The following is a 144,179-nucleotide window of genomic DNA, read 5'->3' on the forward strand; positions in this document are numbered from 1 at the left end:
TCCTGACCACATGGCATCTGTAGGTCCACTCTCACCATGTTGATGGAGATAATGATCAAAGTACATAAAATAAGAGTATCAAGTATCTCTTGAACCAAAATAGACAAGGTATAGACTGCAAACATGAGAGATACTACAATAGTGCTCGATGATACTCAAAAGGATGATGTTCTAACAATCCCTCATACTCTACAATAACTACAACAACTAATACCACACACCCCAATGAATGTTAGATGATCAACAAGGCTAAGTAGACCTCCGAATAGATTTTCTCCCTCTTTATATTCTATTTTATTAACAAAAGTTGGTGAACTTGAATGTTATGATGAAGTTATATAGGTGGATACAAAGACTCAATGGCAGTTATCAATGAAAAAGGAAATGGACTCCTTGGTAAAAAACAAGACTTGGGATTTATGTAAGTTGCCTTTAGGTAAAACGGCTTTACACAATAAATGGGTTTACAGGTTGAAAGAAGAGGATGGAGGTAAGAAAATATTTAAAGCCAGGTTAGTTGTAAAAGGATTTACATAGAAAAAGGCAATGATTTTGATGAGAAATTTTCTCATGTTGTTAAAATGACTTCTATTCACACCGTTTTAAGTATTGTAGCTACTAAAGATTTTATTTTGGAGGAACTTGATGTTAAAATAGAGTTTCTTCATGGTGATATGGCACAACCAAAGGGATTTGAGGTCAAAGGTAAGGAGAATTCAAGGTGCAAATTGAATAAAAGTTTATATGGCTTGAAGCAAGCACCTTGGCAATGGTATCTTAAATTTGATAGTTTTATGCATGAGCATGGTTACACTTGGTTTCATTTAGAACATTGTGTTTATTTTAAGAGGTTAGATGATGATAGATACATTATTTTATATTTATATGTTGATGATATGCTTCTAGTTGGGTCTAACATGGATCACATTAAGGGGTTGAAACAACAATTAACACATTCATTTTTTACGAAGGATTTGGGGGCAGAAAAAAAAATCCTTGTTATGAAGATTTATAGAGATAGGAAATATAGAAAATTGACTTTATCTCAGGTTGATTATATTGAGAAGGTGTTGCAACATTTGTCTATGGAGAATGCTAAAGTTATTAGCACACCTTTACCAGGTCATCTAAAATTAACTAAGGGTATGTGTCCAAAGACATAGGAAGAGGAGAGAAATGTCCAAGGTACTCTATACTTTGGTTGTAGGTAGTTTTATGTATGTCATGGTATGTACTAGGCTAGATATTGCACATGCAATGGGAGTCATTAGTAGGCATATGAGTCATCCTGGAATTGAGCATTGGAATGTAGTTAAATAGATTCTCAGATATTTGAGAGGAACATCTACTAAATGTTTACATTTCAAGGACTCTACTACTTATTTACACAACTATGTTGACTCAAATTTGGTAGGAGATATTGATACTAGGTGGAGTACTATAGATTATGTATTTACTATTGGTGGGGCATCACCGAGATAAGTTTCTTGATTATAGAAGATGAATGCTTTATCCATTATAGTAGAAGAGTATGCTACTACTATAGAGGTAGATAAGGAGATGATATGGCTTTAGTTCTTCTTGGAAGAATTGGGGCACGTATAGAGGGATAATTATTTTCTTACAGATAGTCAGAGTACCATTTATCTTTCCAAGAAGTCTGCTCTGCATTCAAAGACAAAACATATTCAATTACCATACAATTTCATTCATTCAATTTTGGATGATTGATAGTTAAAGTTGGACAAGATACATATATATGATAATCTAACAGATATATTTACAAAGATAGTGACAAGGGAGAAGTTGAACTCCTCTTCCACTTTGGTTGGTCTTCTAGACTGAACAAAATAAATTAACAATTGAGTTGAGGGTGTTTGATCTAGTGTGAACCTCACAAAGTAGTGGTATTGCTATAGGATCAATCTCCAAGTAGGAGATTGTTGTCAAGTGTGGAGCTTAATCAATTCCCAAGTGGGAGATTGTTAGTTTGTGGTGACAGATTAGGGGAGTATTGTACATACCCTATAATTCCTCAGTGAGGTTTAGGGTTAAGTCAAGAGTAGAGTAGGCATTTGGGAGTAGTAGCCTCCAATATAGTCATGGGCAATTGGCCACAACTATTGAGGGTTCTTCCCTAAATTTTTTTAAGGGTAGTTTTTTACATTTTTGGACCTACATGTTGTAACTAATTTTAACCCTAAAATGGAAAAAATACTTGTATAAAATGGGTTTTTTATTAGGTGTGATGTGATAGCTGCTTCTTGTGGCAGTATTGTTCTATAAGGGATTACAGATTGTAACCAGGTTGTAATCACTAGATAATAAATTATTGGACTCATTGTTGGTGAACATAGCCCAGGGATTGGGCGAACCATGTTAAATCTTTGTGTCTTGTGTTCTCTTCCATGTGTTATTTTTTTTTTTGATATTGGTTATAATTGCATGTAATTTTTATTTATGCCTCTTTAAATCCTAACATATTATCCTCTCATCATTTCATATGTCACATTCTTCATTATACAATGAAGGATGATCCAACATGTGATTCCACTTAGTATGGATGATAGGTTATCATTGTATATCACCTAGTTATTATGTATTTCCTATATATTTAATCATATCTACATTGTATTTTAATGGGGTATAATTGGAGAATCCAATTAGTTAAATATTGTATTATTTTCCTATCTCTCTTGTGATATCTACTGAGCATCTAGATCTCTCTACATTTTTGTTCATTTCCTTAGGCAAATTCTTGGTTGGTATTAAAGCTTGATCCAAATTATTACATGGTATCATAACCATAGGAGTATTTATTGCATAGCAATTCAAAGAGGTTTTGCTTTATTTTTTGAATGATATGATTAAGATATATAGATAGAATAACTTGTAGGAGCATCTAGAGTAAGATCTGATCTCACGATTGCATCTGGGTGGTCATTCCAACAAGTCTTGACTATAAATTTTCATATATTAGATGAAAGTCAAGTTTGAGACAATTTATTTTACAAATTGGATCCAAGTGGCATGATCTAAAATTTATGGAAAATAAAATTATAATACACAGAGGAAATATTTTGTAAGGAATAACAAGAAGTTCATGCATATTATTGCTAAAATATTTATTGGCTTATTTTTGCACAAGGTCTTCCAATAGAAAAATCTCAATTTTCCCTTGACTAGTGAAAGTTGGACTAATGTGTGGTTATGAAGAAATTAATAAAATATTACTCCTACACATTTGACAATAGACTCCATGCATGATATATGTGTAGTTATTGTTTTAACACGGTACAAATTATCCCACAAATAACACAACTTTTTCGATGCTATTCAATTTTAATTGTGAGTGCTTTTCAATATAAATAACTAAATTAATGTTCTTGAATGCATGTGGGATTATAAGTTCCCAATAAGCATGGAATTAAAAGTGGTGTAGGGGTACATTGAGGCAATAAGGACCCATAAGGGTCCATTTAGGAAGATTTAATAAACACAATAAATTATAATCAATTATGACCCATTTGTAAGATCAATGCCCTCAATATGCCATAAGAATCCATTAGTCTAGGGATGGGCTATTTTATGTATTTGATATTTTTAGGTTAATTCATGAGACTTATTTTGAGGAGATTTGGGTCACTGGGTCAATAGGAATAAAATCTTGTTAAAAAGTTCTAAAAGTTGTTGAGCAACTTTACAAAATTGAAAAAGTTGCTTAGCAATAAATTGTTTGTTACATTTTTGAATTCCAATGGTTAACCTATTGGGAATTGATTAGTTTCAATTGGAATAGTTGGATAATGATTATATAAGGAATTCATGATGGATTCTTAGAGTGGTTGTGTTGGAAATATGGATAGTTAGATGTCTGAAGTATAGATATTTATGGCAACATGTATTTAGTATTTCATTTATGCAATAATAGTTAGAAAATTATCTAAGTGATAGATAGATTGCAATAGTATAGAGACATATATGACATGTATAGATGACTAAGTTCAAGTTAGGACATGTACAGTTAAGGATCGATAGATGACAACATGGTGATGACGTATATCAGTGTGCAGACTTGTACAAATGGTATGGCACAAGTTACAGTCAAGATACCAGTTTAGGTATTCAACAATACAAAACATAGCATATCAAATAATTAGATTGTACAACTTAAGGAATTATTTTGGTGAAAAAAGAATTACTAAGTCATGATGGACTGACATCCTAGATGTTTACCTTAAGTCATTTTGATATTTGATTAAGCATGTGAAAGCATTAAATCTAGCTGAGAAGAGATTTATTATTTTACGAGCTATAAGTAAAGATCATAGATTGCAATAAAAATGTGTGAAGTAGATGAGATGCGAATGATTGAGAAGAAATTTTAAAACATATGCGAGCCTTATGTGATATGAAATGTGATGTATGATCAGAGCAAGTGTGAGATACAATAGTAAGACAATATTGTATGTATATCTACTCTTATGAAGAAACTAAATTGTATAATTTCATGTTAGGGTAGTGGGCTCTTCTTACATACATTGTATTTGTTCTACCAACTTTGAAAAGGGTTGAAGCAAATCCTAATAGTGTTGAGGTTTTAAATAGGGCCTAGTCCTCTAACAAGGACTAAAGATAGTATATGTATTTTACAGACTCCTAATAGGGTCAATATCTTTAACAAGATTATTTTATTTAGTGGATCATCTTGGGGGTACCATCTCCACCAGGTTTTTCCCTAGGCTAGGGTTTCCCTAGTTAAAAAATAATGGTGTTATGAGTTCTCTTTATGCATGGTTATATTTACTATTCAACATTGTTGGTTTACTTTCATATACAAGTTATAAAGTAAGTAAAAATATGTAGTTGTTGTAGAAGTTGATGAAATCCAACTCCACAGCTCACTAAGACCACCTACATGCAAATAACCTATCAAAGGGAAACAAAGAAGGAAGAGGTGGAGCTTGGAAAAACACTAAACAGACATGAGAGAGAACATATTGCAAAAACAAGGAAGATGTATTTACAATGAAAATGTGTTGATGAAATACAATGAGAGAGAGACCACTTATAAAGGCCTCAAGGAACCTTGTAGAACAAGCTAGAAAGTGGTAGAAGATAAGGTTGACAACTAAGCATCCACAAAAAGGTGGAACATGCTATAAGGGAACAAACTCCCATGTTGTCAACAACTCATCACTACAACTATTAACTGCTAAATATTAAATAAATGCATTAACCTAAGTAAGCTTAAGTAATAGAATAAATAATAAATAAATAAATAATTATTTACTCTAACACCCCCCCTTAAGTGCAACTTAGGGGAATGCCTTAAGCTTAAAAAAAAAGATGAAAATGCAGAATGAGTCCTGACAATAAGGCCATGTTAGGTACCCATGTACGATGCAAAGAGATGCAACCTCTGAAAATGAGAAAAGAGAGAAAACCACATGGGAAAAACCCTCCCCCAAAAAGAGGTAAACCTAGTGAAGGATTGAAGAAGCCTCCAACTAGAGGAATGTCCCCATAAAAAAAGAACAAAGAGAGATCATGAAGAGCATCATTGAAGCATGAAGAAGCCACAAAATCTGCCATCAAAAAGAAACTTCTGATCTAAAGAACCTCCATGGAAGAAGAAGGCACACACCAAGCACGTCTATATGGTAGATGATCCATCTCACCGAAATGCATAGGTAGCCAGCCACTACAATCGCCTAGTATATAGGATCAACCACTGAATACATAGCTCACACTATTGAACCATCAAACCAAGGATGTATTAGAACAACAACATAACCCCCCCTTAATGCAGATGGGGTGAGATGGAAGGCAACTGAGAAGGTGGTCCAAAATCCTCAACAGATAGAACCAAGAACGATGAGAGAGGGAAGAGGTACAAACACCTATAAAGAAATGACCACACCAATGCTGCATGGGAAAACAAAAGGAAGAAAGCCTAAAACAACAAACAACTATCCCCCCATGGTGCTTTATAAAAAGAGTGCAAGTACAACTATCTCAAAACAACATTCATGAACCTGAAATGCAAGAGTGGAACTTTATCTCAATGCATTTACATAAAAATGCTTACAAATGATGTCTTAAACGATCAAAAAAGGAAAAAAGTTGATACAAAAGATAGTACAACCCAAAACAAAAGAACCCATGCTAGGAAAATGATCCTCAAACTTGGAACACCCAAGATATCAACCATAGAGTGAAAATGCCAAAAACATGATAGAAAGAGCATGGGGTAGAATCTAAGGAAAAAGATGACATTTTTGAAAAGATGACAAAACTAGCTTTCTAAAAATATAATATTTTCAAAAAATGGACATAGGATACAAAAGAAATGAATGCTAGAGTCAAAAATAGAACTTCAAACTTAAACTACAAAAATGAGCAATAAAACTGCATCAAAACGTAAAAATATTGACCACAATGTCTCCATCTCGGAACTAGCTTTTTGGTGCTTCTTTTGGATCGGAAAAATACTTCCGTATGCTCAGGTTATGGCCAAAAAAATGTAAGTAGGTTAAAATGACTTTGGAGAGTGCAAGAGGTTGATGATGTAGTGCTGACATTAGCATTTTTACTTGAAAAAATTTGATGGCCTGGGGGCTGTTGTAGCAAAAAGGGGCCACATGGCAATGCCATGTGGATGCCACATGGAAAGGTGCTAATGGGGTGGGTGACGTGGCAAGGTCTACATGGCAAAGTGCCATGGGCACTTGTGCCACGTTTCACCTGTAGACACTAATACATTTGAGGCCATTTTTTGACCATTATTGGTCAAAATTTTTACCCGCTTTTCAACCAAACTTCAACCAACTTTGACCAACTCATTGGTCAAAATTTTTTCGGTTGAAAGTTTGACCAACCTTCTAGTTGGTCAAAATTTTGACCAATACTTTGGTCGAAAAACTTCAATAGCCATAGTGCAAGTTTTGCCTAGAATTGGTCAAAATTTTGACCAATGAAGATATAAATTTTAACCAATAAAAGTAGAAATTTTGACCAATGATGGTAGAAAGTATTGGCCATGAAAGGTGGAAATTTTGACCAATGAAGGTAGAAATTTTGACCAATGAAGGTAGAAATTTTGACCAATAAAGGTGGAAAAGTTTGACCAATGAAGGTAGAAAATGTTGACCAAGAAAGGTAGAAATTTTGACCAATGAAGGTCAAAAATTTTCACCAATGAAGGTAGAAAATGTTGACCAAGAAAGGTAGAAATTTTGACCAATGATGGTCAAAAATTTTGACCATTGAAGGTAGAAAATGTTGACCAAGAAAGGTAGAAACTTCGACCAATGAAGATCAAAAATTTTGACCGATGAAGGTAGAAATTTTGACCAATGAAGGTAGAAATTTCTACCGACACCTGGGTGTAAATTTTTTTTCAGGCATTCTATAAAATAGTTTACATGCTTTGCATATGATATGACATTTTGCATGCATCCTGCAGTCTCTCATCCGACTGATGATGGATTATGGAGAGTGATCTGAAATGATGATACTAAAAAATACACAATCAAATCCAAAATGAACTTGCATTACAAATGGATTGTGTAAATCTGATATTGTTGATTTTGCATGCATGTCTACCAGGAAAATGACAATGTTTAAGTTGTCATTGTCCTAGTAGACATGCATGCAAAATCAACAATATCAGATTTCCACAATCCATTTGTAATGCAAGTTCATTTTGGATTTGATTGTGTGTTTTTTAGCATCATCATTTCAGATCACTCTCCGTAATCCATCATCAGTCAGATAAGAGAGTGGAGAATGCATGCAAAATTTCATATCATACGGAAGGCATGTGAACTATTTTATAGAATGCCTGAAAAATATCGATAATAACTAATCAAACTATCATAATCACCGACAGTAACTAATATGCTTCTTCGTTAATATGCCTGATACAATAACCAAACTTGGCAACTATGCACAACAAGTTATACGCTAAAAAAAAATCATTTAGGAGATACAAAATTTGAACAACCATATGTTAAGATTCTACAATTTGTATCACTTTCCTGAGTCTGATAGTTGAGATTAAGTTTGTCATCCTCCCTACAATATGTTTCGATGGCCTGCACATCCAGAAAAGTTCCAACATCTCAAATTTGTAGAATAAGAATTTTTTCATAGTGAATGGACATGATTGACAATAAATCATCATATAAAAAGACTCCCATGTGAAGCATGAATAGCAAAGGAAATGAATATGGGTGATAGGGAAGAGAATTCAATAATAGAGGCTTTTAACTTTAGTTATATATAGTCATGATATGGGTAATGCACAACTGGCTCCTGGATTCATGTTCCATCCCATAGATGAAGAGCTCATAACACATTATCTCATTAGAAAAGTTTTAGACAGCAATTTCACAGGAAGGGCCATTACTGAAGTGGACCTCAACAAGTGCGAGCATCAGGGAGGGTTCAATTTCCTCCTTTATTATTTACTGTGCGTATAATCCCACACACCCATTTGATCTCAAATGATATGTACTGAATGCTGAGTGTTTGTGTAGAGTGCTCAAAAACCATCCATTTCATGCCTTCATCTCTACACAATATCTTTCTAGTTCATTTCTACTCACACACCCATTTTATTTCATATGATCTTCTGAAAATTGTGTCACTTTAAGCTCTCAACTATTTCCTCTTGATTGATCATCTCATAATTGTTGAATGAGAGATTTAGTATAAGCTATAGGCATCCATCAAAGCATAAAGGATTTTGTCAGACAGTGTAGATGAAGTAGTAGCATTTGTCTTGGGAGACATGCTTGCAAAATGGAAGCATAGATAAGTCATGCGAACTGTTTGACAAGATGCCTGAATGTAATGTTCCTCCATGATGCTCCTGATTTTCCAATTTGACTATTGCCAATTTTTTAAACACAAGTTGACTATGATTCAATCACCTTTGATTACTATATCATCCATATTAAAAGCATCACCTTTATCATAGGCTATTGGTGTTGATCATATGCAGGACTGAACACTTTGAATAGCATTTAGTGGTCATAATCCACCTTAATGAAGGCTGCACCCAAGATTTTCAAAGTAGATTCAAGTGCTGAGAATGAAAAATCACTAAAACATAGCTATTTAGGAGCTTAATTGGAAAACCTTAGGAACGATCCATTACGCCCTACAAGACCAGACATGACCATCTTCATCCTCACATCTAAGGTTTATCAAGCCAAAAAAAGTGTGTAACTGTTGAACAAAATCTGAAAAATGTTTTGCTTAAATGGTATACTCTCAATTAAGCATCTAGTTGTTATATGCTGTTAGTTTTGCCTTGGACTAAAAGCTTCAATGGAAAGATAAAACTTAGTGATGGAGTCGTGTTTCCCTAACACATGATCCAATTCATCATTCAATGCAAGACCCTGACCAAGAAGCTCCTCGTTCCATGACATGCATCTTGTTCCATGACATGCACCCTCCCATCAGCGTATCCAATCCAAATTCTTGTTCCTAAAGCACACAAACATTGAATAGCAGCAGATGAATGCATGAATTCCTGAATACGATTACCCTGACAATCCCATTGCACAAGCAATCCATTTGCATATCCAGTCCAAATCATTTGATTGCTTGATGCTACATATCCAGTCTAATACATCTTGACACTTTCCTTAACAGAGTTTAAACTGTTGTTTCTTGTACATATATTAGATTACAATAGTAACATCATAGAAAAAACTACGTATAATAAGACACCAAATACTTAAATAGCCCACACAAGAAGGCATCAAAAGTAATAAAAGACAATTTAGAGAGGTTCAAAATGATGAGTTAACGTGCATGGTTTGCCTATACCAAACATTGCACTAATTGTTCATAGTAGACAAAATATATGTGCATTTTTAGGCAACTTCTGCCTAACAAAGCCTACTCTTTGTAATCACCTAAAAATTGTCATCTAGACTATTAGCCCCCTTTTCAACATTTTGGCTAAATTAATTTAATCACTTACCTAAGCCAAATTGCTAATAATCAATTTATTTGATTATAACCTATAGTTTGACTATGCTATCCTAAGTTCATTATTTGATTAAAAGAACATGTCCCCTTTTAATTAAATAAAACACCCCATTCTTCTAACCCACTTAAAGTGCACACATAAAGTCCTTTTTCTATTTTACAATTAAAAGAAAAGGCTTGTGAGACTTTTGTCTTATATGACAAGTCAACTTATATTCTATTGGTTGACTTGTGTGTGCAAATGGATCACTCCTATTTTCGAATTCCACCGTTGATCATCCACCATCTTCATCTTGATCTCCACCATCCATACATCTTTAAAAGGGAGAGAGCTTTCCCCCTCAAAGAATCCTCATTTTGAATATTGTTATGTTGCAGGTTTTCTAACAAGTTTCTTTGGAGCTTTGTGGAGAACTTCTCATTTCTTGTCTCATTCTCTCATTCCATCACATTAGCATAAGATCATATGGCATTCTTAACATAGTTGCATTTTAGTTTAACTTTGATTTCTTGCAATAATCTCACATAGTTTAAATATTTGGTTTTGTAACAATCTCATACATGCTTAGTATAGCTGCATTTTGCATTATCATCTTAGCTTAGTTTCCATATTTGCATTGCATTCTTGAGGGATTCCTTGAAGATATTTGCACTCTTGCTCTTGTCTCAAAGAACCTCTTGTTGCATGGTTTACTAGCAAGAAGTACATTTCTAAGGCTTGGCTGAGAGCCTTCATGCTGAAATACTAACTCCTTGCACTCCGTGGATAGGGAGCTCTAAGCCAGCATCCAAGCATTCCAACTCATGGAATCGTTTGGATAGAATGGTTTAGAGTGTGACACAAATCGAGTGTACATTTTTGGCGCCCACCGTGGGGCTTGAATCAAGTTCTAGCTCCATTTGTTTTCATTTTTTATCTCTAGTTTTTTACAGCAGCATATTGGATCTAATCAAGTGCTTTTGTAGAATTATCACTTTGGTTTTAAGGCCAACCCATAAGTAGATTGGTTTGAAGGCCAAAAATCTAGTTGGTTTAAAGATTTGATCATATCTTTTAAACCGCTTGGATTTTGGTTCTGAATTTTTTTTTTTAGGTTGGGTATGTGTTCAAAATGTTTTAGTCCAATTTTCAGGACATTTTGGTTTGATTTGCGAAAGTTATGATATTTTCTTGTTTTTTCATAAAAAAGTCATTTTTGGTCGCACATCAGAATTTTTTTCAAAAAATATTACATTTATAGAAAGAGTTTTCAATTCTAATGGGGGTTCTTTCTTTGTGTTTTGAATTTTGAGATCGTATTAAGGATCAAAAACTCAATTTGAGAAATTTGGCCTGTTTTGACAAAATCAATCTCTAGAGCGCAAATGAAGAGATTTTTTTAAATTTCTTATATTTTTGAAAAGCTATCTGATTTTTAACAGGGGTCTCTTCTTTTCATTTTTATTTTTGGATACGAAATCATAGCAAACAAGTCCAATCTTGTTGACTAGGTCAAAGCCAAAGAGTAAAAATGAGAGCATTTGTGATTAACTTGCAATTTCCTTGCATGTACTTGGTTGGAAGATAAATTGGATTTTTGAGGCAACTAACCATTTTTTATTGTAGTATTTTAATGTTATTTCACACTAACTTGTGGTGCTAACAAGTTGTGATTGCAGGTTGCCATCCTTGTGAAAAAAATCGAAACATTGCATAAAAAGAACGCATGTCAAAGCTTCAAATGCACAAGGGCTACTAATGATTGTTTGCAGGGTTGCCCAACGCATAAAAACCCAATTTTTCTTTTTCTTTACTTTTACATGTGCGACATATACTAGTTGTTTATTTTTAGGCACATTAAAACTTACAATTGGAATCTTTTGGTGATAGGAGAGTATGCTCTTCACCCTTGTGGTGAATCAAAAATCTTGACTTACCATTTGGTTTCAAGAGTAACAGGCAACTGAATATTCCTGGCGTGTTTGGGAGAAAATGATTGGAATAGGAGAGTATGCTCTTCACCCTTGTGGTGAATCAGAAATCTTGACTTCCAAAAGTTGATCCACTCTTTGTGTAGTTTAGAATCCTTTAGAGGGCCTGCTCTCGGACAACCTGAGAGGAACGACCCAAGTGGGGACAAGCAAATTACCCGGCTCTTCCAACCCACTATAAACTCAAGGCTATCAAGGACACAAAACTTTGGTAGATGTAGTGTTTGTCTTCGCCTAGTGTGATCGCTTATGGGATTTTGACCATAGGGAGATCACTAGGCAAGAATGCTTAAGGTACTCTTGTGATCGCGAGATCGGTTGCTCATCACAAGGTGAGGTGTCTCGTAATTGGGAGCAAGAGGAACACTATGAACGAAAGCCCTATCTAACACCCTAAGTTAGTAACTACCATTTTTAGCCGTTCAACTTCTTGGTGCAAGGATCGATCCTAGTGGACTACCCGGATCACCCCAAGATTTTACACTCACCATATGTGTTCCCTTGGTTGTGGTTATGGCACTTCCATGACAAAGCCAATATCTCTTGTGGGAAACCACTTGGTGTGAGGCAAAGGAGCATCAAGTGTGGGCCAAGTTGTTGAGTAATGAACCATGACTTCTAGGTAGATATTGCTTGATGTGTTCTTGAATGTGCTAGACCAGTGAAAATCTTTTGAACATACACATGACGATAATTCTAGAGAATTCTTTTGAGATATCACATATGCTTGTATCATGCAAGGTTGCTTTGTCCCTTGCTTGATTGTTTGAAGACTACTCCATGTGTCACTATCTTGCTTGGAAAGAAATTGCTTTTGAACATCAAACTTGCTATGCTATCAACTATTGTCAAACTTTATCAACCAAGTCAAAACATCAAATGCAAACATTTTCTTGTGTTGCTTGCTAAGAGGAGTCTCATCATTTGACTTTTATTTTATATGCCTCTAGTGCTTGAACATGCTTAAAATGGTTCTTTGGTCTTAGTGCTCTTGGTCTTTTTGTCTTCATGGTCTATGTCCGCTTGCTAGTTATCCTTTTGCTGAAATGGTTTCTTTGATTTCTTGACTACACTCTTGGGTTGGAGAGTTTTTCACTTGTCACCCTGCTTGCTCTATCTATTTGGCTATTTGGGCATCTTGCCTAACTATTGACTTGAGTCATTCATGTCGTAAGTTTCTTGGACATATTGTTTGACAAGTCGCTTAAATCTCTCTCTAATATCTTGGCAAGTAAACACTCTACCTCCTATAGTTTCAACATCAAGTTATCTTCTAGGCTCTTTTATGCTTGGCTTTGCATCTAAAACTATGAGATCTAAACCTTGTGCTACCAAACTTCAACCGAATCTAGATGATCATGATATCCTCCATGTCACTAAAGAGTTTCAAGATCTATATGCACAATACAAAGAACTAGAAGAGAAAAATGATCTTTCTTACCTTCATCTCTCTAAGCGCATGATGGAAATGAAGTCTAAACTTGAGAAAAGGTTAGAGGAGAAGATTGCATCATTACATGAATCTTCCTTAAGGTCTTTATATGCATGTGAGTCACCTTCTTTGAGGTCATCCTCTTCTTCTAGGTCTACATGCTCTACTTCAAGACATCAAATGTCTTCATCTTCTAGATCTAAAGACCTTTGTAGAGAACAAGCACTTGAGCCTATGCCAAAATTTCATGATGGACCTATCTTTGACAAAGATAATGATGAAGACATGAATGTATGCTATTCACTTGAGAAACAACAAGAAGATCCTAGACATACTTTTGATAGAACTTTTTCTCCCTTGGAAGATTCTTATGATGACACTTTGCAAAAAATTCTTGGCAAGAAGATCATCATGTTACCTAAGTCTAGCTCATATGGAAACCCATTCTTGGATATCTATTGTGCTTATCATCAACATAATGAACATGCTACTTCTGTTTGTATAGAGCTTAAACATAAAATCCAAGATCTCATTGATGATGAGATTGTTGATCTTGGAACCTCTAGTGACTCATGTGTTAAGGATACTTTTCTTGAGAAAGATCATATTAATGAACCTATGTTTAGTGATGGTTTCCTTGATACCTCCACTTCTTCCAACACTCATGCATCTCCCAACACTTCAAATCTTTCCAACTTGCCTCCAACAAATAAAGAATCTAATGCTTTCCACATTGACTATGTGTATCCTCAAGGGCACCTCTAAAAGAAACTCAAGCTAACCTTCACTTGGCTGCAAACATTTTCCATGCTACTAATCCTAAACATCCTCAAACTTCATGCACTACTATGCCTAATCCAAGCACTACTCCATTCACTCTTCATTCTCCATTGTCCTTAGAAGTGGCTCCATGTCAAGAGGACTCTCAAAAAGAAAAAGCTATAAATGTCAAGAAAGATCAAGATCAAGCACCCTTTCATCTCTTTCAAGATTTTTCCCCTCCATATCCTATAACTTGTCCACCTCCTAAGTATGATGAAGATACCACTTCCATTATCTCCCTTGAGCTTACTGAAAATTATGAGAAAAGTTCTCTTCATATGCTATCCAAAGCTACTTGTCAAGATCAAAGCATCCCCTCATGTTCTACTTCTCCACATCCACTTCAAAATTGTGCTCAAGCTTCAAGTGCTTCTATTAAAAATGTTGTTCCTATGAAAGGTACTCATGAGTCTATTGATGGCTTTGACCATGTTGCTCATTCTAAAGATGTTGATATCCCTTCCCACTATCCCTTTGTATCTTCTAAATCTATCCTTGGTCCTTATCCATCTAAGCTAAAGCATTCAAACCTTCCATCCATATTGGGGCCTTATGTTCCGTCATCTCCTACATTTTCCACCCCTAGCTCTCCCATCATACCTCAAGATCAACAAAGACACTTATCCTTGATGATTTATCACCCATCTATACATCTAAACCAGTCATATCATCCTTATTCATCCACAAATCCCAAGTCCTTTGGAAGTGAGAATAAACATAAGAATCCATTGAAAAATAAAGATCACTATGTCCCATCTAATCGACATGTGAATTCTAAGAAGGAGAATGCACAAAAGAGACCGCAAAGGTCCACTACTCAAATAGCTAAACCAAAGAAAATATGGGTTCCTAAATCCATCATTATACAAATGCACTCTCAAGCACCCAAAGAACAAGGAAAATCTAAAGCTATGTGGATTCCCAAGTCTCTTTTAAAAGACTTGAATATTGAAAATATTTCAAAGTTGACATTCAAGCTTCCAAAGGCTTCCATTACATCTTCTTCCAAAAATCTTCCTAAAATTATTCCAAAGCCTTCCACTCCACTTTTTTCCGAATATCTTCTACCACCTCATACATCTAAATCTCAAGCTATTTCATCCATGATTCCTCCATTGTTCCAATACCCTTCAAGGTGTGTGTCAATGTTGATCTTGTCCAATATTTCAGCTATCCACATGAAATCCTCTAAAGCTTACACCTCCTTTCTATACATGAACTCTTATCCTCCATATACTCTTCCTACTACCATTTCTCTTTCATCACCCTATCAACATCTTTGAGCATAACTTTCTATGGTCTTGGCTTATCATGACTTATCTTTTCTATAGGAGCACTATCTACATTCAAAAATCTTGAGCTCTTTCTAAAAATTCAAAAAAAAAAAAGAAAAATGAAAAAAATTTTAAAAAAAAGAAAATGAAAACGTGCCTCTGTGAAAACCACTTCTTGTGGCACCTTGGTAGCAAAAGTAAAGAGAAATAAATTTATCCTATGGTGAAAACTACTTCTTGTGGCACCTTGAATAAGTACCATGATGAAAACCTGGCAAACAGGAATCATGTGTAATTCTTCCATCATCCATCTATCCCCTCTTCTCTCTTTGATCTTGACAATGTTGAGCTATCTTTTCATATTGGCTATCTTATCCACCAGATTTTCTATTGTGCTCTCCCATTCACTCATAGCCTCTATCTTGAGCTTTATTCTTATTGATCTATCCCATTTCTATACTATCTAGTTGACCCCTTGGTCTTGATCATAATAAATGAAACATGGTTCTCATAGGTCTCTTGACATGGCTACTCTTTTGGACTACACACTTCATGCTATCTCACTTGTTGGCTTCATTGCTTATCCTACACACCATCTTTCTCATTACTTCCATTGCTTATCCAAAATATGCTTCATATGACTATTTCAACTCTTTCCCTAGCTTGGGTACTCTTGAGGAGTTAGTCCTTGAGGATCACTTTCACTTGCTTCATACTCTTTTTTCATCCATCTTTGCTTATCCACTGGCTCGTTGCTCCATCATATCCTATACCTTGCTAGACATCGGGAGAAAATGATGTGATCTTGCTTGAGAACTAGTGATATCTAAAACCTTCTAAAAAATCCTAAAAATCAGAAAATGTCCTGAAAAAAAAGATCTTCTTAGTGAAAACCTAGCAATAGGCACTTTGATGTATCACCAAAAAAATAAAAAATAAAAAAATAATTTTTTTTTAAAAAACCCTAAAAAAAATAAAAAATCTATCAAGTGGTGAAAACCTGGAAACAGGCGCTACTTGAAACCCTCACACCTATGTCTATCAGTCTCAATCATCCACTTTGCTACACATTTCCTAGCTTGGAATTGTTTCTTGTCCTCATCTTGGGGGCACAACTGCTTAGCCTATTGAGGTATTCTTGTGCATTAGGGTTTCTTTGACAACTCACAAAATAGTGTTTCTCAAACACTTCCCCCACTTTGACATCAAGTGTTTTTCAACACTTTACAGATAGTTTACCTACAGTCTTCGATGTTGCAATATTTCTCACTATCAGAATCAAGTCTTGAAGAAATGGCCAAGTGACTTGCACACACGCACTTTAACACTTAAACGACTGAGCTATGCTGATCTTTATCTACTTTGTGTGTTGTCTATGATGATTTCTTTTCCATGTGTTCCCTCCCTAATAGTCTTTCGAGGATGTCATTGACTAGAAGACTGGGGGCATGGGGCATGTCTTCTTGATTTCTGCTTGTGGGTATACTTTGTTTATCTATAGTGTTGTAAGCATTTATGCTGGTCCTATTCAACACGTTGACTTAAAAATGTATCATCCTTGACTATTTTGCAAGACCGCACTCAGGGTTTATCCTAGCGCTTATGCCTTGATACAGGTGTAATCTTGCTAAATTAAACTTAGAGAATCTAATCACGTAGTTATCTTGACTTACATGTCTCTGATGCTTAGATTGGATTTCCACATACCTATCTGATATCGATCATATTCATATCCTCATAGTTATACTAGTGATGGTTGTATGATCTCATGATGTCCCTAATAAAAGCTCAATGATGAAATTAAGAGTCTAAATGTTATGCGCTTCTTGCTGGTAAACCACTTTTCATATTAGCTTGCATTTTAGGTTCATTTTCTAGCTTAGTCTTGCATTCTTGCATATGGGGAGAACTCTCTCTTCATCTTTTCATAGACATATCGGCTAACTCCTTTCATATATTTCTTTACTTTCTTCTTGTTCATGTCTTTTCACCTTCTTAATCTTTCACTTCATCTCTTTTCTATCTTATCATCACATTATATAAATTTTTTACCTCTTAAATAATTTCAACATCCTAGATTCATTTTTGGGATCGAAATCCAAATTCGAGTTCATCTTGATGGTCAAAATTGTCTTTTAAAATTCTACTTTCTTCTAAGCAGTTAGCTGACCTTTTGAGGTCTAATCTTTGAATCATCACTGGGGCATCTTAATTTCTTCATGTATTCATCATTTCTATGCTTCATATCTACTTCAATTCACCTTTTCACATCTAAATCACCTTTCTGCTCATTTCGACCTAATTTTTATGCTATATCCTTCAAGATCAACTCTAGTCAAACTGGGGCATTTTATCAAATTTTTCTTATAGTCATTCTTGGGTTCTAATCATTTATCTGTCATATCTTGGACATTGCTATATTCTAATTTTCTCATGTCTAGCCAGTTTTTGCATCCCCTTACCTCATTTCAATTTCGATCCCGAGGGGGCAAAAATACTCTATCACTACTTAGGAGCATTTGTTTGATCTTCTCACTTGCTCTCACTCTATCTGCTTTTCTAAGTGTTAGTATTCTTCTTGAATTCTAACATCATCTCTTCCTAGTGTTCAATACTACTGCTATCAGGCAGTGCATTCAGGACTTGCTATCTATTTCTGTATTTCACTCTTCGAAATTAGACATCTATATCTATCATCGCCTACTTGGCTTCGATTTTCTTTGACATAATGTGTTCCCAGATCGATCACACATTAGTTAAAGAGGGGCAAATGTAATCACCTAAAAATTGTCATCTAGACTATTAGCCCCCTTTTCAACATTTTGGCTAAATTAATTTAATCACTTACCTAAGCCAAATTGCTAATAATCAATTTATTTGATTATAACCTATAGTTTGACTATGCTATCCTAAGTTCATTATTTGATTAAAAGAACATGTCCCCTTTTAATTAAATAAAACACCCCATTCTTCTAACCCACTTAAAGTGCACACATAAAGTCCTTTTTCTATTTTACAATTAAAAGAAAAGGCTTGTGAGACTTTTGTCTTATATGACAAGTCAACTTATATTCTATTGGTTGACTTGTGTGTGCACATGGATCACTCCTATTTTCGAATTCCACCGTTGATCATCCGCCATCTTCATCTTGATCTCCACCGTCCATACATCTTTAAAAGGGAGAGAGCTTTCCCCCTCAAAGAATCCTCATTTTGAATATTGTTATGCTGCAGGTTTTCTAACAGGTTTCTTTGGAGCTTTGTGGAGAACTTCTCATTTCTTGTCTCATTCTCTCATTCCATCACATTAGCATAAGATCATATGGCATTATTAGCATAGTTGCATTTTAGTTTAACTTTGATTTCTTGCAATAATCTCACATAGTTTAAATATTTGGTTTTGTAACAATCTCATACATGCTTAGTATAGCTGCATTTTGCATTATCATCTTAGCTTAGTTTCCATATTTGCATTGCATTCTTGAGGGATTCCTTGAAGATATTTGCACTCTTGCTCTTGTCTCAAAGAACCTCTTGTTGCATGGTTTACTAGCAAGAAGTACATTTCTAAGGCTTGGCTGAGAGCCTTCATGCTGAAATACTAACTCCTTGCACTCCGTGGATAGGGAGCTCTAAGCCAGCATCCAAGCATTCCAACTCATGGAATCATTTGGATAGAATGGTTTAGAGTGTGACACAAATCGAGTGTACACTCTTAAGTTCCCGTAATCAAAAACTGTATGGACTCATGAAAATATCTCTAAGAATCCTGAAAAAAATCAGTGTTTACAAAAACTTACTCTAAATCTATGTTTGCAAATAGAAAAGAAAAATTACATGGCACAACATACCATTTCAAACCCAGTGGTGGAGGAACATCCATGCCCACAAATTCGCTTAGGTACCTAGCCGCAGCACCTTCACCAACTTTCAGAATGTACTGCCAGCCACAATTGCCATCTTAGTATTTATGTAGACTACAGAGTTCCATGTTGTCTAGTTTACTCTTGCTAATTCAATTAATTAGAAGCAATTTGCATTCCTCATCAACTCCGAGACACTGAAGATCAAATATCTTGATCTGTCGTCACCAATATAGAATATGATTGACCTACGTGGACATCTAGTGAGTCATAGAATGTTTGTGCTACATAAGATCCTTCTATTTCCACAAGAAATAGCTGATGACCTTGTATTCTAAAATTTAAAGAAGTGGCTATTCCAACATTGGAGATCTTGAATCGATATATGCTTCTTGCAACACCCACATGGAATGGATTAAAATATTTCTTAAAATAGTAAAAATTAAATATGATACAATAAATCCATTTAGAAAAATGAAACATATTACTATGAAAATTAAATAGAGATCCTAGTGCACTTTTTAGTTGTCTTAGCATTGAAACATCTATTGACAATGAGTATGTGACTGGGTCATATAATTTCAATCTTATTTCTAAGAGTAAAAATGCAAGGGAATGTTAACTTCCAATTTATGGATAGAAGGACAACCTGTCAATAGAGTTCTAGGATAGATTTAGAGAACAATATAGAAATATGATTTATGGATAGTAAAAAGGATTTGTAAATGGAGTTTAAGGTTATATTTGGATCATAATATATAAGAATGAAGTATTAGCCATTGATCTATTGACACATAATCTTTATGATAGATATTGACTTGTACATAAGGATGTTATTCAAAGGTGTGCATCTATGTATTAAATTTCTATTAAAAAAAAAAAGGACTATGCCCATGTATTAGACCTTATTTGATGCAATTTGATGAATTCGTGTGAAAGAGGGAAGCTGGGACTTGGTGTGAAGACAAAGAACCTTTATTTGGACTAGAAGCACACTCTAAAGTTGGGAGTTTGATCCATCAACCCATGTCATGGCCATTTTCCTTGTAGACCAAGCCTAAACTTGCTAATTAGGCCTAAGTGCACGGTTGGGTTAATGCATGCTGGAGTGGAGTCAAGGTTCCAAACTTTGGAGTCTTTTAGCACTTTGAAAAGGGTATTTAAAACTGGTCTTAGATTGCCAAGTCCTTTGTAACAAAATTAAGTGGTTGGTGAAAAACAGTGTTGAGAGACCTAATTGCCTACTAGGTCTGTGGTATCAATGTTCATTATTTGCTGGCTGTAGAGATTCTAATTAGTGGTATTCCTTGTTTGGATCATTATGAATGTGTCTTAAACCATCTCTGGTGTTTGGAAGTTGTGAAGTCTCAAAATCCCACTTTTGCTACTTTGTGAAACAAGCCTAAATTTTGCATTCTTATTTGGGTGCTAACAACAGTCAAGTAACTCATAAATTTGATCACTGTTTGGTATAGTTTTCTTGTGTTAGATGTTTTCTAGGCCCATGCTATTGTTAGAAGGTTTGAGGGGGTTGAAACCACTTTGTTTTAACTTGAGTGTGGAGGGAGTCTTGCTTGGTGCAAGGGAGAAGAAGTTGGGGTTCAACCTAATGTGGAGTATTGGGTTGTGAAACCTGTTGGACAGTGGTAAACAACAATATAGTCCCTTTTGATGTGAGCCAAAAACTAAATAACCCTATGGTGTTAAGGAAATTTGGAGTAGCAACTTGATTTTGCTTGATACCTCCAAGGTTCTTAGACTTGTTTGGTGCTTCCAAAGCGTTGCCTCTGCATCATATTGTGTAGCCTGTACTCTTGAAAGCCTCTCGTCCACCATGTTTGTCGACTGAAGGCTTGTTGGTTGCAGTCCAAGGGGCTTCAAATCATTCCAATCTACAAAACCAAAAGAAAGGAAAAAAATATGGTTTTGGCAATACATAATATTTACAAAACCAACTCCAAATCATCACTCTATAACCTAAAACTAATCCAAGTTCATGTTTAAAAGAACTATTCATTCCTACTAGCTTTTTCAAGAGCCTTAGATATTCATGAAGATAACCCATAGGTTTTGGTTATGGACTTGTTGGCTACCATTTCTTTACCTTTAGTTTGGGACCTGCTGAGAACCTCCATGATAGAGAGAGAACCATCAGACCTCAAGGGCATAGTAGTATAGAATGGCCCCCCTCCACCTTGTCCGTAGCTGTGATGAGGTATAATTGAAAGAGTATCCCTACCCCCTAAATGGGGTGAGAGGGAGAATGCAAGCCAGCTATTATTGTTAGTGTTACTCATGGATTTCACTAGGTCTTATCACACAGATCACAATGCTTCAGCACATGTGTAAAGAATATAGCCAATATGCTTATGATTTCATTGCAAAAACTTCATCTAACTTAGAGAATTTCATACATTAATCAATGCAGGTTAATCAATGATTTCATTGCCAATATTGTGTCAATGCAAATATAAGACAATTCTATTTTAAGAATTTGTTTATATGTCAAGTTAAAATTATAAAAAACATGCATCCAATACATGATACATGCATCCAATACATGATACAAACCTGCATGGTCAATACAAGGAAATAAAGAACATAATGATATTTTCCCAGGATAATCGACTTCATGTCTAAACATGCATGAAGCAAAGTTATAATACCAGCTACTGCAGAGCTGCAAATCAATTTAGGTTTTTGATTAGCAAGACACGAAACACATAAATAGAAAAAGAGTGCAAAGAACCTAGTAGGCCAATTATATAGATAACAATATGCTAAAGTCCCAACATATCCAAATCAATATAAAACAAGTGCAAAGAGTGAAGCAAATTGAATACAAGAAGATGTGTTCAGAAGTTTGCAATTTTAAAATCTTGCTTAAGGAATGCAATATGTAGGTACTTACCATGACAACAAAAAGCGGTCTGAATGATATGGACTCAGTGTTAACAACCCTTTTCCTAAATGAACCAAACCTTGAGCAATGCGGACCTGCAATATATCTATTTATGTCAGATTTCCTAAATTAAGATTTGTTAGACATTGTTAAACTCAGAAAATAAAATTGCAGCATCAACACTAATAATTGGCAATATAGCATACACAGAATAGAAGGATGGGATCTTTGTAATAATAGCTCGATAGATTCCGTAGCATGCTAGCTCAATGATCATTATTTTTTCTAGCACCAATTAATCCTAGAGCTAGTCTTGCAGCCTATAAATACACATTGTTATTTAGATTGTCAAATTTTAAGAAAATTCATAAGAAAAACCTATCTGGTGGAAATTGGAAAGATTACAAAGAAATATTATAACGAATACCACTCACCATAGCAACTTCTGAATCAGTATCATGACTAAGCCTACTCAAAGTATCCATCACATTGACCTAATATAGATGTTTACATGTCAAATTTCAGCAATAAACTTCTAACACATAAATAATCAAGCAAATTAAGGGGCCAAGAATTTAGTATTTAAGCAAACGGAAGGACAAAACAATGAACATTACTTTTGGATTTGATATTGACAATAGGCCTAGAGCCAATGGGATTGCTCTTCTAATATTCTGCTCTCCATACTACAGGAGATGCTCCAAAGAATGAATGGCAATTTCAAGTCCTAGTTCTTTAGCCATTGCAATTAATGCAATTCCAATTGAAGGAATATTCTTGAAGAACTACAATGATAGTTGGTTGCTGACTGAGAATAGGCCTTGGATAGACACTAGTCATATTAAAAGTATTTTACTTCAGGATTGAATATGTTTGGTGATCAAATGCGTATGGGGGAATCAGTTATGAAGTGTTTATGCAATTATTTTGTTCTGGTGATATGGTTAGAGGTCCTGTTGAATAGGCCCTAGATTAGTGACCCCAAAACCAAGGGTTTGGTGGAAAATGTGTTGTGTAAAGGGTAGAACCTTAAAATCTTGAAAATATATTATTTCTCAACCTCTAAAAGGATTGTTTCACCCTTTGGAATTGTAGGGTTGAGTGGAGTTGTGGGTTATTGTGTAAAATTGGAGAATTAGGCCTAGTGTGGATAGGCTAGGGGTATCAGATCTTGGGTATGGTCCAAAAGAGTTGATATTGAAACTTAGGGAGGATGTATAGATCCCAAAAGGGTATCTTAATCAAGTTTTAGTTTCCCTAGTTGTTTGGGAACTATTGGAGAGAAATCCAAATTAGTGACTGGTGAGGGCTACTAGCTTTAAGGCTAGATATGAATGTTGGGTAAGAGATTAGTTGTCCAAAATGAATGGATGGATGGAACATGGTGGAAAGGCCATGAGGAGATGATTCAAAAAGGAAGAATGAAGGTTGAAGCCTTGGAAGAAGTTATGGTGTTTGGGAAACTCTAAGTGCACTTGGGGTAGCCTAGAAGGTAAGTCCTTGAGGGGACATTAGAGTAAAGAGTTGTTGCTAAATGAATGGATTTTCTATCTCATATGAAGAATATGGATACCACACACCACCTCTACATCATAGACTAAGAGTGCATTGTGCTTGTTATGGCACTTGGGAATGTAGTTTCTTCATGTGATGCATTGGTCTTGGGGATCAATCTTGATTGGGTGTCAATGTTGGGATTTCTCAACAAGAAGTAATGGAACTAGTTGGGATTCATTGGAGTGACCTTGGAAGATATAAGAATGAAAGTTTTAGATGTTTAGGTGTTATTCACCATTTGACTAGTCACATTGTGTCCCTGTTTCATCTAGAGATTGATTGGGACAAGATTCTCAATAAGGATTGGAGCATTGATCAAATTGGTACACTTGAGATCATTGCTTGGAAATCCTTGGTGAAGGAAGGCTCATTCCTTTAATTGTGAACTTATTGGTTGGTTGCAGACTAGCCACACCACTCTGTAGTTTTCCATAATAGTAGAGAGTTGGCAAGTTCTTCTTGGCCAAGGTAGGGAGAGTTCATAGTCTCAGACTCATGCAGGCTTCTTCTAGCCACTTTTGAGGCAATCTGGACTGAGGCATTACTCAAAATTCATGCTAAGACTATAGGCCTCTCCTATGCTTCGAATAGAGTGTTGAAATTGGTGATATCAGAATGTATTTCACAAATTCATGTTATGGGTAGTAGTAGTCGTGGATCATTTTAGACCTACCACATGCGAAGTGTCTATTTTATGTTAGTTTGAGCTTCACTTGGTTTCAAGAATACTATAATATTCTCTACTTAACAAGGCCAACCACGTAAAGGTGGAAGCTCATCTAGCCTCACCCCCCTCCCCCTAATATCAATCAAAAGTACCCATTATCATCTAATTACATACTTCATTGATTCATTCATCCATTTATGAACTATAACATTCAATCAATACAATCACATAACATTCATTAATATGATATAAAATTCATTAATACACAATACTAATCAAGAGTTCATTAAGACATAACAATATTCATTAACATAAGATAAAAATCAGTATTAATACGCGTCATTCATACATAATTACTTGAAACAAAGTTCTTTCATTATCCAACAAGGTTTATCAAAGAAGATTTTTAAAACATCATTTCTTCTTTTTGTTTTTATGAGCTCTCTTAAGAAAAGTGCTCATAGGAGCATCCATATCTGCATCATTCTCCTCCTCTTTTGGCACGTGTAATGTCAAATTATGATGGCTCCTTCTCTTTGGAGGAGCAGGAGGCTGCTGCACTAAAGGGGGCTCTGTTGCAAGAAAAAGTGAATGGGATAAATTGGCATACTCTTTTTCTTTTTTTAACTGTTACCATTCTATAATTAAGTACTAGTACAACATAACATGCATTTTTCTTACCTGACAATGCCACATCATGTACATTAACATTTTGATCCGCCGCCACATCAACATGTTGAACACTTGGAACATGTTCCACTCCTTCGACATGATGTTCAACATGCTCTGAAATATTCAAAAAAATATTATCATGAGAGATGGATTCATTTTGAGCGTTGTGCATGGAATATGAGTCAATAAATTTGACTCAAATACTACATAGTTAAATCATGATAGCAATATCACAATATTTACTCTATGAGATTTGTTAGAACAAATGATTTATCAAAATACAGAGTTGGAAATCATAATCAACTACTGATCAAAAGCTTAAAGATCCCTATTTTAAAATAATGAATATGTTTTAGCAACCAGAGATAATCTTTAAAGTAGTGATGTTAGAGAAATAAGAACAAAACTATGTGAATGTTCCAAATCATCTAATAAATTGCCTTGCCAATCTATAAACCTGGTTTTCATTGCTCAAGAATACCCTAAATACATAATACAAGAAATGCAAACTACTATGATTTAATAAACAACAAATAGCCAAGAGAAAAGTCTCAGCTCAAACAAACAAAATCTCATGTGCATTGCAATAGAATTGAGCAGCAACACAGAGACACCTTCCAGTGATGAAAACTGTAGTTATGGATTTAAAATATTTATCATTAGCAAAGCTTCTTATGATTTCATCCATGATTATTTTTAAAGATATGTGCTTTTTCAAATCATACATTAAAATAGCCTCACCGATCTGAAGACCTGGTGGTAATGGCTCACAAACTAATATCAATACTTTGTGTTTGATATGCAGTAAAATAATATTTGGGTTGCATTATGGAAGTCAATGACTATGAGTAAAATGTATTAAGGCATATGATCATATATTCCAAAGTTAACCAAATTGACATTTTTGCCAAGTGAATGAAACAGGATATGTCTCAATTCTTTGTAGAGTTTAAAACTATTTAATCTACAACCACAATCAATCAAAATATTTTTGGCCTTCTCCTGGTAGGGTATTCTCATATAATGTACAAGACCATAACTCTTGCAATCGAAAAAGTTACACTTAATGCACCTGTTCGTCATCAAAACCCAAATTTTCTAATTGAAAACTACTAACATAAGCTCTTCATTTAGCTTAGATTCCAGAAGAATCTTCCTACCTAAAATAATTCAAACAATCTTCCTCTGTGAAGGTGCTCTCAGGGTAAAGTCAACAAGTTCTTGCAACCAAACCAACTATGTCATTTTTTTCACATCTATATTGTAAACTTGGGAGCATCCTTTGCTAAAACAACACATAATCTTGAGTATGATCATTGCTTCTTTCAAATATTACTTAACCCAAATCAGAAAAAATAGTAGATAGTAAGGAGAGATAACAATTTTCCTGAAATCATGTTATATTTTCGTTACCATTTGCTTCATAGTGATTACAGTCTATTATCCTCTTTCAACTATGACCAATATTTGAACTTAGATGGTTTATATTCAAAAAAACTCTCGACGTCTATAAAGTATAAAGATACACACATCTTAAAGACTGGGAAGTCAAGTCTCTAATGTCATTTGAGATGCATATTCTTGAGGATGCTAATAAGTGGTCTTTTATTATATTTTTATTAGCATGGAACCCTCACTTGGAGAAAAGTTTGAAGAGGTTGTAGTCTTTAAACAATACATTTTCTAAAAGCTCTGTACAATGAGCGTAGAATATATGTTTGGATAAGACCATGATTGGACAATAAATGGAAGGAGAACATTTCATATTTCTGATTACATAATTAATTTCCAATAGAAAATTAATACCTCCACCACTATAATGCACATTATGGCCTTCGTCACGAGCAGGTTCTGTGGTAGGATATGAAGGCTGAAATAAAATGTTATGCACATTGTTATGTACTCAATTTACATTCAAAACTAATACCAAAAAAGAAAAGGATCAACTATTCAATTTCATTTACTTTTTCATCTAACCAATTTACCTATGAGATATCATTTGGTGAACTGGATTCTTGGGCAAGGCTTACAAATTCTTTGCGTAGGCATGTAGGCACGAATTTATAGCCTTCCTTCAAGGCAAGTTTTCTATCTTCATCTATGACCTCCACATTGAATTCTGTGCCCTGTATTTTTTGCTTAATATCATCAATTTTGTATGTATGGTTTCACTAAAATTTTTTTTTTGGAACATTATATTAAAAAAATTTATTTCATATCATTGCTCCTACTTACAACTTGAGACTGGAGATTCATATAGCCACCAGAGCCAAGTTTGTGTTGGCCAAACTTTTCTAGTCCCACTTTTGTAGCCACGGATGTGTCCTGCAATCTATGAACAATTTCAAACATCTTAGATTATATATTTACAAATATGAATAATTAGTGCATGATTACAATGTACTTAATACTATCATAACATACCTCTTTTTGCCCTATGTTGCTTCATTATCTCTATCTTCACATAGCCTTTTCTCCTTTGCATCTTCTACTATTTCATTCCACTCCATTGGTAGAATCATAGCTGGACGGTCATACTTTGGGTTATCCTTAAGAGCCCTTCTATATTGATCCCTCACAGTCTTTATATGCTTTGCTGCTCTTTTGAGAAGTAGGCCATTGTCAAACATGTCTTTTCCAAATTTCTCATCAAAAGATGCAATGAGCTGATTTTTTAATTCCATGGTTTGTAAATTCCACCTTTTTAAAAACAAATAGATTGTTAGATCAATAGCTTTAATATATTACAGTAAATGGAAGAAAAGAAAAATTTTGTAGCAATTATATGAAACTACGTACCTTTTACTTATGGTGGGTCCGAATAGTCTCAATGTCATATGAAAAAGATGTTCAAAGAAAACATTATTACCTACAAAATCATAAAGGATTTATTAGTCTAAAATGAGTAATATAAAAATAAATTAAATTTACACTTTAAATAAAAACAATTTTAAAGCACCTGGAAGCTTTCGTTCTTTTAATGGAAACATAGTTTTCTTATTCAGCAATAATGTCCCTTCATATGAACCAGTACTAATCACATGAATTGCTCCAAGAAATGGATCAACTTTAGCAGTACTACTCTCTACTGGTCTATCAATTGAAACATCGTGACAATTAAAGTAGACACCAAATGAATTAAAGCATACTTATGGATATAATCAAATTGAAGGAATTGACTAGCAAAAATGTTTTTTCCTCGCATTCCATTAAGGATTTTCTTTCCATTTATTTTATTAATAAGATCACATTTTTGGAAAATCATTCATTCTAGACAATGTACCTTAATTTTGTGAATATATTTGTAAAGTAATCTCTGCAAGCAACAAAGTAGTTAGAGTTTCTAGTGGGTACAAATAAGAGACAACCTAACAACTATTCTTTGGAAGAAGCAATGGCAGTTGCACAATACCGTGATGCAATAGCTGGTACTTCAAAACACCATGTGGCCAATAGTTGGTACATTTTCCAAAACATGATGTCTGATATTGGACCAGATAGTGTGGGATTTGTTTCCATGAAGTGATTGTGGTGTAGGACACCTAACCAATGAGGCAGGGGAACAAGTATCTATGAGGCAAGAGAACAAGTACCTATGATGTAGGACACCGTGCCACTCCATGAAAGGGAGAACTCAAGTAGTTAGGGTGTTGGAATAAAGGTTTGGTCCATACTTTACTAGGTGGCCCATGTTTTGTAATAAAGGCTCATGTATGTAAGGTCCATTAGCACTTTGGTGTGTTTATAAATGAAGTGGCTCAATGGGACCAAGAGGCCTTAGAATAGGGTATTTGAGTCAATATAGGCCAATTTTATGGTTTTTGAGCTTGTTGAGTTCATTAGGTAGTCAGATTTGCAAAAATGCAAAAAGTTGCATAAAAAAGTTGCTGACAACTTTTAAAAATGTTGCTCGGTATTGTTTAAAAGTTGTTATTTTTTGTTTTAAGTTGGGGAATGACTACTTGGTTGTTCCAACAGTCCTATAGGCCTCTATATGTATCATGTGTGATCTCAGAAGGTGAGGGAGATCAGGTTGTAGTCGATGGTTGGAGAAAATGAATAAAAAACCTTTGATTTACTGGTAATTTTGCTATTACAGTGGGTTGTACGATTCTGTACAGTAGTATTATGATTGCTAAATGTATGGATTAGTTGCAAGGGTGTGTTCATAAAATTTTTGGCTTTGATTTGACATAAATTGGAGTTGGGGTTTGCAAGTTATCAACATTTTAGTAACAAGGGGTCTGAACAGCCTTGTTTTCTATGACCTTGTACAAATGCAGCCCTAACTTGCAAATCCACTAGTGGAAACCTCTGAAACTAAGGGATATGCAAGTTAAGGGACCTATGAACATGATTCTAGGATTTGGAGGCATGTTGAGAAGGGCAAGTATTTTTCCTAGCTGGCCCTAGGTCAAGCAAGACCATGTGCTTGACTGGTTTTTGCAAGTAGAATGGTGACAATCATATTGGGAAGCACTATTGACCAGTGCAAGTTCTGAATCTAGTTGTAAATTGATGTGTTAAGGATTTCCATAAGTAATTGGGGTCTTGGGAACCCACCTTGTCCATTCTTCCTTGAAGCCCTAGCCTAACTTGATCAACTAGGCCTAGGTACCAAGAAGCAGTTTGGGGGTGCTAGAGCAAGATTTTCCTAAGAAAATTTTGGATCCTTAGTAAGTGCCTAAAGAGGTGCTTGGAGTGGTGGAGAAGTCCCTATGACATTGAGGGATAGTTGGTGAAAATACAAGAAATCAGATTGGAAAGGCTACAAGGACTATAGGCCTAGAAGTGAAAAGGTGTGCTGTGGGTTTGGTGTATTCCAAACTAACAATGGATTATGGTTGGAATGCATGTCCTATTCACTGTCACCATTGCTTGTGTTAGTGGGTGAAGTTTTTGAAGTGGATTTCCCATTTGGGCTCAGTAGTTGTGTATACCCGATGTGGGCAAAGGGACTTGTGCTAAGTCCTAGTATCCTATGTTGGATTGTGAAAGCCATTAGAAGTCTAGTGGAAATTATAGCTTTAGTCTCTAGTGACCAATGCTATAATTTTGGTTTAGTTCACTACCATTCATGTAGTTCTAGAAAGATCACGAAGGCTGCACTGGCACTAAATCCAAATAAACCACATTGTTTATGTGATTCTTGTTTTGCCAAATTGAAAAAGCATCAGAACTGGCAATGGTATCTTATAATAACAACCAAAACATGCTTCGTACGCATTTGAATGATATATGAGATAGACCAAAAAAATCAAAAAGAAAAGGTTCAAAGACACAATCTACAACTCTGGAAGTAAAGACCCAAGGCGACAAGTGTGGTATAGAGCTGGAATCTTCATCCGTACCTCCTTTACTATAGCTGAAGGATATTACTATCTCATACTTACTTGATTCACAAGAAACACTAACAAAAGTAGCTATTTCAATTCCATAGTCAACAAACAACTTACAATCAATATCACCACTCTGAAGGAGATCTAGTCCAACACCTTGTTTTGCAACACCAACTACACCAACTCCAACAATGGGAGCCCTTTCTTCTAACAAAGGTCTGGTTGAAAACCTTAAGAAGACAAATCAAGTCTTGAGTGAAGAAGTCCTCAAGTTGCAAAGGAAGGTACTTCAATTATTCAATAACATTTTCATTATATAAAAATGTAACTCTGTTCCATAACACTTTGTAATTCAATATGGGGCCTAGAGCACTAGCCTCATTTCGTTATCAGTGCCTAGTAAAGCCATGTAGCTTCAAGATCTTAAAAATTAGCATGCAAAGAAGGCACAAGAAGCCCTATCTTTTGTTGCAGCAGAATCTTGTAAATGCAAAGCTACAAAAGAAACAATCAAATCCTTGATGAACAAGTAGATTCATCTAGAATTCAAGCATATTCTGTAAACTTGGTTTTTGCACTGATTTGCTTTCAGAAAATGGTTGGGCACTACTGTTATTTGTCACTTAAACTTGTTATACCCCTTTCTTACAAGAACCACTACAGAGGAAAGAATGTATCTAATAGCATGCTTTTTATTACAATATTTTCTAATGTTGGACTTGGGATGTTAAAGGCAAGCCCAACTAATTGCAATATGAATATTCTTCATTATAAAAACTACAAGTTTTATGGAAAATTATCTTTTCTGCACTCTGGCCATTCTATTTATAGCAGCTAGCATAGATATTTCTTTTTGTTCCAATTAAGTCTTAATAGTTGAAATATTTCAAGATTTGAATTTTTTGTGCATTCGAAGGGGAAGACTGATTGGCAATTATTCCATTGTATGATTCAACACTACAAATTTAAGTTTCCTTGTGTTGATTGAAATGACAATTTAACAATGCAACTCAATGCTTCTTATGACACTATGATTGGCATCTATAGATCATATATTCATCAGGTCATTACACAAATGCTCATATATATGCTTGTAGTCTCTGCATATAATATATCTGACCTTGTTCTATGCAGGGATCAAAATGTGATTTGTCTGGTCCATAAGATTGTTTCCTCAACTAATGTGAGAACTGGTTATGCTTCTTATGAATTTCATGAACAAGTACTATTCTACTCACTTCTCATGAAACATGGGTCAATGAGTTTTAATCTTTAGGTGCATTAGAAGTCTAGTGGAAAACTTCTAGGGGAGGGTATGTCATGGTAAAAATTAGATGGTTCATACTTGTATAAGGTGTCTTGACTAGCTAGGGATGCATTCCAATGTCTAGGATACTCAAGCTCAGGAAATGGTGAACCAAAACCAGAAACTCCTGGCTTTGGTGATACTAGTTGACTAGCAGGACTCCCTGGATATAGTTGGTATGCAGCTTGAAGATCACTTGTAGCAACATAACCTGATGTTGTATAAGGAGAGCATGAGAAAATCACACCATTCTCCTTATTGACAATTTTTACATCTAATGAAGATGCAAGTAATTGAGCAAAAGGCACATCTAGGGATGATGGAGTTGTGAGATGAGCTAATTCGGGTGGGGGAGTTAATGGAGTAGTTGAAGGTTTAGTAGTAAATGTTGAGAAAATAGGAGGTGATACCAATTGAGTCTCATGTGCATATGGTCTTGTAGCAAACATGGTTGATGTTTGTCCACTAGGTGAACAAACATTGGCAGACAGAGACAAGAAGACATTTGGTGACTGAATAGTAGAAGGATTGCCTGAATTTGTAAATGAAGCCGGGGAAGAGGGAGGTGCTAGTAAGGATGGATTTAAACCTGTGGGTTGATTAGCAACACCAGCTAGTTGAGATCCATTTCCTTGATTAGCTGATGTATTTCCTTCTGGAGTACGTGATGTTGGCACAATCCGAAATGCTCATTTCTATGATCCAAAACATGATAATCCTTTCCAATAACCTATCTTCCATCTTCTATGATGTTACATGCATGCATAATAGGATTCAAAATGACAAACTTGAAAACATGTGACAACATAATTTGTGGATCAAATAACCATGAAACTTATCAAACAACTATAAATAGAAACTAAGAACCTAAAAGCCTATCCTTGGTAAGGCAAAGAACAATAGTATTGGGATGACCAAGACCTAGTGACCACAGAACTAACATTCTAGGAAATTCTACTGGAGAAAAAGAGAAAATGTCTCAAAGAATCCATGAAGTTATAAGTACATTTTCAAAAAATGATTTATAAAATGCCCACATACAACCAATTTAAAATATTCAAGAAAGTAAACCAAATAAAGGGATTTTAGGATTGATTTTCTTTTGGTAGGTAAACCATTAGAAGTCTAGTGGAAATTATAGCTTTAGTCTCTAGTGACCATGGATGGATTGGTCACCAAAAGGGCTTGTAGCTCAATGGTAGATCATCCCAACATCAACCTAGTGGTCCTCAGTTTGACTCTTGGATAGTACACAGAAAAGTTTACCCTGGTATCAAAGCCAAGGTAAAGTAGACAGAGGCCAGGATAGGAGCCCCAAGCACTTCCAGTTTGGATGAAAGGGAATGTAGGAAACACTTGAACCATATTTCTAGACCTTATATTTTGAATTTACTTAACAAGTTTCTATGTCTAACCATCATCTACCACTTATCTTTGTTACCTATGATTACAAATTTGCTCAACAATACTTATTTCATATCCTAGGTTGGCATGGTAGCATCTTTGAGGGAACTCCATGCAGGAATTGAAGAGAGAAAGCTATATTCACATGCATGGTGTGATAGGGGTTTTATTCTTTAGTGAACTTATCTATAGTAGAAATGTTAAATTAATAATAATAAATTTGTAAAAAGTAGGTAGTAGCTTCGAAAAAGTCTACTCAACCAATTGACCAACAATACATGAGTTTTTCAAAAAACTAAATACAAAAATAGTGTATTAAAGATACCATATTTTTAGAATTCATGATATATTGTTGTTTATGTTTATGATAAGATAATGTGTGATTTTTAATCATCTATGTTTAGGATAGCTTTCAATGGTCCATGGTCTGTTATCACAGTGAGAGTTCAAGAATATAAAAGTATTTATGCACATACATCGTAGAGAAATATAAAAGACAAAATTAAAATATATCTTTTAAATGATGTTTCAGTTTACTTTTGGATTCAAAAGTTAGAATGTTTTTTCCATGTGAATCTGAAACATTAATTCAAAAAGTAGCACAATTTTATTTTCATAAATGCATATATAAAAAAGTCTTAAATAGTAGGTTGAGTAGAAATATATGCAAAATGATTTTTATTTAATCTTTTAATAAATCTTTAAATAGAGTAGAAATTTCTCAAATAGTGATCAAATGAGATATTTTTAACAATCAGATTTTGCAATAGTTTATAAGGATTTTATGAGTAGTTAGTTCACAAGGATTCATCTCTCATGAATGAAACATATAGCAATCATTGCATCTAAGTAGGGTATACAATATCTAGTGACAAAATCTTGCCTACGTAGTACAATATATGTATGTATGTATGTATGCGTGGTGTGTGTATGCATGTGTTTGTGTGTATGCAAGCTTCTTAGACATCATTTAAGCATTGATATGCTACTTTTTTGTTCATCAACTTGTACAAATACATTACAAAATATAGCAAAACAAGGTTTTACCACTTCTAGTGGGCATAGATGAGGATGTTTGCATGGCCCTTGTTGCCAACAATGCACTAGGCAATAGTGGACCGACAACCGAAGGAGGAGTCTACACTTCATCATGAGTTGAAGAATACAATATTGTTAGAAAAGACATTTGTAATGGATAAAGATCAAATGGGATACTAGCTAGAAATGTCCACAAAAAAAAAGTAAGTGTTATAATGTTGATGAAAACAAACAAAGTGCTACTTACACGAAGGTTGTGCGCAACGACCATCACCATGTTCACCATGTGATGTCACAAATGGCACAAATGTCTATACAAGTACACATACAATTAGAGATCAAGATCTATAAGATAGTATAAAATATTCATATCTATTGAACTTCTATTATTGCTTTAGTTGAATTACTGCTTACCTGCAAAGATTGGATTCTACGACCCAATTCTATTCTTAGTGCCTCTTTCTCCTCACTTTTGTCACCCTCGATGATAATGTTAACAAGTTCATCAGTGTATCTTTGCTTGATTTGTTGGGTGATGAACATAGGGTCAGTACTAAGGGTGATGTTATGTAGATATGAAGCCCATATTTCAGATCGCATTTGATCAGCGGTCATTCTAGCTTTTTCCTATCATTTGTGACATTAAATATTAGTAAAATTTCATCAAAACAACTCCAAAGCCATAAAGAAAAGAACATAGTAATACGACATTTGTTTTTATATTAACATTACAATTTACAATAATTAATGTTTACCTCTACTAAAGGTGTCTAAGATGGTGCATCCATATCGCCTTGTGAAAAAAATTAGTAAGTCTTAGAAATCAGCAGCGAAATTAAAGTAATAGACTTACCAAAAAAAAATATTAATAATAAAGTATATTGTATATGTAATCATTTGTCTTAAGTTAAAAATTTAGTGTAACTAATGTTATATCTAAAAAAATATTTGACATGTTCTACTTAATGTTTATATGTGCATATATGGTTTAGAAAGAAAAGTTTGGTCGTACAAGACCCCATCATAGTTGACATTGATCCTAGCTGGATATTTCATTGATCATCATGATCTTCATCCATGTCATCATCATCATCATCATCACCATCATCGTACTTGTCACTTTGATCGTCATCACCACCACCACCATCTTCTTCGCCATCATCACCATCTTCATCGCCATCATCATCATCTTCATCACCATCACCATCATGACCATCATCGCCATGATCATGATCATCATCAACATCATCATCATCATTATCACCGTTATTGTCAGCATGACCAAAATCATCACCATCTTCTTCATCTTCATCACTGGGTAACTATTGTTCCTGATAATCATTTACTTCCTCTTCTGCTTCTTGAATTTCTTCTTCTTCTATCACATTATACTTTACCAGCCTTCCTCTTGAGTCATGTCTAATAACAAATGACCAACCTAGTTTCTGTCGAACACCAAAATAAAACACTTGCTCGCACTGGCTTGAAAGAACATAGGGCTCATCTCTGACTGGCTCAAATGACCTTGTATTAATCATAGTAAATCCACTATCATGTTCAATAATAGTCCTATCAGGATCATTTCGATTCAGTCATAACCTGAACCATTTGACGACAAATAGAACTATTTTGAATGAATTAAATTTGCACTCAAGTATATCATCCAAAATGCCATAGTATCAATTTTTAGATCATTGAGGATGTATGTCAGTTCTAGACGAAATATCAGTGACCACGAAGACAACACTTATCTCGGAATCACATGTTTTCTTCATTTCATCTAACTTTTTTGTGCAGAATTTATAGCCATGGTAGTACATAGCTTTGTGGTGTTTGACCTACAATTATTCAAACATGTCAAGATTATTTGCATCGATCTGTGAGTTGATATTAAACTTATGTGTGATGATTAGTAATCTTATGGTACCTTTGTATCTCTCAAGCCATATATTAGATCAAGTACCATTTGTATAACATTGGGATCTCCATTACGATGAGCTTCTTTAACCAATGATACAACACCATCCCATGTTAATGAGCAACCATTTTCTTGAGACTGTTCAATCCATACCATCATCCAATCAAAATTGTTTGCAATATACAAGTGTAGTGCATCCCACTCATGACCAACTATAAAGAAGACAATTACACTAGTTAGAAAAAACTTATATATATTGATGATGAATAATAATTATTAAACTACAAAAAAAAAACTTATAATTACCTCTCACCCTCCTCAATCTACCTTTCCCCGTCAGGTACTCCCCTTCAAATTTGTCATTAGAGTTGGGATCTCAAATGCGATCTACATGGATATCTGCTACAAATTTTGGAAGATATTTAGTAATGTACACCATGGTCTGGTATATCATATATCCCTCTATCATAGAATGCTCAGGACATGCTCTTTGTTGAACCAAGCCCTTCATAAATTTCAAGTGCCTCTCAACCATCAACATTGATCTAGCTTGTATAGGTCCACACAATTCAATCTCCTCAACTTGATGTATGAGGTAGTGTTCTTGAGCATTGAAAAAGGTTGGAGGTAAACACTTTTGCATTTCACACATAAGCTGTGGAATTTTTCTCTTCCAATAGTTTATATCTTTTTTGTCAATTTCTTTAGATGATAACCACCTAAAAGAGATTCAACACACAAAACAACATAAACGAGATTTCAAATAAAATTATACAATAGATTTAAGAGAAAAAGCTACAAATCTAAGAAAAAATACTTCTAACCTCGTGTATTTTCCAAGATCATATATAACTTGTTTAATACTATTGTCAAACTGTTGTGGAAGGGATAGAGGTAGGACGAACTGCAATCATTAAAAATGATCATTTCAATATATTATTAAATAATGCAATAGGTAGTACATTCAATCTTACAAATATACTGTAAATAGAGAACATGACTTACCTTGATGAGGGTATGCCAATAATGTGTTTTCAACCCAAGCCCAAAATCACCTTTCTTTGATAGAAGAGTGCTTATATTTGCAGCAAATCCTGTTGGAAATTTTGTTTTTTTTTATGACTTCTTTTAATGCATCACTCTATTGCTCTGTTAATAACCAAGGAAGGGCACTTGTATTTATGCAGTCTCCATTGTTATTTGATTCAATGGAAGCTTTTAGTGCATGATTGGATTCATGAATGTCGGTACAAATTTTGACAATTTGTTCTCTATCACACCTTCCATCCAACATTTTCCATAGTGTCTCTGTTACATTCTTTCCAATATGCATAGCATCAAACAAATGTGCAATTGGGAGATCCTTGTAGTATAGTAACCTACTAAATTAAGTAGGATAACTTTTCATTCCTCTAGGAAGTTGGTCATTGATGCCTTGACGACCTTCACAAGCATCAATTACAACTTTAGTAAATATAAGACAATATGAAAATAAAAATTTAAACTTTAGATGACAAATTGGATATTACCTCGACAATTTAGTCGATCATATTCCAACTTCCGTAAATGAGGTGTCATTCTTCATAGCCTTGATGATGTCTCTTCTTTCCCATTGGAAAGATGTTTTTCGGAAATTCAATACCTATGATTATTGTGGAGAAAGTGTTTAAACTCATCAAACACCTGCTTTCTTAAAGTTCTCAAATGACGAGATTTCATCTTCAAACCACAAACTAGACATGCGAATTTTCTCTTTGTCCAAAGACCTAAAAGATCATGTAGAAGTGGATCATGTACAATTATCATGCACACCTTAAACATTTGATAGTAATGTGTAAGGACTATAATAGACCAAAAATATGTGATATTTACAATATAACATACCACAAAAATGAGTTAGCCCAGGGGCATCATGTATTGTTCATACAAGCATTGTATGGAATTGAAATTGTCAATGTCCCCTCAGTCTAGAGATGTCATACATAGTGATGCCATTCCATAACTTCAACAACTTGTCAATTAGGGGCTCAATATACACGTTCATATCTTTAACTTGGTATTTGCCTAGCAATTGAATGAACATAAACATTACATTATTATTATGACCATTTTCATGCACTATTTATAAATTAATTTAGATAACTATAAAATGAAAAAAATACCTAGCACAATCATTGACAACATTATGTGCTCCCTCTTTATGGACATTCAAGGAGGAATGTTATTGTTAATAACAAAAACAGGCCACACTAAATAAACAGATCTCATATCTCCATATAGATTGACACCGTCCTCTGCCAATGAAAGCTTCAGATTACGAGGCTCTTCTTTAAAGTGTGACCATATTTTTTCTATCTCTTTAAATGCAAAACCATCGACAAGCATTTGCATAATGTCATCCTGACTTCTACGTGGAATAATGGGAATGTACCGAAGAACCTTGTGAGGCACTTTTTTTGTTATTTTATCTAACTGATATCTACTACTATGACAATCAAGGCATTCTGCTGCAAATTCATATTGTTTATGATATAGAATGTGATCATTGGGACATGCATTTATTGTTTGATACTTCATTCCAATCTGATCCATAATGCTAGATAATTCTCGGTACAAACGAGGCAAAATGTTTGATGGTGGTAAAAAAAACTCACTAATCAACCTACAACAACAAATATGCATTGTTAATATAATGACTAGTAATTGTATGCTAACATTGAAGATGACAAAAATAACATACCTTAGCATACGTGACATTGCTACATTGGATATACCATTTATAACCTTTAAGTTCACCAACAACACTATAGCCAAGAGTAGAGTTATTTGGGAGCCTTCATATAAGGGCTCGTGTGCCTTCTCAAGTAAAGGTATATCAAGACCATCTTCATCATCATTATCAGATTCGCTAGTATCATCATTGTGAGCCTCTTCATCACCTACCCCAATACCATCTTCTTCAATCATGTCCTCTGGCACATTATCATCTTCTTCCATGAGAGTGTTATCCTCAGCTTGGATATTCACACCTCCATATTCCTCTAGTAGGAAATCCACATTTAGCAATGGATGAAAATTGTGGCCCCCTTCAACATGACCATGTTTCCTACAATGACTTTGGGCTATTGTGATTACAATTCTTTGAGTCTTTAAGCCTTTACACTTCTTACAAGGACAATAACATTTATTAGGTTTTCTTTAAAATTGAGCCCACAATGCAACCATTGTCTCATTTTCTTTAGCGTCATATTTTCAGGCATGGTCTTTCTTCATAGGAAAATATATCTGGAAATAAATTGGACATGTTGTGATTAATGTTTATATCTACACATATGGTTTTTCTTGATTAATGTTTTCAAATGTAACTAAAATGATCCTATAATTTCTAGAAGGCATAGATGTTTGCAAAATGTGCAATACCACCCTTCTACCAAAAAAACAAACCTAGTATACAATAATGGATAAGATCAAGACAAGAATAATATTGTTCCTTCTGTTGATACGCCTTTTGAAGGTTGAATAAGGTCCTGATTTTGCTAACCCACTCTATTTTATCTACTATACTTTCTGCTTTCAGCACAATTGCACTATGTGCTAGAATAGAAAGCCATGAAACAAAGATCAGCAACTATTTGAGCATAGAAGGTGCCAATTTAATATACAAATATGTGCACTTGCAGTTTGAAACTTGAACCCCAAAAAGACACACACCTTTTAGTACTATTTTGTATGAAACCTTGTTGTTGATTTTGAATGTAAGACTTATAGCTACAACATTAGGACCATTTTCCTTTTTTGAGTTTTTAGAACTTGATTTAGCTGGAGCTGGAGAATCAAAAGTACCATCATTAATTCGTTAATTCAAAGACATTAATTAATTAAAAAGTTTTGTGGTGCTTGCTAGATAATCAAGAAAACCAAATACTCCATACAAAATTACACAATGGATAAACAGACAGAAACAATCAATCTCATTTTTCCATTACTTGATTTAGAAGTTTAAAGGTTCCAATTACAAAACAATTTTTGTATCCTTCGGGGAACTTTTGAAAAAGACCAAAAGCCTTTACAATCACAAGAGATCAACCTATAGTATACTTAAATGTTAGTAAAGATCTACATTGTAAAGTTTCCTGGAAGTGACTGGCGCACATTACAATTACTATGCCACTTAGGCACCACGATATTGCCACATAGGCACTATAATAAACTTAACCATTTCTATTGGTTGGAGAGGCTATGGTGAATTAAAGTATATTGTTGTGAAGGAAGAAGGTATGCTCATCAAAACCTTATTAGAGTAGCTGGAAATATATTAGTAAAGTTCGCAATAAATCTTCATGTGAGAATATTTTCCATGAAGAGTTGGGCTGCTAATAACTTCATAGTCCACATGTTCAGTTGATGGTATAAATAGCTATGTAGTTCGTACTTCTAGCCATCTTAAGCTAGGCATTACTTTCTTATGTCAATCATATTGCCTGAATTGGGCATAGCAAGTCAACAAAAACAAGGCACATCAAAATCCTTTAAGAGCACTCAAAAGTCTTGGCACTAATTGGTGGATACTCGCTGTAACAACTTGGTCATCCATTGCTATCTGGGATCTTAGTCATCCATTACTATTTTAAGAAAGATATTGGCAAATATTGTAGTTTGATGTGCACCAATATGAGGAATTAGAAGATAAGGAATCATATTAAGAATCAAATGATATGAAGGTATCATGTCGATACTAATGATAAATGAATTCAATCAAATAAAACATATTCATATGGAATTATTGACTAAGACAACTCTTAAAGAGGAGAGATCCACTTTTAGTGTAGGCCTCTGGTGTTCATCATTTTCCTTGGCATCCTAGTAGGTGCTTCCAGCTCTACCAAGACACAAACAAATATGTTGCCATGCATCCTCTTTTGAATAGGGCAGCCAAAACCATATGTCTATAAAGGGCTTTCACAAGCCCACATCTTTGATATATGGGATATTTAGGACTTCCATTTGGCCTATAAGTCAGGCATTCTTAATACATAAAGAAGAATTCCTAATCACTTGAAGAAGAATAGATACATATATACTTGAAGGTTCTTTCCCATGATTAACTTCTCTGAGAATGCTCCCACATGCATGGCTAGCAAATCTCCCCAAAATGTTGGAAGCATTTAGTTGAATAGAAGCATGTTGTGTATTAACTGATTCAAAAGTCTTTCTTTTCTTTTGATTTTCTCCATAAGTTGATATTCCTTGCAAGGATGGAATTGACAACACAATATCTGAAAGGCAATGCTTTCGACTACTTATTTTTGGAGTTATGTTAGATGTGTTACCATGACAAGTTAAAGAATCTAATGTTTGACCTATAAGATGTATACCTCATGCATTAGCTAGATGATATTCAGTTAAAAATAGAAGGCATACAACAAACACAATTGACATGCCCAACCCAACATGCTACCATTTTCCATCTCAAAAGTATAGTGAATTAGAAATAGAAACTTGCATGCTGGGGGGATCATGTGAAAGCTAGTTGCAAAGCTTTTGAATACAGTTGATGTTTGACCACTAGTTGAAGTCTTAACAAGAGAAGACCTTAACTGTTCAATGGAATTCCTATGCATTAATGATATTCTTGCTGTATATGATGAACTAGTTTTCCAATGAGTAGAATGTGATGGGAGCCCCTCCTTTGGAGAATCCATTAGTTTTCTTAGATGATTATCCTCCATTGATGGATAACCTAAAGTGTCTCCTAGATGCAATGGAGACTTTGAAGAATTGAGATCATGGTTAAAATAATACTTTGTAGCTTATGACAGTTTATTAAAAGATTGGATCTTTGCAGGGTTGAGTGTGGATGTATTGACTCCATATTTGTATCCACCAGTTGGGGGGCTTGAGCCAGTCTGCCATACATTCTTATGATTTGGTTCAAACAACAACCTAGTGTTAAAAGGTGAGCTTCCAATAGAAGTTTTTCTAGTATTATTAATTAAGTACAAATGAGAGTTCCTATCCCATGTAGTTGATGGACCATACTTTCCTTCTTGTTGAATACCCTACACAACACTTAGATGATTTGATGGTGAAGATTCAACAAGAAAATTATGTTTTGGTAAATATCAAGATAATGGCATTCCCTTGTCAAACTCAAATACATCATCTACTAGAGATGAAAATCTTTATTGCAAGCACCCTTGACCTTGAAGATCAGAATCTGTAAATGCATCAAGATTAGACACAGATTCTGACATTAAATTTGAAATTTTTGTTATCTCTTTCTCTAGAGATGATTGCCCATTGTCTAAAAGGCTCAAGTTCACCTCATGATCCACCATTTGCATTCTTCTAATATCAATCTTGTTGAAAGGAAACATGTGGATGGAATTGGAAAGAAGACCAAATCTACTTGTTGAGTCTTGCTTGGACTCCAAAAGGGTAAAAAGAGGCTTGAAATCCATATCCAATTGTATTAGGAGGTAAAAATAATTTCCATAGTTTAGAAAACCCATGAGCAGTAAGTTTGAGCCTTTAATTATTGATTTAGGATAGGAAGCTTAACTGTAGCCACACCTTTTTCATACACCTGTAATAGGAAATATCGATAAACCAAAACCATTAAAAAGAATGTCAAAATATTTTAGTATGATTCTAATTCAAAAAAACATCTATACACTTTTCATACAGAAACAATGGCAAAAATTGGATAAGAAATAAGTTCATAAATGCTTTGTCTTGCTAAAAAATATTGGCAGGCATACAAAAAATAAAAAATATGGTTTCTTAGATAAACTATTAGAAGTGCATTTAATGGACTAAATGGAACATAATATTTCAATAAAATAATTTTTCACAGGTATTCAACAAGTCTCAGAAACCCAATGCACATCTCTATACCCAATTTGGATCTTGCATCCCTATAGAGCCCATATCCACTCCTCAAGATGAACATACATGTATACCATGTTCCTTGAAATCAACCTCGAAGAAAATTCTATCTTTAAATGGAAGTGTATTATAAGGGTTACTGGTCGACGTATGATCTTTCCAATGAATAAGAACCATGTACTTGTCTATTATCTTGATACTAGAAACAAAAGTACATAACCTTGCTCCCCACAAAGATGGCTTGCTTCAAAGTTACTCTAGACTTCTAGAATTGCATTGTGAGACTAAAGCATCCCTAGTTTAATAATATTTTGCATTGCCCTTGCATCTCTTCCTAGTGCAAGTTCCTTTGAACTGAAGTTACACTGATGAATGAATCACACAATACACTCACTCTTCACAAGATTAGTTAATGTCAATGCTAAGTAGTGGTCATTCTATTCAAGTCAAACACTGAATAGCTTTTTTGATAGCATGCTAAGATTGAAAGGAAAAAAGAATGTCAGTTCAAATTTGTTGAGGAATTTTTGGATTGTTCTTTGTTAAATTGCACCTCGCTGGCTCATCTAACTCCTGAGCACATGTTTATTTTAGCTTCCAGCTCCCACCCACTCCCAAACCCTATCTTCAGTTCCAAATCTTCATGTTTGAAATCTATGGTTTAAGAACTTAATCATATTTGAAACATATGGTAAACATAAATCTTCAGCAAAGATGTATGCAAAGTTCTATTACAAATTACAACAATGACAAAATGATCCTACTTTAATCTATTGGGAACATTATAGTTCTAATGGAATGGTATTTATATTAGTAAAGATAGCCTAAATGTTGTTTGGATTGAACACTAGAATCTTGGCTCTCCAAAGAAAACAAAAACAAAATACCATCTATTTTTTAGTTCATAAATTTTGCAAGTAGGAAGGATAAGGCAAAGCATGTCCAAAAGAGTACACAACATTATAAAGTATGACTAAGGTGACTGATTATAAATTTCTCCTAGTTAATAAATGATGATAGAGATATTGTATTTAAAGATTTATGGCAATGGTTTTTGTAGCTAGAATTAAGCTAAGAAATAATGGTGGACAAAATTTATGTATGGAAGACATTGAACAGAAGATCAATGAAGGCTTTGGTGATGACTTGAAATGCTTTCAATAGATACTCCACTTGCTATTTGCAAGTGAAGAGAGTAAAATTCAATCAAAAAGCCACATGTATTTCTTATCCAAACTAGATATATACATATGATAGAGCTTTTACATATCACTCTCAAATTTGCATAGGAAAGTGACTCCTTCAAAGGGAAAGGTTGTGTCTCTCCCAAAAGGTGGTAATTGAGAAAGGTTGCGACTCTTTCATAAGGGGGTAGCTATGAAAGGTTGTGACTCTTTCAAAGGGCATAAAGGATGAAGAGTTGTAATAATGAAAGGTTTTGACTCTCCCATCATGAAGATATAAATAGGGGGGAAAGACTTCTTTTGAAGGCATGGAAGACTAGATAATCATAAGATAACCATAGTAAATTTTGGCCTAAGATATAAGATAGTTCTAATATGCATAAAGGGAGCATAGGAATTAAGGAAGGATTGATGGAAGAAGGGAGGGGAAGATAGTAAGGAAGTACCTTCATTTGGTCAACAATGATGAAGAGTTTGACCTTATTCGAAGGGTGGTGATTGTGAAAGGCTGTGACCAATGCAAGGGGCACATGTGGTGAAGAGAAGTGACTCTTACATTGTAAGATATAAAGAAGAGGTTTCATTTGAGGAGGGCATCCAAGGGAGATAAAGTTGGGGAATAACATATTAATCTAAAGTGGTGATTCAATTTTTAAGACAGGTGTTGAACCTTCCATGAATAATATATAAAAGAAGAATTTTTTTTTTATGATCATTTACCATTCATCACTCCTCAATTTATGAATTACAACATTCATTTAGTCATCATTCACTAACTATAAAATTTTCAAATCCAAGGAAATCATTCTATCATTCATCAAACATTAGTTGGGAATCTAACAGACTTGCAATCAATTCTTCAATTAATTCAATTAGTCTATATTAATCATTCAATCATCCTAAGTGAATAAAGAAATATAAAAGACAAGAATACCATATGATTTAGATTATTGGGTATTATTATTTGGTATTTAGCTATAAACTCATGTTTTGTTGAAATCTTAACTAGTGCTATGTTTATGCCTATTCTTGACCTGATTTTGTTGATAAAATTTTAACTAGGGTATTGGAGAAAGAAGGGCTGATCAAATTTTAGAACTGCAAGAAACTTCCTCGGAGGGCTTGAAGAAGGTAGTAATATCTTTGAATGTATTTAAAAGTATTTTTTGACAAATGAATTTTTGTGGGAAGATCTTTGCTAAGTAATACACTAATTTTGTTTTGCAGCGCCATGATTTGCAGATACAAAACATGTTCAAGAGTATGGCTCAACAAGTCTTTGTTTGAAACAAAAAGAGTTGTTCCTTGTGTTAGGCCTTATTTTCTGTAATATATGACCTCTTCTATGCTAGAAATTGGCATTCACTCTTGAAGTATGAGGAAAAGCTTCTTTTTCCCTTAAAATGGTAGACAGAGGATATAACTTCTAAAATTCAGGAAGTGTGAGATACTCATCCTCTAATCATATGAGCAACATGAGTCATGTATTTTTAGATACCTCTTGATGATTCTTGGAAGCTCATTCCACATAATTTACATGAGCTAGAGGGTTCTCTAAAGTCCAACTAAATATGAGAATTATTCTTAAAAGATACTGTGTTCTCTTAGGACTTTGGAGCTTTAAGTGGTAGCTGAGAAATTGTCAAAAATTACTAATTCAGTTCCATGGACTAAGAAGGTGTTGAGTTCTAGATTGGGAAAGAAGACTAGGCATAAGGTATACATGGAATACCTGATCAAATGGAAGGGAAAGCTAGATATTGAAGCTACATGGATACCAATGACTGATTTCAAGAAGAAGGGAATATATCTCAACTTGATTTCTCCCACAGTCCCATGAGGACTTCTTTTGTTGGGGAGAATGGTGTAGTAGCACTCTAGGACATGTCAAGGTCCTATTGAGATTTTTTTGTGTTTGGCTCTTTGATGGGCCATGGTATCTAATAATAGATAAATGAAATCTCAAAGTGATATCCAAGTGCATCTTGGCATGTTTTCTAAGTCAAAGTTCAAAAGTTGTGGAAAAAGATGTAAAGTTGCATTCCCTAGGTAAAAAGTTGTCAATGGGTCCAATTGTCTCTAGGAGTATAGTATATGATCCAAGGCCTAGAATGGCTTGGAATAGAGTCTAGACTCATGTGAGATTGGGGAACCATTTGGTAAGGTTCTACACACCTAGGCTAAAAGGAACCAAACATTTCCAAAAGTTGTCAAGAAATTGAAAAGTTGTCAAGTTGCAAGTTTGACAACTTTATGTGAAACTTTTGTAACTTGGTTCAATATTTTACCAATTAGTCACCCACTCCTAGAATTCAATTTGGGGAAGGTTTAGGAAGGCTATTTAAGCCCATCCAAACTAGTTTGTACAGTTGGATGTTGTGTTTTTCAACTAGAAGCAATTGAATGCTGAGCAATTTTGATTGTAGAGCTATGCAATGGTGAACATCCACGATCATATTGATTGAAATTTGATTTATTTTACATTTAGTAGTTAGAGTATATGGTCTTGATATTTTGTAAAAAATTGTGTGTATTCTTGATTAGTTTTGTTGGGTTAATACTTATTATTTTGTACTCTGCTAGTCACTCTACAAACCCAAGCAGTTTCAAAAGAATGGAGTCTAGATTCATTTCTTGTGGTTAAAAATGCATGGAATTATGGGAAATGAATGAAAACTCTATATACATTATGTCAGTTTTTATTGGAATGGAGGAGTTGCAGTTTGCAATTGTTACCAACCATCCCTAGGCATGCCCTAGAGCAACCTGGCTAAGTGGTTGACAAAGAAATGTGCTTGGACATTGCAGGAGTGGATTGAACTTCAAGAAATTAATTTGGATTGTGTTAGGGGAATGTATAAGGAGTATGCAATATCCTTGGTAAGAATTGATCAAACCATTTGAAGGGGTATTAAAAGCCTAATTCAAGACTAGTTTGTGTAGACCTAGAAACCCATGGAAACCATCACCTTTGGGTTTGATATATATGTTTCCTGCCTTGTAGGATAGAAAGGTCTTCTAATGAGCCTATTCAACATAATTGCTTTCTATTGTGAGATTGTCAGGATTTTAATTAAATTGACATTTCACGTTATTTTTCGGCATGCTATAATGTTGTACATTATACCCGGCAAAATGAAAACTTCTCTATTGTTTTCTTCATGTAAACAAAGCCAAGACAATTTGTGTATTGTTCATCAGTATATATTTTATCTTGTGAAACATCTACATAACATCATGAATTTGATTTTGCTTTCTTGTAATGTCTTCCAAAGGCTACCAATAATAGAAACCATTAATATTTTTTTGTCGATTGGCCCTTTTAGCATTTAGAGGGTTGAAGACTCTATTATTGATGAAGTTTAATATTCTAATCACTTGTTCACCTTTTCTCATCCCTAAGAACCCTAACGTTGGCATGATACCCTCAAACTATCTAGCATAGTTGGCTCGATTGCATAGTAATAGATTTGTAGGTTATTCTAGTAGTTGATTTTATTATTTTGAAGCAAACTTTTTCTAAGCTTCATCTAGATTGATCTAGTAAGATGCATACATGTGCATAGAATGAATGTTGTAAGTATGGATAACTTTGTAATTATACACAGGGATAGTAGATGCAAATTAGATAGGGATACTCAACTTTGTTATAATAGATATTCTTTTTGAGAATTTTGGAATTTGAATTGTCTAGAGTTTAGAAATGATAGGGGTAATACCTTGAATTTCATCTAAGGGTTATTATTGGAGGGCCTTTTTGTGTCCATTGATTAGATCTTGATAGTTTTGTCTTCTATTTTTTGACTCATCAAATTTGTTTGCCTTGCTTTTGGATTATTGGTATTTATGAATATCTTAGGAGGTTGTTATAAGAACTAGTTTGAAAACTCAAGTTAGGGAACAAAGCAAATGAGAAATGTCTAGTCCAAAAAAAGACAAACATTGTATAGGGCATATACATATATTCAAAACAAGGCAAGAAAGCAAGCAATCAAAGCACAAATTACAATGACTAATAATTTTGTAGAAATGGGGTGGATTATTAAGAGTATGATGAGATCAAATGTCAATCTATAAAACAAAAATTCAACTCGCCTTATTAATGCTAGGAAGGAGACTCTTCAATGTTTCCAACTATTATTTAATCCTTTCACGTCGCCTTCTTTCTGAAATCTCTTTCAATGGATCAACTTTGAAGCATTCACAAGCTCTCCTCTGTTACAATCAACCACCAAAGAACCCAAGATGTCAAACCCTATTGGTGCTGACGCTATAAAACCCTTTTGGTGTGTACTCCTAGCCACAAAGTGCAGTGTAAAAAATGGTTCAGTGCACGAGCTATCTTCTGGGTCGCGTAACAATAAGATTAGGGCGAAAAACAACACTTTTTTCAATTTTTACATAGTGTGATCCCGTATTGGTCGAAATTTTGATCAACACGTGTGCTGGTCAAAATTTCAACCAAAAAAGGCTCACATTTAACAAAAGTCATCATAATTCGACCAAATTGACCCCAATTTATCAGATGGTCAAAATTTTTGGTCAAAAATTTGGGTCAAATGTACTAGTGAGACTAGTGGAAACTATAGCTGATTGTACCAAATGCCATATAACAATGCTGACTATGTCCAACTATGTAGAGGTGGTGCTATAAAACTCCACTGGTGGCAGTGGCCGCAAGGGTGACTGCCTCTAGTGTTGCCGCTTAGGAGGTTGCTGGTGGGCGGTGCTAGGGTGGCTAACCACAATCGACTAGACCATATGCTGTGGTAGTGGCACGGCAGCTATGCAACTAGTTGTGGTAGCTCTTGGGCTATGTGTTTGTGGTGTGATGGTGGCTCTGTGGTGGCATGGCAGTGGCCTTGCAATTTAAAATTTTTTCCTGCAAAAAAATCTATACGACCGTAAAACTACCTGTAGGGGGGCCTAAATTTTTTTCTCAGATGGCCTATAGCCAAAAATGAATTTTTTCAATATGAATCATTACTGTAAATGACCTTTTGGATCCAATGGTAGTGTTCGTTTGGGCCCAAAGTGCTCCAAAAAAATGCTCTTTCCCTAGATTGAAGAAAAATGCACAAATAAACTAGGGTTTGTGTCTCTGAATCACAGCTTCAAAAAACCTTCAATGAAGCTGTAGTAGGGAGGCTTTCATACCATGTAGGAGTTGATGAAATCCAATTCCACAGCTCAAATAACTTGTCGAAGGGAAACCAAGAAGGAAGAGGTGGAGCTTGGAAAAACCCTACACAGACATAAGAGAACATATTACAAAAAAAGGAAGATGTATTTATAATGAAAATGTGTTGGTGAAATACAATGAGAGAGAGAGACCACTCATAAAGGCCTCAAGAAAGCTTGTAGAACAAGTTGGAAATTGGTAGAAGATAAGGTGGACAACTAAGCATCCACAAAAAGGTGGAACATGCTATAAGGGAACAAACTCCTGTGTTGTCAACAACTCATCACTACAACTATTAACTACTAAATATTAAATAAATGCATTAACCTAAGTAAGCTTAAGTAATAGAATAAATAATTAATTATTTACTCTAATAGTATTTGCTAGGTATGCTTGTGGCTATGCCCCTTCCTACATCAGAGTAGACGATGCAAGATTGCATCAGTTTAGTGTAATAGAGAATAATTGTTTTCTAGATTGAATACTGATGCTTCCTATGTGGGGGAGTATCTATAATGGATAGAGTCATCTAGGACTCTTAGTGGATGTTTTTTTGCATAGTGTCTTTGGAAACTCTAGCTAAGTAAGAACAAGTTGTTGTAGAGTTTAACGTAATAAAGTTGGTTGCTAAAACCTTTGACATTGATGTCAATGGGGAGAAGTTTGGCATGAAAAATAGTATGCATAATAGTTAGAGAAGTTTGGCATGAGTATAATATGTTCTGATGAAGTACAACATGGAATGGATAGTTTAATAGAAAGCACATCGAGGTATATCAATGGGGGAGAATGATTGATGAAGAGGATTTGATAAGATGAACAGTCTTTTGTTGGTATTCTTGGAAGTAGATATTTTTCATCTATGTTGCCATCAATGCCAAAGGGGGAGATTGTTGCAAGCATGAATTTTGATAATATTCCTATGGGGGGGGAAGGTATTGTAGATATGTTACTATGATGATATGTTACATTCATGATTGAGTTTGTCATTGATCAATGTTAACATATTAGTTTTCTATGGTATTTGATAGAAGAACAATGGAAAGATCAAGTTGGTACGAATGGCTAGTTGAGTATTCTAACTATCTAAGGATACGGGAGATACTTCTAAGAATGTGGCATATGAAGTTAACATTGGAAGAAGAAATGATAAGTCTAGAAGAAGTTATGTAAGTTTTGGTGATGTCTATTCTGAGATAAAGTTTATAGAGGCATATTCTGATAAACTTGTTATATCTCTTAGCAGAGTTGATATTCTAAGGATCAAGGTTAAAGAAATGTAGGAGACATGTTGATGATGATGTAGCTAAGTTCGCTCATCATAATAGTGTGTGTACAAAAATATATTCAAGTTGCAAGGAGCAAGATTAATGTTATCGCTAAGTGTAACATGTTCTTAATATAGTCCTATAATGATTAATTAAGAAGGTCTAATAGCTGAGTCAAGGAATTTTTTTGAGGACTCGGTATAAAGGAAGGACATTTTCCTCTATCATGAGGTGTGACATATGACATGTTTTGATTGATTTTAAGTAGTAGTAAGAGTAGAATGTGAAGTTGAGAAAAGCAGTGTTGAAGTGAAGGAAACTTCATTGTTGAGGTTTTGCTAAGTGATTTGAGATTGATATTTGGATCTAAGGTTCATGACCTAGTCTTCAAGGTCTAACAATAATTGTTTCATTTAATAGAACAAAGGAAAGAAGAACATAATAGTAAATTACATGCTTGAGTAGTGCGCTCTTCTTGTAGTTGAAATTGCATGTTTGGGTAGTGGGCTCATCTTGCATACATTGTACTACAATTCCTATTAGGGTTGGAATCTCCTAATAGGGACTTTATATAATAAATGTTGTCATAGAATCTTAATATGGTCCATCCTCTAACAAGGAATATTTATATTAGTACATCATCTTGTGGGCATCATTCCCACCAAGGTTTTCCCTCTGATCACAGGTTTCCCTAGTCAACATATCTGGTGTAATTGTCTATGTGCATCTTCTTATGGTTGATGTTTACTTTGGTTGAATGGTTAAGTTTTTTTAAAGAAGTTGAATGTTTTCATTTTTAGATAACTGATATTACTTGTATAGAAGCAGTATAAGCCAGGGTGAAATTCATTGAAGGGATGTGAAATGAGTGAAGAATTCATTGAAGGTTATGCATAGATCATCTTGTAGTCATAGGACACTAAATGAACTAGATGGGGCACTTATGATGAAAATATGATGGAATTTCATTCTAAAATTCATAGTACATAGATTAAGAAGAATGTGGAGAAGAAGATAGATTCCATTCTCAAGGAATTTGGTATGACTAGAGAAGAATTGAATGAAATCAAAGGGATAGCAATGGAGATGAAAGCTAGTGGGAAGTCTAAGGTGTTAGAAGCTACACCCATTGTTATTGCAGCACCATCTAAAGGTGTAATAGTTGTAGGACCTACTGCACCTTATGTTTTAGTTGCACAAGTGCAACTAATTATAGTACAATATGATCAACAAAAGAAGAAAGCAAAGCTTGATACAACTATTACATAGAGAAAGTTAAAAAGATTGGAAAAGGTTAAACAAGAATCTACACCACCTTCAAAGAAAAGGGTTAAGAAAACCACTAGTGGACCCCAAAAAAGAAGATAAAATTTACAAATCAGTGATTCTAAGGAATCTATTGATGAAATTGAAGACAAGCCAGTTGAGCAAGGAACTAAAGAAGGAAGGATACCAACTGAAAAGAAGGCTTGGAAACCAAAGATAGAAAAATTAAATATGCAGATTATAAATAATGACAATTTTGTACAATTTAATAAATATTAGTTTATATAGCAATATTGATAGAAGACAACCAAAGAATGCTATTCTAAGGAATATGATTTTGAGGAATAGAAGATTTGATAGTATACAAAATAAGATTCTAGAAGACCTCTACAATAGATTACTTAATAGGAAGAAAGGAGTGGTAGAAGAAGACAACAAACTAAGAGAAAGCATGATTAATAAATTGTGTGAAGTAAACACTAAGGAAGATTTGGACATAATTATGAAAGGCTTTGAACCCCTACTAAGGAATAAAAGAAGAGCTATTCTTCTTATGGGAGGAAACTATGAAGAAGTAAGGAAATAAATAGAGGAAGCCATAGTGAAATATAGGACTTCTATTCCTAAAGTCACCAAGGAGAGTGCATAGCTGAAATCACCAAGTCAAGTATATGTCGAGGCTAGTACTCGTACCGATGGTGAAGAAGAAGTTGAAAAAGTACAACAAACCATGTCACCTTCTTGCATAGTTATTATTATTAGTACTGAATCAATGTAATTGGACAATACACATATAACTATTGATGTCAAAGAGAATCCATTTACTATTATGGAACAAACATTGTTGGCAATATTACTGCAAACACTAGTTCTGATGAAGAAGATGAAGAAGAAGAAAGAAAGAGGAATGTAGAAAAGTAAATATTAGAGGAAGAAGAAATAAAGGAGGAAGTAGAAAGAAAGCAACATGATGAGAACATGAAGAAAGAGGAAAGCAAGAAACAAGAAAAGAAAGAGGAAGAAGAAAAGATAAAAGAAGAGGAAAGGAAAAAGAAAGCAGAAGAAGAATTAAAGAAAGAAGAGGAGAAATGAAAAGAAGCTAAGAAAGAAAAAGAAAGATTAGAAGAAGAGAGAAAGAAGGTTGAGGAAGAAAAGAAGAGTGCATAGCTAAAATTAGTTGCACTTATTCCTATAACAAATCCAGTAGTGGCAACAATGACAATAATATCTAATGATGATGATGATTAGAAAGAACTGATGAGTTCTTTGAGTAAATTAATTCAAAAGAATAAATCCATTAAGTATTTGGAGAAAACATTGATAGAAGTCTTGTATAGGATGCAAAAGACAACTCACACAACTCTTATAAACCCAGACTTGTAGACCAAGGCAAAAGAATTGGTAAAATCTTTTGATGAAGAATTTACAACCTTGTTTGAAATAGCTTTAGTACAGGCACAAGAAAAGCATGGTTCATCACTATTTGATACAATATGTAAAAATGTGAGAAATGGTATAAAATCATTAGATGTATGAATCAAGGAATTGAGGAATAACATTGATGAAGGTAAGAAGTTGTATGGATAGTGCATATTGTCATACAATTACCTGTCAGATTTTGAGAATAAGATCAAAGGCCAAACAAGTGAGCTTCGAACACTCACTACCAGATTGTAATAACCTAAGGAAAGCATTAATGATCTTGGAACTGAAATAGATAAGATCCACAATTGTATTAGAGGGATTGGAATTGATAAAGAATATGTAATCAAAAGATTTTTGACTTTTAGAGAAGTGTTGTCAACTAAAATTAGTATTTTGTAGAGACAACTAAGGCCTCCTATGACAAGTTTTCCTATAATAACTTGAGCATAGTAGAAGTGGCATCCTAACTCATCAGTATATTTGAAATAGTCAAGGAGAAAAAGAAGAAAGATCTAGAGTGGTTGAAACTTAGTTTGTAGATTGTTTATCCAGAATCACAAGTTGATCATCAAAAGAAAACACAATTTTGTATAGAGTTTTTGACACCTTTGTCATTGATGTCAAAGGGGGAGAAATATAAGTAAGGAGAATTTTATGTGTTTGTAAAAAGAAGTATGTATATATAAGGGAGATTCTACCTATATACTATTGTAAGGAGTGATAAGGAATGTAATGATCCATCAAAATATGATTTTTTTTTTTTTGAAGGCAATTTTTGTGTAGTTACCTTTTGTATTCATTTTTGTGTGACATCATTTTGGGACTTAGCCAATTTTCCCAAATGTTTCTATTAATGTGAAAGGGGGAGATTGTTGGGAATATGGCTAGTTACATGTCTAGAGTATTATCATTTACGGCAACATGTATTTATTATTTCATTTATGCAATAACAACTAGAAAATTGTTTAAGAGTTAGAGAGATTGCAGTAGTACAAAGACATATGCATTATGTACGAATGATTGAGTCCAAGTTAGGACATGTACAGTTAAGGATCAATAGATGAAAATGTGGTGATGATTTATGTTAATGTGTAGACCTATGTAGATGGTACGATGCAAGTTATAGTCAGGATACCAGTTCAAGTATTTAACAATACAAAATAGAGCATATTAGATAATTAGATTTTATGACTTAAGGAATTATTTTGGTGACAAAAATAATTACTAAGTCTTGATGGGAGGACATCCTATATGTTTACTCTAATTAATTTTCATATTTAATCAAGTGTGTGAAAGCATTAAGGTTGACTGAGAAAAAATTTATTAGTTTGTGAGATGTAAGTAAAGATCATATCTTATGCAGACAAAGTGTGAAGTAGATGAGATGTGAATGATTGAGAAGAAAGCTTAAATGATATATGAGCCTTATGTGATGTGAACTCTAATGTATGATCAGAGCAAGTGTGATATACAACAGTAAGATAGTATTGTACGTATATCTACTCTTGTGAAGAAAAAAATTATATAATTGCATTTTAGGGTAGTGGGCTCTTCTTGCATACATTGTATTTGTTCTAGAAACTCCTAACAAGGTTGAAGAAACTCATGAAAATGTTGAGGTTTTTAACAGTGCCTAGTCCTCTAACAAGGACTTGAGACACTATATGTATTTCACAAACTCTTAATAGGGTCAATATCCTTAACAAGAGTCTTTTTTTTAGTGGATCATCTTGTGGTTACCATTCACATCGAGGTTTTCCCTTGGCTAGGGTTTCCCTTGTTAACAAATAATGGTGTTATTAGTTCTCTTTGCACATGATTATATTTATTGTTCAACATTATTGGTTTAATTTCATATGCAAGTTATAAATTAATTAAAAATATTTAGTTGTGGGAAAATCTTTGTAGAACACTGATTCACCCCCAACCTGGCCCCCCCCCCCTAGTATTATCTATCTCTAATAGGTTAGAGTTTGTGAAGGAAAAGAAGCAATAAAAATATTCAATTTCCCTATTTTTAGGGTATTATTTTGTATGTGTATATAATTGTATGGATTTCTATCAATCCCAAATGATAGGAATTTTTATATTTGTGATTTTTCCCTCTGATTTAGTTGGTTTAAAATTCTAACTCTATTTCTATTTCAAATTATTACAATTTTTTGTCTCAGTGACTCTAAGACCCTATCATACCTAGCATTTATACTTGAAATGTAAACATCTACACTTTCTACTATAGGAATTTCATGGACTTTGGTGGAGAATGAGTACCTTAAATTTATTTGAGGATGTACTTATTTTTAGATTGGGAAGTTGAAGGAGTTTTGAAAATGCTCGAGCCCTAACTAGGCATGTAGATTTGAGTGGTTAACAAATTATACAAATTTCTATAACAAAGATATTCAAGCTTGTACTGGACAAGGTGAGAGAGTAGAATTAGGGTTCATCATAAAGAAAAAGATTGTTCCAAGTGTTATTTTTGACAAACAAACACAATTCAATAGGATTCCTTTGTAAAACAAGCCTAATTAACCCTACCCAAGTGAGTGGGGTTCAATGCCTTCAAAGTGAATTTGAGATCTATAATTTGGATATGTTCTACAAATCCCAAATGAGTGTCTATATCACTAGTTTGATTATTGGGTTGTTTGTTAATTGCTAAGAAAAGGTGGGAAATAGATAAACCAAGCCTAATTGATTTTATGATTGATATAGGGCAATATACTTGTATGAATACGAAAGGATTGAGTGAGCTAACTTTTTTATTCTATAAAAGGCCTCTATGCCATATAAACATGATGAAGATGTCCAAGACAAGTCTAGTTTACCATTTGGAGAGGTAAGGAGTAGGGTGAGTATGATCATGTTGTGTAACTACATCTTAATTGGTTCATTAAGGAATACAAAGAATTAACAACTTGGTTTAGTTGTCAATGATCTTAGGAGGATCCTTGTATTGTAGAGGGGTTGCGGGAGAATGTATTATGAGGGAGAGAGTGGAACTAAGTAGCTAAAAGACTTTTTATCCAAACATACAAAGGGAAGAAGGGAATCTTCACAATTTAGGTGATCATATAACCTATTTGCATCATATTAGAATCAAAGATGGACTTAAGATTTGTGAAATTGGTATTTGGAAATTTGTATGTCCATGGATAAGTTAGTAGGATAGGCTAACATAATGCCTCCTACAAGTATATCTCAAGATGTAGTAAAGAAGTTGTTTGAGAATATATTTGAGGCCAAACTTGGGGAGTTGAAGAAAAGCAAGGGTAGAGGAAATGAAAGTGAATATGGCTCTAATTAGAAAGAAGGGGAAAGGGATGAGGAAACCCCTATGATACCAATGAATTTTGTTGCATATACAACAACATTCATTAAAGTCTTGAAGTCAGTTGGTGGAGATATGACTAACAATATAAATATGTTTTTAGGAAAAAGGGAGTTAGAGGAAGTTTTGGAATGGATCGAGGCCTTAAACAATAAGTTTGAATGCAAGAAGGTTTTAGATGAAAAGAGGGTCAAGATTCAAAAATTGAAATTGAAAGGGTTTGCACTATCCTCTTGGAATTTTATACAAGGAGAAAGGGTTAAGGAGGGAAAGAATATGATCTCATCATGGGAAAGAATTAGAGGAAAAATCAAAGCTCAATTTCTGCCAACATACCATAAAAAAGTGTAGTTATACATAAAATTTCAAAATATAAGGCAAATGGACTTAGATGTGAATTTCTACACAAAGGAGTTCCATTGGTTATCTTTGAGGGCCAACAAACAAGAGATTAAAGTAGAAAATATTGCTAGGAACCTCAATTGTTCAAGGATGAATATAAAAGAAGAAGTGAGCATATTGGAGTCTTGAGATAGGTGACACATGCATTCAACTTTCCATAAAGGTGGAAGAAAAGTTGAGAATGAGGAGTGAATAGAATAAAAAAGGAATGAGAACATGAATGAACTATTTACCCAATATGCATCTTTGGTATGAAGATTGAAAGAAATATTATGTGTCATCATTGATGGCCAAAAGTATATGATTTAAAAGGTGTGTGACAACTGGTCAAAGGAAGATCAAGGAGAAGGAAGTCTATAGTAATAGGTCATGAGATGCACCAACATACACTCTGGCACACCCACATTGGCACAGGAAGTTAGATATAGATAAAACATTATCCAAGTCATCAATGTGATGAGTCACCACTGACATGACCAAAGGTAAAATGAAATGGTGTAAGTAGGCAAGGACAACAAGATACCATTGGTTCACAAAAATGATCAGCAAGGCTAAGAGTCTTGAATCTAGGCATATGATTCACAAGTTTTTTATGAATGAATCAAGCATGGAATTCAAAATTTAAATTGAAGAATGAGTGGGACTATTTTTTCATGGGCAACTATGCCTTGACATTGATAGAAGGATATATGAAGCAAAAATAAAAAAGAAGAAGTTTTTGTAAAGAGAGAGTTGTTGAGAGAGTCACTAATGCAAAAGAGGGAGAGAAAAAAGAGAAATAAGTTAAGGAAGAGGAATATAACAAAAGAAAGTACAGTGGAGAAAGGAAAGAATAATTATAGTCTATTTTCAGCAACCAAGGGAGAGGTGAGAAAAGAGAAATCACCAACTGAGGGGAAAGATCAGTTACTTTTAAGGAAACTAAATAGAGATCTACATGAAAATACAATGCTACACTTAAAGGTTGAAACACTTAGAATGATTTATTATCGTTGCATCTATTTGTAAAATCCTAACAGAGCAAGCTTCATTAATAAGTTTATTGTACTAATCCCTAACAAGGTGTCTCAAATGAAGACTCATAAATTGTCTAACCAGGTAGCTTTCACATGCTTTTTTAATTCTAAAGGGTTGCAACATTCCTAATAAGTGTGCTTCCAGAAGAAGCACTTGTGCTCCTATTAGGGTACCCATTTACATGCATTATAAGGGTTGGTGGGTATATTATCCCCACTATGGTTTTTATCCTCACATCGAGAGTTTCCATGCATAAAATACTTGTGGTATTTGGATGAATGATTTTGTGTGTGAGATTAATTGCTTTTATGTTACTGCATTTATCAAATTGGTATTAACTACATAATGTATTGTAACAAGGTTAGTTTAAATGGTTATAAGTATAATCAATTTTGTGGGAAGTATTGATTCACTCCCAAACACCTATTAGGACCAATAATTAGTATCAATATGTAGATCCATGTCACAATAAGTCTAAAAAATTGAGGGAAGGTCTAATGGAATCTCTATGAAGATAGATAGAGGAATCCCTGGACACCATTTAGGACTTGAAGGAAAGTTTAAGAAAGTCCTTATCTCAGAGGAAGAAGTTGATGATGAAGCTCAATAAAAGTTAAGAAATCATCAGACAACAATACAAAGGCTCTGAAGAGTCATAGGAAGCCACCTCTAATTTGATTGCTGAAATAGAATAGCTAAAGGAAATCAGTACTCAACTAATAAAGGAGAGAGATGAGCTAACCCGAGAAGTTTCCAAAGCTCAAGCTGAATGAGATGTTTCCATCCTAACAAGAGATGAATCCATTATGGCAACAAGGAGAGTGGTTGAGCTAAAGACCAAGAAGAGAAGTCACCACGATATGGAATAGTTCATGGAGCTGATTGAGCAAGTGCTCAGGCTCACTAAAGCATTTAGAAGGACAAATGAAAAAATGAAAAGTTAAGTAGATTCAATGAGAGCTCTAAGAATATTGATGAGAAACTAAAGGCTTAGAGAAGGAACAAGAGTACAACTAGTCTTCATTACCAAGGTGACAACAAGACTGAAGGAGAGACTTCTATATCAAAGAACCTAAAAGTTGAAGATCAAGAAGTATGTATCCAAAAGGTAAAGGCACTACTAAACAAAATTATAGTTTTTCTAGTATGAGAGGACACACATCTGGTGTGTGTTGGTTTAATAAGGTTACATGTGTTCATTAGTGTACCCATGAAGTACTACTCCAATAACTGCTATCTCTATGTCCATACAACACACCAATGTATTTTTCATTTTAATGAGAAAAGATTAGATGGATGTTGCTCCTATTGAAAAAAATATGGGCATAGAACATAAGACTCTAGAAAAAGAACTTGAGACAATCAAAGGTCTCCAACATAAATGAATCCCCTTGGAAGGGACAAGTTTCTCACACCAGTCTGTACAACCTATGGAAATAAAGGTCATCCTACAAATCAATAACTTAATGATGAACCCAAGGAACAACACCAGACCATAGAAAGGTACTAGAATGTCCTGTTATACCTACCAAAAAATAGGTCATCTTTCAAGGGACTATAGATGCAATAGAAGATAGCAAAGTAAGTCCTCAGTAAAAAAGGAGAAGATCATTATCATGGAACAAATTGAAAAGGACTTCACCGCCAAGTGGACATAGAAGAATGAATTGGCTGAAATAGAGCCAGAAAAGGTTGAAAACTCAGTGGTTAGTGGTGAGACCTCATAAACTAACTAAGCTCACACAACTTAGAGGGGTTTGAAGATAACAAAAATAATAAGAAATCCCAATTTAAAACTGATAGCTGCACATATGAAGAGAAGGATTGCTAACACTGAAATAAAGCATAACCTATTGATGGAAGATCGAGGCAGTGAAAAATAACCATTGTAGAATGATTAAAAGCATTAATAAAATATGTCTCTTCATAGTTTAAAAGTATTCTGACTATTGTAACTATAAAGTTACAATGTTGTGACATAAATATAAGGATTGAGAATCATTTGACACTTTGCATTGTGAAATCACTACTATATCTATATTGCAAAACCCTAAGAGCTTACAAGAATATCATTTACAAGAAAAATCTCTCACAATAATAAAAAAAGAATCTTGAATCAAGAAAAAACAATGGTAGAAGAAATCAATAAGGTGAACTTGATTGATAGGAGGAAAACTAGTCACCTAGAGTATTAAGGAATTATAGAAAAAGGGAAGCACATTGAAGATGAAAATGCATTATCATCTTTACACAATGATGTCTAGCTCATATAAGATGTGAGTTCATACCTAGAATTTGAGATAAAATATTTTGGTGAAAAAGAGATAAGAGAGTTGTGTGATACATTCTGCTCAAGAGACTAAATGAGGAGCACAAAGATTTGGCGAACTCTACATTAAGCGCAACAATCGAGATACCAAATTTATTTCATGAGGAATGGGTAACATTTTTTCTTCGCATAATTTATTAACAATATGTATGGTTTTACAAACCATAAAAGATTACAGAGGCCCTAATTGAGAGAGTAACTAGGTTCAACACATCTAGTATTGATATGTTAATGAACATGATCTTGATGAGGAAATCAACTTTATTAACTTGAGGGAATATGACATAATATTGAATGACATACACTATAAATGGAATTCTAAGTCCTAAATTGAGGTTTGTAACCATGGTGTTGGGTGATAAGATGTTCCACACCAGTAGGAAGAACTGTGTTCAAGGAAACATTTATAACATAATAGTTTAGATCATCCACAATAAATCAAGGGTTGATCTCTGAACATGAAAATAATGGAGAACATTGGAAAGATAACAAATGTTCATCAAATCTATACTTTAAGGTTTCGACCCATACTTGTATGTATATTATTCTATCTAAGGGGAGAATTCCCTTGATCACCAAGCATAAAGTGAAGCAATGACCAACCAGTCATGGCTCAGATAGGATAAATATATAGGAGATTAGAAGGCAAAGGAAATACTACGCTATGAGAATAATTCAAAGGTTTCCAATAGGAAATGAACCAGAGGGAATGGACTCCCATAAGTCTGGTGGAAAGCTAAAAGGACAAAATCTTCTTTCTAGTGAGCACAAATAAGTGAATTGTGTGCTCAGATCAACCAAGAGCTCTATGGTTGATACCTTTTGGATATGAAGTAAGAGATAAATAGGTTAGACCCTATATAGAAATATTATTATCCTTCGAAGAAATATATATCCTGTTAAGATTTGGTACTTGGATAGAGGTAAGAAACAAGCTAATCCTAGAACATTAGAAGGAAAAGGAAATGCTACGCTATGAGAATAATTCAAAGGTTTCCAATAGGAAATGAACCAGAAAGAATGGATTCCCATAAGTTTGGTGGAAAGCTAAAAGGACAAAATCTTCTTTCTAGTGAGCACAAATAAGTGAATTGTGTGCTCAGATCAACCAAGAGCTCTATGGTTGATACGTTTTGGATTTGAGGTAAGAGATAAATAGGTTAGACCCTACATAGAAATATTATTATCCTTGGAAGAAATCTCTAACCTGTTAAGATTTGGTACTTGGACAGAGTTAAGAAACAAGCTAATCCTGGAACAAAAGGCACACTAGAAGCTCATTCCACAGAGTAACTGGGAGTCAAGCACCAATCCCATTGAGAGTAGTATCATCTAAGGTAATGAGTATTAGAGAAAAAGGTTAATTTCATTTATCAAATTACCTTTTCTCCCTTCTTAATATTTCACTTTATGCACTTATGCATTCACATTTAATACTTAATTAGTAATTATTAAATGGCTTCACCCTTTTAGGTTACCTTTTCTCGGGTTTCAATCTCCTTCTATAAGGATTGATATTTTGCAAATATCTCTTATCCTTTTCATTTTTAGAATACAATTTGCATATTTTTAGAGAAAACCCTTGCCTCTTCTTATTTTTTTATTCTTTGTGATAGGTTTTTACATGCAAGTATTCTTTGGGCTTTGCGGATTTGTATTGCTCAAATCCTTCACGGTATTAGAGCCAGATCTAGTGTAGCTTATTTTGTATTTGGAGAAAAAGGATAATGAGGGTCTAAGAAAATAAATCTGCCATTTTTTGGTCATTTTCTTTGATTTTTGGAGGTACGATGATGACGATTCAAAAAAAAATTCTAGATGTGATTTTCAAAAAACAATATCTCACTCATATAGACTTCTTTTTTTGAGCAATTTTTTGTTTTGTTTTAGGGTAGAATTTCATGATCTACAAATTGTTGTAGGTTTTTTAAAATCTATTTTCCTAAATTTTTCTAAAAATTGCAAATATCATTTTTTGAAACTTCAAAGGCTTATTTTGGGCTCATATGGACACATATTTAGGCGCTATTTTTTTAAAAATGCATAATTTTTTGTTTATATTCTAGATTTGGTATTAGTTTGGAGTAATATTGTGTGGAAATAGTACTTAAAGGATTTGGTCATTTTTTTGCTTGTGAAAAAATAATCGGGCACCTTCTAAAACAATGATCAAGACCTCTTCTTTATTATAACTTCTAACCCCTCATAACTATCACACATGGAAGACCTTGATGACACAACTTCTCCTGTCAAAAGGGTTGTGGTCTTGTTTAGATGTCGTGCAACCAATTTTATAGAGACCTTTCGAGGTCATGTAGTATAGGAACAAGATAGATGAGGCAATGGTGTTCATTACTTTACAAGTATATATTAGTCTATAGTTTCATCTTGATGAGTGCAATACCCCTCTAGCTATGTGGACCAAGCCTGAAGGCTTGTTTGGTATAGTGAATGAGTTTAGGGTACTTCACATTGAGGCAGAGCTTACCTCTCTTGTACTAGATTCCTTTTCTTCCATTGAGGACTTATTGATGAAGTTCAATCAACATATATCTTTATTACAAGGTTATGGAAAGACAAGATTGATACTCAATGCATCTACCTGATTCTTTCTAAGCTTAATGAAAACTTTCAAAGTTTTTCTTCTACCTTCTATTCCACCAAATATGCTTTGGGTAATAGATTTACCATGCCATCCTTTGAGGTTTTTTGTGATTGTTTGACTCTAAGATATCTTAGTTGGAGTCTCTCTCAGTCTCATAGACTTATGCATTGGTAACTTGACCATCTTTAGGGATGAAGAATAAGACACATAAATCTCATTCTACAAAGTCTCAGATTGAATCTAGCACTCATAGTTCATCAGGGCCACCTCCTCCTAGAGGAGGTAAACCAAATCTAGAAATACCAATGTGTGCTTATTGTAATAGGCCTAATCATGATGAGTCACATTGCTATGAGAAGAAGTTAGATGGCTATCCCAAATAGGTTTCAGATTTGGAAGCTCTCCTTTAGAAGAGAAACATTGATATTCCTTCTATTTCTCACAAATCTTCTTCTTCATCATCACTTTAGTCAAATGTTAAAGATATGGGAAAAGGGTCATGCATTATGTGTAACTACTATTCCTCATTCTTCTAGATGGTTACTGGATTTAGGTGCTTCACACCATATGGCATCTTCTCAGGATTTGTTCTCTTCTTTTGAGGCTTCTCCTACTCCACACATTTTGATGGGAAGCAACATTGTTATGAATGTATGTGGGAAAGGCTCTATTGACATTGATGATGATAAATTTCATGATTTACTTTGTGTTCCATCTTTATCCTCTAACCTTCTCTCTATTTATAAGATTTTACATAGTGGAATAGGAAAGACAATTGAGTTTGCCTAAAATTTAGTGTAGATCAGAGATAGCAAGACATGCAATATTATTACTACAAGGATTGTTGATCATGCCTCTCGTCTATATTCCTTCTCAAATTTTGGTCCACCATCTCCACTATTAGAGACTCATTCTTTTTTTTATGAGAGTCTACTAAGGTGAAGTTAGGTTGCTTAAAATTATGTGTTTTTCTTGAGACTAGTGTTGTGACTTCTACACCTCCACCTCTTGTTCAGATTCTATCTCTTGCACAAGATTACTCTTCAACATTGCCTACTATTGCAGCTCTAGTCATCGAGCCACCTATTGTAGTTGTTGAATATATATCAGAGGACACACATCTCCTCTTAGATGACAGATTCAACACACCTTTTATCCCACCTCCATTGGAGATTCCATTTCAGGATTCTCATGCTTTCTCCTTTGAGCATTGGCTAGGACTTCTAGCTGCACCTTACATACATGGGTTTTATCATCCTTGTCCACTGCCTTTGTTTCCTTCAAATTGGAGCCACATTGGCATGTTCATCGACATAAGAGTTTTTCCATTCTGGGGGGCTATGGAGACTCAAGCTTCTATGATGGAGGCTTTTATTGTACTTATGGTCTTGAGAGATTCTCTTGAGATGTTTCATTTGTGCATCTTTTTCTATCTCTTTTTGGTGTAGGGGTTTTCCCACTAGGCTTTCTTTATTTCTCCATTTCATAGTTATTTGATTGTGATTGGGTACCTCCTCAGGCCTTGTTGCCAAAACCAAAGTTTGCTTTTTGCATTGCATTGCAGTTTTCATTCTCTTTCTACATTGTTTCTCATCTTAAGTGAGGGGGGGATGCTAGAGAAAAAGGTTAATTTCATTTCATTTATTAAATTACCTTTTCTCCCTTCTTAAGATTTCACTTTATGCACTTATGCATTCACATTTAATAATTAATTAGTAATTATTAAATGGATTTTCCCTTTTAGTTACCCTCTTTTGGGTTTTGATATCCTTCTATAAAGATTGATCTTTTGTAATTGTCTCTTATCTTTTTCATTTTTGAGAAAACAATTTTCATATTTTCAAATAAAACTCTTGCCTCTTCTTATCTTTTCTTCTCTGTGACAGGTTTTTACATGTAGGTATTCTACGGGCTTTGTGGATTTGTATTGCTCAAATCCTTCTATGGGTACCAAGGAGATGAAAGAAAAATTGGTAACAAGTCCCATTCACACAACACAAGCACTAGAGAGGAGAGAACCATCCCTAGATCAACTTGAGGTAGAGAAAACTAAATTTGAAGATGTTATAGTAGGAGTAGGGGTGATTAATGAAGTCACAAAGGAAGAGGGAGAGGGAGCATCACCAGAACCTAAGAAAGGTAAGAAGAAGTCTAAACTTATTACCATAAGTGAGATTGAGAGTATAATTATAAAGAATCATGACTATGGTACTCTTTATAATAGATTTACAAAATTCTCAAAAGAAAACAAAATAAAGTAATATGTGTTGTATTAACTAGTCTAAAGATCATATAAAGAAGACCATATGATGTTGGGTTGCAATTGCCCAAATATTTTAGAAAGATATTGAATGACAAATGGAGTACTGGGGTAAAATACTATGAGAAAATGATGGAAGATATCTTAATCAAAATGAGAACAAAGATGAATGTATCTCAAAAGAAAGCACTAATAGAAGTTTACAAAGGAAGACACAACATTGCAAGAGGTATAATAGACCTCACAACTAGTCAAATGATCTAGGTGAGAGAAATTATTATTCAACATCTAAAGGAGATGACTCTAGACATTGGTGCCTACTTAAAGAGAAACCAATTAACAAGAAATGGAGTGAAACCAACTGGTTTGAAGAATATAGGAAAAGATAAGCCTAAGCCAACAGAGGTAGAAGTCAACACAAAACTTGAAAAAAAAGGAATAGAAGCATATTAGAGGTAGAAAATTTCTAGTCCTCAAAGGGAGGAAGATGTATCAAAAGGAGATGAACATGAATTATTAAAGTGACTCAAGAGAAGTAAAAAATGTTCAAAGAAACTAATGCAAACAAGATCATAATCAAAGAAAAGAAAGATGAAAAACTGGTAGATGCCCAACCTATTCTACAAGATGATTAAAAAATCACAAAGGAGCAAGCCTAGTTTCCATTAGGTATGACTCAATAGTAGATAGATAAAATAATCAAGACTACAACCATATCCATTGACTTGTCACCCAAGAAGGAGGATGATAATAAAAGTGAATCATGTGTCTTAGTATATATGACAGATGATGAACCTCTAAAAGAGAAATATACAAAAATGGAAGAGGATGTGGAATCACTATCCAAGAAAGGAAAAGTGCAAGCATAACCAAAAAAAAGAAAGACAAGGTGTTACCACTAGAACTATAACATCAAGATCAAGAGTGTATGAGAGCATGACACATGAATAGGAGAGTAGAAAGAGGGCACCAAACATATCTAGAACAACATGAGGAGAACAAGTGAGAAAGAGGAGAAGCAACTAGGAACATTATGATATTTGTAATGCCCCACCCAGAGATCCTTAGAACAAGGATAAATAAAAGATTTTTTTTTTCTGGCATTGAATAAAACAACATCAACATGTAACTAATCAAAATATCTCAATGTAAGACTTAACTAACTAATCTAGGCTTCCAACAAATCTCCAAGAAACACTTAAACAAAATATGACAAAGCTATTGAGGTCACTAAACACTTTCAAATCTAAGAGACCCCAAATTCGAAAGGTAAACCACTAGAGTTTGAGAACTCTGTAAAGAATAGCCAAGAAAACTCTCAAAAAGTTTCAGTCGAGTGAAAAATTGCTTGTTGGTTGCCTGAGCATTTTTTCTCACACGCCCATGTAATACTTTTCACTATAGCTAGGTGATATTTCTCACTATAGCCAGTCAATAATTTAATATAGCCATGCAATACTTGTCCAATATCGTACAATATTTCTCACCACTATTGTATGATAATTTTAGGGGTCATGCAATACTTTCCAATATCGTACATCATAACTCCTTAAGATGTGCAATACTTTATCAATATCACTCAATGTTGAAATGTTGTTGCCCAGAAATGCAAGGAAACATTTCAAAAAATATTCAGAGGAAAATAGAAGAGTTAGAACCTCTACACCAGGGAGTACAAGCTCCACAAACTCAAGGCAAGGACACTCAAAAGAAACAAACACTAGACATAAACACAACTATCCATCTAATCCATGGCAACATATGAAAAACATGCAAAAAGAAACATTGAAATGTATATAAACAACTAAACTCATGTGTGGTTCCTCACAACCATAATAGCATCATGAGACTTCAAAGGCCCTAGCCATTCCCCGCTCATAACATCTCAAACTACCAACTAGGTAGTTAGAGCTGTCTTATGAGGGTGTCACTACTAAATCATAATAACAAGAAGAGCTAACATGCTAATGAAACAAAGCATGGATACTCTAACTAATAATGAATTATATCATCTGTACATATGCTAAAACATCATAATAAAGGAATGCATCAATGAAACTAACATTATCTAAACATGATATCCAAGAATCCCAATTAAAGTGTAAATCACAAGGAAGCATACTCTAGAAACCTAAATATACCAAGTGAAACATCAAGCATCTATCTCAACTATAAATAGGCCATCTCTATACACCAGTCCCCAACAGTGGTATAGGAAGCTACGTCTCCCAACCAAATGGAACCCATAGGCCCACTTCCACCATGCTGATGGATATAATGATCCAACCACAAACACACATAAAAAATAAATCCATGGCTAACACTCACGCCAGATAGTAAAGATAACTAAACCCAAGATCATGAGATAATGCAAGTACAACAAGTCGTGGTTAGACACTCTATTGGTTAACTATGTAGGGATTCTAATGGAGTGTAAGTCGCTTGGCATTGGAAATCCCAAGCTAAAATTAGTGTGGAACAAATCCATTAGGATACCATCACATTGGCATGGAATGAATCCCTCAGAAACCATCACGCCATGACTTTAGAGACACTATACATACATTAGCTTATTTGAGTTAATTTTATTACCCATTTGTTAATTTAGTTATCACTTGTTACAACTTCCTCACTCTAACTTGTCGACAAACAACCAGGGTCATGAGAGAAGCCACTCCAAATGCCTACCCTACATACCCATGCTCATATCACAATGAGTGCCCAGAGGAAATGCAAACTCCCAACCCAACCCAATTGAACAATCCCTCAACCAGCCTATATTTGAGAGTTTGGGTCTCACAAGTTGTTGTCAAATGCATGTGCACATGCTTCTATGTGGGCACAACCAACTTCAGGACATAATCAAAACTAACAAGGGTTAGATGAGAAATAAAAGACAGAAATAAACAAATCACTCAACTAGCCTATATTTGGCAGTATAGATTTAACACAAATTCCAAAGCAACAAATATGCCACATAATAGGAGCACACTCTACCAGCCTCAATCTAGGAGTATGGATTTTGCATGCATCTTAAAGAAAAAAAAAAGATTCAATAGTGGCTAGATAGAAATCCTACAGATAATCTAAATCCATGACCAACACCATGCCAAGAAAACCCTAGAAAATTGGTGATCTGCAAATCAAGGTGAAAACCTCAAAAAACCAACTTTGACAGAGATCCACAAAAATAAAACCCATTCTACCCTCAGGTAAATGAGCCACATAAATCCAATAAAATTTGGTTTTAAACCCTATATGCAAAAATGACCAGCATAATCGTGCAAAACTCGAAACCCCCATCCCAAAAATAGGGAAATGCTCATACTCACCCAACTGGGTAAAGCTAGAAATCATAAATGAAGGGGAACACTAATTCTCAACCTCCTAACAAATGGATACCAATATTAGAAGTAGAAATGAAGCTAAAACATTAAAATAGGAGAGCCCTACCTGATAGCCAAAAGGGAAAAAATGGAAATTTGTATAATAAAATGAAACTTGAATAGAAACTATTGAAAGTCATAGATATCCAAGGTCTCCCTGTGCTGGATCCAACGAGACCAACCTCACGATGATCCCACATTCATAGCTCCCACAATAAAGAGAACAATATTTCATTTTGAAGAGGATTTTGAATTTTCTCTCAATTTTCTATTTCAAAAAGTGAGAAGTGAGGAATAAAATCCCTTTTTGGATATATATTCACTTTTTGAGTGAATAAAAGATTAGGGTAATTAACAAAGTCACCGATTTAAGCCTAAAATCAACTCAAATGGAAATAGGCTATTCCAAGTAATTGGAATTCATCTAAAACAAAGCTATCAATAATTAAATAAAATAAGATAAAGCCAAAAATTTCCTTAAACGAAAAATCACAAAAATCCGTAAGAACTTTTGTGAGAAATGCGAACCTCTAAATGCATAGACATGCTCATTGGTCAAATCACATAGTGCAAATGAATCTAGATTTATTAAATCACCTGAGTATTTAATTTAAACAAGTAAATAGGATATTTTGACCATATAGCGATGGCATTGGTTAAATATGAACAACTAAATCACTAACTCCATGTGCCACTACTAGGGACATAAATCCTGCACACTAAACAACACAGTCAAGTGAAATTTCATATAATAATATAGCCAAAGTGATAAATGAATTAAATAACCCAATTTAACCATTTATTTAATTGTACTCAAATAATCTATTTACATCACTCACTTTCACATAAAAATAAAAATAAACAAGATCATCAGGGTTGCATCAATCAGGATGACTTAAAAAAATCCATTGGGAGAGGCACTACATCGTCCCCCCAAAGAGTAAGATTACTCCTCAAAGCCTATAGTCCAAGAATAGAAACCAAGCTACCCAAGTGCCCAAACACAATCCAAATCACAAAAATTCATCTAGCCACAACTCAACACCATAAGACAAGATAAGCACTTAGAATCCTAGTCACCAAGGAATGCAATGATAAAATGTTCATAACTACAAGTGAGGAGGAATGCTGACACACACCATACATCTAAATCAACAAGTACAAATAGATTCTCAAGCCACATAATCTCATTTAATGTAACCACATTAAATCATCCTTCTTACAAGAAGTTTAGAACAAATAAAACCAAGAGTATAACAATAGCAACAAGAATAAATAACCATTTAATAATGATACACCTTTTATAAACTTCCTTTCGCTTTTACTGAAATATCACATTTAATCAACATTAAACCAAATAAAATTTTCATTAAAACTTTATATTTAATAACACACACACACACACACACACACACACACTAGTATGTTCTCCAAAATGTAATCCCTTTTACATACTATTTGATGTAGGAGCATCTTGGGTTACCTTGTTATCCTACTCATTTTGTTCATTTTGCATGTGGATGCCCAGTGACTCTTCATTTTCCAAGTTACCCATTGTACACCAAGTGAATCTTCATTCACCAAGTCACCTAGTGTATGCCAAGTGACTCTTCATTCACCAAGTTACCTAGTGTACACCAAGTGACTCTTCATTTGTCAAGTTACCTAGTGTACGCCAAGTGACCCTTCATTAACCAAGTTGCCTAGTGTATGCCAAGTGACTCTTCATTCACCAAGTTACCTAGTGTATGCCAAGTGACTCTTCATTCACCGAGTTACCTAGTGTACGCCAAGTGACTCTTCATTGATCGAGTTACCTAGTGTATGCCAAGTGACTCTTCATTAACTAAGTTAACTAGTGTATGCCAAGTGACTCTTCATTCGTCGAGTTACCCAGTGTATGCCAAGCAACTCTTCATTCGCCAAGTTACCCAGTGTATGCCAAGTGACTCTTCATTTTCCAAGTTACCCAATGTATGCCAAGTGACTCTTCATGTGTTGAGTTACCCAATGTATGTCGAGTGTCAGCATTTGGATGTGATTTCTATGAGCTAACTTGTGAGATTTATTTTGATCTCGACATTTATGTTAAGATATTTTCTTGGGATGCATCCAAACCATTATTGGATCAGCCTTCATCTTATGTAATGTTCCAAAATAATGTATAAGCCATTTTGGAAAGTATATATAGAGTGTTTAGGCTTAGAGTTAAGCAAGTTTTTGGGAAGAAGATTGGGAGCAGAACTGAAAGTATGAATTTGCAATTGGATCTTTGAATGTGAATGCATTTGTAATTGGCTTTAACCTAGAAGGCCTTATAGCTAGGCATGTATGAAGATATTTGGATGAGTCAATAAAAGTATTTCACTCTTCTTCCTCCTTTGGTTGTTGTTCTTTGTGTTTTCTTCTATTGTGTTAACTCTTGTAGGGTGGTTTGGATACCTGGGTGAGCCTTTGGCCCTAGTTATTCACCCTTTTCCTATGTCAGTTGGTATCAAAGCTTGAGGTTCATCCTTGTGGAGATTGGATCATGTAGAACCCTATTTTGGATTTGGTTGTAGGGTGGCCGATCTATGGATTTGACCTATAACTGGCAGAGGGTTATGATCTTGCAGGAACTTGATTTGTAAAGATGGTTTGTGTTAGAGAAAATAATGTTGATAATGCTATATTGGATCAGTTGAGACAAATTGCAGCCAGATTAGATGCTATGGAGAGAGCCCAGAGGAGAGGAGCACATCTTGATGATGTAAGTGATGATGAAGTAGTAGCACCAAACCATAATTCAGAACTTGAAGAAGATCAAGATGAGGAAAGATTGTTGCAAATATTGTCTAGGAAAAATTCAAAGCCTATTGTAAAAGTTGTTCCTTATGATGGAAAATTGGATACCAATGATGTGCTAGATTGGATCTCTGATATGGAGAAGTTCTTTGAGTATGAAAACACTCTTGATAATAGAAAGGTGAAGTTTGCAGTCACTAGGTTGAAAGGTCATGCATCAATATGATGGGAACACTTGCAAACTGATAGACAAAGGAGAGGAAAGGAGAAGATTAGAACTTGGCCAAAGATCAAAAACAAGGTAAAGAACAAATTCCTTCTTGCTGATTACCAAGTTAGCTTATTGAGAAAGATGTAAAATTTGAAACAAAAGGACATGACTGTGGAAGAATATACCGAGGAATTCTATAGATTGGACATCAGATCTGGACATGTGGATGATGATGTTGAGAAAATTCTAAGGTACATTAATGGATTGAGATCTAGAATTCAAGATGAAATAAGTTTTTTGAAGTTGGAAAGTGTAGAAGAAGCATATCAATATGCCTTGAAAGCTGAGGAGATCTTGACAAAGAAGCATGAACAAAGACAAATAGGTAGAGGTGGTAGATCTGACAGTTCTATGCAGGATAAAGGCAAATCTAAATGGAAGAATGATGAAAAAGGCAAGACCGAATGGAAAATTGGTAATTCTTATAGAGGAGGCATTAATTCTTACTAAGGAAGAGGTAATTCCTATTCTAGAGGTGGATTTCATGGTAATTATTTTAGATGTGGTAAAGAGGGACATAGATCTTTTGAATGTAGATCCTTTGAAAGTAGGCAAGGTAACATAAATGTTGTGATTCAAGAAGATGATGAGGGTTCACCAAGTGGACTTGAGGCTGGAGAAAATCTGATGGTGAGAAGAATCTTATGTAATAAGGGAGGTGATGAGGAACCTGTTTTAAGAAGAAGTCTTTTCAAGACCAGATGTAAGATGGCTGGAAAATGCTGCAAGGTGATTATTGACAATGGAAGTTCTACAAATTTAGCATAAAAAGAGCTAGTTACCAAGTTGTAGTTGAAGAGATTGAAACATCCCAAACTTTATCATGTTTCATGGATCAAAGATGAGCATAAGATATTAGTAAGTGAGCAATGCCTTGTGAAGTTCAAAATTGGACATTACTTTGATGAAGTTTTTGTGATATTATGCCCATGGATTGTTGTCATATTTTGTTGGGTAGACCTTGGCAATATGATAGATATGTTGTGCATGATGGAAGATTGAATCAATATACTCTTTGGGTAAATGGGGAAGAAACAAAAATTGTTACCTTCGATTGAAAGTCCAGATGAGGTTAATTGTATTGCTATAAAAATTTGCACGGTTAATGGGAAACAATTTGAAAAGGGAATGAAAAAGAATCAAGTTTGTTTTGCCATAGTTCCTAGAGGATCAAGTTTTGGTAGTAATGACCGAGTAGTAGAAGCTAGTAATGACTAAGTGACAATAGATAGTGATGGGCAAGTGCCAGTAGAAATTATCGAATTTCTGAATGAGTATAAAGAAATTATTGTTGATGATATTCCTAATGGTTTACCTCCAATAAGAAGTATAAGTCATTATATAGATCTGATTCCTAGAGCTAGTTTTCCAAACAAAGCACCATATAGATTGACACCCATAGAGAACGAAGAACTTAACAGACAAGTGCATGAGTTGTTACAAAAAGTTTTGATTAGAGAAAGCTTGAGTCCATGTGTTGTACCTACTATCCTAGCACCTAAAAAGAATGGAGAATGGAGAATGTGTACTAATTCCAAAACCATTAACAAAATCACAGTAAAATATAGGTTTCCTATGCCGAGTATGGATGACATAATGGATTGTTTGAGTGGAACAAAGTATTTTACCAAGATTGATTTGAAGAGTGGCTATCATTAGATCAAAATCAAAGAAGGTGATGAACAGAAGACTACTTTCAAGATAAAAGATGGTTTATATGAATGGTTGGTTATGTCTTTTGGTTTGACTAATGCACCTAGTACTTTCATGAGGTTGATGAATGAAGTTCTAAAAAGATTCTTGGGTAAGTTTGTGATTGTTTATTTGGATGATATTCTAATATTCAACAAGACTAATGAAGAATATCTTGAACATATTAGACAAGTATTGCAGAGGTTGAAAGAGGAAAAGTTGCTGATTAATCTGAAAAAGTGATCTTTTATGCAAGAGGAGATTGTGTATTTGGGATTTGTGATTTTAGCTAATGGATTGAAGATGGATCCTGAGAAGGTTAAAGCAATTTTGGAATGGCCTACACTTGAGATGTGGGTGAGGTAAGATCATTTCATGGTTTGGCTAGTTTTTGCAAAAATTTTATAAAGAATTTCAGTGTTGTTTGTAATTCTATGACTGAAACAATGAGCAGAGATAAAAATGAATTCAAGCGGACACATGGAGCTGATAAGACTTTGAAACAAAAGGTTGCTAAATTGCCTATATTGGCTTTGCCTAATTTCAACAAAGTATTTCAAGTTGAATGTGATGCAAGTGGTAATGCAATAGGAGTTGTATTAGGTCAAGATGGTAAACCCGTTTCTTTCTTTAGTGAGAAGTTGAATGATGCTAAAAGGAAATATTCTGTGGATGATCAAAAAATTTATGCCATTGTTCAAGCCTTGAAGAAGGGGAGAAATTATTTGATTCCTAAAGATTTTTTGTTGTATACTGATCGTAAAGCTTTACAATACTTGGGAAGTCAATGTAAATTGTGTTGGTGTGATTTTTCATAATATAGAAAATTTCTGATATTTGGGTGAAAAATCAGTTATGCCTTTGTTTTGTGGCGCCCTCATTTTCAAATTTTTGAAAAAGGTATTTTCTTCAAGAATTTTGGCAGGGCTGTTTATCTTAATGTTTTATTTTAAGTCAAAATGCCTTTGGTAAACCTTTTATGTACCTTTAATTGCGATTTTTCGTTTGAAAGGATGCCAAGTTGAAGTTTTTTTCAATCACCATTAATCTATCAAAGATCAAGGGTCAGGGTATCCCCACATTATAGAGTTGTAGGTCTTTAAGCAATGCAGGGAAGTGCATTTGTGACACGTAGCCCCTGATGTTTTATGAGATCTAGTACGCTGCAAAAGCTCTTGTATGTCAGCTTTGTCAGTACTTTTGCACACATTTTGTTTTTTTGCGATATCATTGGTGGATTCATTAGCAGAGCTATGAAGATTACTTACCAAGCAGTATCACTGTTGATCCTGTCTTGATCAACGGTTGGCGCATCCCCGCATAATAAAGATGCAGGTTTTTAAGTAATGCAGGGAAGCGCATTTCTGACGCATGTCTGTGATGACGTCAAACACTTTTTTGCTCAGAAGAAGATATGGTATCCGCTGGCATGAAGTGTTGTCAGACAGTATGAGCTAATATGGCAGTTTCCTATTGGTCAGTACAGCTAGTTGGTCGTTAATACAAAATGGATTATTTTGATCGTTGATCTTGTCTTGATCGACGGTTGACGCATCCCCACATTATGAAGATGTAGGTTTTTAAGTAATGCGGGGAAGCGCAATGGTGACACATAGCATTTTTCTAAAAAAGACTGTAAAGCTTGTTATTTTTAAATTAGGACCATGCGATTCTGATAAAATCTACGGATGAGATTCAAATTTGAGTGTAAGTTGTGAGCAACGGTTATTGAGAGTAAATGTGATCCAGACCTAGTGCGTGCAGTTTTAATTCATAAAAAGAACCCACGATTTCACCATTAATGAATCACCAAAGCACAGAAAGAAAAGGGCATTCAAGATTTCAGAGCTAAGGCACATAATTTCTTGGTTAATACTCCAATAAAATTGCAGAAGACATCATATAGTGCAGAAGTGCGATTTTTGGCGAGTAAGTGCTCTGTGAATTTCTGAATAAAATTTGAAGCATCTATTGTTGTGAATTTTCCAAAGTTTTATTAAAAATGCCACCCCAAAAAGAGTTTACTGGACAAAAAGATTATCTAAAACGTTCAGTGCATGATGATTTTCTCGAACAATTCCCCTTATTAGTGCATGAAATAACTAAGGGAAGGGAACTCATTCCAAAAAACCCTAGATTGGTTGTGGCAGAAGGATTTTATGACAAAGCTAATTGGATAAGGGATGCCCAGGTTTCCATATGAGGTTTCGAGTTGTTTAAGAAATGGTTTTCAGAGCAAAAACTGGACACTCCTATGAGCAATGTATGGGAATTTGACATTCGAAAATTAGTAGTCCCTAGTGTCTTCTTTGATAGTGATTTATTGATGGACCTGGCAAAGAGGTATGATCCTATCACAGGGTAGGTAAAAAATCATTCAGGGGTCAACCTTTTTAGGGTTTTCCCTGAGCTGTTCAGTGAGGTTTTCAACCTAAACCCTAACCACGTTGTGCATGAAATCATTGATCTGGATGATTTGCAAGCTAGATATGATGCACAAAGAGTGTAGTTGAGAACAAGGCCACTACAGGAGCATGCTGCTAGGGTTGTTAATTTGCTTGTGATCACAGCCAGTACTCCAGAGCCATTGTTAAGAAGACATTTCAATCTGAGAGCTCAAGCACTATATTTTTCTCTTTGTAAGATCTTGGGGATAGATGAGGGTGATCAAATTCTAGGTTCTGTGGTCCTTATAATTTCTCAAACCCTTCAATTTGGAATGAGTACCATTCTAGATTTTGCCACTTTCCTAGCAAAAGAGATTCACAACGGTCTGGTTGGAATAGCAAAGGGGAAAGTAAACAAACCATTCTGTTGGTATTCATTGATGATGCATGTATGTTTATACAAAGGATATACTTTCTTCTCCAAGGGTATGGAGTTAGAAACCACAAAGGATGGAGAAAGGAATCCAGTGCAGTTATGGAGTGTGGATATGACTGTAGAGGCCACTGATGCTAGTTATGTAAGATTTGACAGGTATTTTGCATCAAAGCTTAGAATGCTTTTAAGAGGAGATAGCCCTAAAATCCCACAAGCATTATTAGAATTGGTCAGACCCAAGGACCATGCTAAAGGGCTACTTGTCAGTCACAACTGGGGGGATATAATTCCCTACAATGTTTCAATAGTAATAAGAGTTTATGGTTTCTTAGGAAAACCTCATGTGTTACCTTTTCATGTACCTTTGAAGATAGGGATAACCAAGCTCTTATGGTAGATAGGTACTATAGATGAGAGGGAATTGGTCAAGAAGGGCACTTTCTTTCCAATGATTACTGTAGTGCATGATTTTATTTTTGTTAAAAAGGGGTGGAAGCATTTAAATTTGTTTTTGAATAAATATAACATGGCAGAATCTCACGCCAGATTCATTGACCCTGAAGGATTCTATGATCTATTAAGAGAAAGGGTGAGAGCTTCCCATATGGTACATCGGGTTTACTATCTGAAAGATATAATCAGAAATATTTTCACATTGCAGGAGCAAGAATTAAGGAAAGAGAAATGGATAGTTTTTAGTAAAAACCTGGAATTCATTAATGCTTTTGACCCCCATTATGACCCATTGAAAGATAAGAAATACTGGGGAGATAAAATACAGGCATTAATGAATAATTTTGCTATAATAATTCAGACCACAAATGAAAAGAAAGATATATTTATTAAGACACACCCAGACAAGGCAGCAGAAATGAAAAGAAGAATGAGTGGTAGAAATGTGGTAACTCCTGACCAATATACATTGCAGAAAAGGGCAGGTTATGTCATGGTTCAAAGTGTGCAACAGGTACCCCCTCATAAGGAGGCAAGGTCAAGAAGTCCATCTGCAGCTAGCTCTCCAAAAAGAGGAAAATTAGAGCAGGGGTCTTCTTCTTCTCAAAAAGAACAATACTCCCCAAGCCAGTCTCCAATCTAGATAGATGATGAAGCATATCTAAAGGAACAGCTTAAACAAATGGGAGGAGAAGGGGATATGATTGTCACCTCTATAGACCTGGATATTGGAGAGCCACAAGAACCTCCTACACCTTCCTTGGACTTGACCATTGCTGATTACCAAGGTAAGGAAATTGACCCAATTGTTGCCCAGGCTTCTGAAAGATTTATTAATGATGAAAATTTTGTAAGATCTAGGGCTTTTTCTGAGTTTTTATGGAGATTAAATATAAAGAATTTTGAGAAAGCCTGTGAGAAGATCAAGGCTGAGCAACCAAATAAATTTGACCCGGTTATCAAGGAAGAGGTAAAATCAAATTTTTTGAGTGATTTTGCCCGGTTCACTCCTAAAGCTGGAAGGCAAATAGTTAGACAATCAGGAGTCCTCCTTCTGCCAGAATGGGATATAGCAAATGCTATTGTTTTTGATTTAGTAAGAAAGGAGAAGGATGTTCAACTAACAACCACTGAAGAAGTACTACAGGCTCATAGAGGGGTCAAATTTAGTGATGACCACCAAGCCCGTGTTTTGTGGTCCATAGATAAGAGAGAAAGTACCAGGATGCATGAGTTTCCCACTGTAGAACATACTGGTAAGTTGACAGTATACAGGGCTGGTGAGGTAAGTAGTAAACAAGTAATGGGAATGGCTTCAGAAATGCTAAAATTGGGTGGTGTTGTATTTGGACAAGAAGAAGATAAGTTTGCCCAACTCAATGCTAGGTTTGAAGAAGTTTTGAAAGCATATGAGGAAAGGGGTATACAGATACAATCACTAGAAAACAAAATGTCTCAAATGGAGAGGATACTTGGGAAAAGAAAAATGGGAGAATCCAGTGCACCTACAATTGCATACCCTTCACAGCCATTGGTTGGATCTGGATCAACCCCTATTATTGAAATACTTGACACCCCTGAAAGGCCCCAATTCTATACTGCAGAGGACTTTGAAGAGAAAAAAACAAAATTGCATGAGTTGCAGATAGAATTGAGAAATCAATATGAAGAGAAATTAAAATAGGGTGTGATATATTTGAGGGATAAAATACAATGGTCAACCTTTTTTGATCAGTTGACAAGAATTGCAACCCTCATGGATGAGTTGAACAGAGATAAGGATAAACTGACTCTTCTTGCATAGAAATGGAGGGAGAGAAATAATTGTTAGAGTAATTATTTGTTCTAACTTATTAATTAAATCACTTTGATTTAATTAATTAAGTTGCCTATTACTTTAGTTTTCTTAAGCTATCTTGTAGGTGCATATAATTAATATTTTATTAATTATATTGTACAACCCTAGCTTTCTTAGGCTTTAGTTTCCCTTTTCGAGTTTTGTGATTCCTTTATAAGGATTCACCTCTTTGTATTTTATTGATTCACTTATTGGATTATATGAGATATTGCTCTTTGCATGTCCATAAGATGGATCTGGCCTTTTCGCCTCCTTGATTTTTCCTTGCCTCTGTTCTTTGCTTCTTCCATGTGACAGGTTTATGCATGCAAGTGTTCTTGGGAGATTAGTTTTTCACCTAATTCTAACAATAATGATATTACAATCATATGTATATCTATAGTCAAAATGCCTTATCATCAAGTTGAGAAGATTTTTGATTTATTAAATAAGCTATAGAATTTTGATGATGAAAGAGATTCTTTACAAAGAAGATTAACACTCTATTTTTCTCAATATATTGCTGAAAAATTCACCCTATTTCCTTGTGCTTTAGAATCTGTTGATACAATAAAGGAAAAGGAAAAGTGGAAAAGGGAGATGGATGAGTTATTCAATGAAAGAATAATAAACATCATGAGTGAAACTAGCCACTGGTTCTGGGCAAAGACAAATTAAGAGCTAGTAAAAATACAGTTATTTTATACTGCTATGAGAAAAGAATTTGATGATTTAGAAGAAAGTGCAAATTCTTTAATAATGATACAAAGAGAAGCTCTAAGTTTTGATTGGCCAGATGATGATGCTTTTAATAAATGGAAAAATCAGTTTCTAGAACAAATGTCAGAAGATGATGAGGAGGAAAATGTAAAATTAAAAGTCAACCTCATAGTTAATAATGAGGACATGGAAAATCCTTAGGTTGAAATAAATTTACAAGTAACTGAAGATGATACATCACTTTCAAACCTCATGGCTATTTACTCTGAGGATGAAGAATAATTGAAGAATCAGATCTTATCTTCTTGTTTCAACAACTGAGAAGCATAACAGAAAGGGACCCACCAAGGATTGTTCGATGTATTAGCTTTTCTGTTATTTGTTTTTGTCTTTTATGACAGACATTTGTTAGTATCCTTTAGAAGACACTTGTCACTTTCTTTAGTCTGAAGCTTGTTGCATCTCACACTATTTAAGTGAGATTCCAAGGCTAAAGAATGGTCTAAATTCTATTTCTTCTAAGTATTGTGCTTAGTCTGGTTTTTGGTCCAAATTTTGAAAGCAAGTTTGTAATGTATTTTTCTGTCAAATTCTCTAAGAATACATGAATATAGAATGAGTTGTGTTTCTTTCTGAAGGCCATTCTGAGTCTATTGTAAAAGATATACCCATTTCAAAGGAAATGAATACAAATTATGAACTGTCCCCATATCAGTTCTTTCTGAATTTTGTCTCCTTTTAAATACTTAGCTACCTTGATGTTGTGTGAGTAAAAGCTTGTGCAATTGAATGCAATCTAGTTAGGTTGTATATCCATTTATCCTTTCTATTAATTCAATGGATTAAATAAAGGATTTGATGAATGTGATAAGATTCCTTAAGTATTGAGAAGGATTTTGAATGATAAATTCTGATAAGAATTGCTGATAGAATTTGTTGTAAAGCAACAAATTAGATCTAAGAATTTGCTATAGACTCTGAACCCTAATGGATTAGGCACTGATCAAGTTATTTCAGTTGAAGGAGGAGTATATTATAAATGGTTATTCAAATGCATCATCAAATCAAATTTTACTTTTATTTCCTGTAGATCTTCAAAGTTGGCCAACACTTGTCTGCATGGAATGTTTTAGCTTTAGTTAGCCATTGTTGTTGAAAACATCTGCAGATCTATAGAAGAATTCTTGGCCATGTCTGTTTATGGGATGTGTTTACCAAGTTAGTAAGAATTATGTATATGTTTGAGGATCTTAAAATGAGAATTAGAATGAAACAAAGAATAATCCTCATACAATTGTTCCAATTTTGAACCATCCCTGGGTACACCCACCCTGGTTTTGCAGAGCCAAAAGAGTAGAAAACCATCTGTGGTTTTGTTGAAGTTGGGTCCAAATACCTTGCATATGCAATTGTTAATAAGAATAGGCTAGTCTTTAGACTGTGTATGTACTGTCATTCTTGTATTAAGCATTTTGTCGCTTAGTAGTTTTAACATTTTCTAAAACTCCAACAAAATGGCGACTCTGCTAGGGAGTTGTCCTACACATCTGTGAAAAATATTGCAATTTCTTTGGTCCTACTGTGTACGTGTGTGTAATGTGATCTATTTTTTTTCCATGGTTATAAGGGAATATTTTAGTGTCAAACCTTGAGAATTTAAAGAAGATAGAGCCCAAGTACCATTGCTACACACTAATGTATCTAGCCTATCCAAGTGTCTTATCTAACAAGAAAGAGTTGCAATCTTACGACATCAGTGGTTGGTCTGTCTGTGCCACATATTTTTGTTCCTACTTGTGTATTGTTTTCCTTCAGTTAGCAAAAGTGTCATTATATATTTTCTCAAAATAGGGTGGCGACTCAGTCAAGGTTTTGAAGCTAGTGCTTATTGTAACAAAAAGGTGAATATGGCTGACAAGAGAAAAAATACAAGAGCTTACATGAGAGCCAATCTCGATGTATCAATGTATATTGATCTACCCCAAGGTGGTAGGAAGAACCAAAATAAGAAAAAGATAGATCCAAATCCCACTTGGAAACCCAGAGGTAATGCATCCATCAATTCCCATTATCAACCAGTAATAGGAAGAGAGTCTTCTTCACTTAGCTCTGAATCCAAAACTACAAGACTCTTAGGAGGCATTTTCAGTACCCCATTACCAGATGAGAGAGTTTTTCAAGACAAGGACATGTCTACTATGGGAATTGCTTCATTAAGACCCGATCCTGTAGCAGATATGAATTATAGGCTAGGATTTAGGAGTTCATCTGATAATCCTTTTAATCCCAAAGTAGCCCCATATGTAGAACCAAACCTTATAGATCTAGATGACCCTACTGATTCTGAGGCAACTTTTGCAGATCCTAAAGAAGTGCACTCTGAAATAGAATTTTTGAAGAAATGGATTGCTGAGGAAGAAGCTAAATGCATTCGTCTTGAAAAGGAGAAGGAGCAAGCCACCTTGGATGCCATAATAGAAAGAGATGCTCTGATAAGAAGGATGGCAACTTTGAAAGAGTAAAATAAAAAATTAGAAGAGAATACCACAACTCTCCATAAGGATGTTTTTGGAGATGTTGATAATCTGAGAGCTAAAGTTCAAGAACAGGAGAAAAGCCTAAATCAAAGGCAAGAACCAGTTATTGCTCAAGTTCAAGCCTATAAACCTATTCAAGTTGATCCCATAGAGCCCACTGCAAAAGCTCCAGATAAAGGGAAAGGCAAGGCTGTAGGAATCCAAATAAATGAGCCTCAAGCTATACCAAGCAAACCTATACAACCCTCCATGTCTAAATTAGATCTAGATCTTGAGAAGGCTCGAAAAGAGAGGGAAGATCTTGGAAAAGAACTTGAGAAGGTTGAGAATGAAACTCAAGCTGCAGAAACTAGAAGGAAAATTCAATTCATAAAGTCTAATTCTGCATTGGCTTCATGGCCCAATTTGTCTATCCCACCTACAAATCCTACACTAGTTAGTGCTCCCACTATTTCAACTCAGGGAATACCCCAATCTGCTCCTACCTTATCTTCCACTATTGGCACCCAAGTCCCATTTGTCCCACCACAACAGTCCCAAGCTGCTCCCTTGAATCAAGCTAATATAGCTAGTACTTCAAATATTCTTAGTTTCCAGAAGAAAACTATATACTTGGAAAAATATAGACAAATATCATTTGCTGGTATTCCTGGTGCCCCACGTCCCATATCGTTTGATTTAAGGGATAAAGTGGTTAAGTTTTCTGGAAATAATGATGTTACTGGTGAAGAACATTTGAGGATTTTCATTGACATGTTGAATGATTATGAAGTTGAACATGAAGACATGGTAATGAAATTGTTTGTGCATTCACTAACAGAGGATGCAAGGGATTGGTTTAGGAGGTTTCCTGATGACAGTATTACCTCATGTAGTGATTTGGAGAAGTTGTTCAAAGAGCAATATGGGGACAATACTAATGCAGGATTCATGTTGAACGAGTTCAACAATATCAAGAAGAATCCAAATGAGTTTTTATGGAGATTAAATATAAAGAATTTTGAGAAAGCCTGTGAGAAGATCAAGGCTGAGCAACCAAATAAATTTGACCCAGTTATCAAGGAAGAGGTAAAATCAAAGTTTTTGAGTGATTTTGCCCGGTTCACTCCTGAAGCTGGAAGCCAAATAGTTAGACAATTAGGAGTCCTCCTTCTGCCAGAATGGGATATAGAAAATGCTATTGTTTTTGATTCAGTAAGAAAGGAGAAGGATGTTCAACTAACAACCGTTGAAGAAGTACTACAGGCTCATAGAGGGGTCAAATTTAGTGATGACCACCAAGCCCTTGTTTTGTGGTCCATAGATAAGAGATAAAGTACCAGGATGCATGAGTTTCTCACTGTAGAACATACTGGTACATTGACAGTATACAAGGCTGGTGAGGTAAGTAGTAAACAAGTAATGGGAGTGGCTTCAGAAATGCTAAAATTGGGTGGTGTTGTATCTGGATAAGAAGAAGATAAGTTTGCCCAACTCAATGCTAGGTTTGAAGAAGTTTTGAAAGCATATGAGGAAAGGGGTATACAGATACAATCACTGGAAAACAAAATGTCTCAAATGGAGAGGATACTTGGGAAAAGAAAAATGGGAGAATCCAGTGCACCTACAATTGCATACCCTTCACAGCCATTGGTTGGATCTGGATCAACCCCTATTATTGAAATACCTGACACCCCTGAAAGGCCCCAATTCTATACTGCAGAGGACTTTGAAGAGGAAAAAACAAAATTGCATGAGTTGCAGATAGAATTGAGAAATCAATATGAAGAGAAATTAAAATAGGGTGTGATATATTTGAGGGATAAAATACAATGGTCAACTTTTTTTGATCAGTTGACAAGAATTGCAACCCTCATGGATGAGTTGAATAGAGATAAGGATAAACTAACTCTTCTTGCATAGAAATGGAGGGAGAGAAATAATGATATTACAATCATATGTATATCTGCAGTCCAAATGCCTTATCATCAAGTTGAGAAGATTTTTGATTTATTAAATAAGCTAGAGAATTTTGATGATGAAAGAGATTCTTTACAGAGAAGATTAACACTCTGTTTTTCCCAATATATTGCTAAAAAATTCACCCTATTTCCTTGTGCTTTAGAATCTGTTGATACAATAAAGGAAAAGGAAAAGTGGAAAAGGGAGATGGATGAGTTATTCAATGAAAGAATAATAAACATCATGAGTGAAACTAGCCACTGGTTCTGGGCAAAGACAAATGAAGAGCTAGTAAAAATACAGTTATTTTATACTGTTGTGAGAAAAGAATTTGATGATTTAGAAGAAAGTGCAAATTCTTTAATAATGATACAAAGAGAAGCTCTAAGTTTTGATTGGTCAGATGATGATGCTTTTAATAAATGGAAAAATCAGTTTCTAGAACAAATGTCAGAAGATGATGAGGAGGAAAATGTAAAAGTAAAAGTCACCCTCGTAGTTAATAATGAGGACATGGAAAATCCACAGGTTGAAATAAATTTACAGGTAACTGAAGATGATACATCACTTTCAAACCTCATGGATATTTACTCTGAGGATGAAGAATAATTGAAGAATCAGATCTTATCTTCTTGTTTCAACAACTGAGAAGCATAACAGAAAGGGACCCACCAAGGATTGTTCGATGTATTAGCTTTTCTATTATTTGTTTTTGTCTTTTATGAAAGACATTTGTCAGTATCCTTTAGAAGACACTTGTCACTTTCTTTAGCCCGAAGCTTGTTTCATCTCACACTATTTAAGTGAGATTTCAAGGCTAAAGAATGGTCTGAATTCTATTTCTTCTAAGTATTGTGCTTAGTCTGGTTTTTGGTCCAAATTTTGAAAGCAAGTTTGTAATGTATTTTTCTGTCAAATTCTCTGAGAATACATGAATATAGAATGAGCTATGTTTCTTTCTGAAGGCCATTCTAAGTCTATTGTAAAAGATATACCCATTTCAAAGGAAATGAATACAAATTATGAACTGTCCCCATATCAGTTCTTTCTAAATTTTGTCTCCTTTTAAATACTTAGCTACCTTGATGTTGTGTGAGTAAAAGCTTGTACAATTGAATGCAATCTAGTTAGGTTGTATATCCATTTATCCTTGCTGTTAATTCAATGGATTAAATAAAGGCTTTGATGAATGTGATAAGATTCCTTAAGTATTGAGAAGGATTTTGAATGATAAATTCTGATAAGAATTGCTGATAAAATTTGTTCTAAAGCAACAAATTAGATCTAAGAATTTGCTATAGACTCTGAACCCTAATGGATTAGGCACTGATCAAGTTATTTCAGTTGAAGGAGGAGTATATTATAAATGGTTATTCAAATGCATCATCAAATCAAATTTTACTTTTATTTCCTGTAGATCTTCAAAGTTGGCCAACACTTGTCCGCATGGAATGTTTTAGCTTCAGTTAGCCATTGTTGTTGAAAACATCTACAGATCTATAGAAGAATTCTTGGCCATATCTGTTTATGGGATGTGTTTACCAAGTTAGTAAGAATTATGTATATGTTTGAGGATCTTAAAATGAGAATCAGAATGAAACAAAGAATAATCCTCATATAGTTGTTCCAGTTTTGAACCATCCCTGGGTACACCCACCCTGGTTTTGCAGAGCCAAAAGAGTAGAAAACCATCTATGGTTTTGTTGAAGTTGGGTCCAAATACCTTGCATATGCAATTGTTAATAAGAATAGGCTAGTCTTTAGACTGTGTATGTATTGTCATTCTGGTAATAAGCATTTTGTCGCTTAGTAGTTTTAACATTTTCTAAAACTCCAACAAATTGAATCAAAGACATATGAAGTGGGTTGAGTACTTGGAGAGTTTTACATTTGTGATCAAACATAAGAGTGAATTTACTAATAGAGTTGCTGATGCATTGAGTAGAATACATTCTTTGTTGACTGAAATGAAGGTTGAAGTTCTTGGTTTTGATGAAATAAAAGAATTGTATGATGTTGATCCTAATTTTTCTCAGTCATGGAGAGAGTGCAGAGCACAAAATTTGATAGACCACATAAGTAAGTATGATGAATATTTCATTCAAGAAGGTATTTGGTTGTGTATTCCTAGAAGTCCTAGGAGATTGAACTTGATTAAGGAAAAACATAGTGGTGGATTAGCTGGACATTTTGGAATTGATAAGACATTGAGTTTGCTAAAAGAGAAGTATTATTAGCCACAAATGTATAAAGATGTTCAAAAATTTGTAAAGAGTTTTGGAGTTTGTCAAGTTGCAAAGGGAGTGAGTCAAAATACTGTTTTGTATACACCTATTACTGTTCTTAAGAAACTTTGGACTGACATCAGTATGGATTTTGTTCTTGGATTGCCTAAAATAGTGAAAGGGTATGATTCCATATTTGTTGTAGTGGACAAATTTTCTAAGATGGCTCATTTCATACCATGTAAGAAGACATCATATGCTGAGCATGTTGCTGAACTTTTCTTTAAAGAGATTGTGAGATTGCATGGATTACCAAGAAGTATTATTTCAGACAGAGACAATAAGTTTGTTGGCTATTTTTGGAAGACTTTGTGGAAAAGATGGGTATTGAGCTGAAGTTTAGTTCTACATTCCATCCACAAACATATGGACAAAAAGAGGTTGTGAATAGAAGCTTGGGAAATTTGCTATGATGTTTAGTTGGGAATAAGCCAAGTAATTGGGAGATGGTATTGGCTCAAGCTAAATTTGCATATAATAATTCTGCGAATAGGAGTATAGGGAAGACACCTTTTGAGATTGTTACTAGAATGCATCCTAGATGTATATTGTATTTGAGATATGTTGTTGGTGAAGAAAAGAAAAGCACTACAGGAGAAGAATTTGCTGATTTTATGGAGTCTTTGCATAAGGAAGTGAAGTTGAGGTTGGAACAAAGTAATTAGAAGTATAAGGAGAATGCTGATTAGTCTAGAAGAAACCATGCTTTAAAAAGTTGGTGACAAGGTGATGGTTCATCTAAAGAAAGGAAGATTCCCAGTTGGAACATATAGTAAGATGAAGATGAAGAAATTTGGACATTGTAAGATCTTGAAGAAGTTTGACAATGGTAATGCTTGTGAAGTTGAGTTACCTAATGACATGGATATATCTTCTATATTCAACATTGCTGATTTGTATAAGTATCATGAGTCAGATGATGAAGTTGTTGTATTAAAAGATTATCCTAGGAAGTAGATTGAAGTTGAATAGATATTGGATTAGAGAGTTGGTAGGAGCACAAGAGGAAAAGATTACTATGAAAAATTTGGTAAAGTGGAAGAATAGGCCTATTAAAGATGCTTCATGGATTTCTAAATCTGAGTTGGATTCTGCTCAGATTGTGACATCTCAATGATTCGGACAATCATTTCTTTCAACCTCGATTGTCTAATGCAAGAGCATCTTGGGTTGCCTTGTTATCCTGCTCATTTTGTTCATTTTGCATGTGGATGCCGAGTGACTCTTCATTTTCCAAGTTACCTAGTGTACACCAAGTGAGTCTTCATTCACCAAGTCACCCAGTGTACGCCAAGTGACTCTTCATTTGCCAAGTTACCCATTGTACACCAAGTGACTCTTCATTCACCAAGTTACCCAGTATATGCCAAGTGACTCTTCATCCACCAAGTTACCCAGTGTACGCCAAGTGACTCTTCATTCGCCAAGTTACCCAGTGTACACCAAGTGATTCTTCATTGGCCAAGTTACCCAGTATACACCAAGTGACTCTTCATTAACCAAGTTACCCAGTGTGCACCAAGTGACTCTTCATTAACTGAGTTACCCAGTGTACACCAAGTGACTCTTCATTAACTAAGTTACCCAATGTATGCCAAGTGACTCTTCATTCACCAAGTTACCCAAAGTACACCAAGTGATTCTTCATTTTCCAAGTTACCCAGTGTATGCCAAGTGACTCTTCATTAACTGAGTTACCCAATGTAAGCCAAGTGACTCTTCATTAACTGAGTTACCCAGTGTACATGAAGTGACTCTTCATTTGCCGAGTTACCCAGTGCATGCCAAGTGACTCTTCATTCACCGAGTTACCAAGTGTATGCCAAGTGAATCTTCATTCGCCGAGTTACCCAGTGTATGCCAAGTGACTCTTCATGTGTTGAGTTACTTGATGTATGCTGAGTGTCAGCATTTGGACGTGATTTTTGCAAGATGACTTGTGGGATTTATTTTGATCATGACATTTATGTTAAGATCTTTTCTTGAGATGCATCTAGACCATTGTTGGGTTGGCCTTCCTCTTATGTAGTGTTCTAGAATAATCTGTAAGCCATTTTGGCAAGTATATATAGAGTGTTTAAGCTTAGAGTTAGGAAAGTTTTTGGGAAAAAGATTGGGAGTAGAACTGAAAGTGTGAATTTGCAGTTGAATCTTTGAATATGAATGTATTTGTAATTGGCTGTAACCCAGAAGGCCTTACAGTTGGGCATGTATGAAGATATTTGGATGAGTCAATAAAAGTATTTCACTCTTCTTCCTCCTTTGGTTACTCTTCTTTGTGTTTTCTTCTGTTGTGTTAACTCTTGTAGGGTGGTTTGGATAGTTGGGTGAGCCTTTGGCCTTAGTTATTCACCCTTTTCCTGTGTCATATCAGTGGTTCAAAATATACATGATAGAGTCACAACACACAACTGGGCAATAGTAAAAGACACTTAGAATAGTCACCATGAAACATAATGAAAACTCCCAAGAGGGGGAAATTATCAATTCCAACAATAAACCTAAAAAAATGCACATATCAAAAATAAGTAAAATGTGACAACTACCACAAAGAGAGTAATAGATAAATAAGGCATCAATTAGATTACATTACAAGTGATAACTTAGAAAAGTCACACAAGAGGGATAAATCACCACACAATGCTAAGGAATACATCATCCTAGCAGTGTTAGAGAACACACTCACACACATCAATTAGTATACCATCCATAACCTCATGCATATGAAGAATACAATAATTTGCTTAATTATTTTCCATGTAGTATAACATTTAGATATTCATCAATTTTAATACAATTCCCATAAGCTTCAGGAGCAACTAGTTTGAGGACTTCATTCATTAACCCAAAGGATATTAATACAACACCTACTTCTTTGCAATGATTCACAATACACTTTCATTTCTTTCCATAAAAGGAAACAATTTGATATCATCATGAAGTGACAATAGATTACAATTATGTTCATATCTTAACCGTCAATAGAAGAACACAAGGAATACAATGCACCTTACTCCACAAGGATAACAAAAGAGATGCTCAAAGACAACACATGGACACCAATCAATAGCTCCATCTAAGAGGGTCACACAAGCAACCAACCATGTTAAGGTACATCAATTCTATCTACACAACAAGGAAAGACAAACTTCATTCCCTTACCTTAGTCAAATCACATCTACTAGATGAGCAAGTTCATCTCAAGTAGGTACCCAAGAAACAAGGAATTATGAGCTCTCAAAGAGACACTCACACTCACACAACAATAAATACAATATGGGAAACATATATATAGATATCCCAATGTCTAAATATGGGGTTTGATACCAGATGTAATGCCACATCTAGAGGTCCTTGGAACAAGGATAAATAAAAGCCAATATTTGTTTGCATTGAATAAAACAACATCAACATGCAACTGATCAAAAGATCACAACAAAAGAATTAACCAACCAATCTAGGCTTCCAAAAAATCTCCAAGTGACACTAAAACTAAAAATGACAAACCTACTGAGGTCACAAAACACATTAGAATCTGAGAGACCCTAAATTTGAAAGGTTAACCACTAGCATTCGAGAAATCCATAAAGGGTAGCCAATTTAACTGTCAAAAAGTTTTGGTCAAGTGAAAAAGTGCCCACTGGTCACTCAAGCAGGTTTTCTCACAAGCCCATGTGATACTTTTCCCTATAGCCAAGTAATATTTCTCACTATAGCTAGATAATACTTTAATATAGCCATGCGATAATTGTCAAGTATCATAATATTTCTTACCACTACCATGTGATACTTTTTGGGGTCACACAATAGAGTTGGCTATAGTCACATGATACTCTTTTAGTATTGTACGATAGAACTCGATGTTATCGAGCGATAATTTTTCATATCGTACAACATAACTCCTTAAGACATGTGATACTTTATCAATATTGCCCAATGCTGAAGCACTGCCACCTAGGAATTTAAGGAAACATTTTGATAAACATTCAGAGGAAAAGAAAAGAGTCAAAACCTCCACACCAGGGAGTCTTAGATCCATAAACTTGAGGCATAGACACTCAAAACCAAGAAATACCAAATGGAAACACAACTATCCATCTAATCCATGACAACATATGAAAAAAAAGTGAAAAATAACATCGCAATGTACATAAAACCCTAAACTCATGTGTGGTTCTTCCCAACTAGAATAACAATATGCAACCTCAAAGGCCCTAGCCATCCCCCACATGAAACATCCCAAACTGCCAACTAGATAGTCAGAGCTGTCTTATGAGGGCATCACGACTACATCATAATAACATCATAAGAACAAGAAGATTTAACATGCTAATCCAAGGAAGCATAGATACTCCAACTAATAGTGAATCATATCATCTAATCATATGTTAGAACATCATAATAAAGGAATGCATGAATGAAAATAACATCATCTAAACATGATATCTAGGCATTCCAATTAAATCATAAATCACAAGGAAACATACTCCATAAAAATAAAAATACCAAGTGAAACATCAAGCATTAGTCTCAAATAGAAATAGACTCTCTTTGTACATCGGTCCCTAGTAGTGGTATAGGTAGCTATGCCTCCCAATCACATGGAGCCCATAGGACCACTTTTGTCGTACTAATGGAGATAATGATCCAACCATAAACACACATGAAGAAAACATCCATGGCTAACACTCATGCCAGATAGCAAAGATAACTAAAACCAAGATCATGAGACAATGTAAGTAAAATAACTCCTAGCTAGACACTCTATGGGTCAACTACATAAGGACTCTAGTGGAGTATAAGTTGCTTGGAATTGGAAAGCCCAAGTTAAAATTGACATGGAATGAATCCCTTAGGAAACTATCACACCAGTGTGGAATGAATCCCTTGGGAAGCCATCATGCCATGCCTTTAGAGACACCATACATGCATTAACTTATCTGAGTTAAATTTTATTACCCATTTATTAATTTAGTTATCAATTATTAGAACTTCCTCATGCTACCTTGTTGGAAAACAACCATGATAATGAGAGAAGCCACTCCGCTCACCTACGCTACATACCCATGCTCATATCAAAATGAGTGCCCAGAGTTAATGCAAGTTCCAAACTAAACACCAATGAACAATCACTCAACCAACTTATATCTAGGAGTTTGGGTCTCACAAGTTCCCATCAAACACACATGAACATGCTCATGTGTGGGCAAAAGCAACTTCATGACATAATCAAGACTAACAAGGGTAGGATGAGAAACAAAAGATACAAGTAAATAGATCAATCAAATGACCTATATTTGATAGTAAAAATTCAACACAAATCCCAAAGAAAAAAATATGCCACTCTACCAGCCTCAATTTGGGAGCATAGATTTTGTACGCATCCCAAAGAAAAAATAAGATGCAACCATGGTTAGATAGAAACCCATAGATAATCTAAATCCATGACCAACACCATGCCAAGAAAACCATAAAAAATTGGGTGACATGCAAATCAAGGCAAAAACCTCAAAAAACAATGTTGACAAAAATCCACAAAAATAAAACCCATTCTACCCTTAGGTAAATGAGCCACATAGATCTAATAAAAATAAGATTTGAACTTGTATGTAAAAACAACTAGCATAATGGTGCAAAACCCCAAACCCCCATCTTGAAAAAAGGGAAATGCTCATACCTGCCCAACTTGGTAAAGCTAGCAATTAGAAATAGAGGGGAACACTAGTTCTCAACGTCCTAGAAAATGACTAACAAGATTAGAAGCAACAATGGAGCTAAAAGATTAAAACAAGAGAGCCCTACCTCATAGCCAAAAGGGCAAAAATGGGAATCTAAACAATAAAATAAAAACCTCGTAGAAACTATCAAAAGTCACAAGAATCCAAGGTATCCCTGAGATGGATCCAATGAGACCAACCCATCGATGATCCCACTCCTGTAGCTTCCACAATGAATAGAACAATATTTCCTCTTGAAGAGGATTTGGATTTTTCTCTCAATTTTTTATTTGAAAAAGTGAGAAGTGAGGAATAAAACTCATTTTTGGATATATATTCACTTTTCAAGTGAATGAAGGATTAGGGTAATTATGCAAGTCACCTAGTTAAACCCTAAATCAACCCAAACAAAAAATAGGCTATTCAAGTAATTGGAATTCATCTACAAAAAACTTGTTAGGAATTAAATAAAATAAGATAAAGCCTAAAATTTCCTTGGACCAAAAATCACATAAATCTTTATAAACTTTTGCGACAAATGCAAACCTCTAAATGCACAGACACACTCACTGGTGAAATCACATTCTGCAAATGAATACAGATTTATTAAATCACCAGAGGGTTTAATTTAAACAAGTAAATAGGATACATCAACCATACAAGGACTACATTGGTTAAATATGAACAACTGAATCACTAACTCCATGTGCCACTTCCAAGGACATAAATCCTGCACACTAAACAACACAATCAAATATAATTGCATATAATAATGTAGCTGAAGTGATTAAATACATTAAATCACCTAATTTAACAATTTGTTTAATTGTACTAAAATAATCCATTTACATCACTCACTTTTGCATAAATCATCACAAAGCAATATTATCAGGGTTGCATCAATTAGGATGAGTTATACAAATCTTTTTTGAGAGGCACTACAAAATCATAATCCTTATCATCTTCTATATCTTCTAGTGCAAAAAGTAAAGGATAATTTTATGGAAAGAATGATAGAGTAGAAGGCAAGGAGGAACTTGATGCACTCATTATTGTAAATGAAAAAAATGATAAAAGACATGGATCTAAAAGAGATTAATGAGTATAAGCAACACTTGAAGAGGAAACAAGAGCTCAAGAATAAACAACAAGCTAGAACACTAGTACTCACCAGAAAAATTATTGCAAAACTAGTCTCATATATAAATAATATCCTAGTACAGATTTCATCAACCAACTATCCACATTGGTTGAAAAGGTGAAAGATGACTAAGGAAGTGTAGAAGCACTGGTCGAGAAGAAGCTTGAGGCAAAGTGAGTAAACACATTACATAATTTGGTTAGATAAAATGGGTCATACTAAAGGAATCCAAAGAAAAATTGAAAGAGACTTTGTAGGCTTCAACACCAATCATGAAGAAGTTATTGGATCCCTGTTCACTTGCACCCAATCTAGAACAAAAACCATAGCAAGCTCAACATGAGCTACAAAATCTAAAAGATAATTAAAATGTAGTCATTAACTAAGTAGATGACTATCTGTCCCAAACTCAAGGGACACTAAATGTCATACATCAAATCATGGATGCACATGAAAAGAAGGCTATCATATTAATTGAAGTTCAATGCAAACTATCCCTAATGACAAGAATCATGCAAACACACATTCAAAATGCTGATACAACACTCAACAAGATCCCATGCAATACCATGAGTGAATTGGAGACACTTTTGGGTGACCTAAAGAGTGAGATCATTTCTCTCAAAAATTTGAAGGTATCATGGGATACCCATCTTTCTACCATACAGGGCCAATGCCAAGACATATTCAATAACCTCAAACTAACCCACTGCACCCTTTGTCATTGATGACAAAAAAGGGGAGAATATCAAAAGGATAAAATACAAAAGGGAAGATTTAGTAAATAGGGGGAGAATATATGTGGCCTAAAGGGGGCAAGTATCAAAGGGGGGAACATCAAAGGAGGATACTTACCAAAAAGGGGATAATACGGACAATGGAGATACAAACAAAAGGAAGCATAAGAACAAAAAAAGAAGGGAACAAAAACAAAAATGACATGAAGAGACATACACACACTATTAGGGGAGTGGCTAAATCAAATTTCCTAAGTCCATCTATGAACACCATTCATTGATACATGAAAAGTTATGGTAAAGGAACTTCACAAAGAAGAATTGGGGAGCATAATGGTAAATGATGTTTTTTTATAAATGCCAAAGGGAGGATTGTTGACCCTACTTGCATCTTTGGCATAAAGAATGAAAGAAATATTATTTATTGTCATTGATGGCCAAAAGTATCTAATTATAAAAATGCATGACAATTGGTCAAAGGAAGAAGAAGGAGAAGGAAGTCTATAGTTATCGGTCATGAGACACACTTACATACACTCTAACACACTCATTTTGACACATGAAGTTAGAAATGGATACCAGTTGATCCAAATCATCAATGCGATAAGTCACCACCAATTTGATAGAAGGTAAAATAAAAATGCTAGAAGCAAGAAAGGACATGAAGATACCATTTGTTCACAAAAATGACTAGCAAGGCGACATATCCAGACTCTAGGCATAGGGTTCACGAGTTTTCTATTAATGAATAAAGCATGGAATTAAAAATTTGAATTCAAAAATGAGTGGTACAATTTGTTCATGAGTAACTGTTCCCTACCATCGATAGAAGGATATATGAAACAAAATTAAAAAAGTAGTTTTTGTGAAGAGATAGTTGTTGAGAGAGTCATTGTTGTTGAAGGAGAGAATAGAGAGTAGAAGGTTAAGAAAGATGAATATAAAAGAAGAAAGTGTTGTAGAGTGAGGAGAGAATAATTATAGGTTTTTGTAGGAAACCTAGGAAGAGGTGAGAACAAATTACTCACCAACCAATTAGAAATATTAGTACACCTTCAAGAAAATAAAAAATAGGTCTACACAACAAGACAACATTATGCTTAAAGGTCAAACCACTTAGAATGATTTCTTATCATTGCATATATTTGTAATCTCCTAATAGATAAAGATTCATTAGTAATATTATTGTACAAATATTCCAACAAGGTATCTTTCTAAAGGAGACTTGTAAATCCTCTAACTAGGTAGTTTTCATAGGATTTTGTAACTCTAACAAGTTACAAACATTTCTAATAGGATGCACTTCTAGAAGAAGCACTTGTAGCTCCTAACAAGACAATGTTCTACATGCATTATAAGGTTCAACAAGTATATTATCCCAAACATGGTTTTCATCCTCACACTTCCACATATAAAACACCTATGTCATTCATATGAATGCTTTTGTGTGTTAGTTTACTTTATTTTATGTTACAACATTTATCATGGTATTAACTAGAAAGTGCGTTGTAATAAGGTTTGTTGAAATATTTGGAAGTATAGCCATTTTTGTGGGTAATACTAATTCATCCCCCTTACCAATACCTTTTGGGACCAATAGGAACTTAAGGGGTAGAGGAGGTCATGGGGAAGAAATCAACCTTCAAGAAAGCAAGGGGAGTTTAGTCAAGGAGATCAAAACAAGACTCACAATTTTAGAGAAACTTTTAGGGAGATGAGACCAAATGATAGAGGTAGAAGTAGAGAATAAGGAAGAGGGGTTGTAATCTTCAATGTAAATGTTTGAGTTATGGACAAAAGGGGTACTTTGCAAAAATATTTCCAACAAAAAACTAGAATCAGGGACATGGAAGAGAGAAGATGGCTCATCTAGTACAATGATGAGACTTACAATGTACAATCTAGGTTTGTAGATCCATAGGAAGAGAAAATATTATGATGTAAAAAAATATTACTAAGATGATCATCTCCAAGAGAACCACCACAATGGAAGATTCCCTTCACTACTTCATGCAAAGTAAAAGGAAATGTATGTAAAGTAACCATAGATTTATGATCTAGTGATAATATACTATCTACTAAAATGGTGAAAATTTTACTATAAAAAAAAAGATTCCTCACCCATTTCCTTCCAAAGTGTCTTTGTTGACAAGGAGACAACATAGCATTATAGATGAAAAAGAATGAGTGGATTTATAAATAGAGGAGTATAAGGATAAATTGATGTATTATATTGTAAACATGGATTCTTGTCACCTTCTCCTTGGTAGGCCATGGAAATATGATGTCAATTCACAATATAAAGCATAGTAGAATGTTTACAAGATCAAAAAAGAAGGGGTAAATTATATCATGAAACCATTACCTGGTAGAATAGTAGAGAAACAAGAACCAAATATACTATTAGTAGGAAAGAAAGAGATGATGCAAAGATTGAAAGAAGAGAAGATTGGTTTTTATTTGATACTAAAAGCTTAGAGTGAAGTAGATCAAATCAATTATTTAGAAAGAAGCCTCCAACATAGATGAAGGAAATACTACACGAGTATTAAGGTGTTGTAAAGGAGGAAATGCCTAACACCTTACCACCTATTAGGTATATCAGTCATCAGATTATTCTTGGTCTAACCTTACCAAATAAAGTTGCTTATAAAATCATCCCTATATAGAATGATGAAATGAAAAGGGAGGTACAAGAGTTGTTGGACAAAGGACTCATTCGGAAGAGCCTAAGCCCATGTGTTGAACCTATTGTGTTGGCACCCAAAAAAGGAGGTAAATTTGGAGACTCTATACACATTTCATGGCCATTAAAAAGATTCCAATCAGATATATATTTCCAATACTTAGAATAGATGACCTCAAAGTCATACTCACATAGAAATGCCATCCAATGCCTCTACTTAGCATTTAGATTGGGTTGTGTGAAGATATATTGTAAGCTGTAATGATCACTATAAAGCTCAAAAAAATGTTTGAACAAGACATGTCTCCATCTCACCAAGGCATGAACAATTGTTGCTAGCTCAAGATCATAAGTGGGATAGTTGAAATCATGATCCTTGAGCTTTTGATACTCATATGAAATCACACATCCTTATTGCAAAAGGAATACTCCAATCTCTTCTAGGGAATCATCAATGCACACCATGTAATCATCTACTCGAATAGGTACTACTAGAATAGGTGCACTAGTCAAAATCTCCTTGAGCTTCTAGAAAGCCTCTTTGCACTTCTCTATCCAAATAAATTTCTTCCCCTTTCTCTGGAGAGAAGTGATAGGATATGAAACTCTAGATAATTTCTTTACAAACTTGCAGCATTATCTAGCCAAACCATGAAATTACAAATCTCAGATGCATTAGTGTGTAAGGGCCACTCTACCATAGTCTAGATCTTTTCCTAACATAACATGTCCCAAACACTTTACCTCAGACTGAAAGAAGTCACATTTTTCCAAATTGTCATCCATCTAATTATTTCTAAGGAACTAAAGGACTAACCATAGATGCTCCTCATGTTCCTCTTACAATTTGGAATATATAAATATTCTATCCAAGAACACAAGTACAAATCAAAGAAGGTATGAATGGAATACTCCATTCATCAAGCACATGAATATTGATGACCATTTAATCAAACTAAATGGAACCATAGTAAACTCATAATGGCCATACTAGGTGAAAAAATATGTCATGAATATTTTCATTATGAAGGCATAGTTGATGATACTCTAACTTAATATAAATCTTAGAGAACACTTTGGCTCCCTTGATTTGATCAAATAAGTCATTAATCCTTAGTAAGGGATACCTATTCTTAACCCCTTATTCAACTATCATTAGTCAATACACAAGCATAATGATCCATCCTTCTTCACAAAGAGAACAAATTATCCCCATGGAAAAACACCAAGTCTAATGAAAACTTTAGATAAAAGGTCCTCTAACTATAGTCACAACTCATTCAACTCTTGAGTAGTCATTCAATAAGGAGCTCTAGATATAGGCTCCACTCTTGAAATGGGATCGATGTAAATATTAATTTCCCTCTTCAATGACATACTTGGGATATCAAGAAAGATATCAATAAACTCCTACAATATAGGATCATCTAAAGTCTTATCCTTATGTTCCTCTTCCCCAAGTACACACAATAATGGTGAATACCTAACAACCCTTTTGGATGCTCCATGTAAGTTGCATTGCAAAAATCATGCAAAGGGATATAGGCCTCTAGATGCCTACAATCTTAAAGCCCTTACCCTCATAATTTTTACACTTAATGATCTTCCTACAATCAATGATAGGTTCATGTAAACTTAGCCACTCCATGCCCATCACAATATCAAAAGGGCCAAATGGATTGAAACAAAGGTCTCATATAGTAGTGAATTCTTCTAGGTCCAACTCACATTGGTGTACTAGAGGATCTATGGCACCTTTGTTAGAAAGAACAGGGTTTTCATTGCACCAAAATATCAACCTTTCAATTCTTGATAAAATTGATAGTCTTATAGAACAACAGGACATGATTAAGCTATGTCTCAAATTCGGTGAGGGACACTGGACCACTAACAACAATCCCCCTCCCAACTTCACTTGTCATGGCTTGCAGGATGTCTGATACAACCAATAGTCTTATAGAACCACAAGAGGTGATTAAGCCATGTCAAAATTCTATGAGGGATTCTAGCCCACTACCAACAATATCCCTCCTACTGTCACTTTTCATGGCTTGTAGGATTTTGTCCTATGACCAAGCTTTGATACCAATTGTTAGAAACTAAACCAAATGATTGACCTCTTAATGCTCCATACAACTACTCAACTTATAGTCTATATGAGGTAGTTAAGCCCTTATCATGAATCCCAAGGGGAGTGTTGAACAAATTTCTAATAACCTTTTCTCCTGAAGCTAGTTTCACTTGCCAACCTATTTCCTATTTTACCAAATATAGCTTGCATGTGGCTACTATAGGAGGTATGATTGAATTTGTGGCACCATAATCAAATAGAATAGAAAGGGGTGTACCTTTTATATCTCATGCATTCTCAACTACAGTACCCTATTGATCAACCTAATGGTGATATACCATTGCAAAAACTCAATATGATCTCCCATTATCACTTATTGTTCTCTTAGATGCTATGGACCTATTTTTAGAATACCAAAAAGCACATTGTAAAGATTTGGTTTAAATGTACCAAAACTATCCACATGAGAAACAACCCATACCTCTACTAGAGCCTCTACTAGAAGGAGGTGCAATGGACTATTGATGTCTACCCCTACAAATGAATGAGTGAGTATTCTGTGCAAGTGGGTTATACTAATTGTGCTTATTACATATAAAGTTATGGAAGTTCTTAGAGTTGGAACCACCACCACCACTTTGAGCTAGAGGGAATGATCCCCTCTATTGATATTTTTCCCCCAGTTTCCCCTAGAGAAGTAGGCTTCCTATTACTACCCACTCCTTGATTTTGTGTGGCATGAAACACTATTGGTACATGTCCACTATCATATGCATCATGTAGATCCTAACTCATAGGTGACTAAAAAAACCTCCCCCAATAACATAAGATATGTTAATCATAAAGAAAAATAGATATGTACACCATACACATGCAAGTATGGGGTAAGTAACCAAAATCTATATAAATTATCATCATGAGCATAACTGCAATATAAATTTTCATCATGAACATAACTACAATCATTATATAAAAGCTATAATACCCCAAAATTGGCTCATTGCTATTATACCAATTCTGGTCTATTTCTGATAATTTCAAAGTCCTATTCTAATAGGCAATTCTCATTCTGCTATTCGCTACTTGACTTAATTGTCAGATGCAAAAAACCTAAATCTACATTCATCATGCTTATTATTTAATTCCTATAGTATTTACTCATATTAGTCACATTAAACCTATTGATTAATATTTAATTTAATTATTAAGTATTTATACTTTAATTAAATTAAATTATATCCTAAGGCTAATGTACTATGGAATTAAATTTATTTAATTTAATAAATACGCCTATCTTAATTAATCAAATGTAATTATTTAATTAAATGGGAAAGGTATTTCTAATTAATTAAAAGAAATTATTTAATTAAATGGAGTACTTACTTCTAAATAATTAAACAAAGTTATTTAATTAAATGGGAAGCCATTCCTAATTAATTAAATGAAGTTATTTAATTAAACAAAAGTGTCTCTAATTAATTAAAGATTATTTAATTAAATAGAAAAAGTAATTATGAGAGCATATCTCATTTTATTAAATTAAATATCTCAACAAAATCTCTCCTTAGTTCAAAAAGGGAAATTTCCAGTTCACTATTGATCAAAAATGAGTTAAATCAGTTAACTCCTTTTTCTACTCAAATTAAAACAGTTAACTCCTTATTTTACTCAAATTAAGTCTATTAACTCCCTTTAAGTTGGGAATCTCCCTTTATGACTGAACCTCATCTTCAATCCTGACCGTTGATCTAAATCGATCTCAACCATTGACGGATTCCAGGAGAGTCTATTTAAGAGACCCTCATCTCTTCATTTTGGGAGGATGAATTTTGGAGAATTTGCATCGAATTGCTGCTGGAATTCATACTCACGTTTGCTTACATTTCTTGCATACATTCTCATTCTTAGTTTAATCTCATTTTAGTTTAATCATGCATATGCTTAATCTAGTTTGCTTTATTTGTTCTTAAATTACATTGCATCTTTCATTTTAGATTAATCTGCATACTCATTCTTAGCTTAATTTCATTGTCAAATCCTTCATTCTTAGAGGGTCTAGTTGCTTGCACCTTGATTCTGAGGATATTAACAGGCAAAATCCCTTTAGATAGAAGGCAACAGGTCGCTTTGCAGGGCAAATTTTGGATGAACAATCCAATGTTCATTTCGAGATGAATCCGCATGCAATGACCATGTTGAAGTGTGTGTGTTAGCATAGGCCACATTTTCACATATACATTTCTGGTGCCCACCGTGGGGCTCGAAAATCAATTTTTTCTAGCCTCTTTCTATATTTTTTAAATCTTTTTTTTTGTTCTCTGTCCTTATTGTTCCGTACAGATTCGAGAATCTTAGCGCAAAACTGTTCATTTTCGCGTGAGGATCTAGAATCTTCGCACGAAGATTTTTTTCGCATCACGCGAGAAAGTTCTTTGGTGCATGAAACTTTGCACGAGACCTGTTTCTTCGCGCGAGCAGAATTTTATTTCGCACGGGCCGTAAAACTTCTTTGCGCAGACTGCCAGGAACTTCGTGTGAAACTCTGTTGATAGAGGCATTTTTTTGCATTGATTTGCATGTTTTCTGATTTTTCTACTGACTGTTCGCGGTTTCTAGTATTTTTGTGTTTTTTGATTTTTTTGAACAGCATAGCAGCGATTTGTGGGACAATGGGAAAAGCGTGCTAAAGTTGCCAAAAATAGGTAAAAATCTACTAAGCACGTTGCGAGGATCACCAGGTAATCTTCCTTAGCTGATAACACTTCATTTGGATCTAAAACAAACATCTTTCGTGTTGAGCTTGTGTGTTTCCTTCTACATTTTCATTTTACAACACATGCATAAATTGATACTAGGGTGTGATCTCTGTTAGTATTCATTTAGCAGGCTTAGTCTTTAGTGATAGATCTAATTAGCTATCTTGGGTTATTGGACTTGCTAATCTATTGGCCCCTCATTCCACCCTGTGGTTGCAAGCTCAGCACCACGTTAAATAGGGGAGGGGTCTATAGGACATAAGCGTTAAAGGCTCCACAAGGCAACCCTTTTGTGCTTTCTAGAACTCACTAATTTCTGAGTTGTGGACTCATTTTGGCTTGTGTGAGGGGTTAAATGTTCCACATCTTTGGACTCACCTCACGTTAGTTAAAGCATTAAGTGTACCACCTTGTGCTTTTTGATTACTTTTAGATAGATTTGTTTTCAGGTATTAACATCTGTACACACATAGTAATTAAGCCCCCATGAACACTATTTGTGGATCTTGAGGGAGTGGGTTCCTAGTGAAACTCCTCTCTAAGATGAATTCCTTATGGGTGGGGAGGATACTTTGAGCATCTCATAGATAGATGAATCTTTGACTTGTTGATTAAGGCATCCTTTCTTCGGAGAGGTTGATAGATCACGAGGAGATGATATCATAGATCTTTAAGAGATAATCTTAGTTTAGCGTGTCAGATTAATCTGTCTGTTTTGATTGGGCTAAAGGTGAAAATGTGTCAAAACCTTGAATCTGGAAGCTAAGTCCCTTCGTGGTACACTATTGTGAGTCAATCACCTTTAGAGAGGGTTAACTGTAGTAGACAATCCCTCTACAGGGAAAATTGCATTGATGGAACCTCGAGCGATAATAGCCATTTTCACCATGGTAGTGACAACTGCTATATAAATGTCCTTGTGGAAGAAATCTCCATGGGTGTGGTTCATTGTGGGTTGTCAGATCTCCCTAGCAGCTCTTCAAGATTAAGTTCTCAGACTGTGTCAAAACCTCGGTGCGCCGAGATTGGAGGTCACCCCTGTGAGTCATAAAAGTTGCAGAGTCAAACCATTACTAAATACCTTAGAGAAGCCAACTTTTATTTTCTAGGAATGTGTACAATGATTGCAAAACTGTTTGAAAATGTACACAAATAGCTCTCTTAGGGATTAGCACAAACTAAGTCACTTGATTGTTCATGCACAAGGTTGTTTTTTCCCTTGCTCATTATTTTCAGACGTGCTTGAAATTATTTCCTTGGTGTTCTACGTGCCTATTTATCTGCCTGGTTATTGGAACGATCAAAATTTTTGTCAAAATCAGTCGTTGTTGTGAAATTGTTCTATCCTTTTGCGCGAAATCATATGGCTCTTGCGCGAAGCCATTTTGTCCTCGCGCAAAATTAAAGTTCTGTTGCGTATCTTTGCGTGATCCAAAAACATTCTCGCACGAAATTAAAAACTGTTACTGACCTTCGTGCGAGATAGAAACATCTTCGCACGACCCGTAAAACTTCTTTGTGTGACCCGTAAAGGTTTTTCGTGCAAGACTTTGTATCAGCATTTACAATCTGGGTCTATTCTAGCTATTTGCGGCCTGCACGCTATCCTTTTTTGCGTCCGTTTATCGCTCTCTATTTGCAAACAGTCCTGAAATAGCAACACTTCGCTTAACTGAAAACTTGTGTCTTATACCTTGACTAGTCTTGTCTCATATGTAATCTTGGTCCTCGTCTTAATGGTTGTCATACCTTGTGCCGCAGTGGTCATAATCTCTGGATATTCTAGCCTTTAAATCAGACCATTTGTGCCTTAGTGAACATCATTCTTGCTACTATCTTTTCCTTTTTGAGACTCAATTTTAGTATAGTCCTTGTCCAGGTTCTAGCTTCTTGTCCTTGCCTATGACTATCACAACCAAAAGCGGCAACGTGTCTTATCCTGATAACATTAGACATGGTCCTGCTAGGGGTCATAATCGTGGCAGAGGTAGCTTACGTTTTGCTACACAATCTATATCCAGTTTGGCTAGTGACACATCTTCACGATCTTCCTCACCTGCAAGGTCATCTCAAGTTCAACGAACATTTTCCAATTTGCAACAAATTAGGAATCCTTTTTACCAAAAGGATACTGAGACAAGTAGGAGTCCTACATTCTCAAACACAATATATGATCCTTTCTCCACAAACCCTTTTGAAACACAACATACAGAAACTGAACAAGTTCTTATAATGACTAATCGTGAACCTGAACGGGGTAGTCATAGTCAATATCAAGAACAAACTAGGGATGACAAGGAGAAAGAGAAAGAAAATGACACTGATGAAGAACAAGAAGATGTGGAAATCCTTACTGAACACATAGCAAGATGTCAAAGAGACAAAAACTTTCAGAAGGTCATGGGAATCCTACTCAACGAAGAGAAAGAAAAGTACTTTCTCAAACTCACCCAAGAGGGAGCTAAACTGCCCACACATTTCAATGTGGAGACCATTATCACACGTGAAGAAGAAACTGAGACCACTAAACTCCAAAAACAACTAAAAATTATGCAAGACCAATTGGCTTAGATGATGCATGAGAAAGAGAAACCCAAAAAGACATACACATTGGATGCTCTTTGTTCATTTCCATTTGACAAAAGTATAAACATGCTGCCTTTCCCAAGAGGCATAGAACTACCCAAATATGATAAGTACTTTGGTACTATTGATCCCCAAGATCACTTGCGAGAATTTGGTGCTTTGTCTATGGAGTTTATACACAATCAAACGTACCTCATGCGTTTATTCCCTGGAAGCCTAGGTGGTCAAGCTTTGGAGTGGTTCTCACATTTACCTCCTGGTATCAAGACTTTTGACGAAATTGATAATTCATTTGTTTAGCAATATTCTCATAACATTCAACATCTTGTAAATATCTGAGATCTATGCAACCTTAAACAGAAGGTTGGTGAGCCTTTTCTCACTTTCCTCCAATGGTGGAAAAAACTTTATACTAAGTACTCCCGTAAAATCCCAGAAATGGAGAAGCTCGACATTTTCACTGATAACCTCTTACCTAATTTCGGGTATAGAGTCCAACTACAAGGTCCACATACCTTTGAAGACATGATTACACAGGCTATCCGTATCGAAGAATTTATGGTCAAGAAAGGTGAGCTCACTCTTCAGAGAGACACAAAACAAGGTTCCACTTCCAATAGGGATAAAACCAAACATGTCAACAAGAACCGAGTAATTGTACATGATGGGGTTGTTGATAATGTCACACCAAAACCTGCTAAAGTAGTATTTAATCTCATAGACTGCTTTAAAGTGGCCAAAAGTGCTGAGAAGCCCCCTTCTGACAATAAGGCATCTGGGAACAAACCGAGAAACTCATGGGCAGCATGACCCAAGCAAGAGTATACACCTTTAGGAGAACCTTTGGATGTGGTTTACAAAACATTGCTACAACACAAGCTTATCTCACCAATGGATAACCCTTGTCCCTATGATCCACAAAAACGTCCACCATGGTGGAATGAGACCTCATTTTGTGAGTATCACCAAAACAAGGGACATAAAACTAGCAACTATATGAACTTACGTCATAAATTCTAGGACAAGATTGATGCTAGTGAACTTGTGGTAGATGGACATAACAAAAACTCGGACCACAAGGCATTCAAAGAACCTTTCCTAGCCTATGAAAAAGGAGAGACTTCGAAACTAGAACCCAACAATAAGGTCAACTATATGTATTCCAATGATGACAATGCCATTCACATGGTTGAACCTGTAGATTCTGAATACTGCGACGTTATTACCATAAAGGGCAAGCAAGATAATGATAAACCCAAGACACCATTTGTCTTGAGAGGCCCTACTTCCAATAACATGGATAATCCATCTTCACAGCATTGTGCTAATGATGTTACTCGCTCTCATGCGAAGTAGTGCTCAAAGGCCCTAAACCTCCTATTTCAAATACCCAACAACACAAGGACAAAGCCCTTGCTGGTCTATCTGGTAAAGGTGCAAAACACACGACAAACTTGACTACAACCAGTTATAGTGTTCACGATCAGTTGAAACAAACCAATGCTCACATTTCCATATTTGAGCTGCTTAAAATCTTGCCTGCTCACAGGAAAATTTTGGACAAAGCCCTCACTGAGGCAAACGTTCCTCAAGATCTTGATCTTGAGAGATTTCAATCCATGGTAGGTCACCTAACCTCACCTCATCTTATGACCTTCTCCGAGGAGGATGACAACTCACTGAATCACCCACACAATCAGCCTCTACACATTGAGGTTATGATCCACTAGACACGTGTTCGTCGAGTACTCATTGACAATGGCGCTGGCCTAAATATTGTTTTTGATGCTTTTCTTAGACAATTGGATTATTCTGAGGACTCTGTTGATCCTCAACGAAAGATCACTATTAAAGCGTATGATGAAGTAGAACGAAAGTCACTAGGTCTTGTGACTTTACCAATTTGCGTCGATCCTGTTGAAAGGGATGTCACTTGTTAGGTGCTTGACATTCCCTTAGCCTACAACATTCTATTGGGATGGCCATGGATACATGAGATGCGCGTTGTGCCATCCACATACCACCAATGCATTAAATTTCCATTTCATGGCTTCGAAGTTACTATTCCTGCTACTACTAGCTAAACTTGCAATATGCTCAAAGCTTCTAATTCTTTCATCCCTCCTAATCACGAGTCTACTGATTGTCACAACAATAAGCTAAAACAAATAGAGTAGTCATTTAAATTAAAAGAAACTGGTATGGGAGAGTACCACATGGCACCAGTGCTGTCATTAACATCTATTCTAGAGTCCCCTCGATATTTTGGGAGACCCTCAATAGCAAAGCAGCCATTCGTGTTGACACCTCAGACCAAGTTTAATGGCTCTTTTGTCAAAGCTACAGTTCCCTTAGAAGATGAAAGCAAAAACAGAGCCATTGCTACATGGCTTTACAAAGAAGAGTCTCCAGTAGACCTAATAGAACAAGCTCGAGAAATCACTCCTAAGAAGTATGGACCTGGTCTTAAGCTTATGAAGTGTTTTGGCTACAAGGGAATTGGCCCTATTGGGTGCAATAACAATGGTTTAATAGATCCTATCAAAGAAAAAGCTCAAAGCAACAGTGACACAACTAGCCTAGGGTTCAAGAAGGTCCCTTTCCATTTGGGATCCAATAAATTCATACCTGTACTTGAGAGTTCATCTGAAAATGAGTCTCAATCTGAGTTAGGTACTCGAGAGGAGGAATCTGATGATGAGGATTCTTACCCTCATCCTATTCCTTATGACCTTGCTAAATTATTTGATGAGCCAGATGACTTTGTACCACGTGTTAGCACTATGGATGATACTAGTGATTCTTCTGAGGACAATGCTAAGCAACTCAAATATCATTCAAAAAAGGGAGAATCTAGTCAGTCATGCCATATTGAGTATTTGTGCAAGAATCCAGAGGCTGAAGGAGAGTATGTCCCTATCACTGTTGGGGAGTTCTATAGTCTCTCACCATGTAGCACCAATTCTCATGAATATGAATTTGACAATCTTTCAGAAGTGACTACTGATAAAGACATTGACCAAGTGCATGTCTATGAAAATCAAATCAAAGTGAGTGAAACATCTAGGGATAGGTCACAAGGGTCTAATCCAACTAGTGTCCTAGAGTCGTCAATTACTAACATTCGTACTCTGAGACATTTGAATACACCTGTGGGTGAGGTCGTCGTAGGTCTCAAATTTTTGGTCCACGCATTTAATGACTATACTATGAATGCAATTGAACTAGCCACTACTCTCTCACTCGCACATCCCGAGCTTATAGACTGGAACCACAATGCATCTAACGAAGTCCCTACATTCCAGAATGACTATGCTCTTGCCTATTACCTAAATGCTATCGAACCTGTAATGTCTTCCACCAATGAACAGAGCATCAACATGACTGAGGCCGACATCAAATATCTCAGTCACAAGATTAAAAAGAAAAAATGCAAGAGGTCCGATGGTGAAAACCACATTGTGGTAGTGTCGGATCCAAAAAAAGTAAAAACAAAAGACGTATCCAAGGGTGAAAACCTCTCTGAGGCACCTACGGATGAGATATTTGATGTCCTTCCCAGTCACTTTCAGGAGAGATCATCAGTGTTAATAGAGCCGACATAGCCAATTAACCTGGGCACAGAAGAACATCCTCATGTGATACATCTGGCGCAGTCATTGTCACTTGAAGAGAAGTAACAATTCATTGCCTTTTTCAAGGGAAAGAAAATAAATTTTTCCTGGACATATTCTGACATGCCAGGATTGGATCCTGATCTTATTATACATCACTTGTCCATAACACCAGGCATAAAACCAGTTAAACAGAAGCTTCAAAAAATGCATCCTCATGTTGCATTACTAGTCAAAGCCGAATTGGAGAAACTTCTGAAGGCTGGTTTCATTCATGCAATTGATTATGTTGAATGGATATCCAATATTGTCCCTATGTCCAAACACAATAAGTCTATCAGAGTTTGTACAGATTTCCATGATCTTAACTTGGCATGTCCTAAAGATGACTTTTCGCTCCCTAATATTGATATGATTGTGGACATGACGGATGGCTATGAGATGTACTCACTTATGGATGGTTTTTTTGGATACAATCAGATAAAAATTGTGCCAGAAGATCAAGAGAAAATAGCTTTCACATGTGCATGGGGAACCTTTTGTTGGAATGTGATGCCATTTGGTTTAAAGAATACTGGAGCTACGTATCAGCGGGCTATTACTACAATTTTCCATGACATGATGCATAGAACTATGGAGGACTATGTTGATGATACCTTGGTCAAAAGCACTAAATGCAATACTCATTTGCACGATTTGGGACCAATCCTAGATCGTATGGAAAAGTTTAGTCTTCAGCTCAATCCTAAGAAGTGCACATTTGGTGTCACATCAGGAAAATTGTTAGGATATATTATTTCTGCAAAGGGAATCAAAGTAGATCTAGAAAAAGTACAAGCAATAATGGACATGCCACCACCTCGAAACATCAGTCAGATGAGAGGACTACAGGGAAGGCTTCAATCTATTCGCAGATTTATTTCACAATTAGCGGATAAATCACAACCCTTCACAAAGACCTTACATAAGGGTGTGAAATTCAATTGGAGCCAGGATTGTGAGCAAAGCTTAACATAGATTAAACAATATCTTGTCAATCCACCAATCCGGATGCCTCCTATGCATGGGAAGCCTTTTCTTTTATACATTCCAGCCACTGAAACATCTTTGGGAATCCTGTTGGCTCAGGAAGACAATGACAACAAAGAAAGAGCTATTTATTACTTAAGCCGAACATTGGTCTCTTATGAGAAAAACTATAGCATTATTGAGAAAGCTTGCTTGGTAGTTGTCTTTGCTTCCCAAAAGTTGAGACACTACATGCTTGCCCACACTACATGGCTTGTGGCTAAAATAGATCCATTAAAGTACTTGCTTAGTAAGGCAGCTCTCACAGGAAGATTGGCTAAATGGGTCATGATACTAATTGAGTTTGACATGCAATATGTTGAATGCAAAGCTATAAAGGGATAGGTAATTGCAGACCAGTTGGCTGAGGCACCCATACAGAGTATTCTACCAATAAACATTGATTTTCCATATGAGTCAATTCTAACACTCACTCATCATACATGGGTTATGTTCTTCGATGGGTACTTCACACAACAAGGATCAGGTGCTAGATTACTTTTCATCACACCACAGAAATACTCATTGCCCAAAGCATACAAGATTCTATTTCCTTATACAAATAACATTGTTGAATATGAAGCTTTGATCAATGGTATTAAAATTGTAGCTGAATGGAGAGTAGATCAGTTGGATATCTTCAGTGACTCTCAGCTTGTCATCAACCAAGTAAATGATGTGTATCTAACAAAGGATGAAAAACTGATTCCTTACAAATGCATGGTTGATGACTTGACAAAATATTTTGCACACATCACCTTCCAACAGGTTCCATGCGCAGATAATAAAGCGATTGATGCCATGGCCACTCTAGCCTCCCTTCTACAAATGCCAAAAAATGATCTCTGACACGAGTTCTTGGTGGAAGCGTTACACTACCCAGCCTATGACACACCTGATTCCAAGATGATCTGTTCTATTATAGGACAAGAATCATCCCGCTACCATCACATCTATTCCTACCTTCGTAATCAAACCATTCTGAAAGTCTGACCCAGAATGAGAAACGTTACCTAATCCGTAACGCTTCACATTATGTCATTATTGCTGACGATCTGTATAGGAGAGGTCTCGACAGAACACTCCTTAGGTGTTTAGAACCCAACGAATCCAAACGTGCACTAATTGATGTTCACAAAGGCATTTACGGATCTCATTCCAATGGCCTAACACTAGCTTGCAAACTCCTTTGTGCTGGTTACTATTGGCCTAAAATGGAGCAAGAATCTATTAAATATGCTAGGTCCTGCAAACAGTGTCAGCTACACGGGAATCTCATTCATGCTCTAGCTAGAGAGTTGATTCCCTCTACTACAACATGGCCATTTCAACAATGGGCCTTTGACTTGGTGGGACAGATTCACCCAACCTCTTCTAATGGACATAATTTCATTATCACCGCTATAGATTATTTCATGAAATGGGTAGAGGCAGTCCCTCTCACAATTGTTGATGGCAAAACTATAGCGCTTTTTATCACAAACTACATCATTTGTAGATATGGTATACCGTCCTCAATCATTACTGACAATGGAGGATAGTTCAAAAATAAAGACCTTAAGGAACTGTGCAAGAAATTCAAGATTACACAACATTGGTCTTCCATTTATTACACCCAGGGTAATGGCCAAGCTGAGGCATCCAATAAGGCGATCCTCAAAATTCTTCATCACACAATCAATAAGTCAGGGAGAGACTGGCATCTCCAGATCAATCCAGCCCTATGGGCATATAGAACAAGCATTATAATTCCAATGGGCATGACTCCTTTTGCGTTGGTATATGGGGCGGATGCTATGCTTCCAATAGAGGTCAAGATTCCTACCTTGAGAATCTCTATGAAAGCTCTTATCACGGATGATGACTATAGGATAGCCCAGCTTCAAGAGCTTGTGTTGCTGGATGAACGACGACAAGTGGCCTGTGATCATCTACGAGCATATCAACAAAGAATGGCATAAAGCTACAATAGGAGAATTAGGCCACGTGACTTCCAGCTGGGTGATCTCGTCCTGAGAGAGAATCCTAAGAATCAACAACAATGAATGCAAAAGGGAAAGTTTGAACCAAACTGGCTAGGTCCTTACATCATTACTGCAGTATATAGATCTAGGGCCTATCAACTTTCCACAACCGAAGGAGAAGTGCTTAAAGAGCCTATGAACACTCTCCACCTAAAGTGGTTTTACAGTTGATTCAATCTTAGCAAGCTCTCTATACATATCTAAATGTCCTGAAAAAAATTCCTAAAAATTAGAAAAAGTCCTGAAAAAAATTGTTTCCTTGGTGAAAACCTAGCAATAGGTGCCTTCGTAACACCAACTAAATTGAAAAATCTCAAAAATACCAAAAAAATCAAAAAGAGAAAAATACAAAAAAATTGAAAAAAAAAAGTTCCATTGATGAAAACCTAGAAACAGGCATCATGGTAGCAAAAGAAAAAAAAAGGAAAATCCTGCCAAGAAGGTGAAAACCTGGTAAACATGCACCTCTTGTTCTCAATGCTCCATCTTGCAACGCATCTTTTGGCTATTCTGTACAGTCACTTTCATGCTTTTGCTTTCTTGCTTCCTGCTCATGTATCCATGGATTGAGTCTTGTCACAGCTTGGGGGCATTCCCCCTTTAGTGTCACTCTTTTTGAGATTGTCCTCATAGAATCTCCTACGTGACAGTCACCAGTCATTCTGACTGCGTCTGCCTACTGTCGCCAGTATTACTATTTTTGAGATTCTCCTCATAGAATATCCTTTGCGACAGTCACCAGTCATTCTGACTGTGTCTGCCTACTATCACCAATGTCACTCTTTTCGAGATTCTCCTCATAGAATCTCTTTCGCAATGACCACCAGTTGTTTCAGCTGTGTCTGCCTACTATTGCTCGGGTCATGTCTCAAGATTCCTTTATAGAAGATCTCTTTTGCATCAATCACCAGTCGTCTTGGCTGTGTCTGTCTACTGTCACTTAGTCCTTCTTAGGTTCTTCATCGTGAAGATTTCTCTTTGACCTCAGTCACCAATCTTTCTGACTACGTCTGCCTACTTTTGTCACCCTACTGAAGAGATTTCTTTCTTACATGTTCTGGACATTGACACTTGACATCAATCCCAAAAACATTGAAAAAAAGAAAAAAAAATGAATGATATACTTGTTTGGATATGCTGAGCATTTTCTTTGTTTGCTTTATTTTGCTTTATCATATCTCCTCGAGCAACTTGATGATGTCATATTTGACTAGAGAAGTAATGAATGGGGGCATGATCTTTTTCTTTGCTTTCTGTTTGCGATTTAGTTCTAAAAAGTTGATCTATTCCTATAAGAGGGGTGTCCACTATAAGAGCCTCCATCTCGTATTGGATGGTCGTGTGTACCTCGACTCCTTTTATACAGATACGTCAATGACATTGGTTCTTCTCCTTGTTTGTTGGAAGTGAACTCTTCATGCTATAGTACATACTGATACTCGTCCTATTAAGTGAACGTACGGGTCATTGCGAGTATATCTAGCACATTTCTGTCTTAGGTTACGAACACAAGAGTCATTGTGAATAGAATGAATACTGAATACTTAGCATAAGAAGAATCTCCCGTGTGTTTGGTGTGCCTGTCATGCAAGCAACATTCAGGTCATCCAAGCATTCATGCTTTGATGCTTATGTTAACTTGCTACATTAAAAGGGACAAATGTTCTGGTCATTCTGGCTTCTTGTGCCTCAAATGCTTACATTTAATCCTGACATCCCAATAATGTATGTTATATTCATATTTTCATGATTGCAATGTCAGTGGAAATTATATAACATACGAGCTTTATTTTATATCCAATGATGATAAATCATCGAGGCTTTGTAACCAGACCTAGGGTTGCATTTAACATAGTCTTGCATACTTCATTTGCATTAGCACACAATTTGATGATAATCCTATTCATACTCCACATGCATCAGATTCCTCCACGGATGCACAAGCATTTGGTTCATTGATTCTCACTCCTCAATGGAATACCTGTGATTGTCAAACAAAAACACACAACACTATGTCAAATGTCAGTTCATACATATGCATTCTATCTAAATACAACATACATCTCTTGTACATCAAAGCAAAATAAAAACAGACAATGACATGTACACAGGAATACTCGGCTCAAAATCTCATATATATATATATATATATATCAAAGAATGGTTCATAACAAAAATGGGCGCTACTCAAGCGCAATCGATCAAAAAATGATACATGTGGTGCTGGCACACCAATCGATACATAGCCAGGGCTCAAAATAAAAAATTAGGCATAGAGCGTCTAACTCTATCCTGAACTCTCGCCTCCAAGAGGAGCAGGAGGAGCAGGGGTAGCAGGTGGCGAAGGCGGTGGTGGCATATCTGGCTTGACAGGAGGTCGTGCACCTCCGAACTCTCGTGCATACTGCAAAAATTGCTGCACCTGCAATGTCTCATCTGGCATGGCCCTGGTGTATGCAGCATAATAATATGCAGCCCGAGCAAACTGGAAGCGGATCCCATCCTGTGCCAGCTCTAGCCTACGCTCTGCAGTCTCTATGTGCTCTCTCTGACGGTCTGTCTCTCGCTGTCACTCTACCAGCTATGCATCCTTGATTGCCAATGCAATTTGCAACCCTCCCAATTGTCAGGAGGCCACATGAACCCGCTCTCGGTACCGCTGTACCGCATCTTGTACCCCACTTGCCAGCTGATCTGGCATATCCTCATCAACCATCTCTGGTGGAGGTACCTGTGGCTGTGGAGGCACCTACTATTGTGGGACCTCCTGCTGAGAGGCCTGCTCCTCTGTCCTCTGCCTCCTCCACCGACTATGTCCTGCCCCACTACCCCCAGCACCTAGGTCTGATCCCATCTAACATGGAGGAATAGGTATCTGTTGTACCTGGTGCTGGACTTGTGGTGGCACCTGTGGCTGTGCCTGCTGCTGCTGGGGCACCTGTCCCTGCTCCTGTACCTGCCCTGCCATCCCTAGTGGATCTGTGAAGCATGAGAATGGATGGCTCATCAAAAATGCCTGATTTGCAGGCGTCATCCCTGCATCTACTACCTCTGGCAGGTAGTCCCGTTGAATAGTAGCCAAACTGCAGATATTTATCATGGATCATCCTGGATCCATCCGTGATGGACATCCCCACTCAATATCCCTCTGCACCCTAGCATAGGCACAATACTTAGCTAAATTGTCCTGTGGTTGGCCGTACTACCGCCACACTCATGAGATCATGAATCTCTCTATGACTGATGTCGTCTTGCCTGCCAGCGGTCAAGAACTAAACATCCAGGGCAGCTCTCTCGGGGCATCATCCTAGTCCTCTGTCTCTCACTAGGGTCACCATATAATAGACACCAGGTCATCGAGATGTGTCCGCCAGTGCTCAATCTTACCCAGGTGGGCCTGGGTAATATGCCCTCGATATCTAGAGATGTAGGGCTCCATGGGCTCTCGAGAATCCTCAAAAATTGGCCTACACACAGGGAGATGCTCCCAGGCCTAGATCTGTAGAACATAAACACCTTCTGCCATGGTCTTCTTCTTGTGAAAGACAACCTCATGCATCTCGTGAAAAAGATGGGCCAACATGCACTGACCCCACCCAAAGATCTCGGGTGCCTCAACCATCCTACGGAGCATGACACCCCATCCACACTCAAATCCATGCTGTCCCCTATCAGGACATAGGAAGCAGCTCAAGAAAATACCCAGCATGGATGCCAACATGTGTGTGGGTCCATAAGTATGCATCAATTCATCCTAGCTGATGGCTCTGCCTCTTGGTAGCTCTCTCCCGAATACAATGGAAAGTGCCTTTGTCCCTAATCGAGGCACTGTATCATAGATGACTCAGGCACTGTGAAATGGGATCCTCAATATCCTCCATATATCCTTTGGGGCAATCATCATCTCACCCATCGGCAAATGAAATGTGTTCGTCTCTGAATGGAACCGCTCTACCAATGCAGTGAGAAGGTCGTGATTCACCATCACGGCTGGAATCTGGCATAGTGAAGACAAACCCAATTGGGCAATGTGTGCTCGATCTACATCATCCAAACTCTGCAATAACTCTCCATATAGTGGATAATGAGATCTGAATGACACGTCCCCAAAAACCTCCTGCACGCACAACAAAAAAATCACAAACAAATGATCAGTATCAAGTCGAAATGACGCATCAAAATGAAATAAAATGCAATTTCTAAATGCAAAAATCACAAAACTGGCTCGAAATAGTTCTTTCTTCATGCGAAGAATCTAGCTTTTGCGTGAAAAAAGATCTCGTGTGAAGATAGATCTTCTCGCGCGAGAAAAGAGGTTCTCACGCGAAGCACGAATTGCCTCGCGTGAAGAATCTCCACTTTCACGCGAAACCAAAATTGCCTCGTGCGAAGATCCTCCTGCCTCGCGTGAAGAAACAGCACATCCTGTTTCTTCGTGCGAAGAAAGAATATCTTCGTGTGAGAAGAGATCGGTCTTGCACGAAGAAATATTTCACAAACCTAAAACATGCTAAAAACGTGCATAAATGAACTCGAAATGCATGAAAATGAAAGTACAAAGATGGGAAATCGATGACTCACCGGTGGTTCGTAGTCTGCTGGCCGGTTGTGTCGTCTAGAGCACTCAAAACGATGATATCTCATGTTCACTGCCATGTTTCTATCAGAGCTCAAAATCACTACAAGACAAAAGCACAAATGAATTGAAAATGACCCTTCGAGCCCTTATATAGGTGTTGACCAAATTTTTCAAAGTGCTCAGATTTGCACAAAAATCGCACCCTTGGCTAATTGGACCATTCTGGATCCATTTTTGAGATCAAATTCAAAATATGACACACCTAAGAGCCTTAAAAATGCATTTAAAAATTTTGGGGACTGACATGATCGAACGCTTGTGCAGCCCAAATCTTTCTGATACTTTATGATTCTTGGAATCCTTTCAATTTTACATTCTCTATATTTTCAAAATTCATTTTGAAAATAGTCAACTTAAGTCAACTGTGGCTAAATCTGGTCAACTTTTGGTCAAACTTGGTTTTTGCGACTTCGCAATCATTTCAAATCAACCCAATCTTTAGATCGTTCTGATCTCTTCTAGATTCTGCTAACATAATATGCTGCTTCAAATCATATTTCTAGTGTGTCATCTTTCGATTTTGCTCCCGAGGGGGCAGCATGATTACATCATTGAATACTTAATGCTTGGGGCATCTTGTTCCCTTTTATCTGGCATCTTTGCCATCTATCACTTGGGGCATCTAATCACTCGGGGCATCTTGTTCCTTTCTATTTGGCATCTTTGCTATCTATCCTATCTTTTCATCAATTGATCAACCTTATAACAACTCTTCTTAGAGTTCGATGGACAGGTATTGGGACAGTCTAAACCTCGACTCCTGAGGATCAAGCCTCATTCTAGGGATGATTCTACGACTCATGATGGGACCTTGTTATCTATTATCAATCTTAGGTATCTAGGTGTTTTATCTGGATCCTTGAAGGTTAAGCTCTGTTTTGGAGATAGTCTTCTAAATACTTTCAATCTCAGGTATCTAAGTGTTCTATCTGGATCCTTGAAGGTTAAGCTCTGTTCTGGAGATAGTCTTCTAAATACTCAAGTATCTAGGTGTTCTATCTGGATCCTTGAAGGTTAAGCTCTGTTCTGGATATAATCTTCTAAATGCTTATCAATCTTAGGTATCTAGGTGTTCTATCTGGATCCTTGAAGATTAAACTCTGTTCTAGAGATAATCTTCTAAATGCTATCAATTTCAGGTATCTAGACGTTCTGTTTGGATCCTTAAAGATTACACTTCATTCTAGAGGTAGTCTTTTAAATGCTATCACTATTAGGTATCTAAGCATTCTACTCGGATCCCTTAGGATAAAGCTCTGTTCTAGAGATGGTCCTTAAAAACTTTTCGATAGGTCTCTGTGTCATCAACTTCGAAACCAATCTCATCTTTGCATCATGCTTTCTAATTTTCTTTGAATTGAATGTGCTACTCGCACATTCATTCAAAGAGGGGAAAAATGTAATACCCCAAAATTGGCTCATTTCCATTATACCAATTCTAGTCTATTTCTGATAATTTCAAAGTCCTATTCTAATAGGCAATTCTCATTCTGCTATTCGCTACTTGACTTAATTTTCAGATGCAGAAAACCTAAATCTACATTCATCATGCTTATTATTTAATTCCTATAGTATTTACTCATATTAGTCACATTAAACCTATTGATTAATATTTAATTTAATTATTAAGTATTTATACTTTAATTAAATTAAATTAAATCCTAAGGCTAATGTACTATGGAATTAAATTTATTTAATTTAATAAATATGCCTATCTTAATTAATTAAATGTAATTATTTAATTAAATGGGAAAGGCATTTCTAATTAATTAAAAGAAATTATTTAATTAAATGGAGTACTTACTTCTAAATAATTAAACAAAGTTATTTAATTAAATGGGAAGCCATTCCTAATTAATTAAATGAAGTTATTTAATTAAAAAAAAGTGTCTCTAATTAATTAAAGATTATTTAATTAAATAGAAAAAGTAATTATGAGAGCATATCTCATTTTATTAAATTAAATATCCCAACAAAATCTCTCTTCAGTTCAAAAAGGGAAATTTCCAGTTCACTATTGATCAAAAATGAGTTAAATCAGTTAACTCCTTTTTCTACTCAAATTAAAATGGTTAACTCCTTATTTTACTCAAATTAAGTCTGTTAACTGCCTTTAATTTGGGAATCTCCCTTTATGACTGAACCTCATCTTCAATCCTGGCCGTTGATCTGAATCAATCTCAACTATTGACAGATTCCAGGAGAGTCTATTTAAGAGACCCTCGTCTCTTCATTTTGGAAGGATGAATTTTGGAGAATTTGCATCGAATTGCTGCTGGAATTCATACTCACGTTTGCTTACATTTCTTGCATACATTCTCATTCTTAGTTTAATCTCATTTTAGTTTAATCATGCATATGCTTAATCTAGTTTGCTTTATTTATTCTTAAATTACATTGCATCTTTCATTTTAGATTAATCTGCATACTCATTCTTAGCTTAATTTCATTGTCAAATCCTTCGTTCTTAGAGGGTCTGGTTGCCTGCACCTTGATTCTGAGGATATTAACAGGCAAAATCCCTTTAGATAGAAGGCAACAGGTCACTTTGTAGGGCAAATTTTGGATGAACAATCCAATGTTCATTCTGAGATGAATCCGCATGCAATGACCATGTTGAAGTGTGTGTGTTAGCATAGGCCGCATTTTCACATATACAAAAGCATATTATAAGATTAATTATATATTTTCTAATTAACTCTACTTTACTTAAGCTAAACTTTAGGCATATAATAATTAATTCTAGTATTAATTATTATCATGCAACCTAATAGGGAGGTTGGATGATTCAATCACTAACTCATGCTCTTAGTCTTCTTACAGTACTTCTAGGGTGATTCTTCCTCACCACTTTTCACCTATAGGTCCTTACTTTTCCTAAGGATACCCTAGTCTCACTAGCCAACTCAACTATCAAGAAATATCACTCTATCAAACCAAGACTTGATACATTCACACTCCTTCACCCTAATCCTTAAAGCAAACAATAGCACTCACAACCCCCAAATATTGTTCTAGGACTTGCAGAGGTATGGAGGTATTGAAAAAAATTCTACTCAACCAATTAGGCATGTTTTACATCTCACCAAGTTCATTTTCCCATCCAACCTCTTACTTTCTTCCCAAATAGGCCTAATAGGCTAAGTGCCCCAATTAGGTCTCCTATAGCAAGAAAATATATTTTTTCTCCTATGCCTTCCAAAGTAACCCTAAAATATCTTTTAGGTTTCTTGGCCCATTAGGAATCCCCTTAAATATTTTTGGGGTTTTGGGGTCATGCTCCTCGATCCATTACCCTAACCCAAATTAGGAAGAAATAAGGCCTTTTAGGCTTGATTGGCTGGTCCAACAAGCAAGGTTGTCTTGGGATTGTTAAGGGATTAGTATGAAACTCTATCCTTCATGGGATGATGGTAAGACCTTCTTCTTAAATTTTCAAAATGAATTTGGACTCTAGCTATAATCCTCTGCAAACATTTCACACTTTAATGTGGTCTTCCCTAATCGAACTCACCACACGCATGCCTAGGGAAAGACCAAGTTACAGCTCTACATTTGAGGGACCTTTCTTTTGTAAAAATTAAGTACATGGAGTCTACTCACTATCTCCAAGAGGTTGTATAGATTCAATGCTGGGGAAATGAGTTAGAGCTCCATCTTCAAGAACTGCTTGGGCCAACCCAATGACAGTGTAGAACCAAGATGATTTCACGAAAGACAATGAATCTAATAAAAAAATCCTAACTAGAAACACATAGAATTAATTAAACATGGAAACTAAAATATTCACACATGACAGTACAAATCTTTCACACCTATCTACCTATTGTCATTAAAAACCAAGAATTTGCACAAAAAATGCTTCAAATGTTGTTTGCAAAAACTCAAATTATGTACAATGAACTTCCAACTCTACTCATAGGTCTTCTCAAGCCTTATATAAAGCATTTGGGTGGTTATGGGATCCATATAATTCCTTCCCAATGATTTGCAACTATTTTTGAAAAAGTTGCTCAACCAACTTTTACAACTTTTTGCAACTTTCTATCAAATTGGTCAAATGACCTCTCTATCTTCTCAAACTTAACCAAAACCCCAAAAAATGGTAAATAACTTACCCTAACTCTTCCTAGATCCTAATAACCTCATGATGATGTCATCATCATGTCTTATGCCGATTAGAGGGTTTTACAACTTCCTAGCCCCTAATTGCACCTAGTAAAAAGGCCTACGAACCTATGAACAAAATCCTCCAATTTACTCCAACTATGGTCAAAGTTATCTTATCCTTCACATCCAAAATTCTGTAAGGATCACACTTATACAAAAAATTAATAAACCTTATATTTCCTAAGAAATCCGTAGGTGCTCCTACACCATTCTCCCCCTCTCCACATCTTTTCAATGAACATGAGGAGAAACCAAAGACAAGTCAATACCCAAATTATTGAAATTTTATTCCTTTACACTTATAGCTTTAGGTTCTAGTTGTCCTTTCTAGTGGATTATGTGTTCCATGTAGATCTTTTTCCTTTTAGACTTCTTGACTCTAGATTCTAAGATCCGCTCAGCTTATTGCTTCACCTTGGGAGGTAGGGTTGTAGTATTGACATCTTCCAATACCCCTTTGCTATTCTGACCTGATCCTGACATTGGCCCCTTGTATTTGACTAGACCAACCATGTTGAACACTAGTGAAATGTTAGATATGTGGGAAACTCTACCTTATAGGCATTATGTCCATATTTTTCCAGCACTTTGCATGCACCCACTCTCTTCATCTGCAACTTGGTTGGCACTCCCTTTTGAAGTCTAGATTTATTCAAGTGAACCATGACATACTCTCCTACTTCAATCTGTATTTCTTTCCTTGACATTTTTACCTTAGTCTTCAATTTTTGAGTAGCCTCTATTATGATCTTTTTCACCTACTCTTGTATCTCTTTTATGATCTAATAGAAATATTCTGCATGGCCACTTCTATACTCCATAGCTCCTAGATCTCTAAGTTCACACATTCCTCTTAGGTGCATGTCATATACTATTTCCAAAGTACTTCTCCCTTTTTTCCTCTTCACACTATCATTGTAGGCATATTCAACATGATGGATGATTAAATCTCATGTCTATCCATACTTTGTAGTTAGGGATCTTAGAAGACTCCCTAACACTCTATTAACCACTTTAGTTTGACCATCAGTTTGAGTATGGTAAGATGGTCTAAATGATAGATTAGTTTGTAACCTACTCTATAGAGTCTTCCAAAAATGACTCATGAACTACACATCTCTATCAGAGACAATTCTTAGGGGAAACCCATGGATTCTTACAATCTCTTTGAAAACAATGGGCAATGTAGATAGCATCATGTGTGGTCTTACAAGGAATGAAATGAATCATCTTGTTGAACGTATCTACCACCACATAGATACTATCAGACCTAATTTTAGTCTTAGGAAGACCTAAAACAAATACATGATATTGCACTCCCATGGTCTATTACGAATAGGTAAGGGTTAGTACAAACCTGCAATACTAGATCCTCCTTTTTCTTTCATGTATGCAACAAATTGCTCCACATACCTTCTAACATCTCTTGGCAACTTGGGCCAATAGTAGAACCTCTGAAAAACCTCCAAAGTTTTATTAACACCAAATGCCCACTAAGACTATCATTGTGCTTCTCTTGAATAAGGTTCTCTCTCATTGAACCTTGAGGAACCCATAACTAATTTCCCTTAAATAAAAAGCCACTTTGTAGAGTATATTCAAAGAATTGGCTGTGAAAGTGGTTTTGAAAATCAACACATACCTTATAGGCTTTCAAGATGTCTTCATCATCCTTGTATAGATACTTGAAACTTTCTATGCCAATGCTCTACAATTGTACCTCTTGTACTATCACCATTCTCCTACTTAATGCTTCTGCCACCTTATTTAGTTGTCCCTTCTTGTGCTTGATAGTGAATGTGAAATCTTGTAAGTACTCCTTCCACTTCAAGTGCCTATTTCTCAACTTCTCATGTGTGTTGATATAGCCAAGGGACTAATTATCACTGAACATTACAAATTCCTTAGGTAGGAGATAATGTTTCCATTTCCTTAGTGACTACACCAAAGCATATAGCTCCAAGTCATAAGAAGAGTACTTCTTCTTGGCTTCATTAAGCTTCTAACTAAAGAAAGAAACAGGTCTGCCTTCTTGGCTCAATACTCCCCCTACTATAATTCCACTTGCATCACACTCCAATGTGAATAACTTTTCAAAACTAGGAAACAATAGGATAGGTTGGGTAGCTACTTCTTGTTTCAACTTTTCAAAGGCTTTTCCTACATCAAGAGCCCACTTGAACTTTATCTTCAATCCACATTTACTATTATCTAACATTGGTGCACAAATACCACTAAAGTTCCTAATAAACTTTTTGTAAAATTGAGGTAACCCATGAAAACTTCTTACCTATGTTCCTATGATTAGTGTTAGCCAATTCAAGATAGCTTCCACCTTACTTGGGTCCATCTTCAATGAACTTTGTGATACAAAAAACCCTAGGTATACCAATTATTTCTTGAGGAAGTCACACTTTTCCAAGTTGATAGAAAACTTCTCCTCCTACAACCTTTTGAGCACAATCTCCAAATGTGTCATATACTCCTCTTTAGTTTAACTAAAGATGAGGATGTCATCTAGGTATACAACCATAAACCTAAAAATGCAGTCCTTAAGAACTTCATTCATTAACCTCACAAATGTGTTAGGGGCATTTGAAAGCCCAAATGACATAACTTTCCACTCATACAACCCATTAGTGGTCTTGAATGCTATTATCCATTCATCTCCCTCTTGGATCCTAATATAATGGTAGCCACTTTTTAAATCCAACTTAGTGAAATACTAAGATCCTCCTATACAATCCATTAAATCTTCAATCCTAGGTATGGGAAACCTATATCTGATTGTTCTTCTATTGATAACCCTAGATTCAGTACAAAGTTTCCACTTACCACCTTTTTTGTATGCTAACACCACTGGTACTACACAGGGACTAATGTTTTTCTTTATCAATCCCTAGTCCAACAACTCCTACACTTGTCTAGCCACTTATTGGCTATGCTCATGAGTGAGCTTGTAAGCATCCTTGTTAGGTAATGAGACTCCTAGGATAAAGCCAATATGATGACTAATAGTCCTTTTAGGAGGTAGTGTTGCAGGTGTTCCATCACTCTATACTTACCAAGAAAGTTTTGCACCTCCTTTAGTATTGCTATTGGTATGACCTTCTCTTCCTCCTTAGGTTGTACCATTATGGCATACCCTTTGCCACCTTCTTGTAAGATGTTGAAAAATTCTTTTCCACTGCTCAACAATACAATAGGAGTTTTTGTTTGTGGTTCTTCATCCTCCATCAATGATTGTATGTTGAAAGTCATACCATCCTTCTTAAAAGAAATGGTATTCTCCTTCCCATCATAAATGACACATGTATCATACTGTCATGATCTTCCAAATAGAGGATGACAAGCATCCATAGGTAAGATGTCAGAAATAAAATTATCCTTATATCCACCAATAAAGAACTCTACCCATGCTTGTTCATTCACTAAGACACTATGACCTTTGTTGAACCATGTCACCTTGTATGGATTAGTGCAGGGTATATTCTCAAGCTTAAGCTTCTTTAATGAATCTTTAGAGATGATATTATTTGTGGATCCTAAATCCACAATAACCTTCTACAACTTATTTTTACTAAGGCTCTCCTCCACTTTGGCTCCTCCTTCATAGGTTGTCTAACAAAAAACCTCATGAACATTAGGTTTTCCCCCATTTCTAACTCAGTTTGGTTGATCTTAGGTGACTTGACACTTGATGTATGTATTGAGCATATCCAATCCTTTTTTCACTATTAGAAGATGATGCTTTCTTAGGACATCTCTAAGAAGGATGACCCAACTATCCACAACTATAAAACTTCATGATAGAAAACTAAGAATTTTTCCTATTTTAACCCCTTCCTCTATTAGAGCTTCCTTGAGATCCTCTACCTCTTCCATGGGCTCCTCTTGGTGTGGTTTCACTCCCATGCTCTAGAGATTTAGACTCCCCTTGGCTTCTTGATTCACATCCTCTACCTTGGTAACCACCTCTATGACCTCTCTAATCTCTTCCTCTACCTCTACCTTTAGAGAACTGATCATGCTTTCTCTTATTATTTTCTTCAATCTTTATAGCCAACTGATAGCACTGATGTACTATTTTAGGGATAAGAAGATTCATCTCTTCTTGTATGTTCCATCTTAAGCCACTAAGGTATCTAGCTACCTTGAGGTTTTCATCCTCTACCAAATGTGACCTCATATGAATTTTTTGAAACTCCTCAGTGTAGGAACTTACATCAAGATTCATTTTCTTTAGATTTTGTTTCTTTTGATGCAACTAAATTTCATAGTCTTCTAGTATATAGGATTCTCTCACCTTTAATACCATTCCTTTCCATTATGTGATACATTTCTTACCTTCTTTTTCCCTTTCTATTTGCATGAATTTCCACTATGTCAAAGCAGAGCCTCTCAATCTTGACTTTTCCACCCTAACCTTTTGAGCCTCTACGATGCCATCACACACAAAATGCTTTTCCATCCCTTATATCTAGTCCATGACTACATTTATCTCCATCTTTCCACTAAACAATGGAATTCCCTCAACTTCCTTCCCACTAATAGCCTTCAATGCCTTAAAGAAAGGCTCCTCTATGAGAACAAGGTCTGGTATAGGAATTTCATCATGTAGAGTAACTTCTAGTTGTTTCCTTGAGAGATTTATTTTCTTCCTCCTTCTCATGCCTCTTCTTTGCTAATTTTGTATTGGTCACCATTGTGATTTCTCCTATTGATTCTTCTTCTGTCCCAAACATCTATCCACAAGCCAAATCTTTTGTGGCTCTGATACCACTCTAATAGGGAGGTTGGATGAGTCAATCCTTGACTCATGCTCTTAGTCTTCTTACAAGACATCTAGGGTGATTCTTCCTGACCACTTTCCACCTATATGCCCTTACTTTTCCTAAGGATCCCTTATCTCACTAGCTAACCCAACTATCAAGAAATATCACTATATCAAACCAAAACTTGATACATGCACACTCCTTCCCTAACCCTTAAAGAATAAAATAGGGCTCACAACCCCCATGAAAAAAAAAATATACTCAACCAATTAGCTATGTTTGACATCTTACCAAGTTCATTTTCCGATCCAATCTCTTCCTTTCTTTCCAAATAGGCCTAATAGGCTAAGGGTGCCAACTAGGTCTCTTATAGTGAGAAAATATAAGTTTTCTCCTATTCCTTCCGAAGTAACCATGAAATATTTTATAGGTTTCTTGGTCCATTAGGCACCCCCTTAAATATTTTTTGGGTCTTGGGGTCATGCTCCCCCATCCATTACCCTAACCCAGATTAGGAGAAAATAGGGCTTTTTAGGCTTGACTGGTCAGTCCAACAAGCAAGGTTGTATTGGGATTTTTAAGGGATTGGTATGAACCTATATAATTAATGGGATGATGGTAACAACTTCTCCTTCAATTTCCAAAAGGAATTTGGACTCTATCTTTGCTGCTCTTCAAGCATTTCACACTTCAATGTGGTCTTCCCTAGTCGAAATCACCATAGGCATGCCTAAGGCAAGACCTTAAAAATGTCTACTCTACATTTTAGGGCCCTTTATTTTGTAAAAATTAAGTACATGGATTCTACTCACTACCCCAAGAGGTCATACAAATTTAACGATGGGGAAGTGAGTTAGAGCTTCATCTTCATGAACTGTCTGAGCCAACCTAGTGACAATGTAGATCTATAATTATTTCACAAAAGACAATGAATCTAATGAAAAATGCTAACTAGAAACACCTAGACTTAAGAAAAAATGAAAACTAATATATTCACAAGTGACAATATGTATCTTTAACACCTATCTACCTATTGTCATTAAAAACAAAGAATTTTCTCAAAAAAATACTACAAATGTTATTTGTAAAAACTCACATTCCATGCACTAAACTTCCAACCTTGCTCATAGGGTTTCTCTAGCCTTATATAGAATGGTTGGGTGGTTATGAATTCTTTATAATTCCTTCCCAATGATTTGAGACTTTTTTCAAAAAGTTTCTCAAGCAACTTTTAAAAGTTGCAAAGTTGCATAATGCAACTTTTACAACGTTTTTCTATCAAATTGGTCAAATGGCCTCTCTATCTTCTCAAACTTAACCAAAAACCCCAATGATGGTAAAAAAATTACCCTAACTCTTCCTATATCCTAATGACATCATCATTATGTTATGTGCCAATCAAAGGGATTTACAACTTCCTAGGCCCTAATTGCACCTAGTAAAAAGGCTTAAGAACCTATGAACAAAACCATCTAATGTGCTCCAGTTATGGTCAACATGACCTTATCCTTCACATCCAAAATTCCCTAAGGTTCACAGTGACACAATAAAATAAGAAACCTTAGATTTCCTAAGAAATCCTTAGGTGCTTCTACACCACAACCTAGGTTTTACCTTTTAGGGTTTTTGATCTTGTTTATAAGGATTGATCTCTCTTTATAAATTAATTTACTTTGGATTTATAAAAAAATTTCTTTTTTCTCATCAAGAATTTCTCATATGTGCATTTGGAAATTCTGAGCTCAATAGCTTTTGCTCCTCTCTTTCTGTGATAGGTGTTTGCATGCAAGTGATTCTTGGGAGCTATGAGGTCAATCTTTCATCAACTTCAACATGGTATTAGAACTCTAGATCTTCATGGCCAAATTTTTTTTATGAGAGATTTGGCTTGGTTTTTAGATTTGTATTTTTTCTTTTAGAGGATTAGAGGTTTTTTGTATTGAAATATGTTGAAAAATGTGTCAATTTTTTTAACCCAGGGCTGTACGACCTTTGGTTTGAAAATTAATGCAACAATATCAATTTATTTTTATTTTTTTGGTTTAAAATAAAATAAAATATCAATGAAGGGAAATTTTTTACTTTTCAAAAAAGTACATGGGCTTTTTTGGCATGTGTTTTGTGAACAACAAATTTTTTTTTTAAAGAAAGACATCTAAGCGCATTGCAATGCACATGTGAGCCCCTGACAGCTTTGAGCCTACTATCATTAAGATGGGCCACCCACACCTCTAACAGTCAATGCATCTTCCTTGATCTGTGGTCACATCATCCCATCCTATCTTGAATTTTTTTAATGGAGGCATTTTCTTTTCTTTTTGTGAATGGGAAGCCACATGGGGCAGAATTGGTCCCCACCATTGGGACACATCAACACCTTGGAACCTACACCATGAGTCCACATCAATTCTTATTAAACAATTTTGTTTATGATACATAGGCCTTTAGAAGACATTTTTTGTTGGCACCACCCATGCAACTCATCTCTCTCAACCTTTTTGCATGCACTCACAATTTTTGGCCTCTAAACTTTGGAAAAAAAGGTTTTTTGCTCATACCCATTTACATGGTGGCCCTACACAATTTGATTCAAAGGTTTCTATTGGGGTCCATGTGGTGCACATCCCCTATATGCATTTTATTCAATCATGCCTTCCAAAATGTGTCTTCCAACATAGTTTTGTGCATTTCTTGGTGGATGATTTGGCACTACTTCCCATGACCATGCAGACACATCTCCTTGGAAAAAGCACTCAAACTTCACATCTATCTTTTGGAGGGTGATACTTTGGCATTTTTCTTTTCGAGCTATCATCATCCCATGATTTTTAGTATTTGACAATTTTTTTTTATTGGCAGTTTCATGGACATTGGCGGTTTACCACTTTGCTAAGTGGTTATTTTTGTGGTGTTTTCATGGACATTTGTGATTTACCAATTTGCAAAGTGGTTATTTTAGTGGTTTTTCCAAATCTATGATTTGGACAATTCTCACTATGATTTGGATGGCCACATTAGTGTGCTTTTACTATTTTTTTACAAACATCTTTGGTAGTTTTACACTTTGTCTCTTGGATGGTGGATTTTTCCTCTTTTGGCAATTTTTACCCACATGTTAAAATTTATGGCTATTGAACTTTCTTTTTTTACCATCAACTCATTTCTCCAGTTGTTTATATATATTTTTTTTGTGAACTGGTTTTTTTAGGCATATAAGATATTCTATTTCTAGTAGCAAGGGTCATTTTTAAAGCATTTTTTACTTTGAAGGTCATTTGACCATCAAATTTATGCTTGTCACTTATTGATGTCAGCACTACATCAACACTCTTATCACCCCTTCTAGCTCTATTTGGACCTACCTTTACATTTTTTCTTTATCATGTCACAAAGATACAAACTCCATTTTCACAAATGAGATATCAATGGAAACTTGGTTCTAAGACCGTTACAATGGTATAGGTAGTTTTTAGTTTTGATGTCTTTTTCTACTGTCAAAGTTAGGGGTATACTTTTGCATTTTGGGAGACATATTTGATCATTTGATCTTTGATTTGGGAGAAGAAGAAATCTATCCACATTTTAATTAACTGTATTATAACTCTAATCATAAATAATCATGGTACTGACATCATTCACTAAATCTTTCAAAGAGGTTCACACTTTTAGACTTCATTACCACTCATCTACATTTTCACACAGTCCCATTAACACAACACATTATATAAAATTATTTTTGCAACTCAAGTAATTTTCTAAAAGATCTCTTCCTTTATATATGATCCCCAAAATAGAACCAATTTCTCTTGAAGTAGGCCAAAAACTCTAGATGGTTAGGTTAAATGGACAATTTTTAGATATTATCTTTGATCATCAATGAAAGGTAGAACTAATAATTTATTTGATGCATTTTTTAGTACATTGTAAAGACATTGTGTTGTTCTCATTTTGAGTCCTCAACTCTTGTTGTTCATTTTAGACTACTGGACTCTTTGTTATTTTGCTTTTGCTTTATAATATTTTTCTTTTAACGATTTCAGCTCAATTCAAAATAATCAAAACTAATATTAATAAATTTTGACTATCAAAACCAAGAATTTGATATTTAATATTTTTATAATAAAAATTATTATATTGCAAGAAGATCTCGCATTGGTGACAACTGTCATTTTAATTTACTCTGTTATTATTGCCCAAATTCCACTTTTAAAGAGAAATAACTCAATTATAACTAACTATCAAATTGCATTGTACTTAATTACAAATCCAAATTATATAGGTCAATCAACTTAATGATAGAAAAATTATACTTCTAAAAGAAACATAATAGTTTCAAATCTTATAAGAATATAATATGAATGGCTTATTTATATTATAATTAAGTGCCTTCTATAGATCATGATGGTCTCACATTATTATAAACTATTCCTAAACTCATTAAATAATAGGGGAAGAGATCCAATAACTTTCAAGGGGTCTAATTAGCATGATAGTTTTGTCAAAGATAACTTTCAATTACCGCTGTTGAAAGAGCCCAAAAAATTGAACACAAATACATACTAATTACACGTATACTAATAGTTGATCATTTTTTAGCTTTTTTGATTAGTGATTGACCAATTTGTGGACTAATATTGGGACATTTCATAAAGACTATTGAAACATTTAACCACAAGTACTGGTGTTTTTTAAGTGAGTGACTATTGGTGTACTAACACCAAAGTTATTGGGTAACCATTTTGAATTGCAAATTTTGACCACTTTGTACTCCAAAATTCCTATAGAGAGATCTCTGACTACCCAATGGCAAAAACCTTAACTTTAAGGGCCCATTTGGTAGCAGGCATAGGAATTGAAAATGAGAATAGGAATGGAAATGGAGAATGAGAATGGGCAATGAAAATTCCAATCATGTTTGGTTCACCTGAAATTTGACTGAGAATATATTAATTCCTTGTTTGGTTGTACAAATATTGAGTTGGAGTAAGATTAAATTGTACAATACTAATAATACCAAATGTTTGATTATATATGTCCTTTCATACTTAATAATAATTATTTATAATTAATTGATTAAAACAAAATTATAAACTACAATAGTCTAGTAAAACACTATTTAAGAAACTAAGAACTGTCCACTGATATACTATATTAAAAAAACAAAAATATTAGCCAATTAAAATAGTTATACAACTTTATTGTGATAGGGATATGCTTCCCCTAAACATAAGAACTCAATTTGTATTTTAGGAAAACAATGAAATAGACTATTATATAAAATATAATATTTTGTGTTGAAATCTTGATTCATTTTTTTTTTGATGAATAGTCCCCTTATATTAGTAAATTAATATACTAGTTACAAATTCACATAAAAAGGGGTCGGGGGATACAAGATTATTATTCAAAGAACACAACTTATAAATTTGATACGAGGATATCAAAATTCATATGTGAGATTAGAAAGTGGTTGGTGTAGAAAAAGGTGAAGTTGATTATTATATTTGTGGTCATATAATTATTCACTATGAAGGGCACGTCCTCACAATGCCTGAATGAAGAGCAAAAGTCACTACTCTGCTTCAAGTCCCACATCACCAAGGACACTTCCTACCACCTTATTTCCTCAAATACTTCTAATTTTTGTGTTTGGGAGGAGGTCACATGCATCGAGGAGAGTGTCCATGTTATGGAGCTCTATCTCTCAGGAATGATAAACACCACCGACCTAGCGTTGTGGATGACACAAATGATAGGTACCCTATCAGATCAAAAAATAGAATGCAATATGAGAAATTCAAACTGGGAATAGGATTGGCCTAATGCAATAAAAAGTATTTTTTTAGCATGGACATATGCTCATCTTAGGGGAAAAATGATAATATATCTTCCTTTTATCAATTCCAATTTGGGGCACTAAATGGAGAATACAAAACATATTCTAATTTTATCTTCCTATTCCAATTGTATTCCAGCAACCAAAAAAATCCTTAAAGATGCCAATGAATTAGATTTACCAACTATATTTGAATCCTTATTCAAATGTTTGAAGTAGGGTTGAATAGTACAAGGCAATTTCAACACCATTCAAATATGATGGAGATAGTTGATAGATCAAAAATATAATAATATAGGGACATTTGTTGGTACTCGATGTTTTCAGATATCCATATATATATTTCTCTCTTTCTTGAGAGTGTGAGTGGTAATTTAAATACTAATTCAAGGAGGGATGAAAAATAGTCTACATCTACATCTTATCTCTTCAATAAATGTGATCACACTATTCATTAATGTTGCATTTCTTTGCATATCTTATCTCATAAATTATATTAAGCTTATTTTATGGTTTCAAAATACTATTATTAAATCATGTTTGTGATATATTTGATGTTCTTTCAATCTTGAATGATTTAGGGATGGTTTGTAACTTCTAAGGAAGACAACTATTGGCTAATTATATGTGTGTACAAATATTATATATATATATATATATATCATTATCTTCATTCTTCATTACAAGGGAACACATTTCTTTGTACGGAATTTTGCTAAATATTAATATTTTTATTGTCATTTTTTTAGATTCAATATGATTACATTTCAAAAATTGATTGGTATTTAAAATCTAGTTTTAAGTGAGGAAAAAGGTGAATATATATATATATATATATATATATATATATATATATATAGTTTGGAAATATCCAAAAACCATTTTAGATATTGTAGTAGTTCTAAATAGAAGCAAACTTTTACAAGTTGTAACTCAAATTACAACATTAAAAATTTATCAAAGGGACATAAAAAAATCCTCATGAAATGAAGAGTAGATAAAATTAAAATATGATTAGAAATTTGATTTGGCTACTTTTGTCACTGAGGTTTGCACCCTTGTCCAAAGCCTATGCATGAGGACAACCTAGTGAAACATGGAAACAACCTCCAAGCTGTGGGACTTGAACTGTGAGGTTGAGTCTCCAAAGAAGGCCGGCTTCCTCTTACTATCAGGGTGCACCTAACTACTCTTGGAGAGGAAAAGGGAGAAGGAGAGCATGAAAACAAATCTACCTAATCTAATCTAAAGAGGTGATGCACCAAAATAGAGTGTTTAGACCAATCTCTGCCCATATATGCACTTTTGAACCAGAATGAAACTAAGGATATATTCATTTAGACTTGCTTTAATCTAATAATCACATGCAGATCAGAAGATCAAGATGAATGACACAAGGAAAGAAAGATTCACTTATATTATCATTCATAGGCCAAAGAGATACAATCATGCATATCATAGATCTCTACAAAACACCAGTAAGAGGCAAAGAGTTCTTGCACTTTCATACCAATGGCTGAAAGAGATAAGGTAGAAAATCATGTAGTTTAGAGGCACAGGGGAATTTACACGAAGAATATATAGAGAAATAATAGAGAAAATAGAGAAAGGTCGACCGTCACAAAATTTACAAAATTTTCCTTTATAGCTTAGGCATAACTGAGACATTTCTCTCTGTAGTTACTTCGCAACAACTTCCCATTAAGTTCTACAAAGAACAATCATGTAGAAAATCCGATTTGGGTAGAGATCTAGATGCAATGATATCTAATCTGGGTTGGAACAGGGCCCTGAGAAGATAGAAACGGTGCCATAACTGTGCTCTGACCAGGTAGATAGATTAGATCAAGGTGGTAGAGTGTCTCTACATGCTTCACATTCACTTTTGGTGGTTGGAATTGATCATGAAGATCATATTCATGTAAAACCTTGATTTCTTATCATTTTTTGGTGCATGAATCAGCAGAGCCAGCCAGTCAGCTGAACACTATAAGCGAAACAGGCCACATGGACCAATCAGTTCATTTCTTTATGTCGCCTTACGGGTCTCCTCAAATTTGACCAGATATTCAAACTGACTACGCCACCTTGCAAACCCTGACCATGACAGTCACATTAATTTCCTGTCACTAACCATCAATGCCTTAACCGGACCCACTAGGACACATGTCATCAAGGCACTATGTTGCTATGCATATCCTCCGAGCAATTTCCCATAGCGAGATAGCACCCACTGTAGATTTAGATTGATCTGATGATCATGAAGACTCACCATATTACTGCACTATCTTCGTAAAACTTTTGCGCCCACGAACCACTTCACAACCACCTAGCATCTTTATCTTGGCGTGACCTAGCCCCACTAATCCACGTGGCACAATGGTGCTATATCACGATGGGTAATATCCTCGCAACTTTCCATAGCGAGATAGCACCTACCGTTGATTTCCTTAGATCTATGGTGATTAAAAAAATTGTACAACTGCACACCAAGTTGGCTAAGTGGACCAATCAAATATCACCATTGTACTATGACCCACTTGACAACTGCCATTGAGGACGAGTCGTAATATTACTTTGGAGAAGGGTGGGCCCATGACATTATCTGTGCCACGTGTCGCCGAGGCACTATTTCGCTATGGATAATATCCTTGTAGCTTTCCATAGTGAGATAGCACCTACCATGGATCCAGATTGATCTGACGATTGTGAAGAATCATTGTATTACTGTGCTTTGTCCTTAAAACTTTTGGGCCCACAAACCAACTTAGCACACCTAGCATCCAACTTGGCCCAAACTAGTACCATCCTTGCCATTTCATAACACTTGACCCCACGCTACCACATGTCATTGAGGTGCTATGTCGCTATGGGTAATATCCTCATAGCTTTCCATAGTGAGATAGCACCCATCATTGATTTTCCTCGATCCGACAATGGGGACTTGTGGGCCTGCAAAAACATTAAAATGTGCAGGGTAGAAATATGATAAGGTTTAATCGTTAAATTTTTTCAATATTCCTGGAATGTTTTTAAAATAGCATTAAACCGAGAAGTGATCGTTGGGTGGGCAAGTATTTAAAATTCAAATATTTGGCGGGGGGCACAATATGTAACATTTTTGGTGACTCACAGGGGATGCTAGCCTACTATGCATAAGACTAGTGGCCTAAAGCATCCATTGGACTATAGTGTCAAAAAGATGTGGATCCTGTGTATACTGTGAAACCCTAACCCTACTTCTAAGAGGGAAACCCTAAAACCCTTGCCTTTGCAATTGGAACAAGAGATGAAACCTTCTTTTTGCAACCACAAAACTTTGAGAAAACTGGCTATCTCATAGAGAGATAGTTGTGCTCATGCACTTCTTGGAAAATAGGAGAGCTAAAAAAAAGAAACTACTCTACTTATATACATGAAACCTTCAACCTTCATCAGAAGCATGGTTTGAGACAAATCCCATTGACTAGGATGGGAAAAATTTCATGACTAGGCTTGCTTAACTGAAAAGCATTGGCCTATTTGCAACTGATAATCAGATAGGGGCCACTCCACAATGCATCAAACTTTGAGTTTCTTCCTAGTTTTACCCTATCTGCATCCCATTTCAGAACCAAATCTCCCTCTCTAAAAGTCCTAACCCTAGCCTTCCTGTCAAAACTCTTTTTTACCTGGTGCTGGTGTGTCTCTAGGGTCTACATGGATTTACTTCTCTTCTCTTCCAGCTCCATCAACTCTGCCATTCTTACTGTCATGGCATCATCTTCAATCAACTCCAGTTGATGAGCTAGCTCTAGGGATGGGAACTCCAATGAAATTAGAAGCCTTGCTTCTCTGCCATAGACTAACACAAATGGTGAATTCCCTATTGACCTTTTAGGTGTTATTCTATTAGCCCATAGTGTAGTCTTCAATTTTTTATGCCAACACCTCTGGTTATCTTCTATTGTCCTTTGCATGATCCTGATCAGGTTCTTATTGGAGGACTCAGTCAAACCATTACCCCGAAGATAGTAATTTGATGATGTGCTCAAGTAAATGTTGTGGTCAACTGCCCATGCACAGATCTGAGCTCCTACAAATGACTTTGCATTATCTAAAATAATGGTTGAAGGGGCACCAAACCTGGTCACAATTCGATCAAGGAATTCCACAATTGAAGATTCTATGGCATCCTTCAATGCAACTTCCTCTGTCCATCTAGTGAAGTAATCTGTAGCAGCTAGAATCCACTTGCAACCAGAACTGGAAGAAGGATTGATAGAGCCTATGAAATCCAATCCCCACTGAGCAAAAGGTTGATCCATCTAGATAGGATGAAGGGTAAGAGCTGCAAGTCTTTGTTTGCCAGAGAAAAAGGCATAATTTTCACACTTCCTCACATACTTATGAAAATCATGAAATAGAGATGGCTAATAATAACCAGCCCTCATGATCTTCATTGTAGTTGTCTGTGCTGAGAAGTGGCCACCATCAGGACCATCATGAAGTTCTTTGATCATTCTTTCATCTTGGTCTGTATCAAGGCATCTTAATAGGGCTCCATTAAAATCTTTTCTAAAGAGGACACCGTCAACTATGACATAAGGAATTGACTATAATCTATACTATCTCCTTTTAGTTCTATCTAATCCCTGAGGATGTCCATTGCCTAATAAGAAATTCATCATATCATCCATCCAACTCCTTGGGTCACTAATTCTTACCTCTTGTTGCTCTGTCAGTATCATAGCAGCTTCCTCATCAGGTTCTTGAGATGATAACATATATTTACACAACCCCCTCCCTCTTATTAGCTTAGTGACTTGGATGTCAACATCATATTCGATTACCTTTGTAATCCAACCAGCTCTTTTCTCACTAACATCTTTGCTCAAAAGGAATTCCTTCACACTAGCGTGAGGTACTAACAAATGAATCTTATTATGGGACAGGAGATGTCTAAATTTCTTTAAGGCTTTGATGACTACAAGTGCTTGCTTCTCTACATAGTTGTATTTATCTTCATATTCTTTAAGCCTTTCACTAAAGAAAGCTATGGGCTGCTCGTCACCTTTATCCTTTTTTTGAGTTAGGACAGCAGAAATGCTTGACTCACCACCTAGGGTATAAAGGATGAAATCTTTCTCAAAATTTGGATTCATGAGAGTAGGGGCCAAGGCTGTGGCTACCTTGATCTCTTCAAAAATTTCCTTCCCTTCCTTGGTCCATGCAAAGACCATACCTTTCTTAAGCATAGCTATAAGAGGTTTCACCATGGTAGCAAGATATGGAATAAATCTTCTCACAAAATTTATCCTATCTAGAAAACTTTGCAGCCCTTTCTTGTGTTTAGGAAGAGGAAGGGCAAGTATTTCTTTTGTTCTCTCTAGATCAATGGTTAAGCCATCCTCAGATACAATATGTCCTAATAATTTTCCTTGGTTAGTAGCAAAGACACACTTGCTTGGGTTAAGGGAAACCCAAAACTCTCTACATCTTAGGAATACTTGTCTTAGATGATCAAAATGATCTTCTACATCCTTTGAACACACAGTGATATCATCAAGGTAAACTAAGACAAACTTGTCAATCAACCCTTTGAAGGCCATCTCCATTGCCTTCTGAAATGTAGCACCTGCATTGGTTAGCCCAAATGGCATCTTACAATAAGCATAGGTACCCCATTTAGTGGTATATGCAGTCTTGTATCTATCAGACTCTTTAACCAACACTTGATTGTAGCCAAAAAATCCATCAAGAAATGAAAATCTCTTTGAACCACTAACCTTGGAAAAAATTTGCTCCATAGAAGGGAGAGGATGGTGATCTTTAAGAGAAGCTTGGTTAAGGTCCCTAAAGTCCACACACAATCTAATTTCTCCATTCTTCTTCCTAACAGGGACACAGTTTGCTACCCATGATGAGTGTTTGATGGGAAAAATTATATTGGCCTCAATCAACTTGGATAGCTTTTTTCTCATTAGGGGTTCAATCTTGGGATTCACTGGCCTCTGCTTTTGTCTTACTGGTTTGCCATTATCAACTAAATCTATAGTATGTTGAAACAACCTTGGGTCAAAGCCCATTAAGTCATCATATGTCCAAGCAAATACATCATTAAATTCTTGACATAGATGAATAAAATTTTCTTGTTCAATTTTAGAACATACCTTACCCATGTTCAAGGATTTTCCATCAACAACCATAACTGGAGTGTAGTCATTTTCATTAGTAGCCAGATCCATGGCTCTACCTCTTGCTTGGTCATCAGGATTGAAAACACTCTCTAAGGTAATTAGACCCTTAGGCAATTTTTTAGAATTGAGATTAATGATCTGATCACCATACTGATCCTACAGTCTTAACTGATTTTTACCTAAAAAATCTGCTTCATTTTGCAAGAAGCTAAAAATTTGCTCATCATATTCAAACACCTACCAATGGATGTTGTTATCAGGGATAGCAGACCTTACTACCACTTTGATTTGTTGCTTCTTCTCCTCCTCAAGATTCCTTGGTACATCATAAGATGCACCTATTGCTACAAGTCTATCAGCATGCCTTTTTTCTTTTCTAGGGATGCTTTGAATATTAAATGCATTAAAACCCTCAAGCAAATCCCATACCCTATTTTTATAAGACTTGAGAAGACCATTCTTGGTGGTATTTTGATTTCTCACTTAATTAACCACCAACTCACTATCTCCATACACCCTTAAGGCTTGGATCCCTCTTTTTTGAGTAAGTAGGAGACCTTGAATCAAGGTTCATACTCGGCTACATTATTAGTGCAACTAAATTGGAGCCTAAAGGAGAAGTAGTACCTTACTTGTGTAGGAGAAATCAACATCACACCAGCCCCTGACCCAATCTTATTCCTTGATCCATCAAAGTACATACTCCATATCCCACTTACATCTCCTTCAGTCTCCACAAGATTGGGAACTAGAGCATCTTTCTCCAATATACAATATGTACTGAGACCTGTCTCAAGGGTTTCTGACATAGGGTCAAATTGATACGCATTAGCCTATTCATCCAAAAAAAAATTAGGTATCTCTACAAGGGGAGTGGTGGGCTCATTCACTATGTCGTTCTCATCCATCTCTAGAATAGGGTAATTCATGTTGATGAGATTAGGGGTGTAGGGTTTAGTATGATGGAGAGCTAGAGGCTCTGCTCTAATTGAAGCTTTGGCTCCATATCTTGTTCTAAAAGATATATATGACCAATCAGAAGATATGAAACCACCTATTTGGGCAGTAAAGTCTCTTGACAGACATATGGCAAAATATGGCTTGACCTCAGCAACAGAGATATCTTGGGTTACAGTACAACCAGGGCATGCATGTAAGGCCATCTCCACATTCCTAAGGATCCCTATAGTCTTGACAGTGCTACCATCCAATTGTAATACATCCCTAACAATGGACTCATATTTCATTCCTAAAGCATCAACAACACACCTAGGCATCACTGAACACTAGCCCCTAAATCAATCATGCAATTATGGACTAGTTTCCCCCCTATAATCAGAGAAACATAGAATGGAGGAGGTATAACCTTTTTACTTGTTTCTACCTCCCTTTATGGTTGTACTAGGCTTGTGGCACTTTCCATGTTGAGTGTCTGATCCTTTGATTCAATTCTTTCTAGCTCTTGCTGCAACAACTTCTTTTGCATAGGTATAGTGGCAAGAACATCCCACATAGAGATATTCACGCTTGTCTTCTTCATTTGTTCTACCACACTGAATGACATAGCAGGTGTTTTGGTAGAACCCTTGGCAGTTGCATTTGTAGGAGGTTGAGATGGAGCAACACGAGGATCACTTGCATCCTTTTTGCCATGATTTTGCCTTTGCTGCTGACAGGTACTTGATTGATTGTTTGCTACTTGCTCATGAGATATCGCATTTGAAGTTGAGGCCTGATTGGGAGGAGGAGGGACATCATCTTCCATAGCTCTTCTATTGTTATGAGCAATGGAATCCTAGTTTACATTAAAATGCTCCTCCATCTGATGATTCATAAAAGAGCAATTGCCTTGTCTTTGCATATCTGAGGCATCTTTAAATTGGTCCTCCTTGTATGATGGTTGTATTGTAGGCTCTTGGGCTATCAAATCCATAAAAGATTTAGCCTTCTGACACATAAAATAGGCATAGGAGTAGTTATAAGAGGGACACAAATCTTGATCTTGAGCCATATTGTTTTGAGGGACTAAGGCCCTACTTTGATTTATATTTGAGGTTGAAGCATGGCCACCTTGCCTACTCTGATCAAAAGAATTGTTCCAATGATTAGGATTTGGAGGCCTACCTCTGCTTGGAGTTTGATATTGAAATTGATGAGGCTTACTACCTTGAGCTTGTTGTCTTTCTAACGTCACCACCTTGTTTCTTACTTTCTACATCATAGAGGAGTTATCCTCTAGCTTCTTCCCATAATCTTGCAATCTTTTCTCTAGGTTCTTTTCTCTTTTATCCATGTTCTGCATTAGAGATTGCACCATCTCTTTGATTTCATCTATCCCGTTTGAAGATGTGGAAGCTTGAGGGACTGGGACAAGGGATGGTGATGTAGAAGTTGTGGGAAGAGGAGCCATTGCTGGTTGATGATTTGGAACATTAGGGAAGAAAGGCATAGGAGGCCTTGGAGCTAGTTTACCTCCTTGTATTAGGATGTTCTCTGATTTTATTGCTATTTCATAAGCATTAGGCAAGGTATCTCCTCCCATAGTTTGGATTGTAGTGGCAATATCATTGTTAAAAGCTCTAAGGTAATGCAAGAAGGCATTACCAGGGGTAGGCTTCACTGAAGTAGGTATTCTATCCCATGTCTTTTGAAATCTATAATTAAAGCCAGTCATACATTCATGGGGGGCTCTTTTTATAATAGTCAACTGCTCTAAAAGTGATAAATAGTCACTTTTATCCTCAAAATGTTTGCACAATCCTGCTCCTAATCCATCCCAATCAGTTATAGAACCATGAGCTAAACCTTTATACCATTGTAGTGCTTTTCCTTTCAAGGCTAAGGCTAGTAGCCTAACTGCAACATCATCCTCTGTAATACCATGGATATTGTAGACATTTGCAACCTCTTGAATGTGTTTTGAGGGGGAGATAGAAGTTTCACTAGTAAACTCTGGTATACTTTTGAGAGCAGCAACTGGTATGTCATGTCTTTGGGCTAATAAGAGAGGGCTCCCACCATTAAAGGTGGAAAAAGTATGAGCTCTAGGCAATGCCATATAGACAAGTGATCTATTGATATGTATTGATGGCAGTCTAGGTTGAGATCTAACAGCAGGAGGAGTAGAGATAGATCTTGTAGGTGTATTTGTTACTATTGCACTCCTAACCAATGATAAAGATATTCTAGTCTTCCTTCTTCTAGGGTTTGAAAATGAAAGCTCTTGATACTGAAACTTACCTCTAGAAGATGCCCTTGTTTTAGCTCTGGGCATGAATCACTACAACTTTGGTCTAGAACCAAATATGTATTTGAAGCTCAAAGTCACCTAGTACTTTGAAGAATGAGCCTCTTGAAGGCTTAAACATCGAAGTCAGTTCTATCTCCTCAGTATTGATCTTGAAATCTTCCCTTTGACACCAGTAGGCTTGAAATTTTCTGAAAAGAGTCCCACCGAGCATGCCAAAAACTGTTGTCACTGAGGTTTGCACCCTTGTCCAAAGCCTATACATGAGGAAAACCTAGTGAAACATGGAAAAAACCTCCAAGCTATGGGACTTGAACTGTGAGGTTGAGTCTTCGGAGAAGGTCAACTTCCTCTTAGTATCAGGGTGCACCTAACTACTCTTGGAGAGGAAAAGGGAGAAGGAGAGCATGAAGACAAATCTACCTAATCTAATCTAAAGAGGTGATGCACCAAAATAGAGTGTTCAGACCAATCTCTGCCCATATATGCACTTCTGAACCAGAATGAAACTAAGGACATATTCATTCAAACTTGCTTTAATCTAATAATCACATGCAGATTAGAAGACCAAGATGAATGACACAAAGAGAGATTCACTTATATTATCATTCATAGGCCAAGGAGATACAGTCATGCAGATCATAGATCTCTACAAAACACCAGTAAGAGGCAAAGAGTTCTTGCACTTTCATACCAATGGCTGAAAGAGATAAGGCAGAAAATCATGTAGTTCAGAGGCATAGGGGAATTTACACTAAGAATCTACAGAGCAATAATAGAGAAAACAGAGAAAGGTCGACCCTCACAAAATTTACAAAATTTTCCTTTATAGCTCAGGCATAACTAAGATATTTCTCTCTGTAGTTACTTCGCAACAACTTGCCATTAAGTCCTTCAGAGAAAAATCATGGAGAAAATTTGATCTGGGTACAGATCTAGATGTAATGATATCTGATCTTGGTTGGAACAAGGCCTCGAGAAGACAGAAACGGTGCCATAACTATACTCTGACCAGGTAGATAGATTAGATCAGGGTGGTAGAGTGTCTCTGCATGCTTCACATTCACTTTTGGTGGTTGGAATTGATCATGAAGATCAGATTCGTGTAAAACCTCAATTTCTTATCATTTTTTGGTGCATGAATCAGCAGAGTCAGCGAGTCAGCCAAACACTATAAGCGAAATAGGCCACATGGACCAATCAGTTCATTTCTTTATGCCACCTTGCAGGTCTCCCCAAATTTGACCAGATATTCAAACTAACCATGCCACCTTGCAAACCTTGACCGCGATAGTCACATTAATTGCCAGCCATTAATCGTCAATGCCTTAATTGGACCCACTGGGACATGTGTCACCAAGGTGCTATGTCGCTATGCGTATCCTCCGAGCAATTTCCCATAGCGAGATAGCACCCACTGTAGATTTAGATTGATCTGACGATCATAAAGACTCACCATATTACTGCACTATCTCCTTAAAACTTTTGGGCCCACGAACCACTTGGAAACCACATAGCATCTTTATCTTGGCGTGACTTGGCCCCATTGATCCACATGGCACAATGGCACTATATTGCTATGGGTAATATCCTTCCAGCTTTTCATAGCGAGATAGCACCTACTGTCGATTTCCTTAGATCTATGGTGATCAACAAAATTGTACAACTACACACTGAGTTGGCTGAGTGGACCAATCAAATATCACCACTGTACTATGACCCACCTGACAACTGCCACTGAGGATGAGCCATAATATTACTGTGGAGAACTGTGGGCCCATGATGTCATCTGTGCCACGTGTCATCGAGGTGTTATGTCACTATGGATAATATCCTCGTAGCTTTCCATAGCGAGATAGCACCTACCATGGATCCAAACTGATTTGATGATTGTGAAGACTCGCCGTATTACTGTGCTTTGCCCTTAAAAATTTTGGGCCCACGAACCAACTCAGCACACATGGCATTTGACTTGGCCCAAACTGGTACCATCCCTATAGTTTAATAACACTCGGCCCCACCCTACCACGTATCGTCGAGGTGCTATGTTGCTATGGGTAATATCCTCACAGCTTTCCATAGCGAGATAGCACCCACCGTTGATTTTCCTCGATCCGATGATGGGGACTTGTAGGCCCGTAGAAACATTAAAATGCGTAGGGTAGAAATATCATAAGGTTCAATCATTAAATTTTTTTCGATATTCCTGGGATGTTTTTAAAATAGCATTAAACTGGGAAGTGACCGTTGGGCGACCAAGTATTTAAAATTCAAATATTTGGCGGGGGGGCACAATATGTAACAAGTACTATAAATTTACCTAAGATGCAATAGGAAAAATAATAGATAAATTATTTTTTCTACATCAAAAAAAAAATTAAAAAATAAAATACGACATCAAAATACAAATAAATATGCTTGAAATCATACTTTTTGATAGTAAACTATAGCTAAAATTCATTTAAAATGAAGTTTCTAAAATAATTTATTTTTATCATCTGCGTAGTTTCAGTTGGCTAACCATGTGAACATAAAAATGTAAATGTTAAAAGCAACTCTCAGATTATGGATCCTTTTTTGTTTTGTTTCATGAGCTAGAAGTGAATGTGTTATTTATGTTGTTTCATTTATATTGGTACAAACTAATACGAATATAATTGACTTGCCACACTTATATGAATTTTGTAATGTTTACAATTTTTTTAATTAATACAAAAGGTTAAAAAAATTAATTTGCTTGGTTACTGGGATAAAGTTCACACAACTTAACCTATATCTAACCAAGGAGGGTCTCCTTAAAAATCTGGTGCATTAACATTTAATCCTATACATGCTGATTTACCTAATTATTTTCTATTAGATATATAAATTCTTTCCGAACAAATTAACCCCATACTAACAAAATATAATAGTAAATCCAATTCATTTGTCACACATCCATTATAAAACATATTAGTCTATTATATCATTATGGCCTCCTAACATGAACCACATAAATATAAAGAAATTTTAAACATATCAAAATAGTTTTGTAATTAAATAACTAAATTTATATCTATTAAGAAGGAATAACTATAACATTTAAGATTTATGTTATCTAACATCATAATTCTAACATGTAGATTAAATCAATTCATTTTGTGTGTGTATGGAATAATTAATTTTTCAAAATGTTGTGAGGTTATTTTGTGAGGAAAAGATGACAAAAATGGAAAGGATGTGAATGATATAAATATGAACACAAATATTACGTAAACATTGATTAATAAAAGGCAACTTCATCTTAGAAAGAGATCTTAAATGAAAATGAAAACCTCAACTGAAATAATATTTATTAGCACTAATAATTTTTTTCTTAGATTAGAATAGGTATTGAAGGGACCACACAATCCTTTAAAAATTAAATTGCTAATAGAAAACAATAATTAAACAAAGACTAACACTAAAAATTGCTACCTTCAAGTGATTAAATGAAATTTAAAACCATTGTATTACTTTTCCCTCTTGAATTCACAAAATTTATGAAATACACTATTTTTTCTCTTCACTAAAATACATTTTTCTTAATGGATACAATTTTTTTTTAAAAATTATTAACTAGGTTACATGAATACTCATCAAATTTTACATCACTATGTATGTCACATTTGTGTTAATGGTTATGTAAAATAGTCTAAAGTTGGATCATTATTTTCTCACACCTACAAGTATTTCCTTGATAGTAAACTAACTATTACATGAGGACTTAGAACATTACTTACTGTCATCTCAAGCTCTGCAACTTTTGCCCCTTTGGTTTCTCTCCCTACAATTTTTCAAAATTATATGGCTGCAATCGGGGATGACTCGTCCACCCTTTCTGCCCCCTAGTCATGAACCCTCTGGGCCTACTACTGAACCCCTTGTTGTTGAGACTTGCCAAAAAACGTGTACATTGCTTGAAATGTCTAGTAGTGGGGTTGTTCAATCTATAGAAGCTGATGAAAGCCAACTTCATAGCTCACCAAGATCACCTACATGCAAATAACCTTTTGAAGGGAAACCAAAGAAGGAAGAGGTGGAGCTTGGAAAAACTAAATGAACTGAGAGAGAAGATAGTGCAAAAAAAAAAAATGTATTGCTATACAATATGCCTTGAAAATAAGTTATGAAATACAATGAGAGAGCCTGAATATAAAGGCCTCAAGGAGCCTTCTAGAACAAGCAAGAAGGCGCTAGGAGATAAGTATAACAACTAAGCATACACCCACAAAAGGTGGGACATCCTCAATCAAGGTGAGAGGATAAGTATGACTTAGATAGGAACAAACTCTCATGTTGTCAACAACTCCTAGAATAAAACTATTGACTAAATGCATTAACGTAAGTAAACTTAAGTAAAAGCATAAATAATGATTATTTACTCTAACACCACCCCTTAAGTGCAACTTAGGGGAATGCACTTAAACTTACAATAGCTAAGATGAAATGCAGAATGGGTCCCAACAACAAGGCCATGTTAGGTACCCATGTACAATGCAAAGAAATGCAACCTTTGAAAATGGGGAAAGAGAGAAAACCACATGGGAAAAACCATCCCCCAAAAAGAGGTAAGAAAATCTAGTGAATGACTGAAGAAGCCTCCAACTAGAGGAATGTCCTAAAAAATAGGAATAAAGAGAAGATCATGAAGAGCATCACTAAAGCATGAAGAAGCCGCAAACCTTGTCAAAAAGAAAATGCTGATCAGAAGAACCTCCACAAAAAATAGAAGGCACGAACCAAGCATGTCTATATGGTAGATGATCCATCTCACTGAAATGCATAGGTAGCCAGCCACTGCAATCGCCTAGTATATAGAATCAACTATTGAATACATAGTTCACATTATC

The sequence above is a fragment of the Cupressus sempervirens genome, chromosome 4 (assembly GCF_028749045.1).
Source record: "Cupressus sempervirens isolate cs-2001-9-10 chromosome 4, ASM2874904v1, whole genome shotgun sequence".
Lineage (NCBI taxonomy): Eukaryota > Viridiplantae > Streptophyta > Pinopsida > Cupressales > Cupressaceae > Cupressus > Cupressus sempervirens.